Consider the following 144,179-nt stretch of genomic DNA (forward strand, 5'->3'; position numbering starts at 1 on the left):
CCAGTATATGCTCTGAATCATCATCCTACATATGGTGCTATTTTTCCTATAGCCTGGATTCATGGGTCCAGGAATCAGGAGGCGGAAATGGGAATGGTTCCACTTACCATCACCCCAAGTGACCCATTAGCCAAATCTTTCCTTCCTGTTCCCACAATCTTCTGCTCTGCTGGCCTAGAGGTCTTGGTGCCAGAGGGGGGAGTGTTTTTGCCAGGAGCCACAAAGAACATTCTATTGAACTGGAAACTAAGACTTACCCATGGCCACTTTGGGCTCCTGATGCCTTTGAGTGAACAGGCTGAGAAAGGAGTTACAGTGGTAGCAGGATTGATTGATTCAGACTACCAGGTGGAAATTGGACTGCTCCTCCACAATGGAGGTAAGGAAGAGTATTTTGGAGTGCAGGAGATCCTTTAGGGCATCTCTTAGTGTTACCATGCCATTATCAAAGTCAGTGGACAACTGCACAACCTAATCGAGGCAGGGTAATACATGGCCCAGATCCTTCTGGAATGAAAGGATGGGTTACCCATCCAGACTTTCTGGGGTGCTTGCTGAAGGTAGAGGAAATACAGAATGGGTAGTGGAAGAAGGTAGTTACAAATACAGATAAAGCCACATGACCAGTTACAAAACTTAGGACTGTAATTTCCATGTTTCTGCCCTACCTTGACATGGAGTATTTGTACATATCTACACCAATATTAAGATTATATCACTAGCTAACGGTTGTTGACTTTATATTTGACCCATTGTATTAGAGATTATGCATTCCTCAAGGAACCTTGCTGTGTGTTGCGGGAAGATTTTGTGTTTCTGGTTGTACATGATATAGTTATACCATGTTAGATGGAATTATGAGCTTGTCACTGTTTTCATTTGGAAATTAAGTATGATGTAAGGGGATATGGTTTGGTGTCAAGTTGATAAGGGGTGGAGTTGTGATAGTTAAAAGTGTTGTCAACTTGATCTGTTTAGTAATCCACAGAAATCCCTTTTGGGTCTGCAAGGTTGCTTCCAGGAAGGATTAGCTGAAGGAGGAAGTCCTTCCCCCACAGTGAGCCCTTCCCCCAGTCCAATGGGAACTTTATATATAAGGAAGCTCTGGGTGAAGAGTCCCTTCCTTCAATTTGGCTGCCAGAGCTGCTTGCTGCCTGCCAGTGTGGATTGAAGACTAGTGCAGACTGAAGACTAGGGTCAAATGAAGACCCACATGGATGGAAACCCAGTGGGTCCTCAGGAAGTCTCCAGACCTTCAGTGCCAGATTTGGACTGCTGAGGCATCTGGGCACATGGACTGAACAGCTACCAGGTTCCTTGATTCTTGGCCTGCAACTACTATTGGACTACCATAAATTAATCCAATAAATTCATTTTTTAATATAATCCATTCTAGCAATTCTTCTCCTCTAGAGAACCCTGACTAAATACACATACTAACCAGCTACTCTTATTAGAAGTGTTGAAGGTATGTAACTTTTCCATGCACCAGTCATCACCAGCTGAAACCAGGACATTCATTACTTTCAGAACTAAGGTTTATAATCCAGTATGCACATACATACAGCAGCACTATAAAGGACTTTTATAATTCACCATCCAAAAATAAACCCAAATTAAAAACAAATAAATCATCCCAACCCATTCAGAAGTGTGACATAAGTAATTTTTCTTTTCTTCCCATATTTTAATTTTCTAGTTATTTTATTTTTTTAATTTTATTTTATTTTATTTATTTGAGAGCAATAGACAGAGAGAAAGAGGCAGAAAGAGAGAGAGAGAGAGAGAGAGAGAGAGAGAGAGAGAGAGAATGAATATGGGTGCGCCAGGGCTTCTAACCACTGCAAACGAACTCCAGACGCGTGCACCCCCTTGTGCATCTGTCTAATGTGGGTCCTGGGGAATTGAGCCTCGAACCAGGGTCCTTAGGCTTCACAGGGCAAGCGCTTAACCTCTAAGCCATCTGTCCAGCCCTAGTTATTTTATTTTTTTATGACCAACAACAGACATCTTTTTTATTGAGTGTGTTACAAGAGGTTTAGTAAAAAAAGACCAAAGCCCATGCCGTCATCAGACTCCTCAGACTCTTCTTTTCTGGCTTCCACTTTCTTTTTTTTTTTTTTTCATTTTTTATTTATTTATTTGAGAGCGACAGACATAGAGAGAAAGACACATAGAGGGAAAGAGAGAGAATGGGCGCGCCAGGGCTTCCAGCCTCTGCAAACGAACTCCAGACGCGTGTGCCCCCTTGTGCATCTGGCTAACGTGGGACCTGGGGAACCGAGCCTCGAACCGGGGTCCTTAGGCTTCATAGGCAAGCGCTTAACCACTAAGCCATCTCTCCAGCCCATGACTTCCACTTTCTTTTCCTCAGCTGGGGCAGCAGCAGTGGCAGGGACTGGGCCTCCTGCCCACCAGCCCCTACATAGCAGGTGAGGCTCCCAGTGTTGACATTGGCCAGGGCTTTCCAAACAAGCCAGGCCAAAAAGGTTCAGCATTCACACCTGCTACTTTAATGAGTGCATTGATCTTATCCTCTGTGACAGTCAGTTTTCATGGTCATGCAGGATGAGGGCCGAGTAGATGCCGAGGAGCTCCGAGTAGGAGGCCATGGTGCAGACTGCCAGGTGTGGTGCTAGTCACCGGATAAAGTGAGGGCCTCACCCCAAGGTGGCCTTAGCTTCCCTAGTTTTGTTTTGTTTTTTAATGATGGAAAATCATAAAGAAAGTAAAGGGAACCTTAATAGGTTTTGTTTCAAGATTATCAGAGTAAAAATGTTTGTTTGAAAATGGCTCTGATAATCCTGTAAACATGTGTATCACTAAACTCAATAGCTAGATATGATGGATTGCATTTGGAAAGTTACTAATTTTCAACCTTTTCTTATCATTCTTATGTCAAAAGTATCCCTGCCAAATGTTTTAATGGAAAGTACCCTCATTATTCAACAAATCCAATCATTTTAACACATGAAACTGATATGTTTAGGTTATGTTTAGTTTGGTTTTTTTTTTTTAGTTTTAGCATGTATTAATTGTGCAAAAATGGGTTTTAGGGCTGGAGTGATGGCTCAGCAGGTAAAGCACTTGCCTGCAAAGCCTAAGGGCCAAGGTTTGATTTCCCAGAACCCACATAAGCCAGATGTACATGGTGGTGCATGTGTCTGGAGTCTGTTTGCAGTGACTAGAAGCTCTAGTGTACCATTGTCTCTCTCTAGTAAAAAAGATTAAAAATTTTAAAAATTAGAAAAAATGAATTTTATTGTGACACTTTCATACATGTATATAATGCACTTGTCTCCTTCTTTCTTCCTCCTGTCACCTTATTCTTCACAAATTAACTGGTAGTTTGTGTCCACTTTATGTATAATGTTAATCAACTCCTCTCACCAGCAATTAAGGCAATTTGTGACAATCAGAGGTGAAACAAGTTTCTGGTGGATATAGACTCAAAGCCAAAGAAATATTTCCCTCCATTTTGGTTCACACTTAATGACAATTTCATCATCCTAAAATACAAGTTGTATTATTTTCTATACAGCTTTTCAATATAAACTATATAACCAGAAAAGTCTATCTCTAGAAAGTTAAGCTCATGCTACTTAACACAAAAATGTGATCTTATCACTGCAAATACTTTTCTTGAAAAGGGACATTCATTTTTTAATGATAGAGTCAAGGCCTTGGCCTTACTTTTACGCCTAACAATTGAATTTCATGTAGAAATATGGAGCTTTACTTTCTCAGTAGAAAACAACCATTCCATTAGATTTTCTAAAATTAAATGTGACTCATTTAGAGGCAAACAACATTTATTGTGCAGGAGATTTTTATTTATTATACAATGACACAAACCAAAACTAAGACTACTAAAATTGACCATAGTATTGACAATTAAGTCATATCAACTTGGTAAGAAAATTCTAGCTAAAGTTAATCAAGGTAAGCTCTATTAAATTCTTAAGGAAAACATAATAATTGTAACACCATTAAAGTAAAAAAAAAAAAAAACCTTTCAAACAACAGGGCAAGTATAAACATCAGTATAATCACCTTAGTTTGGAGACAGAAATATAAATTGCATGCTGAAATGTGATATGTCACAGATATGTGCAAAGGCTATTAGTCTCAGTGCTTTACAACCAAAGTCTGAAACTTTACCACCACCCAGGAACTCCAATGATAGACAGGTTCTCTCTAATGACTAGCTGGAATTGAATTATACAATATGGCTGTCAGAAAAACAGACACAAATGAACATTTTTTTCCTTCTTGGTGCAGATTATACAATCAAACCAGATCATCTTGGTTGGTAAGAGGTCCATTCAAAGAGACCTATTTTCTATCACACAACATCAATAGTAAGTTCAGAGCAATTAAATTTCCATCAGTAACATTGTATCAAAATTGGAAATTCACAGCACTTTTCAAAGGCTCCACATAGAGAAAAATAAAAATTCAAGCAAAACACAGTTATTATTTCATTATAATTTACTAGCTCTTCCAGTGTGTCAGAGAGATACCAGGTTGCATGTATAGGACAGAAGGTGGATTCAGAACACAATGCACAAATATCTTGATTGCATCAGTCTATTGGTGCAGTTTCTTAGTCTACTGATAACTATGTCTGTCATCTGTCTCCATCCAGGCAATGTTATTATTCATAGGGTGGAGGAAACTTGAAATGAAAAAAAGTAATAATAAAGAAAGCAAAGTAAATTTACTTGTTACATAAATTTGAGTGTTTGTATTTGCCTGCAATCTACTTTATTCCTACTAACACAGACACTTTCATGTGTTCCCAGTCAGGGGCTCAAATAGAACATGATAGGTGATAGGAGTACTGGGGAGATAGCTCAACATTTAAAGGCACTTGCTTGTAAATCCTGCTGGCCTGAGTTTATTTCCCCAGTCACTCATATAAAGCCAGATAAGCAAAGTGGGACATGTGTGTGGAGTTCATTTGCAGTGACAAAAGACCCTGGTATACCCATACTCACTTTCTGTCTCTTTCTTCTTGCAAATAAATAAATATTAAAAAAAAAGAGTGTATGGTGAAGAAAACAAAGGCCTAAGGGAAATGCATATATTGGTCAAGTACAGAATATTCTTACCAGGAAACCTCATGAATAAAGGTCATGATCATATTCACCATTTCTCCTCATTCTAGATCAAAATATGTAAGAATGGGGACCTTTTATTATCTTTAGGTTGGCAAATGTATATGAACACCTAAACCCAGAGGGGCACTTGTATTGCATAAGTGGAGAAAACATCCACCTGTAAGCTAAGTTGTTCCTGTCAGGCCATGCCTTACAAATAGAAAACTAACCTGCCTAGGTAGAGCTTACACAACAGAAACATGATTTGAGTAGGCAACCAGACAAGACCTTGGCAAATTCAATCTACACACCATTTGCACAGACATGGGCCTAAGGACCAAAATGAACTCACCTTAAAGTTAGAGAGGAATAAACCCTTGTACTGGTTACACTATCTCATATTGGTTATTTGTTATGGCACGAGAGAGGCAGTAGGCAAGAAAGATTCCAATTAGCTGAGAAGAAAATATGAACCAAATTATTAAACACACAACAGTACTTGAAGACTTCAGGATATGGATATATTCTTTCATTTGTAACTCACCAATACTTTCCTCCTTTGAGTTTTTTTTTAATTATTACTGTATGTAAGAGTATTTGTATATGTATGCATTATATGTATGATATGTGTGTGTATATGGGTTCACATACCACGGTGCATAAGTGGAGGACAGAGGACAACCCTGGAATATTTGTCCTCATTCTTTAGAAACAAGGTCTCTGTTGTTTTTGTTGCTGCATGTATACCAGGCTAGCCGACCTGCAAGCTTCCAGATTCTCCTAGCTGTGCTTTCCACTGCCATACTGCATTGGGATCAAAGACGTGTACCTCCCCTTTGAATTTTTTCTACACAGTACTGTTTGTTACTCTGCAGCATCTAGATCGCATTCAAAGACTATAAGAGAAGTCTTACTATAACCCAGAACTTCATAACCAAACTGAAGGCAAGTTCAGAAGCTATGGGTTTTGGAGAAATTCTCAGTAACCAGAAAAATTAGGAATGTTGCTTAGGACAAACAACGAATAAAGTAAAATGTTTATCTATGAAGGCAGGGTTGTTTTTGTTTTGTTTGTTTGTTTTGTTTTTAGAGGTAGTGTGTCTCACTCTAGCTCAGGCTGACCTGGAATTCACTATGTAGTCTCAGGGTGGCCTCAAGCTCATGGCAATCTTCCTACCTCTGCCTCCCGAGTGCTGGGATTAAAGGCGTGCGCCACTACACCTGGCTGGTATTTTTTTTTAATACTTGTGCTGTCCAATACAGTAGACCCTACCCTCATGTGGCTACTGAGGTCTTCAAATGTGACTAAAGCAACTGAAGTTTTAATTTTATTTTATAATTAGAATGGTTCAAAGGAGGCTAGTTGCTATTGTATTAATGTGGATTTAGATTGTAGGCTATGCTACTTTATAAACATACTAGAACTAGCCATGCATTAGTCTTATTTGTATGGTTCTAAATATAAGAAAAAACTTGCCCCAAGAATTCATTCAAAACCACAATACATACTGCTTATGCTACAGTGAGCACCTGGGAAATAATCAACCTACTATGTAACATCTATATAAGATATTAGGCATGTACTGAATTTGGAGCTGTATTATCTACATTCCATTAGATTTGGGCTTATACATAACATACAGGTAGTGGCAACCCAGAAAAAAAAATAAAAACTGATAATGTCCTAGAATCTTGAATAATTACAAAGAAAACCAGGATTCCCATTTATTTCATGATTTTTGTTAACTAAAAGGTCACTGATTTATCCCATAGTTAATGGTTTTTAAAAGACATACTAAGCCAATAATGTGGCTCATTGGTAGCATGTTTGGGTAGCATTAACGAGGCCCTGGGTTTGAGCCGCTGCACCAAAAAATGCACATATATATATGCATAAATAATTTTTAAATATATTTTGTTATTGATTTATTTGAGAGGGGGGAGGCAGATAGAAAGAGAGAATGGGTGTGCCAGGGCCTCCAGCCACTGCAAATAAACTCCACACACATGTGCCCCTTTGTGCATCTGGTTTACATGAGTCCTAGGGAACCAAACCTGGGTCCTTAGGCTTCACAGGCAAATGCATTAACCACTAAGCCATTTCCTCAGCCCCAAAATACATTTTTTTTAAAAAAGATGTATACTGCTACAGTGATTTGACTATGATAATGGGAATGAATTTTTAGAGTAGTTGTCTAAAACAAAATATTAAAGCAAAGCTGGGGGGGGAGAGATGGCTCAGTGGTGACAGGTGCTTGCTTGCAAAGTCTGACAGCCCAGGGTTCAATTCCCCAGTACCCATATAAAGCCAGAAGCATGGGGCACATGCATCTCGAGTTTCCTTGCAGTAGCAAGAGGCCCCAGGGGGTCAAATTTCAATCTCTCTCTCTCTCTCCCCCTCCTTCTCTGAAAAATAAAAATAAAAAAATTAAAAGATTAGAGAAAATCCTAAAATGACTGAATTATAAATCAAAATCAATATTATATATCCAACATAAGTCCCAACATTCCACTATAGGAAAAGCAAACCTATTTCTATACTTTGACAGGTAACTGAGAACTTTGTGAAAATGCCTTCACTATCCAAGCCCCTGAAGCAAATGTCTTCAAGAACTAAAAGTAAAAACTTTCTATTTTATATCTAGAAGAAGCACAAGATGTTTCCAATGGAAAAATGATGAATTACCTGAAAGCAAGCCACTCCAAAGGAAATTCCGGCAACGACTCCCATTTCTGACTCTATGACTGTCATCACCTTTATAAAGCAACCCTAATGAAGAAGGAAAAAACATTAAGTACAAAATAAACAGGTTGTGCTTTCTTTAAATCTATGTATTTACTTATTTATTCATCTGTAAGCAGAGAAACCAAGAAAGAGTGGGAGACAAAGAGAAAGAGACAGACAGAGAGAGCACACACACCTGGGCATAGTACCACTGCAAATGAACTCCAGATGCATGCGTTACTTTGTACATCTAGCCTTATGTGGGTACTGGTAAATCAAACCCAGGTCATTAGGCTTTGCAGGTAAGAGCTTTAACCACTGACCAATTTCCCCAGCCCTGTGCTTTTCTTTATGGTAATAAATACTTGGATCATACAACTGTAGAAAAAGATGACCTTGAGCTATCATTAGACTTTGATTATCATTTTACTGAAATCTATTCTTTTTCATGTGCCCTCAGTTCTGATTCCCACCTTTTGGAATATCCATTTGAAAGCCCCTCGCTAGTTATATGAAATGAAGTTCGTTGCCTGAACTACTTCAAATTATATGTATTAATGTGAGGAAAACTGAGTCATTTTTATATTCAATTATATCCTCATATACTGCCAAATAAAAGGTTTAAGGGCTGGTGAGATGGCTTAGTGGATAAGGAGCTTGCCTGTGAAGACTAAAGACCTGGGTTCAAATCCCCAGTACTCACATAAGTCAGATACACAAGGGAGCACATGCATCTGGAGTTCATTTGCAGTGGTACTATGCCCAGGCATGCTCATGTTTTTTCCCTTTCCCTCCCCCTCCCCCTCCCTTCCCCCCTCCTTTCCCCCTCCCTCCCTCCCCCCCCCTCCCCACACACACTCTTTCTTGCTTTCTCTGCTTACAGACGAATAAATAGCAGTGGCTAGGGGCAATGGCATGTCCATTCATTTTTTCTATGTGGCTCTTTCTCTCTCTCAAATAAATAAATAATTTTAATTAAAAAGGGCTGAAGGGATTGCTTAGAGATTAGGGTGCTTGCCTAAAAAGCCAAAGGACCCAGATTTGATTCCCTAGTACCCACATAAACCAGATGCACAAGGTGGTGCATGCATCTGGAGTTCTTTTGCAATGGCTAGAAGCCCTGACACACCCATTCTTTTTCTCTCAAATAAATAAAATATTTAAAAAATAAATTAATTTTTTTAAAGTTTTAAAAGGCTCCTTACTTCATTGTTTACTTTATCTGCGTCTCTCTGTGGAGAACAACCATCAAGTTTACAGCAACTCCTTGGAAATCCTGTTTCTGAGTAATAATTTGTATCTTTCCAATCTCTATAGTTGGTGACTCCACAACAATGCAACTGAAAAGTTTTTTAAAAAGGTATAGTTAATATTATTACTCTGTAGTTAAAAGTTCAACCTAACATCATCTATTGCATTTTATGCTCACAACAACATGATCTATACTCAATGATCTTTCCCCATTATTGATTCAAAAGGTTTGTACTTGGTTATAACACCAAGTGTGACAGTTTCAGACTGACATTACTTTCCTCGTATAGTTGGCACTGACAATATTTGTAAAAGTGGAGAGGGAAGAGAACAAGGTCATGTGAGAACAAAACGCAGATGTGTTACTTGGTGTCATCCCACATTGCTTTCCTGTGAAAGTGGACAACGGCTAGTAGCCTGGCTCAATCCTTTCCTCTGAAGAAACACAGAATATGTTTCCCTTGAGAAGCTACCATCTATAATCACTTACTGTACTTTGAATCTTGTCTACTGCTTCACTTCTATAATCTCCAGTAGCGTTGTACTGCTTCAAAGCATTTTCATAATTACTTTTAAAGCTGTTCTTAATCTGCAAAGAGAAAACAAAATGCCCACAGAAATAGATGTTACTTTGAAGACTATACTAACAGGTACAAAGCACTCAAATAAGCCTTCACTACTTACAGGATGACTTCCTAACAACCATACATTTACTTAATTACAATATTATCTTTAATATACCCATATAAAGCTTTTGGTGATGTGAATTAAGGCTATCTTATCTTTTCAAAATATGATTTATATGGAGAAAGTATCAGTTTTGTGTCATAAATTTATTTTACGTTCCTATCGGTAAAGTTTTTTTTTAAATTATTTATTTATTTATTTATTTATTTGAGAGCAACAGACACAGAGAGAAAGGCAGATAGAGGGAGAGAGAGAGAATGGGCATGCCAGGGCTTCCAGCCTCTGCAAACGAACTCCAGACGTGTGCGCCCCCTTGTGCATCTGGCTAACGTGGGACCTGGGGAACCGAGCCTTGAACCGGGGTCCTTAGGCTTCACAGGCAAGCTCAAAGTTTTAAGTTATACATTATACCACCTCTCCTCTAATAGGTACTTATACACAGAATAGTAACGGGAAATTCAGGAAATTAAGAGTAGCGTTTTCTTGTAATAATTATCAGCCTAAAATTATTAATTTTATATATGTTAAAAGTGGTCCATAATTTTAACTAGAACACCAATACTGATGGGTGCAAACTAAGGACGAAGCTTTAAACACAACAATAAGTAATTTAAAAATATTAAAAGCTATCTAAATCTACCACTTTATCATTTTTTGTCATAGAGGTTAACTTTTAACGTACAATAATTGTCTAATTCAGACTTACCTCGTGTCTGAAAACAAATCCTACAATGGCAGCAACTAGTTCGACCAAAAAAATGAGTGTCAAAAACATTGCATACTGTGGGATAAGAAGAAAGTCTGAGTCAGCATAAACAAGTATATCCCAGTTGCAAAAGGAACTGTGTGTTTTGGGGGGAGGGGATCTTCTCAATCACTACAGCATATTTTTTATTGAAAAGGTCAGGAATAACATTATCAAAATGTTATTATATAAACATGAAGATTGACAGCTGAACTGTTAGTAAGTTTTCATAAGAAAAAGAAAAAATTGTAAACATCTGTGGCTACTTCCAAAAAACAAAACATACTGTATGTAAGTCTACTGTGAAAACCAAGATTTTTTTTTTTCTGTGAAAAACAAGGACTCACGACTCACCAGTTTTAGCATCCATGCAGAAGCTCGACAGGTAGCAAAACAACCAAAGGTACCCAAAAGAATAATGACAGTGCCTGTGCCAATGAGCACAAAAGGGACATTGGTGGCCTTCTCATTTAAGAGGGAAAAATAATTTTCCAGGCTCACTTTGCCCCAAATGCCAACAGCAAGGAGGATAACACCAGTGATCTATGTGAGAAACCAAAGAACAGAAGCAGTTAGGAACTATAAACAATTGTCTCTTCAATCACGAACCAGGAAGTATTTAATGAGACACAGTATATCAGAGGTTCAATTTAGCACTCTGGCCACAGCTCAGTGGCGGGGATATTGTAGGCTAGGAGGGAGGGTCAAAGAGGATAGGAAGGGACTCGACACATCAAAAAAGGCTGTGGTTAAAGCATTTTGTCAAAATTCTTTAAATTAATATATTTTGTTGCATAAACACAAGCCTCATAGCATATGTACCTAGGGATCAAAACTTCTTGTCAGTCTTAATCCTGTCTTAGGAAGAAATCCATTCTAGAGGGGAGAAATGTGTTTATGGATTCTAGAAATTTCCTCCATAACCCAACCCCCAATTTAGGGGTGAGGGCAGGATACCAAAGGACCGTACACAAAAGAAAACCCAAGCACAGATTGGCAGGAGTGCAGTCATACCATACTTACCTATGGAAAATCCCCCTCTTAATGAAGCAGTGAAAAGAAAGACACTATTATGCAAGAGACCCCTCAAAGTGGAGGGGGGAGAGTGAACTAGCCTTGTCTCTCCAAAGGTTCAGCGACCCCCTCGTGTCTTTTGAGGGGCTTATTCCCCTAGCTTCCCGGTCGATTGGTGCGTCTGGGTACTCCCAGTCCGGCCAGCTATGGGCTGCCCTCATCTCGCACCTATCCCCCAGCGTCAGCGCCTATGCCACTCGTCATCTGCGCCAAGATCCCTGAAATCAAGGCCGCCCAAACCTCAGCCCACTACGGACCGAGTTCCCTCAGCTTCGAGTCACACCCCCCACCACCACAAAAGCCAGAGATCCCCGGCCGTCCCAGGCTCTCACCCAGAAGATGAACGTGTAGATCAAAAGAACGCTCTTGAAACAAGTAATGACTGGTTTAGTCTGCAGTCTCCGAGATGGGGACGCCATGACTAGCCAGAGACCCTGCACCACACCGAGTGATCGAACAGAGCCAGGCAGGCTCGGAGTCCCCGAGCTTCCCCGGAAAGTGCCGAAAACTTACGAGTATCTACGACTCAGAAGAGCCGGAAACACCATTCCGTTTTCCAGAGGGTCAAGTTCGCGAGGCTGTTCGGAAAGTGGCGGCAACTTCGGAGCGCCCCCTGCCGAAGGACACTGAAAACTACGTATAAAGGTTGCAGAGCTTTCTTCCCTTTTTCCTCCCCCCAAGAAATCTTTCCTGCCCACCAACCCTTACTTTGCCTTTCGTACTTCATCCTATTGTTGTCTATGGACAGCATCGTCCACAGTGCTGTACGATTTGGCCTCCCAGGCCCCTAGTGCCATAAAAGGAATAAAATAATGAAAAATTAGACATGACCTACAAAAATACAGAAGTGAGCTAAGAATATGTTACTACACAGGAAAATATCCACAATAAGTATATTTTCAAAGAGAATCAAAGCAGATTTCAGCGCAATATGTACAGCTGTGTGCGCTTAAAACAACACTGAAAATAAAAATGAAATGAACCTGAGTCAGGAGATTAATCTGATTTTTTTTTTTTCACTTGTGCTGTGCTTTTCAATTTGTGAGTATTGCTTTATGGCCATAGGGAGGGGGATAAGGATGAATGGATGGAATGAATAACTTGTTGAAAGAATTTCAAAACTACTTGTTAGAGATAATATTGCATTCTAGAATTTCCTTCTGAAGTTTAAAAACTCTATTATGCCTCCCCTCTATTATCCTTTCAGTAATTAGAACCTTGAAGGAATGCAAGTTCAGCCATAGCCTGCAAAGTTTTTTGGTTTTTTTTTTAAGGGAAACTACTACAGAGAATGCCAGGTAAATATGAAAGCACCAAAACACAAAGCACTCTGTATTTCAGTCCCCTGATATTTTACCAGTATGGACCAACTGACCACACAGAAAAGTTAATACCCACGTTCTTTCTAATTTAGGTGGCTTCCTCTATTACACTAGCTTTGGTTTGAGGTGTCTGGTTCTCCCAAGGGAAATTTTCCCAATTGTTTAGAACGTCCTAGAACTTGAGACTATGTTTTGTTCCTAAAGAAGTAAGATGCTTGTGGAATGGGAATCAATTCCCCAAAAGTTCCCATTCCCATATGTCCAAATGTTGCTCCAAGTCAACCTTAACAGTAGACTGACATTTTAAAACCATTTAAAAATCGTCACTATTCACATTGTCTCAATAGTGGGAAGGCAAAAGCTGATGTTCTTTTAGTTTCTATCTTGACTTGGGAATGGTCACATGTGAGGAAGTAGACAAGCCTCCTGAATTGACTTAACTTAAAAAAAAAAAAAAAACCTGGATCATGCAAATCAGAATAGCCTTATAGGGTACTTTCTAGTTACTGACATCTATAAAATGTAGGCAAGTCCTTATTTCATAAGGAACATAGGGGAAGTGCTTAGTCAAATATACAGGAACAAACATATATTTATGAAGCTACTATAACGAGTTAATTCTATGCCTTTTATCAAAATCAAGGAAAAAAGAAATAAATGAGCCTAGATAATACAGAACTCTACTAGTAACAGCTTTCCAGCAACACTGAAGGTTCAAGAGTGACCATTCAGGTTTTCAGATCAAGTTCAATTTAAACAGTTCATTTGCTTCTCTTGGGAACCTCACAGTGGGATGTCTTTTTCTTCCAATCGGGTTCATAACACATTTATAAAATGTTTTAAATACAAATGAATTAATGAAGTGGTATTGACACCTGGTTTCCCTCTTTTTACTCAGGAACATTAGTTCAGCCCATAGCATTTATATTTCTTGAAATGGAGGATAGACATAATCAAAGAGAATAAAAAGACCATTATTGGGAGTGAAAACTCAATTGCCAGTGTAGTGAAAAATAGACATTAGGACTTCCAGCCTCCTTTCTTGACAAAGAAATATACCTTTTACTAGGGCAATGGTAATCTCTAAGAAATCTGAGTTGAAACAGTGAAATATAGATTTATATATTTCTTTAACCATATAGTGAGACATAGCATAAAACTTTTATAATAATTGTGTATCCTAGTAAATTATAGGCACTTAAAGTGTAAAAGTAAGATATATTATTTTCCTTTTTTTTTTTTTTTTTTTGGTTTTTCGAGGTAGGGTCTCACTCTGGTCCAGGCTGACCTGGAATTGACTATGTAGTCTCAGGGTGGGCTCGAACTCACTGTGATCCACCTACCTCTGCCTCCTGAGTGCTGACATTAAAGGCGTGCGCCACCATGCCCAGCTCTATTTTCCCTTTTAAATCATGTATGTATGTTTCTGTTTCTGTTTCTGTTTCTGTTTCTGTTTCTGTTTCTGTTTTGTATTATAAAAGTGTTGGTCTATATTGTTGCATCACAGAAAGCTTTTCAAGGTCTGGGTTCTCAACTAAAATGCAAGGTCTTTTAGAGCAGAGACTGAGTGTTACATGTGCGTTATCAATATAGGAATGGAGTTAGGAGTCAATGCATTTTCCCTGGCTAACCTATCTCATAATTGACACGTGTTTAACATCACAACGGGCCAATACTGCTGTTGCAAAAAGTCCTGTTTTCATGAAGGAGAGGTAAATACTCAAGCTTTTCTACTTGAAACTTTGCTTGAAACATATACCACAGAACCAGAAAAGAGGAAAGTTCCATTGACTTAGTCACACAAAGGTGCCCTGTGCTTTGAATATTGACCTAGGACCAGTTCCTATAACATCCCGCCAGACGTCTGAGGTTCAAAGGAGCTACTATTGGAGAATGAATTACTGCATTTCCAAGATCTGTAATAAATTTTATCCTAAAATTAGAAAGGTCTAATATACAAATATGTGTAAAACTGGATAAATTATATCCATACATGCAGATATATATTATATACCCTTAGTAAATACTTCGAGGCAAAGTCATCAATAAAATAGCAAACATTCAAGTTTTAAAATGTCATGTTTACCTCAGCTGCAGGAGAGAGGCTGGGGGAAAGGGGACTCTAAGTATATGCAAAGCTTTATTCTTAGGCTAAAGGACCATAATTAAGAGATCTTTGTACTAAGAACTCCAAGTATTCAGGGAAGTCTTGCTAACTGACTCTTTGTCATCCTAAACAGAAAGTTTCCTTTGAAGCTTAGGATTTACCACGTCCTGGAAAGAATTTTCATTGTGTGCCTGAGAGCAAAGTCATATTTCTGTGGCTGAAGCAAAAACAAACTAGCTCAAGCAAAATCCACGACTTATTTCCAAGAATGTGTTGACTTTCCTTCGTTCCCTTCCTCTGCCACTCACAACACAGCTTTGTTTGAACGACAGTCAGTGCCAATTTAAACCAAAGTCTGACAGGGAAAGTAATATTCCAGTGGCCACAACACCTTGCACCACTGTCTCCTTCCCTGCTACACCAGTTTCCCCCTTTCTACCATGTCACAAAACCCAAAAAATTCAGTTTAGCTCAAATCTAGGCCCAGGTCTGAGTACAAAACCAAATCTAAAATATAGTAAATCCAATCCAAACCAATTTAAGAAATGTTTCCCTAGGCTATAAGATAATTTCATTTTTTCAAGTATTAAAAATAACTGTGAAGCCAGGCATGGTGGTGCACGCCTTTAATCCCAACAGTCGGGAGGAAGAGGTAGGAGGATTGCCATGAGTTCAAAGCCACCTTGAGACTGCACAGTGTATTCCAGGTTAGCCTGGGCTAGACTGAGGCCCTACCTCAAAAAAAAAAAAAAAAAAAAAAAAAAAAAAAAACTGTGATACTGAGCACTGGGTACCAACCACTGTTGCTAAGTGCCTAATACCTGTCACCTCTTGCCTACATCACAAAAGCCCATCATTCTACACATGAAGAAACAAGTCCAAAGCTATCTTGACTCAGACTAGGCTAAGATTACTGCTGTTCAGAAGCTGAGATGCTACAAACAAGGGATCCCTGAAGCACAAGAAATGTGATGGTTGCCTAATTCTACCTTAAGCTTAGGGATGGGGTAGGATGACTTAACCTTTTGCCTTCACCCCAATAGAATAGCTGTCCAGGTATTAAACCTGTTTGTTTTGGAGTGAAAAAATCTGATTATTAATTTCTGATTTGACTTATTCATTTGCCCCTTTATGAACACAAATATACATTTGACACCAAAAAAGTAGAAAAAAATAAGTTTTGTTAAATATTGTTGTCACTTGTTTTGCATTTAGTAAGGATTTGTGTCCCTTCCCAATTAACTTCCTGTAACCTTCAAGATCAGGTTTAAATGGTTTCTTTGCCAGACATCAGGCAAGGGAAATAGCATAAACCAGAATCCTCACTGTGGCACCCCCCATGCTTTGCCCCCAAACACAACCTCAACTCATTTCCTGCTGCTATTCCAATATGAATTTTCTAGTCTCCCTAAGTCAATAGTGTTACTCCACAAACAAGCAAGGTCTTTTCCCTATTCTCTACTCAACTTCAAACCACAAAGTGATATTTTTCAATATCCAGCTTCCCACAACTCATTCCCCCTCATGTATCCCACCTCTTTCTCTAATGTCAATGCTCAAAGTCTGACCACACACTTACATTAACTTGGGCCCTTAGCCAATTATTGCAGTGCTGGCTTTGAGTTGCTTCTAACTTATTCTACATCCTGCCATCTAGATGATCAGAAACTAAGGAAGAGCTGGTGTAAAAGGGCCACTGTGGCTCCTGAGCAGCCTAGGACATAATGCTCAATTTATGAGCTCATCAGGTGCTCAGCCAATCCCTGTATAGTACATTAAGATCACAGCTAGTCTAGGGATAACAGTTACTCAACTATTTTAATTAAATTTTAAAAACTAAATGTCTAAGCTACCCCAATATTGCAATGTCACAAAACAGGAAAATTAAATTGAGTTCTTACACAATGTCTTGACTTTTTTCTACTGTCTTAAAAACCAGTAAAAACTCATCTGCCATTTCATTCAGACAGTTTTATCACATAAATAGCCTTAACATTTTCATTTTTAAGCCTTTTTCTTTTTAAAACAATGTTGTGTGTGTGTATTCATATGTTTTATTGTAGACAAGTGTGTGGAGATCAAAGAACAACTTTTAAGGTGATTCTTTTCCTTCGACCTTATTTGAGGCAGAACCTCTCATTGTTGTTGACCACTGCATTTGCAAGCCTCTAGGAAATTCTTCTTCTGTACCTCCTATCTCAACATAGGTGCACTGGGATGATGGGAGTGCACTACAACTTTTGGCTTTCTCCATAGGGTTTGGGAATCTGAACTTAGGTAGTAAGAGTTGCCTGGCAAGCATTTTATCCACTTTTTCTAAGACCCCTCCAATTTTCTATGGCTAAGTACCTATGATGAAATTTAAAAACACCTCAAACTTATTTTCTTAAAATTACATGTGGCATGTTATAACCATTTCATACTTTATCATTTCATTCATTAATTCATAACCAATTATTTTAAAAATTAGTTTCCTGAGTAGGCATATTTTATCAACTATTGTCTCTTGTATTGTTCCCATTATTCCTTTTCTAATATTCTGTTCCATGATGTCTATTTTTCCTTCACTCTATCCTGTCCACTCTTTTTAGATTCTCCATGAAGCCTTTCTTTCCATGATGCTGCCTTCTGCAAAACTCATAGTATATAGTTATAGACATGTAGAAATGGGAAATACTTTGTTGAGTGGTATTAAATTGTACAATTCTATGTCTGCTTTCTAAGAAACTTGTTTCTAGTCTAACCTCCTTGAACTTTGCTGACACCTCAACTATGTCAGTAACTTATGTTATCTCATATGATTTTTTAAAAAATTAATACCTTATTGACTGCTGAGAGGCTTCATATTAAATTACTTCAAGCTGAGAATACTGAATTATAATAATTTTAGTATATATATATATATATATATATATATATTGATTAATCAATATCTTAATCTTATCAGCCAAACTACAGAGTGGTGTTTTATTTAATTTTATATCCCATAACATCTAGCTTTGTATTTTTCACACCTAGTAAGGACTGCAGAAATGTGTGAGAGAGAGAGGGTAGAGGGAGAGAGAGGGCAAGAGAAACAGAGAGGGGGGAGAGAGAGATTAAGCTCCCTGTTTGGGGTTAGCTCCTCATATTCCTCACTACAGTGTGTCCCTTCCTCTCACATACACTTTTACTTTTGTCTCTCTGCGATTTACATATTCTCCCCTCTTCACTTGCTTCTTCAACCAATTTCTATCGCATCGTTTTTGCTCCTTCCAGCTTGAATGGGGTTGAGGCCTTCTGGTGCATCCTTATCCTAGCATGTGGTAGACTCTGGGTTGGATGTTAGGAATATAAACACTAGAGGCAATTTCCTGGCCCTCTAGGCCTTCACAGCCCACTGGAGTGTCAGAGATAAGTTAAGAACAAGGACAATGGTGTGATGTGCTCACAATAATTGAGACATGCTCAAAGTGTGCTGTGAGAGAAAAGGAATGCAACATAATCCGCCTCTGGCATGAGCTAGAATTTCTCCTCAGCCCGTTTTAACAAGCCAAGAAAGAGGAGAAGGGGATACAGATAGAGGAATTTTGCTTGCAAAGGCTCAAAAGCATTAAAAGAAGGACATTCTATATCCAGAAAGAGGAGTTCTGAGATGAATGCTTAAAACCTGGCTGAAGATACAGGTGAAGTATGGAATGCCAGGCCATGCTAAGGGCTCAGACTATTCTCTATGGAAAGAGGCTGGAGCCAGAGAAAGGAGTTCTTTTAGGAAGAAAACAGCCTTGATACATGTATTCATTCTCTTTCTCTCTTTCCTCTCTCTCTCTCTGTCTCTCTCTCTCTCTCTCTCTCTCTCTCTCACACACACACACACACACACACACACACACACACACACACACATATATACACACACGCACACACACAAACACATATACGTAAGATTAATATAGTTTAATATATTCATTACTTTCTAACATGTGAATTTAGAGTAAACCTACTTTGAAGCTTCGGTCCATAGCTTATTTATTCTTTTTTTAACATGTTTCTTTTTTTTTATTTATTTATTTGAGAGCAACAGACACAGAGAGAAAGACAGAGGGAGAGAGAGAGAATGGGCGCGCCAGGGCTTCCAGCCTCTGCAAACGAACTCCAGACACATGCGCCCCCTTGTGCATCTGGCTAACGTGGGACCTGGGGAACCGAGCCTCGAACCGGGGTCCTTAGGCTTCACAGGCAAGCGCTTAACCGCTAAGCCATCTCTCCAGCCCTAGCTTATTTATTCTGATCCCCCTGAACCACCTTATACAACAGCCTCCATTTATTTCCTTCCCACCTTCCTGACCTAACAGTTAACTCCTTCTTATGCCTTAAAATAGACCAATGCTCACCTCTATCCAGCTGCTTTCTTTTACTGGCCTCCTCCTAGAATTCACTGGGAATACCCTATAACTTTTGGTACTTTATTGCTATATGGTGCTGCACTGTTTTCTGATTGTCTGAGTCTCCTTTCTCTGTTCTACTAGATATAAAATCTCTGAGAGCTGCATGCAAACTTATAAGATCAATAATCACACATTTGTTATTCAACATCGCATCCCTGATGCTTGCCTTACTGAAGCTGAGCAGCAAAGATTCCCTGTACTCACACAACTGTAATTGGGAACATTTTGTTTGATGCATGCTTCTACCATTCCATGAAGGCAATGATTTTTGTCTGTTCTGTTCACTGAACTGTTTTAAGTATCTAGAACCAGGTGCAATGGGTATTTGCTAAATTCATTCTAGATTAAGATGTCAAGGATTGTGCCTGTCTTGTTCAGCACAGTGTCCATTATCCTTGACACAGGAGAAGTTGATGAATTTACAGGATGAATGAGGCAAAAATTGTATCTTGTACTTTCATAGGCAATTGTCACACCTTTAAACTAAGGGTAATTAGTCAATGCACATATGTAATTGGTTTGTAAATGAGACATTCATGCTTGGTACTGAACTATGTATTGTTGTAAGCCTAATGTTTTAATTGGTGATCAAGAAGAGGTTACTAATTTGTTTATATACACAGTAGGTAAATACCTTTCTATAGCAATAACTTTTTCCATCTACAACCACTAATTTTTGAAACATGATCTTACTATATGTCCTAGGGTTATCCTAGAACTTTATAAGCATCCCAGGCTCTCCTGAAACTCACAGTCTTCCTGCCTCAGCCTCCCCAAGAGATGGGAGCCTGAACCACTTAATTAGCTTCGCAGGAAAGCCAGTCTAGGCACATATTCTCTCAATTCTTACATGGGAAATTAGCCTTGATTCTATAGACAAGAAGTGTTTGGTAAAGCAGAAGTGTAGCTCAGTGGTAGAGTGCTTGTCTGGTATGTGAAAAGCCATGGGTTTGATTCCTAAAACTTCATACACACACACACACACACACACACACACACACACAGAGAGAGAGAGAGAGAGAGAGAGAGAGAGAGAGAGAGAGAGAGAGAGAGAGAGTTATTTTTCAAACAACACAATTTTATCAGAAACTGAAGTCCAGAGAAGTTAGATCATTGATAAGAGGATTCAAAGTGTGTCTAACCCTATACTATATATGTGACAAGGCAACTTGGAGTTTGAGACAATCAAGAAAGCACTGGAGAAACCTCTACGGAATGTTAATCTCAGCTACACTCTTTCCTTCTTCTTGAAGTTGGGGAAATTATTTTTCACTCCACCCTGATATCATGCTGAGTCACAGAAAGTAATGTTCTTCAGTGAGATGTATCTCTGGAAGCCCTTCAGCCAGCCTCTGTTAGTCATCACTACACTCATGGGCTTGAGGCCAGTGCCATTCACACTTCCCCTGTTCTGCAGCAGACAGACTGAAGTTCTCTAACCCTTCTGATTCATTCTCTCCCAATTCTCTAAAACCTTTCTCTCATGGAGGAACGACTATAGCTTGCGGGGATAATATAGCTTTAAGGCAAATATTGGCAGATGCAAAAATCCTAACATCTGGACAGTGTTAACAGAATCCCGGAGGGAGGCCCGGACAAACCAGAAGCCACTCGTTCTAGGAATGTTAAAGTAGAAGTGTTTTTTTCCCCCCGACTGATGAGAGGAGCAGAGAGGAAGGAGAAAGAGAAGGAGAAAGAAACAAAAATAAAAAAATAAGGTAAGATTAATCCCTCAAACTATAATGTTCCATTCCAAAGCTATGGAGGGGTAAAGAGACCCAGGACTTGGATAACATGGCTGGAGGTGGAAAAGGACAAGATACACTTTTATGAAATTAGATCATATGCTGTTTTCATTTGTAATGTGACCTGGCTACAGATATATGTTCTCACTACTTTCTCAGACTACAGCAAAAGATGACTTTCTCTGGTTAGTCAAATTTTCAGTCTGAGACTGGGGAAGAGGTGGGCAGGGAATAGTTCAAAGATTCAGAGTAGGGGGTCTGAAAAGGGAAAACCTTTGTTCTATAATAAATACACTGTATAAAGGTGTGGGCTAGTCACTAATATCTACCTTTTTCTTCCTGCCTCTTGTTTTACTCTCTTCTTTTATTGTGTTTTGGTGCTTTAGTTCACCTCCTTTCTTTAGCTCTGTCAGAGTATCCTCTCCATAGATTTTCACTTTCCTTACCTCTCTCCCTCTCACTTTTCTATATACCTTACTTAATAGCCACTGTCTCTAGATAGAAGCTAAAGCCACAAAGTGAAGTGGTGCATACCTTTAACTATAGCACTCAGGAGGCAGAGGTTCTTTTAAGAGGATCATTGTGAATTCAAGGCCAGCCTGATACTAATTCCAGGAGAGACTGGGCTAGAGAGAGACCATACCTCAACGCCCCCCCCCGCCAAGAAAATCTAAATCCAAGTAGTGATGAATTGGAAAACAAATTTTTTAGGATGTTCCATGTCCCTTTAATGATGCTAGCCAGAATCTGTCATCTATTTTTTGTCTCCATTTCTGAGACTGGCTTCTTTTCTGAGAATGGCATTTCATGGAAAACATGTGGGTGAATGAGTGCTTGCTGAAAGGTCTGGTGGCTAGTTTATACCAATAGGCAGCACATTTTAATACTGTCATTTATGAAGTATTTGTCCACTAGCAATCACTAAAAGCTCTCATCCCATTAGAGTGGAGACAAGAGGAGAAATGAGAGCCTACTGACTCTTTTCATGGGCCTCAGTAGATCATCCCCAAACCCTTCTGGCTTCCTGCTGACTTAGCAGGGAAAAACTGGAAGTTTAGGCTGGATTTGGAAGCTAGAAGCCACATTCAAACCACTAAGATTCAAAACCCAGAGCGGGGAATATAGTCAAGGTATAGCTACTGCTTGGAAAATTAGAGGAAACAAACACCCTGTCCTGTCCAGTAAAAAATTTAGTAATGACAATGTCAGCACATACTGATTACTTTTCTATGTGGAATGAGAAGATATATTATAGGAGGTAGATATTATCATTTCCATTTTATAGATGAGGTAACAGGCTCCAAGGAGCTAGGTAATTTGTTCAAGGCTCCATAGGTATTCAGTGACAAAATTGGATTTATTTCCAGATCTGTGTAACTACAGAGTTCAAGATCTTGTACTATATATGGTCACATTTTCCCTGATTTGTGATTAGGAAATGTTAGTGAAGTGGACAGTATCATTAACTAGTAGCCTTTATATTGTCAGATTCTATTTTAGTTCTGTGTGAATTTATGGTAGCCTTTTCCTGGCCTTGAAACCTCAATGAACCTTCCTTATAACTTGGACCATAGAACATCAATGACGTATCTCACCAGGGTCTGTTGAAGATTACTTGTTTAATGTACTGCACCTACCACTAGGAGGAAAGAGGGTAGACCACAGATAACAAAGAAGTTATGCTATTTTATAAAATAGGAGGTGTTTATGAGTTAGATAATTCAATGGGCATTCATTAATGTTAAAATCCTTCCTCCCTACAGATTCCATATTTCTGTTTCTTCTCATTTTTGGAAATTCATAGTTGACAGACATTTGAAACTCATTTCCCTTCACCCTGATACTTCTAGCAACACAAACTTATTCTTGTCTCCTGAAACTTGCATGTCAAGGATGACTGTTCAACTAACTCAAAGAAGTGTGCTTTCTCTGCTGCTTTTCCTAACTCCAGCAGTGATACCAACATGGTATGCAGGTAAGTCCCAGGGGCTGTTGTCCATTAAGTCCAGGGAGGGTGGGGCCTAGACCAAGACTCAGAAGATGGAAGAATTAGGTTACAATGAGAGATCCCTATCTTAGGCCTAGAGGAAAACAGACATATGATTATAAGTGAGGCCAAATATTATGACAGGCTACCAGAGGAGGCCCATAAGGCACTCTATAAAGAACTGTTTGATAATAAGCTTTGCCAACACAAAATTAGCTTCCTAAAAACCATTTTTGTCTCATTTTGTTTTCTGTCTCACACATGATAGCCAATTGCTCTATCACCCCAGCCTATTGAAAACTGTTCTGTGAGAAGTTTTTTATGAGTCAATCCTTTATTCTTTTCTCAGTCAAATACCCTGTTCACACCCAAAGGTAGATCTCCGACCATATATCTGTTTTGGAAAAAAATAAGGGAGACAAACAATCTATTCACAGGGAATAAGAATCTATCATCGTTTTTTCACCCTTCCTCTTTCTCTTCCAGACCTGATTTATAAGACTCATATAGTCCCTTTCAGTCAAAGCTGTTAATGGCAATAATAATCACATTCTCTTAATCAGGAAGCCCCCTATTTCTTCTGGCTTGTTCCTTATTTCAGAAAGGATTCAGCTTTCTGGAGTTCTAAATATTGATCTCACCCTTCACCCCTAGAGACATAGGGAGTCAACAAGACTGGTTTCAGTGAGGAGGAGAGGGGGAGGGATGAGGAAAGGAAAATGAGCTGGCATACAGAGGTTTTTGACGCCCTCCCCCCGTCCCCCGCTGGCATCTCAAGGGCTAAGAATATTCTGTGGCCTGTAGTGTCTGCCCTCAAAGGAGCTGAAGAGAGTGAGAGAGTAAGAATGAGACAGACCCAACCAATGGGGTTAGGAAAATATCCAGAGATGAGTAAATAACAAACTGCTCCCATCACAGTCACTGCAGCTAAAATTTTCCACATACCCTTAGCTCCTGGTGGAGGCCTTTGGCAATACCTCTGTTTATCTGGAGCAGCTGCATCCAGCTTTCAAACAAATATGCAAACTCCTTCCCCTCTTTGGCTTAACCTGGCTTTGTAGGGGGCCAAGCATAAGGGTTGACATTGAGATGAAGAAATTCAAATCAAGCCCTTGGCAGAGCACACACTGCTTTGGGTTAAAAGAGCCCCAAGTCTTCAGGAGATAAATATGCAGCTGTCCTCCCCAGCCACCCACTGGCTTCAGTTAAAATACAAAAGACCAAAATCCAGTTAAAGACTAAAACAATGGACATTAAAAGTTCCAAAACACAATTTTGAACATCTATATGAATCCTTGTTGTGTACAAAGGCCTTTAGTTTTCCAAGAACAAAAGTCTGAATGCTGGACTTCTACAGACAAGGCATTAGGGGGAAAAAAAAAAAACTTAGCTTTATTTGAGGGTCTCAGAGAACCTCTCAAAATATCTTATTTTTATTTATTTGAGAGAGGGAAAGACAGAGAGAAAGAGAGAAAATGGGTGTGCCAGGGCTTCCAGGCACTGCAAATGAACTCCAGATGCATGCACCACCTTGGGCGTCTGACTTACGTGGGTCCTGGGGAATCAAACCGAGGTCCTTTGGCTTTGCAGGCAAATGTTTTAACTGCTAAGCCATCTCTTCAGCCCCCCACTTCTTTATGAATCACCACTGTTCATGAGGAGTCCAGTCTACTGAAGCCTCTAACAGCCCTGCAAGCCTTCTTAATAGGATATGTAATGAGGGCTTGAGAGATGGCTTAGTGGTTAAGTGCTTGCTTGTGAAGCCTAAGGACCCTGGTTTGAGGCTTGATTCCCCAGAACTCATGTAAGTCAGAAGCATAAGGAGGCACATGCGTCTGGAGTTCATTTGCAGTGGCTGGAGGCCCTGGTGCACCCATTCATTCTCTCTCTCTCTCTCTCTCTCTCTCTCTCTCTTTCTCCGTTACTCTCAAATAAATAAATAAATAATGAATAAAATATTTTTAAAAACCAGGATATGTAATGAGATATATTTGTAGTTCCTATGTTTCTCCCCTATATTGCTAGATAGAGTGCTAGTCTGTGTCCATTCACTATTCAACAGATAATATTGGCCTATTCCAGGAGATTGTGTGTATTTGTCACTCTAAGCCAAACATTAATGTGGATCTTAAAATAATCTTCAAATATCAATTACATTTCCAACCATACCTTTCTTTAAGCATGAGACTTAGAGGGTCTGATTTGGCTGTGGCAGTTGGGGGAACCCAGTAACAGACCACACAGTAATCAAGCACTGCATGATGCCAAGGAATTTGGAAATGCTGTCCAAGCCTTAATCCCTAGTTCTGAAGAGGGACAAACAGATAGATGGATTGATACAGAGTGGACTTTCCAGTTTCATTCTTTTATCCCACTATATGCATAAAATACTCAGAAGCAGGCAAAGAGGAGGCCTGGAAAGTTTTAAAGTGGTTAAGTAGCCCAAACCCATTCCTGGCATAAAAGAAACCAGGCACTGGTCTAGCTATATCCACACCCTGGTAGAGACTGTAATTATGTGATTGAGCATTCCCCTCAGTTATCCCACATCCCCTATAATTCTGGAGTGATATAAAATGCATGGTGGCCTCTGGTCTTCCCACCCCAACACCCTCCCCATGCAAAGTAAAAATGCTAGATTGCAAGAAATTTTTTGGTTGTATCTCTGCTGGGCATAGTCAAAAGCTTTCTACTACCACTTCCGTGTGGTTGTCTGAGCCTAGTACATAGGGCTGAAATAAATCTGGCCTGAGATGTCCTTTCTGCTAGTTACTATTGGGAGACCTTAGAAAACTCCTTTCATTCCTCTGAGTCAGTTTCTGCATCTGTACATTGGAGAGTGTGAATAGTCTACCCCAGTGAGATGCTGTGGTGACATAATGAGATAACACATGTTTTACATAGAGTAAGAGCTAAGTGATGTTAGCACTCATTGTTTTCCATACACATTCCTGTTTTCTCTAGTGGTAAACAGCTGTTTGTTCCCTCCTGAGCATTTCTTCACCAGCTAGCTCTGTCATAAGTGTGGGAAGACCCAATACTTCAGAGAATCAAATACATCTGGTCTCCTGTTTACAGGAGCTGTGAGGCATGGAAGCTAACACTAAACTGAAACAGCTGACAAGAATTCTGAGCCTCACAAAGGAACCTCCCACATAGGAAAAGAGCAAGGGTGATGAGATCTAAGAAGAAATGAAGGGAAATGATGGAAAATGAAAAAAAAATGAGCTCTTTCCTCTGGAATGAAGGCAAACCAACAAGGACATGATTTCATAAGGCAAACTTTCAATTTGATTCATCTCCTTGTACACCAAGTTGAACTGGTTTCCAAACCAGCCCCTACCCCCACCACATGCACAACACACCCACATGCACACACAATCCTAGCCTGGGCCCTGGGGAAGGGAGGCACTTCATCATTTTGCCCTCCGTTCCACCCTGTACTGCAGGGGGCCCTGTGCCTCTGCACAGAGAAAAGGACATGAGCTTGTGGTCTGGATGTTTACACAGGCCAAAGGGCTCCAGCACTGAAGCCCAGCCCTGTCCTGGAAGCTCACCCACTCCTGGAAATGGAGAATTGTCTTCAGACTCCAGCAAAGCTAACTTCTCTATTCCTTTACGAATGTAGAGCTCAGGAAGCCTGGAAGAAGGATTTCCGGAAACTTTGCTCCGGAAAGGACTAAGTTGTTTTCCAATTAGTTTGCGCTCATGACTGATTTCCTGCTGTCTGGTGGAACACATTGTTTAGTCTCTCAGACAGCCGCAGGCCTGCCTCCACCAGGGACTGGGCCACTTAACTGGATGGAAGGAGATAGATGAGGAATGTTCTCTAGCTCAGCAGCGCATTGCTAAAGCTCCCCCTGATCAGAACAGGAAATTGATATAAAGGACTCTGGGGATGGGGTCTCAATGGCTCAGTGTGAGTGTGGTAGAGCATTTTGCCTGCCATACTAGAAGCCCAAGGTTCAATTCCTGGCACTGAAAGAAAACAAAATTAATCTAACTTCTTTTTCCTCTGAGCCAGAACAAAGCACTCATGAGAATATTCTCATTACCCCTTGCCTTTTAAGCCAACCATCTCTGCCTTGGCATACCAATGCTAGCAACAGCAATTAGATACCAACTATGTACATGTCCTGTGGGCTAGTGAGAGTCTGAAATACTGTTTCTGAGGTACTATTATTTCCTCATACCTAGGGCAGAAGTTCATCCCCAGAGCTTGGTCATCAACGTCTCATCAACACTCACAGGTTACACCAAGGGAATTTGTCACTTATTATAGTTCAGATTGACAAAATTGATAGGTGGTCATGAAGTTCCATTATTTTTCTGCTGAAAGGTGTCTTTTAGTGCTACCAGTGAGACCTCATCTTGCCCCTGCAAGTTTTCTTGTTATGTGCTAATATGTTCAAGTTCACCCACAAGTCACTTTGCTTGACCTCCCATGGAGTGCCAGGTCCTCAAAAAAGATAGGGGCAGGAGTGCTGGGAAGGGCTTGCTTGAGGAACTAATACATCATCTTGATATTATCATTTTCATTCTAGGCTCAGGCTACTATCCAGATGAAAGCCACAATGAAGTATATACAGAAGAGGTTCCATGGACGCGCACCCTAGACTATCGAGGTAATCCTTATTGTTTCTCAGGCTCAGGAAAGCTTTTTTCTTTTTTCTTAAGCTTTTTATTCTGGTCTAGACATGTCCAAACTTTTCAAATTGTGATACAGTGTTGTCATCTAGAAAGTTCATGCTTCAGAACCACACAACTGAATTTCAAAAAAATGCATTAGAGCTGGAGAGCTGGCTTAGTAGTTACGGCATTTGCCTGCAAAGCCAAAGGATGGCAGTTTGATTCTCCAGTACCCACGTAAGCCAGATGCACAAGAGGGTACATGCATTTGAAGTTCTTTTGCAGTGGCAGGAGGCTCTGGCACACCCATTCTCTCTCTCTCTCTCTCTCTCTCTCTCTCTACCTCTTTCTCTCTCTCAAATAAGTAAATAAATAAATAATATTTTAAATGCATTAAACACCTCATTTTAAGTAAGTTTAAGAATTATTTTAGAGAAAGCAAGAGAAAGAAGTGGAGCTCCAGGGCCTCAGCCACTGAGATCAAACTCCAGATGCTTGCGCCTCCTAATGGACATGTGCAACTTTGCCCTTGCCTCACATTTGTGGGTCCTTAGGCTTCTCAGGCAAACACCTTCACCACTAAGCCATCTCTCCAGCCCAAGATTTTTTTTTAAAGTATTTTATTTTTATTTATTTGAGAGAGAGGGAGAGAGAGAGAAAGAAGCAGGTAGAGAGAGAATGGGCACGCCACGGCCTCTAGCCTCTGCAAACAAACTCCAAATGCATGCACCACCTTGTGAATCTGGCTTATGTGGGTCCTGGGGAATCAAACCTGGGTCCTTTGGATTTACAGGAAAGTGCCTTACATACTAAGCCATCTACCCAGCCCAGTTTAAGATTTTATATTGGGCTGTATTTGCAGCTATCCTCCGCAGCATGCAGCCAGCCCAGAGTCCCAGGATAGACACTCTAAGCAGGCCTTTCCTTGAAAGATTCTCATCAATGCCTGGCCCATATGTGCCAAAATTGCATCACCCAGGAAATCATAAGAGACTGATTTTCTTTGTTTTTGTTTTTGTTTTTGCTTTTGCTTTGTTTTGTTTCTGGAAAAATGCTCATCCACTGACCTATACTTCAGTCCCTCTTGTTTTGTGTTCTTCTTTGAGACAAGTTGTCTCTATGTAGTCCAAGAATGCTTTGAACTCCTGCCTCATCCATCTCAGTACTGGGATTGTGGTACTGCCCAGTAGGTGGGCTATAATTTCTAATCATGAACCTGGTGACTGGCTTGCTTTGTAGCGTACCTCCCTAGCCTGAAGGTTATCAATCTAATATTAGTCATTAAGTATCATCGGAGTACCCCCTCAATGCCCAATCCTGTGCAAGGTCAGCCAGCCTGAGATGATGCAAAGCCAAAGAACAGGGTTTTGATCCTCACGTCAAGGAATTTGAATTTTGTTTGGGTGAAAGCAGGATAAAATTAGCACATGTAGGGCAAGTAAATGTGAAAGTCTGTGGTAAGAGGTAAATGCAATAGGAATTTAAGACCAAGAACTGGGAAAAAAAAAGTCATGGAAGATGAAATTTAGGCTAAGCCTTGAATGATTACTGGAATTTGGAGAGCTAGAAAGGGGGGAGGGCATTTGTCAAAGCAGATGATCAAAGATGTGTGGGTAAACAGAAACCTATTACACTAAGGAGCTAAGAAAAAAACAAGCATCAACCTGACTGGAAGGGAAGGAATGTTGAGGAAGTAGCAGAGGATGAAGTTGAATGTAAAGGGTTAGATCAAAGTAGGAAATGATGTAGGGATCCTTCCAAGGAGAAGCAGAAAGAATGCTGAATAGTGTTTCCTGAATTGAAAGGAAAGATAGACCTGATTATGTCTAATATCCCTCCAATTTTTAAGTCTTCTGTTTCTATGCTTTGCAAGCCACAAAGAAGAGTATAGCTGTTGTACAAGAAGCTATCAGGAGTCATCACATGCTTTTGCCCAGGGGAGTGACACTAGAGAAGGTAATTTCAGTACATTAAAGCCTGGTTATCTTGTTCAAAATTAGTAATTGGAAGGAGTAGAGCCTGAGTCAAGGAGACTCTCCACTAACCAGTTACAACAATATTAGCTACAAATGTTTGCATGTAGTGGCAATGAAAGGAAGAATAAGGATGTATCCCAGTGGGGCTGAAGATGAGGCTCAGTAGTACAGTGCATGTCTAATATGCACAAGGCCCGGCGATTGATCCACAGCACTACAATAAAAGTATGCACCCCAGAGATTCATCCTTCAAAGAAGGAGCTGACAAAATTAGGTACAGATTAAACATATCATGAAAACTTGACATCTGAAAGCATTCAGTATAAATTGTTTGAAAAACTATACAACCCTTCTCAAAAAAAAAAAAAAGAGTTTAGGGGCAGGAGAGATGGCTGAGTGGTTAAAGGTGCCTGCTTGCCAAGCCTTATGGCACTGGTTTGACTCCCCAGTACCCATTTTAAAAGCCAAATACACAAAGTGGTGTATGTGTCTGGAGTTCATTTGTAGTGGCAAGAGGCCCTAGCATGCCCATTCTCTCTCCCTCCCTCTTTCTCTCTCTCCTTGCAAATAATAAGTATAATATTTTTAAAAAAACGTAAGCCAAGGCTGGAGAGATGACTTACCTGTTAAGATGCTTGTGTGTGAAGCCTAATGACCCATTTTGATTTCTTTCTAAATCCCACATAAGCCACACATATAGTGAGGCAATTGAAAGGTTGCACATGCCCATTAGGTGGTACAAGCATATGAAGTTTGATTGCAGTGGCTGAAGCCCTGGTGCACTAATTATTTATCTCTTTCTCTCTCTCCCTCTCCCTCTCCTGCCCGCTCTCTCTAAAATAAAAGAGAAAGAAAAAAAAAAGCCAGAGTTTAAAGAGAAACCTGACTTAATAAAGATACCCAAGGAAAAATATGGAGAAGCTGTGTGGTTCTCCAGCTTGGTAGATGATGGGCTTTACAAATTAGAAGGCCAAGGTCACGTCCTTAGAGGATATTGTTGGATATGAGTAGGAGCAAAATCATCAAGAGAAATATCAGACCATGATAACTTGGGGCATGTGACCATCAGAAAGGATATGGTCTATCATGTTACAAAAGCAACAGAATAAAATTTAGGAAAACAAAAAGTGTAATAGATCAACTATATTCAAATATTACAGGGAGATCAAAATTTATGGAAGCTATAAACATTTTATTTAGTGAGAAGGTAACTAGTTTTCATAGAGAAATTGTCAGAGCTTTGCGTTCTTCTGTGTGCCTCTATAGGTATCCTTTTATTTTGTTCTTTCACTCCTGATGGTGAATACCCCCTGCTACTGTTTCTAAACTCCCTACAGTCTTTGTCTCAGCCATTCATAGATCTCTAGCTAAAACACCACCTCTTGAAGACTACAGTTGTCTCCCAAAGATGAAATCACATGGCCTTGAGCATTAGTCTCAGTCTCCCCAGTCTCTGCAACAGCAATAAGCACACCCTTTTATCTTTGCCCCTATCCCTTGGGTTCCATGATATTTTACTACTCTAGTCACAAATGAAGTGGGTATGTGAGGTGGGTTATCAAGTATTAACTAGAGAGAGAACAAAAACTTTGGGAAATGTTGACCTGTCTGGAGTGAGTGGAGTACATCACTAATGATGCCTAAAACAAAATTCTTTATTCTTTCTTGAAAAAAGGGTCTACCACCTGACCTCCTTACAGTGATCCTCTTAGTTAATCAGATTTCAAAGTTCTGCAGTGTCACCTCTAATACTCTCCATCACCTTTAATAGCCCTCTTTTTTCATCATTTCTCACCAGTAATTACCACAATCTGTAAGTTCTTTATTAATCCATGGCATTAAAATTCTTACTATTTTACAATGGCTAATGGTAGTTCTCTCCTAATTTGATTCCCTGACTCAGATTTTTAGATCCTTTAAATGTAGTGGCTCTGTGCGTTAGCCAGAGTGTTCAAATGTTCATTCCCAAGCTCCCTTGGCCCAAGTTGAGCTTTCCCTCAGTTATTTGTTCTTCACTGAGTACTTATTGAGTGCCTATTATGTCCCTTTTAAAAAGTTAATAGGTGGGTTTTGTTGGTATGTTTGTTTGGTTTTGGCCTAGACCACTCATTTGGGCTTCACTGTGTACTTGTTTTTATTGGTCTACTGTTAATTGCACTCAACAAAATTATCATTTAACAAAGGAGCCATGGATCTTACTTGTACAGAACTATGTAAAAGTAGATGCTGACTACTGGCATCCTGGGAACATAAACAAAATTGTTAGGAAAATGTAAGTGGAGAAAATAAATAATAATAAATAGCAGTAAAAAGAGAAAGTGTTTTTTTTTTTTTTTTTTTTTAGAGCTAGGGATTAAACCCAGGTCCTCATGCATGCTAGGCAAGGGCTCCACCACCAAGCCACACTACCAGACCCAGAAGTTTCTTGTGAAGGATCTGTATCCGAATGATTACTATTAACCTCCTTCATCAGTTATTGTGTGTGTGTGTGTGTGTGTGTGTGAGAGAGAGAGAGAGAGAGAGAGAGAGAGACATGTGCATGGTATATATTGATCTACATGTAAATGTACATGCCCCATGTGCTGTCCTCTATCACTCTTCTGATTTATTTCCTTGAAATAAAGTCACTGAACCCGATGCTTGCTGGCTGACCAGCAAGCTCTAGGGAATTTTCCTGTCTTTCAAACCCTCAGGACTGGGGTTACAGACATACATGTCCATGCCCATCTTTTTTACATGGATGCTGAGGAATCAAATTCAGGTCCTCATGCTTTCACTCCTCCTGAGCCATTCCCCAGCCCCATTCATCAGTTAGTTTTAAATTAGCAAAAAGGCATTAAGAAAATTATAAGTCACATAGCAGCCTTTGGCCTTGGTGTCTAGTGTCCTAGAACTTGTTCTCCGGGCCTAAAACAGAGTAAATGAGGGTGTCAATGATTTGTAGAAAGGAGTGGCCAGGAAAAGTACAACTTGACCTCCCAGCCACCTTATAAAGCCTTTGTGACTTCATAATCATTTTCTCTGAAACTGGAACATTTAAGAACTTCTTGCAATTTGGAGACAATATCTCCAAATGGCAGTTTTGTGTCAACCGAGTGGTTCAAACCCAGACATTTATTTATAGGACATCATTCCTGGGACTAGAAATTTTCACATGCAATTTCATTACATTCAAACCACAGTCATATGAAAGTAGTTTATTACCTCCCATTTCACAGATGAGGAAACTAAATTCAGGGAAGTTATATTTAGAATATCAGATCCTAGAAGTAATGATGCAAGGAACTAAACCTAGGTCTGTCTGAGTATAAAATCATGCTCATTCTATCTATTTCATTAAAAATGTAACCCATGGGCTGGAGAGATGGGTTAGCGGTTAAGTGCTTGCCTGTGAAGCCTAAGGACCCCGGTTCGAGGCTCGATTCCCCAGGACCCACGTTAGCCAGATGCACAAGGGGCACATGTGTCTGGAGTTTGTTTGCAGTGGCTGGAGGCCCTGGTGTGCCCATTCTCTCGTTTCTCTCCCTATATGCCTCTTTCTCTCTCTGTCACTATCAAATAAATAAATAAAAATTTAAAAAATGTAACCCATGGCATTGAAAAAGATAAAAAGAAGAACTAACAAATAAAAAGGATATCATTATTTTATACCAACTACCCATGCAGTTAGGTACAATTTTTGCAAGTCTTGCATTTTCTGGTATTCCCTTATCATGAAACCTACGTGGAGTCACTTCCTTCTTTGTATGCTGAGCAGCTAAGCATCTGACTCACAGCTTGCTTCAGTCCTAAACCAACTAGTCCATGCCAGGGTTATCTAAAGATAACCACAGAAAAAAGTCCTTCCAACCCTGTCCTTACACTGTTTTCCTTGCATTCCTTGTATTCATTGACTGAGAAAACACTTGTTACGTTCCAGTCACCATACTAAGTATATTATCAGTGTTATTTTATTTAAATAAATTACATGTATGCTATGTCATGATAAATAAAGATCTCTAAAGTACAACAAGCACTGTATATTAAAAGTAATTTTCGCTAGGTGTGGTGATACACGCCTTTAATCCCAGCACTCAGGCAGCAGAGTTCAAGGCCAGCCTGAGACTACAGAATGAGGTCCAGGTCAGCCTGGGCTAGAGTGAGACCCTACCTCGAAAAAAAAAAAAATCAGTAATTATCAGATGGGGGAGGTATTGTCCAGTGACAAAAAAGTAAAGCAGTGATGGGAAAACAATGATAAGCAAAATATGCTGCTGTACATGTAAAACAGCAAATAAGTACACAAAAGTTCACAACATGTGTATAAAGAAACTGTTAACAGTGGATCTTTGGGAGTAGAATAAATGATGTTAGACATGTGGAGAGGATAAGGAGTACAGATTTTACTATGTAACTTTATAATTTGGGGATCTTGAACAACGGGAATATTTTTCTTCAAAGAGGACAATATGTACTTCAAAATGGCAGCTACTGTGACAGATTTTGTGCTTAGAAAGAATGTGGAGTTTAGAACAATACTTGACTCAATCCTGTCCCTGACACTTACCTCTTTAGGGATGCTGGGAAGTTACTTCTTCATCTTCAAAATAAGGATAAACACTCCCTATTTTACTGTTGGAAGAAACAGATGAGATGATAAATGTTTAAAAAAGAAGTATGGGACTGGAGAGCTGGCTCAGCAGTTAAAGGCACTTACTTGCAAAAGCCTGACGGCCTGGGTTCAATTTTCCAGTACCCACGTGAAGCTAAATGCAAAACATGGCACATGTGCCTGTAGTTCGTTTGCAATGGCATTAAGCCCTGGAATGCCAATCATCATTCATTCATTCTCTCTCTCTCCTTCTAAATAAATAAATATAATTTTATTGAATGAAAGAAGTATGTAGCATGGTACTTGGACATAGCATTTAATGCTGAGTAACATATTTCCCAGCACAAATTTGCGCCATTCAGTCTTTAACTGCATGCTTAGTATTTTCTGCCACTGGCATTCTTTGGATACAGTTATTCAGACAGTCATGAATCTCTTTAACTGCATTGTTACTTCTCCTGTGATTCTTGATCTCATTAACATCACTGGCATGAAAAACACTGTGACATACCTCACTTAATTCCTCATAATGTACCTACCATCTCCCTTGTTCGACCAGTTTGATGGCCCTACCCAAAACATAAATGAGGTCAGTCTGGAATTGCTTGTTCTTTTTTTTCAAATTTGTCTCCTCCCTTTTTTCTTAGTATGTATTAATTATACAAAATAATGAGTTTCTTTTTGTTATGTTTTCATGCATGTATGTAATGGATTTTGATCATGTTCAATCCCCCATTACCCTCTCTTGTCCCCTATCACTTCTGCTGATCCCTTTCCTCTTCACAACCATTCTCCTTCTACTATGAGGTCTTTTATTGTGTCTCACCAAGTTTATTTAGGATTGCTTGCAGGGCCATGGGTTGGGAGGGTGTAATTTACCAGAGTATGAGTGATTTACCAGTGGATATACCACTGATGATAATGTCTCTCCCTCCTCCAGCAACTATTAACCACCAATAGGTCCCCAGAGAAGGGTGGGTTTCATGAGCCTCTCCTTGTAGTAACTGTCATCTGCCTATAAATTCTCAGGAGGGAGGGTGCTTGGGATTGCTTCTAGAGATCATCTTCTGTTTATGAGCCTTACTTTTTAAATGTCCTAGAACACTATGCTGTCAGTGCTGCCACTGTCACAGGGTATAATGCCTATAACCTACCTTCTCCTTCATTCAAACATTTAGTTAGGGGCGGGAGAGATGGCTCAGTGGCTAAGGTGCTTACCTGCGAGGTATACAAATCCAGGTTTGATTCCCCAATCAATACCCATGTAAGCCAGATACACATGATAACACATGCATCTGGAGTTTGCTTGCAGTGGCTACAAGCCCTGCTGTGCCCATTCTCTGTCTGTCTGTCTCTCTCTCTCTCTCTCTCTCTCTCTCTCTCTCTCTCTCTCTCTCTCTCTCTCTGTGTGTGTGTGTGTGTGTGTGTGTGTGTGTGTGTGAGAGAGAGAGAGAGAGAAATAAATATAAATTTAAAAGTTGAGCTTATGCTTTTGCCCTTCACCAGTCTTTCAACCTTTATGCCAGAATTCCTCTGGACCAGCAAATTAGAATTTACTTCCAGTAGTTGGGCCTCTATTACTGCCTTTGCATCAATCCTGAGCTTTGTCATTCTTGCTTCCTCTACCAGTTTCAATATGATGTGGATTTTCCTTGACAGAATATAGGAGAGAAATAGAACAAAAGTGATATTTGACGTTCCAGCCTCTCAAGTAAGGTCTGGTGATATGTGATTTGGCCTTACAATCACCAAATATGCAACTGTAGTGCCTAAAAGATGCTCTGTAATTTGGAGATGGTGTCTCCAGATGGCAGACCTGTCACTGCCATAGGCTTGAAACGAATGCTAAAAGCCCCAAGTGTGGTATTGGTTGAAGAATGTTTTTCTCACTGTTATCTGTCTTCATTCTCCAGATGCATGCAAGCAGAGGCCCTAGCGTTTCTTTGTGCCTTTAGCTTCTGATATAATATGCTTTGAGTTAAAGTTACCCACAACCCTATATTTTGTCCTTAGATTTTAGGAATCAAATCAGCTTACATGGGATTTTAGCCTTCCCAACCTTAGCTAGGCAAACAGAACTGTGTCATGCTGTGCAAGGACACTTTGTTTCCAAATATCCCTTCAAATCTGAGCCAGTTGAAGGTAGGAATGGTAATGCATACTTGTAATTCCAGCACTCAAGAGAATTAGACTGTAAGAATATGAGTTCAAGGCCAGCTGAGCTATATAGTGAGACACAATCTCAAAACAACAGGACTGGAGAGATGGTTTAGTGGTTAAAGCACTTGCCTGTGAAGCCTAAGAACTCATGTTTGAATCTCCAGGTCCCACATAAACCAGAATCAGTGATGTAAGCATGCAATGTCGTATATGTGCACAAGGAGCACACACATCTGGAGTTCTTTTGCAGCAGCTGAAGGCCCTGGCACACCCACTGTCTCTGTCTTTGTCTCCCCCACTTCAAATAAACAAAAAAATATTTTGAAGCAGTTGGAGTCATTTATTTTGGGTCACCAATAAGGCATCTTTATAATATAATAGCATTGTGACCTCGTGTGTTCAGTACTGAACTGGGATTTAATTTTCACTCCTAAGCAGCCTTCTTTGATGGTGCATTTCCTTTCCTGCAAAGCCTAATGACCCATGTTCAACTCTCCAGATCCCACATAAGCCAGATGCACAAAGGTGAGGCAAGTGCAAGGTCTCACATGCCCACTAGGTGGTGCAAGCATCTGGAATTTGATTTCAGTGTCTGAGGCCCCGGTACACCAATTCTTTCTCTCTCTCTCTCTCTCTCTCTCTCTCTCTCTCTCTCTCTCTCTCTCTCACTTTCTCACTTGCTCTAAAACAGGAATAAATAAATGGAGTCCTACAGTAGGTAAGGTTTTGAGTCTAGCTTCCCTAACACCCAAATATATATTTCAGATGCATGTATATTTGTACATGTATCAGCACAAAATTCTTATATATGAATAAAGCAATTAGTTCAGCCATTAGCCCACAGACATTGTTTCCTGATTTTGACAATTATGAATAGAGCTACTTTAAAAACACTGTGCAGGATTCTGCGTGGCCCAGGTTTTCATTTCACTTAGGTAAATACCTTGAGGATCTATCCAGTTGGTACTCAATAAATGCTGGCACCATCTCAGGGTTTCAAAAAGTCCAAACTAAAGCATTGAACTGTAGGGCTTAAACACATGACCCCTGAGATTGAGTCTCATGCTATACCAACAGATCTAGCCGGACATACTTGGGAAATACCTTGAAGTAGGATTGCAGAGCATGTGTTTCTTTACAAAAAGTATGCTATTACTTTTACCAAAAAACACACATTTTATTTTAAAGATTTTTATTTGTTTGGAAGGAGAGAGAGAATGGGTATGTTATGGTCTCTTGGCACTACAAACAAACTACAGATGCATGTGGCAGTTTGTGCATCTGGCTTTATGTTGGTACTGGAGAACTGAAGTAAGACCATCAGATTTTGCAAGCAAAAACCTTTAACTGCCAAGCCATCTCTCCAGCCCCAGAAACTATTTTCTAAAGTGGCTATGTTTTTGCATTTTTGCCACCAATGTATGAGTGTTCTGGAATATTTCCTTCATCTGCTCCAGAATTTGGTATTATCATTTTTTAAAAGTAGACATTCTAGGGATGGGGAAATGGTTCAGCAGTTAAGAGCTGTTTCCAGGCAAGCATGAGAGCCTGAGAGAACCAGAGAAGGCCTGAAACCTCCAGAGTTCAATTCCCCAGCAACCTTGTAAATAGCTGGATGTGGCCACACACATCCATAACCCTAGTCCTGCTAGGGGTTAGGGGCAGAGACCAGAGAATTGCTGGGATTGCTGACAGGAGTAGGGAAATAAACTGGCAGCTCTAGGATTGGGAGATGGTTCAGTGTTTAAAGATATTTGCTTGCAAAGCCTACTAGCCTGGATTCAATTCCTCAGCCACCCATACCCATGTAAAGCCAGATGGGTGGGTGTTTGTTTGCATGAGATCCTGGCTTGCTCATACACACACACAGGCAAACATACACACACATGCAAATAAATAATTTTTTAAAGGTGACCCTGGGTGGAATCACAGCTTTAGCCTCAAAGAAACAAGCACATGAACAAAAAGAGGAGGACAGCTGAAATTCTCCTCTGGCCTCCACACACATACACATAGGGCATGTGCATCTGCACACACATGTGCATTCACTACCCATACACACAACACACACTTTACACACAGGCGTATTTACATGCTAATTTTTATTAATTAGTTTTAATGTTTTTTTTATTTCTTTGCAAGTTAAGAGAGATAGAAGAGAGAGAGGGGAGAGAGAGAATGGACACACTAGGCCCTCCAGCCACTGCAAACAAATTCCAGATGCATGTGTTACTGCATCCAGGTTTACATGGGTACTGCTGAGGTATCTCTCCAGCCCCCATTTTTTTTTTAATTTTTATTAACATTTTCCATGGTTATAAAAAAAAATCCCATTTTCTTTCTCATGCAGAAGCCCAATCATCTGTAATCCAGCCCCCAATTTTTTTAAAAATTATTTATTTATTTGAGAGCAACAGACAGAGAGAGAAAGAGGCAGATAGAGAGAAAGAGAGAGAATGGGCGCGCCAGGGCCTCCAGCCACTGCAAACGAACTCCAGATGCCTGCGCCCCCTTGTGCATCTGGCTAACGTGGGTCCTAGGGAATCGAGCCTCAAACCAGGGTCTTCAGGCTTCACAGACAAGTGCTTAACCGCTAAGCCATCTCTCCAGCCCCCCAATTTTTAAAATAGATATCCTGATAGCATCTCATTGTGGTTGTATTTTACTTTTATTTAATGATTAATGATGCTGCACAAATGAAAAGACTTTTCATGTGTTTATTTACTATCAGATTCTCTTTGGTAATATGTCTATCTCTTCATATCTTTTGCCTGCATTTTACCAGGATGCTTTTTTTTCTGTAGAGTTTCAAAAGTTGTTTCTGTAGTCTAGGTACTAGTCCTTTGCAGAATATATGATTTAAAGTATTTTCTCCCAGTTTGTGCCCTATCTTTGATCTCTTTTGTAGAGCAAAATTTTTATTCTTGAACCAGCCTGATTTATTGATTTTTTTAAATGAATTTTTGCTCTTAGTATCATGTGTAAGACCTCTTTGCCTATAGCTAGGTCCCAGAGATTTTCTTTCTTTTAAAATAAAAGTTTGATATTTTTGTTGTAAATGTAGCATCCATTTAGAGGTAACTTTTATGTATGGTGTGATGCTTACGTTGTGTTTATTTTCTTTTTTGCTGTTGTCATCTTCTTCCTTTTTCATTTTGCATATGAAAGTATAATTGCTCCAGTGCTGTTTGTTTGAAAATCTATCTTTCATCCATTGAATCATTTTTGTACCTTTGTCCAATATCATTTTGGCATGCTTATGTGGGTCTCTTTCTGGAGTCATTAAGCTGTTCCATTGATTTATGTGTCTTCCCTTCTGCCAACACCACACTGCTTTGTTCACTGTACTGCTAGTTTAGCTTTTTTTTCTATCCCGATAGTCCCTCGATGGTGTTATACATTAAATATCCAGGATGGAGAAGCCACATGCTATTCACCAAGGGGAAGAAATTATCATAGCAGTCTAGGCACACGTTGTGAGCTTTCCTGTGACCGAGGATTTCGATTGATTGGGCAGAGGTCGGTGCAATGCTTACCAAGCCGGCGATGGTCTGGAACTGCCTACTGCAGACGTAAGTTGTATATGTTTATATCCTGATCTGTGTATAAGAGATCCCAACCATCTGGCCACTGACAGTATAAACCTAAAAGTGTTACTATACCCTTCTTTCAGAAGCAAGTTGGGAATTTTCCACAGGACCCCAACAAAGCCTTTCTTCACCTAACATCATGGTTTATTTTTCTCTCCCAGTGGTTACTGCCCAAGCAATATAGGCATTTAATTTAAGTAGCAGCCAGTCCTTCTGACTCAAGGAAGCCAGGAATGTGTGTAGGAGGATAAGGCTTGGCCTTGAGGACTGATGTGGGCCTGGGCCTTCTGGAGCTTCCAAGGATGTGTTTCAGACTCTTTCCTACTTGCGGTCAAGTACCATACTTTTTAGCCTGCAGCCTTAGAAGACCTTTCCAGTGAACTAATAAAGCATTGGCTATTTTTCATTTTCTCCTGAAAGTAAAAACAAAATGTCCCTACACCTGTTTAAGTACAATATGAGGATACTAACACACATCCTAAATCATATCTTCCTTTATCACCAAATACTTACCTCTTATTCAAACTCAGCAGCCTACCTTCTTTTAGCAGCTGCATTTTGTCTATCCATATGTTCATTACCAATTAAAGTACATCCACATATGGAGACCTCTGTATTGGCTGCTTGAAGAGCTGATACAGCTCCTTGGGTTGCTTATGGGATAGAAACACAGCTTATGCACGTGCATATCAAATACCTTGATGAAAATGTGCAGAGCATTCAGAAAGAAATGAGGTCAGTCAGAAAAGAGGGTGTGTGGAGGAGAGAAGAACCTAAATACCCAGAAAGAAGGAAATCATCACAACCTTCTAGTGGACTATACTTAAGTTGTTTTTGACTTACACTCTCTCATTTCCAAAATGACTTTTAATCGTCCTGCCAAAATTGGAATATCTAAAGCTATGAATTATAAATAAATATAAAACTAGTGAAAATAGTGGAGACATAAATGTTTCCAGGTTCCTAGAATGATTTGATGTTTAGCTTGACCTTCCTCATGACACATACAAGGGCAAACACTTTGCTACCATTTTCATTGTTATATAATACTAAGCAAACAAATTCCTCTAAAGAGACAAATCTTTTCTCCTGGCTCCGATTTCAGGGAGGTCATTTTTGCATGTGTCTTTCTTAACAGATACATGAAAGCAGAAAGTTAATAACTTTCAAGTCTGGTTTGGCTAAGAAGTAAAATGAACATAACTTGTATATAATTATTTTTTAGATTTTATTTTTATTTTTTTATTTATTAGAGACAGAGAGAGGGAGAGAGAGAGTGAGAATGGGCTTTCCAGTGCCTCCAGCCACTGCAAATGAACTCCAGATGTGTGTACCACCATGTGCATCTGGCTTATGTGGGACCTGGAGAATAGAACCAGGGTCCTTAGGCTTCACAGGCATGTGCCTTAACCGCTAAGCCATCTCTCCAGCCCATTGCATATAATTTTTATTCAAAGCTCCAACAAGTGGATCTTATGCAGGATTAGAACTTAGACAAAGAAAGGGAGTGTGGGACCTACTTCTCTCAAGTATAAGTTATCTCAAATATGACTATTGCAAGTACAGTCTCATAATGAAATCTTGGGTGACAGTTTCAGGCACATGCACTGTATAAAGCCTAAGTATTTCTCCATTATTAAATACCAGCGCACTTGGCCATCCAGAAGCTGTCCTGACTTGTCACCTGGACAGGAAGTCAGCTTTCTGTGGCATGTAAGTGAGCCTCATCTAAGAAGTGTCCATACAAGCTCCAAAACTGTACTCATAAGGAGGCTTAAACATGTTCAAGGACATAAAACATCTGAAGAACACATGGCATCTGAAGAGGAAGAAACAAAAACTAACCACTGATGTGGCTCCACCAGGTGTGTTCAACCAGCAGCCCATGAGCCACGATATCTGTCTGTGGCCAAAGATAGCTATGAATGCAGCTGTTGCAGTCAGGTTTGCATTGTTGTCAGAAATTGAAAAAAAAATTTATTATGGCTTACAGACTCGAGTGGAAGCTCCATGATGTCAGGGAAAACAATGTCATGAGCAGAGGGTGGACATCACCCCCTAGCCAACATGTAGAATCACTGAGGAGATAAATCTGTGGACATGTCAGGAGGGAGTTTCTAGACTATGTTACTTGAGTTGGAAAGACTCACCCTTAGTTTGAGCAACACCATTTCATGGGCTGGAGTCCTAGAATGAATAAAAATGAGAAATAAAGCTTAGCACTAGTGTTCAACCCTTCCTGCTTCCTGACTGTGGATCAACTGTGATCAGCTGCTCTGTGCTCCTGCCACCATGCCTTCCCTGCCATGATGCGCTGTATTCCCTCACATTATGAGCCAGAAATAAATCCTTTCTCTCCTAAGTTGCTTTTTTAAATGTAGTTTTCCACAGAAATGAGAGAAGTAACGAACATGCTGGGGGGCACTTAGGTACAAAAATGTAAGGGCAGTTGGGTTCAAGGTTCTGTATACTCTGCTCACCAATATGATTCTCTTTGTGCTAAATGCCCAGGCATCATCTCCCAATAGTCCCACTGGCTACTGAACTTGCCACTTGGTTCTCTCATAGAGATGAGGTGCCATGTGCTGCCATTCATCACTAGTGGCACCTACACCTGCACAAATGGAGTGCTTCTTGACTCCCGCTGTGATTACAGCTGTTCCAGTGGCTACCACCTAGAAGGTGACCGTAGCCGAATCTGCATGGAAGATGGGCGATGGAGTGGAGGCGAGCCTGTATGTGTAGGTAAATGCTGCTTGCTCCCAGTTACCCTGCCACAAAAAGCTATTCTTATATTAGCCCACAAAAGATTTAGACTTCTAATTGTAGAAGACCTCCCTGTTTACTATACAAGTAACACCATGGGTGTATGATTATTTGCTCTGGAATCAGGCTTCTTTCCTTCTTTCCCAAGTTTTCTAGATAAATGTAAACTTTTACCTACCCATTATTGTGTGGTAGTCCCTTAGTGGGTTCCCTCCAGGGAAAACAAGGACCTACAAATCAGCACTTGATTTTTGATCTTGGCAGACATAGATCCCCCCAAGATCCGTTGTCCACACTCACGTGAGAAGATGGCAGAGCCAGAGAAACTGACTGCTCGAGTATACTGGGACCCACCCTTGGTGAAAGATTCTGCTGATGGTACCATCACTAGGTGAGCTTGAAGAACACAAGTCCCTTGTGGTCCCCAGCAGCTTCTCCCAGTCCCTCAGACTGCTCACACTTGAATTGCAAAGGCTGAGCCTGAAATGATATTGGGCCTCAGACCTCAATTCTAATGATCTTTTTCCTCAGTTGCTCAGTAGCTCCTTCATCATGTCCCATGCAGGGTGACACTTCGGGGACCAGAGCCTGGCTCTCATTTTCCTGAAGGAGAGCATGTGATTCGTTATACTGCCTATGACCAAGCCTACAACCGGGCCAGCTGCAAGTTCATTGTAAAAGTACAAGGTCAGAAAGCGTTCTGTAGCTCCCACATCATTTATTATTCTTGCTTAGCCCAGACCTTGTAGAGGACCACCACAACCCTCTCCTTTCTATGTCCTACACATATGGAACACATTTATTCTGGGCCAAATAGACTCATTAAGGAAGTGTTGCAGTTAGCTTTTCATTCCTGAGACATTCCTCAAACCAGGCACAGCTTATAGGAGGAACTGGTTTATATCAGGCTTACAGAGTCCAGGAGAACACCATCAATGGCAGAAGGAGGTAGCTCCCATTCACAGATGTAAGCCGAGACAGCAACAGCCAGCATCACAAGCAAGCAGGAATAGCTAGAGCTCAAACTTTCTTCTCCAAACCTTTGGGCTACAATGAAGATCTCCCCCCAAACACACCCTAGGACTGGACATAAAACCCTGCAGCAGGAATCTACCTGCTAGGAGATGAAGTTGCAAGCTCAATTTTAATAAAATGCCTGAGTCTGTTGGTCCATATATTCAGAGTAGCACATTCAAACTAAACAAATGAAGTCTATATTACACATGTTATAGAAATCTTGGCACTCCAGAAAGACTTTCTCTTTCCCCTAAGTCCAGATAAATTCACAAAGATACTCTATATTAATTTCTTTTCTTGGCCTTCAAAAGGATCCAATCTAATCTATCTTTGTTCTCATTCACTGCAAAGCAGATGGTGTTGGTTGCCTGTTTTTTTTCCCTCTTTCCTTTGTATCACATTATTTTGTTTTGCCATTCTCATTTTTAAAATTTATTCCATGCATGTGAGTATGTGTGATGTGTGTGCATATGTATATTCTTTTAGACACAGTTGTTTATGAGTGAATGTGCACATGTGTGGAGGGCCAAGGTTGACATTTGGTGTTTTACTTGATCACTTTCTACCTTATTTACTGAGAGGCATAACGAAGCTCTAACGTGAGATCCTCTCTGACAGTGAGACGCTGCCCAGTTCTGAAACCACCACAGCATGGTTACATCACCTGCACCTCAGCTGGGGACAACTATGGTGCCACTTGTGAATATCACTGTGATGGTGGTTATGAGCGACAAGGCACATCATCCCGGGTCTGCCAGTCTAGTCGTCAGTGGTCAGGATCACCACCTATCTGTACTCGTAAGTGAAACTGGGGAATGGGCAAAGTGAGCTTGGAAGTCCATAGCCCTTTGGAAGATTTTCATCCCTGGCCCAGAATTCTAGCAGCAATGTATATGATATAAGAATGGGGATTATGAGATGGTTTATTTTAAGGACCAACATTTTCCCAGGGAATATTTTTACATCAAGAATAAGGGTAGAAAATCTTATTTCCTTCAGGATTTCTCCCCAGGAAAAGAACACCTAAAAGTATGAAACTGATGAAGATATTAGGTTACCCTAGCAGGATGAAAGAGAGGGGTAGACTATAACAAGTAATCTGATTCTGCCCTAGCTATGAAGATTAATGTCAATGTCAACTCAGCTGCTGGTCTCCTAGATCAGTTCTATGAGAAACAGCGACTCCTCATCATCTCAGCTCCTGATCCCTCCAACCGATATTATAAAATGCAGATCTCTATGCTGCAGGTGAGACCCTGTCCTCCATGGGAGCTTAGCAAACCCCTACTTTTTGAATCACAAACCAAACTTCTTCTAAATTTTTCGATTAGTGTTATCGTTAGACACATTTATGACATTATTAAAATGATGATTTTGTTGAAAAGTCAAAAGGCTACTGGAATGTCAGATGTGTGTTGTAGGGGGCTGGGTGAAGGGTGAGAAGAGAGTGTGTTGAGGTTTATAAAATAGCTATGATTCAATGTAAATGATAGGAATAAATTATATATGTGTTTTTAGGAATTTCACTTGTATGATAAGTACTGTGTATATACCCAAGATAGATCTACATGCTTTATGCACACAGCTCTCATACCAACCCTTATGAGGTTGATAATTATATCTCTGAATAGGTAAGGAAACTGAGACATGGAGAGTTTAACTGACTTTTCGAAGACAACTACCTAGTATGTGGTAGAGCTGGTATTGAGCCCTGTCTATCTGGCTACAGGATATGTGCTGTCAACCACCGATAGTAGGAAAAGTGCTATGATATCTTGAAGTAAAACGAATAAGTTTTATGGTGATTTTAACCAGTGGGGCGGGGAGAGAAATGTATAACAGAATAGGTATAACCACAGGAACTTATGAAAAGAACAGTCTGGGTGACTAAAAAGAGTCAGGATGTACTTCTAGGACTGATGGTGTCACCTCTAGGCATGCCACAAAGGGCTGCATACTCAGGAAAAAGAAGCAGGTATTTAGAGCATTTCTAAAGCTTGAATCACAGAAGTTGCCAAGTCAATATCAGAAGTCCAAGATGTCAGCAGTCTGACCCAAAGAATGAACTCAGGGATCTGGACCAGAAAGGGACCTGTTCTTCCAGAGATCCAGAAGGCAGACAAGGGCAACAGCTTAGTTTAACAGGAAACAAGGAAAAGGACAAGAACTTGCCAGTGAGGAAAACGACTGAAGATGAAGACTAGAGGAGAGGTAAAAAAATTGAACAGGAGCGTTTTACCAAGAAGTGTTTAATGTCTATTTGAACCTCAACCTAGTCAGGTTTCAGGGTATACACCTGTAACCCAAGTACTTGGGAGGCTGAGGCTGAAGTCAGCCAGGCTACATAGCCAGATCCTATCTCGAAATAAATAAAACTAAATAAATAAGCAGACAAACCTTGCCTGGATAGCTGACTAATAGGTCCTGCAGGACAAGGTAGGACCAAGAGTCAGAGTGGCTAATGTGCAGAGTATACTGTCTAGTATAAGGAAAGCAATGAAGGGTGATGAAAAGAGCATCTGACACTACTTTGGAGAAAGCCTGGAAACAGAGAAGTCCCAGGGTTGTAGCATGGTGGGAAAGAACACAGTAGCGCAGGTGGTATCAGCATTCAGTTTGAATCTTGGCTCAGTATTTTTGAAGTTAGTATAAAAGTAATGGGTCTCATTGTGGCATTTTCAGATTAGATAGATAGATGATAGATAGAGATATATAGCTGTCATTGCACTTTATTCTTATTTATCTCTCTCCTCTACTGCCTTCTCCTACTTACCCTGCCTTCTTCTTTTCCTTCCTTCCTCCAAATAGTCCCCCCTCTGTTCCCATGTCACATATATTTCATTACTCTCAATCTCCCTTTCCCTTCTATTAAGAACTCTTCCTCCCTCACATGGTCCCTTTTCTACTTACACACTAACAGTGGAGAGAAAGAACATGTGATATTTGTCTTTCTGTTTTTTCTTCACAGCTAAATAATATTCCCTTGTGTATATGTAACACATTTTCATTATCCATTCTTCAGTTTATGAACATCTAGACTGATTCCATTTCCTAGCTATTATGGAAACAGCAGATAAACGTGGATGTCCAAGCATCTATGTAGTGGGAGATAAAGGCAAAGCTTTTGATACATGTACAGAAGTGGTACAGCTGGGTCACATGGTACTTCTATTTTTAGTTTTTTGATCAGCCTCCACACTGATTTCCATAGTGGCTGCACTACTTTACCCTCCCACCAATAGTAAATAATAGTTCTTCTTTCTCCACATCAATGCCAGCATTTGTTATCATTTGTTTTCTTGATGGTAGCCATTCCCACTAGGTGAGATGGAATCTCAAAACAGTATTAATTTTTATTTCCCTGATGGCTATTTTCCCTTTGTATTTCTTCCTTTGAGAACTATCTGTTGAGTTCATTATTGGCTCAGTATCTTATTGACATGCCAAATTGAGCAAGTTATGTTCTCCCCACAGAATAAGAGCAATATTCTACCAAATTTGTTAGAGGTGTTAGAAGGATTGGAATATTTCAACAAAGCATTAAGTATGTGTAAACAAGAAACAACACTTATTTTAATATCACAATAGCCATCCATTAAAAGTTTGTGTTGTTTAAAATCTATTCAGTTAAACAATGATTATGTTTCTGTAAGTTAGGAATTCTGTTTCTCTTTTGTAGTCCACACTGTGCAACTGGTTTTATATACTTCTGTAGAATGAAGGGAGCACTTTTGTGGCAAGTGTGCTGAGAGTGCCAGAGAGGGAAATTTGTGCAAATCTCACAGTGTATGATCAGCTGACTGTGTGATCATTGCAGAAGCCCTCTATTTCCCACATTGCCTTATGTGGTTCCAAGTGAAATCAGCCAGGCAGCCTTAGGTTTGAACACAAAAGTTCATTCCATTAAATGTTCTCTCCCCCCTCTAAGCAATCTACCTGTGGACTGGACCTGCGGCATGTGACCATCATTGAACTGGTGGGACAGCCACCTCAGGAGGTGGGGCGCATCCGGGAACAACAGCTGTCACCCAGTATCATCGAGGAACTCAGGTGCAGGCTGGGAAGCTGCAGGGAAAGGGTGGGCAGCAAGCTGATGCAGGACAGTGGCAACCAGGAGTTGGGACAAGACCAGCAGATATTACTCACTTGGGGATACTTCTTGTAATTGAACTCTTATGACTATATTAGATTAGAAGAGAGATTTTTACCTCTAGCAAGACATGAGGAATCAATGAGGTCTTCAAATACACAGAACTCATTCACACCACAAGCCACCTCCTTGTCATTTCATAAATGCTTCTTGAGTAACCTTGAAGCATAGCCAGGGATGAGATAGATTCAAAGAACTCTACTCCCTAAGATAAATCTCAGATCCTGTTGCCTTATGGCAATATCTGTCTAACTTTGTCTCCAAAGGAGCAAAAGTCATCTTTAGGCTTTGAAATTTGAATCATATCTACCTGTCTCCTTGAGGGAAGAAAGGTTATAGATGACAGGTGGAAGAAGTTGTCTTTTCTGATTATCCATTATCAATCAGCCTTCCAATGCCTCTACATACAAACAGGGCCAATACATCAATCAATGGTTTCTATTATATAAATATTATCTGCCTCCAAGACTTAATCTTTGTGGGAACAGAAAGATTTAATTCCACTTAAAGAGACTAGGGAGCACTCAGGAAGGAGACAACTGACTAATAGCAACAAATACAAGAGTTAATCAAGCGGTGTTTGTTAACCGCAGGGATACAATGTATGATATGCATACAAGGCCTAGTGTATGATAGATGCCCCTTCGAGTTATTCCATGCAGCCTACATGCTGATGTGTAGTAGCCCTACTATAAGAGCCTACCATCTAGGCACAGCCCAGAAATAATATGCTGCCTCAGCTAGATAAAGGACAGCTGAGCAGAGCTAGATATGTAGGGGAAGCAAGACTAGGGTATTAGCAGAAAAGGGGGGCTTGTAATGGAGAGTGGAAGGGATAGGGACTCAGGAAGGGGTGGAGCTAAGAAAGGTTAGAGGGTAGTATAGCATTGTGGGACAAATGTACAAAGTCTCATACCTTCCTGGCTGCTCTCTCTAGGCAATTTCAGCACCTCACTCGCTCCTATTTCAACATGGTGTTGATTGACAAGCAAGGTATTGACCGGGAACGCTACATGGAACCTGTCACTCCTGAGGAAATCTTCACATTCATTGATGACTACCTGTTGAGCAACCAAGAGCTGACACGGCGCCAGGAGCAAAGGGATGTGTGCGAATGAACTTGAGACAGGGAGTGTTTGAGGTCAAGGAAAAAGCTGCCCTAGTTAGCCAAACTTAGGCCTAATGAAAAGAGGAAATGGTTTTCCATGGTGCTCGGGACAAAACTCTGCGGTGGGCGAGGTTTGCCAAACTTGTGATATTTCTAGGCACCATTTTAAGGCTAATAGTTTCCCCAAGGATGTGTCTACTTCAGGTAGCACTGGAGGAGCAAGAGAACCCAGGTATGGGCTGAGACAGGTCCTGGGCAGTAGGTTGTGGTTAGAAGGTCTTCTTTTCCCAACTGGGGCCTCTCCCTAGCTCTGAAGTCTTTCAGATAAGTAAATCCTAAATCCACTCACTGGCTGTGTTGTAAATGTTTCCTCTACCTTGAGGCGACAGCAGAGGGCAGCATCACAACAGACAACCAAGATACTTTCTTAGTTATTTGTATTAGAGAGAGAGGAGGGACAGGAGCCTACAGAACATTCTTGATGGTATTTGTCTAGGACATTGGGCTAAAGACATTGTTTGAACTATTGTTTCATCAAGAGCTAGAAGAGCATTGCATTGGGAGTGAGGCTTTAGGAAAAAAAAAAAAAAGCTCCAGTTGCAGCAGAATGCTTTCTCTTGACCACTGCAGCTGGCTCATGAACAAGAATTTCTGCCTAGTGAGACCCCCCCCCAGTACCCTGGCAGGTTGTCCCTTCACTAAAAGAGTCCTCAACCTGAGCTAGATTACCTCAAGAGTACCACTGACGGTAGCAGGGAAAAAAACAGCTTCATGTATTCAGTTCCTTAGACACACACTTTTAAGAGATGAACGCAGCGGAGGTGGGAGCCACGGGAACAAAAGCTCTATCTTAAGAGCTGGGCCTAAAATTAAACTTGAGAATGGACTTTTGGGAAATGGAACCACACACAGATCCCTGCTCTCTTTCTTACCTTTCTTTATTTCTTCCTTCCTTCCTTCTTTCCTCCCTCCCTTCCTTCCTTGCTAAGGACTAAAATAAGGACCTAGAATATACCAAGCACTATTACTGAACTTCTCTTCCAGCTGTAGTCCCCTGCTGTGACTTCTTTACCACTTCGCATTGTACCAGTGTTTCAAAGAAAATATTCTTCCCAGGCTGCCAAGATTCCATCATACAGTGATGAAACCCATAGTACCAGTGAAGACTCTGTAGCCACTCCTTCAGCTTTACCCAGGGTATCACCTATGTGAAGACTAGAGGGGACAGAAAGCAGGCTGGGAGAATGTAGCTAATAATAAATACACTATTAATTGGCTTAGAAGTTTTCACAAGAGTTCTTTAAGGTAGGTTCTGTTATTAGCTCCCATTTACTGGTGAAGGAACTGAAACTTGGAGACATTAGGCAATCTGCCTAAGATCAGACAGCTAATAAGTGGCACAGTCAGGTTTAATCACTAGCTTCCAGTCTTTGGAGTTAATCGTCTTAAATGTTACATGACCTAACCTCTACTTTTTTCTTTACTTCCCATTTAAATACATTTGAACATTCTAAGGAGAAAGGTTCCATGTTTTATAATCCTATCGAGACATAATACAGTGGTCCTAGGAGAAAAGAGGAAAATAGAAAGCTCTCAACCCAGGAAAATTTGCTCTTTAAAGCACAGTAATGGGATATAAATTATAGGCCCACAACGTATAGAGACAGCCTTGAATTAGAAAGCTATTTTCACCGGGGTTTTAGTGGAAATCTCAGTTTTAAAATGCAAAAATGAAATGTTCGGCAGTTGCTGGGTGGGATGGGACATGAATGAAATGATCAGACTGGTAGGAAAAGGATATCTTTTCCATCTTCTGTCCAGGGAATTACAAGACATTTGAAAGGCCAAAAGCAAGTTATCAGCAGAAGACAAGATACAATGAGTTCACATGGGAATTTTTTTGCTAGATAAGGTTTGTGGTTCCAAAGGCACAGCTTCCACAGTAAGAAAGATAAATACCCTCCTTTTGTTTATCATTAACACTTCAAGTGGCAAGGACGGACCTGGTAACAGGCCAGTAGGCCAAAAGATAAGACGGGAGCCCCTACCACATGAACAGAGTTTGCTCCTGGACCACTTTCCAACCTTTTGAAATTGCAGCATGACAAGGTCATCTCTAAATGTAAGGAGCCATATTCATAGCTATCCTGGGATGCATGAGGCCAAGTGGGCCACAGGATAAAACTTCTAATTATAGATGCTCCAAGCAACTTATGCTGGTAACAACTGAGGAGCTTTAGGTTTGCTTCATTCTGAGTAGCCAAGGCTGGTCAATCTTGTTTCCTTTAGGTAAAACTTTACTGTAACATTGTCTATAATCCTTTGAATTATGAGACTATCACTTGACTCAAGAAATTCCAACACCAAAGCAGGAAATATATAGGAGCAGAATCAGGACCATAACCAGCTAGACTGAAAGTATATCTGGCATGACAAGAGCCTCTCTCTCTCTTTCACCCTTTCCCTTTTATCCCCCCATTCCTTCTTCCTCCCTCTCTTTTACCCCCTTTACACACATGCACACACACAAAAAGCTATTGGCTGGGTAATATCAAAAGCATTCTGATTGCTCCCCTTTGAAAACCATTCTCATTTCATTAAGGTATTTTAGAAGAGATGAGTCATATTTTCTTTTGACATTTTGGCCAAACACACATCATTATCACAGTAGTCAACATTGTAGTCAGATATGGATTCATATCTCAACTCTGTTGCATGACTGTGGGTTTGTGTTTCTTCATCTATGACAAGGGATGGTTTCCTACTTCTAGGTAGGTGGAGAGGTTCACGCAATAATATGCAAAACCTTGGATACAAAAATACATTGGGTATATATTAATGCCCTTTTATACAAGAGGCTAAGAATCACCTGAGCCCTATCTAGAATCTCAGAGCCTCATTCTGAAATAAATTCCTTAGAATCTGTGTGATTCACTCCCAAATTTAAATACTGGCAGAAATAGAAAAGCTTCCATCTCCCTGAAAAACTGGTGAATTCAGAAAGACGTGCTCATAGCATAGAATTTCTTCCCCTACCTCCTATGTGAATGGTTCTGTCCTTCTCTCCTGCAAAGGAGAGTCTACACATCTAAAGGCCAACTAACTTGGTACTTGAAAGAGAGAAAGGTGGTGGCACTGCTAAATTCCAACATACAGGACAAGGGATCAGGGCTCAGCACAGGAATCAGGCAGCAGTGTGGGGAAAGGACAGCTTCTTCAAGGATGGTTAGAGAGGGGTGTGGATCACTTTGGTTCTTACATTCAAGATACATGTAAAAGCAGCAACAGTAAGTCAGGGTATCAGAGACGAAATCATCTGTACAACTAACAAATGCAAGTATTTCACAAACAATAAAGCTTTATTGAAGCACACACATATACACACATATGTCAAAGCAGAAAGCCAATTAACAGGTCAGAGCCAAGGATTCCAAGTTATGCTTTCCATTAAAATATCAACCCACATCAACCTACACCAAATAAATCTTTTAAAAAACATTCTTCCATTCAGCTCATACATACAATAGAAACCTCACTAGCTGCATATCAGTGGCCTTATAGGAAAGTAAGCTAGGAGCTGGTTTCATTGACAGGAATTTCTTCTCTCATATAGACTTCTTTTTTTTTTAATTTTTTATTTATTTATTTGAGAGCGACAGACACAGAGAGAAAGACAGATAGAGGGAGAGAGAGAGAATGGGCGCGCCAGGGCTTCCAGCCTCTGCAAACGAACTCCAGACGCGTGCGCCCCCTTGTGCATCTGGCTAACGTGGGACCTGGGGAACCGAGCCTCGAACCGGGGTCCTTAGGCTTCACAGGCAAGCGCTTAACCGCTAAGCCATCTCTCCAGCCCTCATATAGACTTCTTAAAAAGTACACTTTATTTAGACATATTTCTGTGAATGAAAAAGTGAGTTTGTAAGAGTAAGTAGCAAGAAATGAAACCTCACCATAACCTTCTTTGAAAAGCCTCACCATGGCACTTGCATGTTACATGTAGGTCAAATTAGGGAAACAACAAAAATCAGGGATGGTCTTAGAAGTCATAAAAAATGAAAGCTTCTGTCCACATTCTCTTGGAGCAGTAACAGTCCCTATCCTAAGATAATATTGTGCCAGTTTATATAATATTTAGCTCTTCTGGCTGACACAGAGTTATATAGACTATATTTTGTGTAAGCATACTCCAGACACAATCTAGAGATGAAAAAGAAATGAGAGTTCTCTCAAACAACTGCTGCATCTGTTTAAAATTCAGAGTGCAGAGAATGCAGCATGGGCTGTGAGATACTTTCCCCTTAGTCACTCAAGCCCTCTGGGATCATCCAGAAGGTCTTGCTATGCATGTTCATTTATCAGTGTAAAGGCTATTATCTAGTTAAAGTGCTTTTCTAAAGTGACTGCATCATAATTCCCCAAAGGCCTGATATAGGAAGGAGCTCAAATTTTCTTAGCATTTCACAGAAAACCACTATACTTACACAGATGGAAACAATTTAAAAATAAGGAAAGTTAAAAGCCAATTTTGGGACCTTAACAAAGTAGAAAATGAGTCAAAAGTAGAAATTAGAGGTGAAGGACTGATCCTACTTGACTCTCTCACATATTCCCTTGACTTCAGTACACCAAAGCTGCTTCCCAGAGCCTTGGCCTCATGTCAGGCACACCTAGAACCACAAACGAACTAATGCCAAAGGCAGCCAATGTTTCCTGAGGAAGTAGGAACAAGGACAGCAGGACCAAAGGTAGAAAGTTGGAAAAGATTTTTAAAAGTTAGTTAAACATCATAAAGACACAGGAAAAATATACTCTGAATATATACCAGACTAAACACAAATAAAAACCATTTTAAGAGACCCTTACTCTTGAGCCTATTTATAAAGGAAGTCTATTTAAAAAGGAAACAAGCTGGAATCATTCTAGCTAGCACAACGAGATTTGCAAAAATACATGTTTCATACACACACATCCAACATACATGGATACACATTAAAGTAGAAATATTTGCTCTTGGTTTCTTCAGTTCCTTTGACTTGGCTTGACCAGGGCTGTGCCTGCAGAGGATAACATAGACTCAAGAACCCAGCTTCTGCTTGACCATCGAGGCACGGAGCTGCAGAGTCCCTTCTGCCCAAGACCCTGGGTACTGTCGCATCTTCTGCCACAGGCTCACTTCTTCACCAGTCGAATCCATCCAGTCCACCACTTCCCCATTACTGATTCCTGAGAAGAAACAGTACAAGATGTTGCATAGGGCCTTACTCCTGAGCCCATCAGAGGAGATGGGTTGTATAGCAAGTGTGGCTGCCCCATAAGACAGTGCAATGAAGATAAGCTGATGGGGACAGCAAACTGGCAAGTGTTCCTTATTGATCCCTCAGATAGATCTGTGCTCCTGAGATTAGCAGGAGACTTCAGGTTGATGGAATGGGACTCCAAAGGACATTCAGAGGCTATAGCAGACACCAGAGCTACCTGTCATGTAGATCAGATTGACCTTGAACTTGTGGTATTCTTCCTGCCTCTGCCTCATGCTAGGATTACAAGCATGTGCCACCATGCTCAGCTTCTGAACATCTATTTCTGTAGCTACAGACTCTAGGACTCATGGAACTTCGTACATTCATTCATTCAGCTAAAATTTACTTAATGCCTACTTCATGCCAATTATACTTCTATGCATTGGAAATACGATGATGAGCAAAGCGGCAGTCCCTGTCTTCAGGCAGCTTACATGTGCATAGGGAAGATAATCCTTATAAAAGTTCTCAGAAGGGATGGAGCTTGGTATATTTTGAAAAAAAAAAAAAGCTCAAGTCATGGTGTTTAGAAAACAATGAGCAAGTAAAACAAAAGTTTATATGGGATCTACAGGCTTGCTAAGATTTTCTGATTGTTTTCTAAACATGAGAGGAAGTTATTGAAGGGTTTTAAGCAGGGGACTTATGAACTAGCTTACATGTATAAAAACACCATTCTAAATGTTTTGTTTTGCTAATATACAAGTAGTATATGAGAATCTAGACAGTGAGGAAATATAAAAAGACCCAAGACTAAGCCAAAGCACAGCATCATCTAGAGTTTGGGTATAGAATGAAAAAAAAAAAAAAAAGGAAAACAGAAGTAGTGTATGTGGGGAGGGGCAAAAATATTCAAGAAAAGTGTAATGTTAATATAAGTGTTTCATGAAAAGTGGAGCAATCTGCTCCATTAAGTAGAGCTGAAAAATCTAATCAGATGAGAACTACATTGTGATAAGAGCAACCACACAGTAGAGTGAGTAGGCAGAAGCCAGATCAAAGTAGACTGAGAAGGGAAGAAGAGGTTAGGAAATAGAGGTGATTCTTTTTTTTTTTTAAGAAGTAGAGGAAATATCTGGGATGTAGGTCACTTGGTAGAGTATTTGCCTAGTTATGCATGAAACCCTGGGTTCAAACCCCAGTATCCTATAAGGCAGACATGGTGGTACATGCCTGTCATCCCAGAATGTGGGAAGTAGAGACAGGAGTTTCAGAAGCTCAAGAGGAAAAAGAAATGAAAGGGGGCAGACATGTGGTCAGGGTAAGTTTTTTTGTTGTTTAATAAAATTCCAACTGAGTATGCTGGCACATGTCTGTAATCCCAGCACTAGAGAGGTAGAAGCAGAAGGCTCGGAAGTCCAAGGCCAGTCTGGGCCACATAGACCCTTTCTCAAAACACAAAGCAAAAAGAGTGAAAACCCCAAAGAATATCTATATTTCCCTTCAGTAGTCAAGAAAAATGACTTTGATCAGTAACAGAAATGAAGATTTCCAGAAGCAGAGCCATGAAGATGGGAGAATAATCCAGAAATCTTGGAGAAAGTTTGGCTTTTGCTAGCAATGAGGTTTCTCTAGTAACAACATGGAAGATGAACTTATTGGTAAAGAAATGTAGATAGGTTCTTAGAAACATTTGGTGGGAAGGTGATGAAGTTTCAGGCTACTAGGGTCACATTTCTAAACATATAACAGTGTGTGAGTTCAGTCTTTCTCTTGCCTAGCACATGGTAGGAACTTTATAATTATTTGTTGGGTGTTAATTGAAAGGCAGACAATTCCTTCTGTAAAAGAACTTTGTGTATCATTGGCGAGAAGTAGATTAAATAGCAAGAGTCCTTTAAGACAAGCGAGGATGGGGGAGAGGCTCTCACCAGTGCCAACACCCAGTCTGACCCCTCCCAGGAAGTCATTGCTGGCCAGGGGCTCCCGGTCCCAAACAGTCAGTTCCAGGCACATGTGTTGTAGATCTTCCAGCCTCACACCATTGTAGACAAATGTATGGTTGTAGTGGGGATTCAGGGTCTTCTTCATCACAGGAGTTTTACGCTTACTGGCCTTGTTCCTCATGGGAAGGAGGTATCTGGCAGAGGGTGGGGAGTCATCAACATCTACTCAAAGCTGGCAATATTGGTCTATATTCCCCTTGCCCCTACCACAGGCCTAGCCCAAGATGGTGAGCCAACACCCAGGTCCAAGTGCACACACCCCTCCTTTGAATCTGCTGAAACACTACCTCCACTAGATCATTCACTTCCTTTAACCTGGAGAGAAAATGAATAGATTATTAGTCAGACTGTGTCTATGCTCCACCAAAAAAATGAGTTTTAGATATGTAGCTCTATTTCTCCTACCCAAGGCAAATAAAGCCAATGGTGATATCTATAGGCTTAGCCAAACACAAGTTGCTCGGGAGGTTAAGTCAGTGAATAATTTCTAATTTGGAGACAGCTGACATTACTTTTATAATTTACAGAAAATAAAGCCATGAATACCAAATCTATCCATTCAGGGGACATAGACATTTATCTAGGAGGGAAGAGTACAAGGCAGAAAAGGTCAGAACTTCTCTGCCTACCTAACCCTCCTCTTTGGAAACTCACACCACAGTCCAATCTGAATTGAGCTTCATCCAGGGTGGTGGTGGAGGATTTGCCATGCCTGATTTCATGTGCATAGTTAGCTAGCTGCTGGGTGCAATATGACACACAAGGAAGGGCTCCACAAAGGTTAGACTGGGCTCCTCTGTTAACTCTATTGACCTGAAATTGGTTAGTCTGATTCTGGTTCAGGGACTCACCCCTTGACAAAGCTGTCTGAAGTCCCTCCTGATTTGGCAGCCGTCAGGTTCTTGGCTTCTTTGATCCACACCTGGAGTTCTCCCCCTTCCCCACTTTTACCTGTAAGGGATGTCAGCCATAGCAAGTGAGCCCCCACACCACCAGATGCAGTGTATCTACCTAGCACTTCCTTTCCTTACTCTTAAATACAGCAACTTCCTTAACAACTGAACAATGCCTGATTTCTATCCCCTCTTCCTAGCACAGTGCTTGGCAGGAAGCAAGAAACATTCATTTAATAATCCCAATAGCAACAAATGCTCACTGAAAACTCCCTATGGACCAAATACTGTCTTAAGCATTCAATCCTCCAAATAATCCCATGAGATACATGTACTGATTCTCCTCCTTTTATATAGGAGTGAGCCACAGCTAAGAGAAGAAACTTGCCTGATACTTGCTGAGCAAATAAAGTAAAAGGGAAGTCTTCTGTTGCATTGCTGATCTCATCCTGACTATGTAGGACTTTCCAGGCACCATTAATTTCCACCCCTAGCTACCACTTGTAATGTTCCTTTTGCCAGGAATCCCTTGTCTTCAGTCTGGGTGCACACTGATCTACTGCTTCTTTTTTAAATGCATTTTAAAAGAAAACCTCCTTTCCATTTGATCTCTTTTCCAAGCTCTTCTCCATGGCTCTACTTTCTGACAGTTGGAAAGGATGTCCAGGCTCATCACCTCTACTCCTTTGCCTCATGTCCTCAGCCTAGTTTCTGGTGAAATCTGATTTCAGCTTCTACTATCCCATGAATAATGCCACTGGGCTGTGTCTTCTCATCCCTCAGTTGGCCTGACCTCCTGTAGTGTTTGGAAAATTGAGAGAACTTCCATCCCCTTCTTTTCCAAGCTGTCTCCTGGCCTTGCTCTATCTTTATAATCCTCTCCCTCACTGCCATTTCTTCCTTTTCCCTTCTTTTAAAACATTGTTGACCCCTGAAGTTCTTATCCTTGCCACTTCTCTATCATTTTGCATACCTTCCTTGAGACCTCATTGATTTTCCCAAATCCTCTATATGAGACCTCACTGAAGGCATATTTTAAAAAATAACTTTTCATTCCCATCACTAGTAAATTAAGTTAAGCACTTCTTTTAAGTTGGACTCCAGCCTCATATCCAACCCCAGCCATACTCTTATATATACCTTAACTCCAGTTCTACCCAAACTCAGGGCACATTCTATTACCTGCAATCCCATGCTTACCAGGCCTTTTAATATTTTGTTTTGTTTTTCAGGTTTTGAGTTTTTTTTTTATTAAACAGGGTCTTAACCTGTAGCCCAAGTTAGCCTGGAACCAAGTATACAGATAAGCCCAGCCTCACACTTACATAAATCTTCCTCCCAAATGCTAGGATTACAGGCATGCAGCACCATGTCCAGGTACCAGGTCTTTCTAAACCTCTGTTCATTCTGTTCTCTCCTCTAGAAATACTGTTTTCTCTTTATCCTCCCTCATTTTCTTCCTGGTAAAATCCAAAAGTCCAGTTTCAACATTACTTCTTGATCAAAGCTCCCTCCAAAGTGATCAGACAGAATCCGTTGTCCTTATAGCACAATGCTATCTTTCTTACTATAAGAAGCTCCTCAAGAAAGGGCAAGTATCACATCTCTCTCATTTGCATACCCGCAGCCACTAACACAGTTAGCTGACCATATTGGGTTACTCCTCCTCAGCCTTCAACTTCCCATTCTTCATGTTTGACCATTCTTGCCATCCACTCTGTACCAACACCAAGTCACATTACTACTCTGAAAATGAATGCCAACCCCAAGTCATTCTTTTCTGGCTGAGGAATGCTTCCTTAGCGAGAGAATCTTCCCCCTAAGGCCCAGGAAGCATTCTAATCTGTGCTATCCAACACCGCCAATGCCAGCCTCTCACAGGCCCTATGTAGAGGTCTAATAGCTAAATCCAGGGCCCCAAAGAAAACTCACTCTTTTTCCGGTCACCTCCAACAGGGAGTTTGGAGGCTGGGATGTATTTCAATGAGACCACCAACTCGCCTTTGTGTGATGGCAAGCCAGGCGTGGACTCAGCACTGATCTGAAACACAGGGAAACCCAACAGGTCAAACCAGGCCTCTTAGAAGCTGCTGGGATGTCTCTTGCAGAGAATTTGAAAGTTGTCCCCGATACCCAGGCATGGTGGTACATGTCTGTAATCTTAGCACTCAGAAGACTGAGGCAGGGACACTGTGAGTTTGAGGTCAGTCTGGACTACATAGACTCTATCTCAAAAACAGAGAAATAAGATAAATAATTACAGTTATCCCAAGGACAGCTTCATGGCACACAAGGATCCCTCTCTTATGGCTATAAACCAGGGTACCTAGCCTGTGAAAGCTACTAGTTTCTACACAGTTTAATCAGGAGTGGATGAAGAAGAACTGATATCCATTATATTGCCACTCTGAGATCTGCCAGTGTGGTGGCCACACAAACTCACAAGAGACTGACACCATGATAAAGAGTCTTGCTACCAGCATTGTTAGTAATAGCCAAAGAGTGGAAGCAATCTAAAGAACAGTCAGCACAGGTAAGGTTTAAGAGAGATTTTAATGTCTATATGGCAATAATGCATGCTGTCAGAAAGAAGGAAGGCTTGGAAGGAGAAAATTCTCTGACAGCCCAATTGCAATTGTAGTCCAATTACAGCCCATGTACAATTAAAGAAATGGGGTGTCACTGAAGGAAAGACCCCCATCAGTCTTCTTCCTTGGGTAGTGCCTTAAATATGGCCTTTCTTACACAATCTGGTAGGTTCAAACAAGAACTAGATCAATTCCAGCTGCAGCTACTTATCTTGGGTAGGTTTCATTTGCCCATAGAAATGAGTTTTCATTTTAAATCTGGTTGAATGTAAGGTTTATTTAAATATATGCCTATAAAAGTCTATCTTGTAATTATTGGGTAAAACAAACATAATTTGTGGTCTCATCTTATTCTAAAAATAATACAGTGAATCTATATCTTCTGAAATAGAAAAACATATGAGTTACTGTTAAGTGAATAAAGAAAGATATAGAAAAAAACACGCTTGTATTAAATATATAGCTGTGCATATAAAAGCTTATGTACGTAAATAATGTTTCATCAATATCACCTATTATGTGTGGGACACATCATAGATAGGGTAAGTATATCACTGTTTAATCCATAAATTTGTCCCTATGAAATGAGTATTATTCTCATTTTACAGGCTATGGAACAGACAGAGAGGTTAAGTCACCCTCCCACTTTTCTACAGTTACACAGAAGAACCATTATTCAGATTTAGGTAGACTGGTTCCAGACTCCATGTTGTTGATCACTGTCCTAGTACTACAGAAAAAAATTTAGAAAGATACAGAAAAACCTAACACTTGTTTCCCTTAATAAGGAGAACAAAATGGGAAAGGAGAGCTTTTGCAGGTTACGCTATATTAACATTTATAGTGCCTTGTTTGTGAAAATGGTATGTATCACTTGTGTGATTTTTATACACAAAAGATGTTTTTAATAAAAAGGTGTTGTAAAGATTTTAGGGCAAGGCAAAACTCTGTCCTACAGATTTAACTATACCACAGTTGTGTGTGTGTGTATGTGCTGGATATCAAAACCAGGGCCTCACCCATTCTAGGCATATAATTTACCATTAAGCTACCTCCTCAGCCCCTTCTTTACATACAAATATATTTGAATTAATGTGCTCTTCTCCTGCTGGAATCAACACATGAGGAGAATAGAAGTCAAGCCCATTTTATTCATCCTAGTATGACCAACAATTAGCAAAGTATGCAGTACAAATAAATACTTGGCACACGTTGACTAAATGAACATAACAGTGAATGAATGTCAAGAATGAGTAGTAAGTGACCTATCATCTTTAGCTCTGGGAGGCAGGATTGCTTTCACTCTCCCTGTGTGACTCTTTTCTTTATGCTCTGGTTTCTCCTGCATGAGTTGGCACAGACAAGAGCTGCCCTTTCACCTGCCCATGCTTATTGAGATTCCTCAGTACTGAGCATGGTGATGCCAAGAAGATAATCCCTATAGCTCTCAATCAATTTGCCACACACTCAGAATACACCAAGCTTATTATATGGAGGAGAAAATAATCTGTGGGTGAATGCCAGCAAGAGGAAACAAAATGGCAGCACATGGATTGAAGAGGCAAAAAATAAAAATTAGAAATGATAAATATAGAACATTTTAAGCTAAAATAAATGTGAGATGGCAAGGGCTGAAGAGATGGCTTAGTGGTTAAGGCATTTGTCTGCAAAGCCAAAGGATCCTGGTTCAATTCTCCAGGACCCACATAAGTCAGATGCACAAGGGGGGGCACATGCATCTGGAGTTTGTTTACAGTGGCTGAAGGCCCTGACATGCCCATCATCTCCCTCTCTCTTTCTCTGCATCAAATAAATAAATAAATAAAATATAGTCAAATATGAGATGGCATTTTGTTGTTTATGAAATTCTACACATTTTATTAATTTCTGTATTGTCAACTTTAGTGCTCTATTATCAACAGATATGGGCTTTTTTGTTTCTGTAGTAAATCTTCATTCTGGCTCAAAATATTTGCAAATTTAGCAAGAATTTCTTTTTTGATGTATGACTTTTATTTATTTATTTTTTATTTATGGTTTCTCAAGGTAGGGTCTCACTCTAGCTCAGACTGACCTGGAATTCACTGTATAATCTCTGTGTGGCCTCTAACTCACAGCAATCCTCCTACCTCTGCCTCCCGAGTGCTGGGATTAAAGGCATGCACTGCCATACCTGGCCAGATATAGGACATTTTTATTGATAACAGTTAATGGTAGCTTACAATGACATTTTAAGTATAATTATACAAATTGGAGGTCATTGAGAATTATTTGCATGTCTGATGCTTAAGAATTTCTAAATTTCTAATCAAATACTTTAGTTTGATTGCAATTGCTTTCCTATTTTATGAGAATTTAAAGGCACAAATTTAATGTTGCTATTTTTTGCTGGAAAGCAACAGCTACCAAATTATCAAATGTACTGAATGGACACTTCCTTTGACTCAGCTATTCTACCACAAGGTATTTCTCTCTGATAGTTGTATTTCCAAAATCAGGCAAAGATAGGGGATAGATGGCTCTATGGTGGAGTGCCTGTTTATCATATGTGAGGTTCTGGGTTCAATCCACAGTACCTAAAAAATCTACCAAGGTATACTATAGCGTAATTTTTTAAAAGAAGCAAAGTAAACAATCTAAGTGCCCATCACTGGAAGAACTGTATATAACTTTATAAAACAGGCACATGGCAGAATATTGTATACCAATTATAATGAAAATGGTAGCCTAAGATAATTTTTCATGAAAAATAAAGATATATAGTAAACATGTGTATATGTATAAACAATGAGGTTCAAGTGAACTCATTCATATAAAAGAATATATGTGTATGTGTGTATATACACATACCTTAATATCTGTATTGCTTAATACAAAAACTCTAGAAGGATGTTAAAATAATTAACAGTGGCTATTTCTAAGAAATAAAACCTACTGTCTTTTTTACATATTTTAAGTTCTTTTTATGTAGAATCATGTATATAAAATTCATTTTACACTCAATATTCTTAGCATGATAAAAGTTCAGAAGTTTAAAATACAGAGAACTAATTCACTGTCCTACTTCAGTGTCCCTTCCTATAAGCAGCCCCATTGAGAATTTTCTGACTCTATTTCCAAAGATATTCCATGTACTATATACTGAAACATTTAAAACACTATTATAAGAATTTTTTTAAATTTTATTATTTTTTGTTCATTTTTATTTATTTGAGAGTGACAGAGAAAGAAAGAGGCAGAGAGAGACAGGCGTGCCAGAGCTTCCAGCCACTGCAAACAAACTCCAGATGCATGCGCCCCCTTGTGCATCTGGCTAACGTCGGTCCCGGGGAATCAAGCCTCGAACCAGGGCCCTTAGGTTTCAAAGGGAAGCACTTAACCGTTAAGCCATCTCTCTAGTCCCTATTATAAGAATTTTAAATAACCTTGTCATCATTAGGTTCTAATAAATTGTTAGTTGAAGTCCTCTGTTTTAGCAATTTCATATTAACAAGAATTTTTAACAATAATTTCATCTTTACCATAACCTAGTGAATACCATCATGTGTCAGTAGTGCTTATATTTTGCATTCAGTTTGGCAAAAGAAGACTACTAATGCTATTACATTTTATAGATGAAGAAACTGAGGTTCAGAGAGGTTAAATAACTTCCCTAAGTAAAATCACTCATCTAGCTAGCAAGTGATAGGAATAGAATTTCAATCCACATCAGCACTGAGATGCCAGGCATGATTACACCAAGCCCTCACATGAGGTGCCACCCAAGTTAAAATTTCCGTGGCCTTGGCAAGCAACCAAGAAGACATTTTTGAAATGAAAGGGGATAAATTGAAGCTCTGAGTTAATTAGCTCTAAGTGATTAGTAACTAAGGAAGTTTGATATTCTAGACTATAGACCTTGTGTACAGGTTACTTAGGGTTTAGAAGAATCAGTTTTGAGGAAAAACCACTAACTTATTACAAGACAGCCATTGTAACTCCAAGAAATGTGTGGCTTCCCACTGCTTTAGAAAGAAGGCTGACTTAAAAAGGAGGGTTAGCTTGGAGAGGCAGTATAAGTTAGAATATTATATAGGCCCATGCTGTGGAAAGTTAGGAGGCAAAGCTTGGCACATTTATGAAAGACTTTTCAAAGCAAAATGTGGGTATCCAACTTTGCCTGATTTAGACAGCAGACATGACTTAAGCTTGGCATGTAAAAGCATCTGAAAGTTCTGTCAAACTTGGAATCGCCAGCAGGGAGCAATAGAACTCTAGAGTCCATGCAGAGATACTACCAACATAGACCAGCAGAGGCCACTGCAGACAATCACCACACAGCCGAGTTGTGCAAGGTTGTGAAACAGACTACCTTTCCATGTAAAGGGAGGCAATGATCCAGTTTCTTATCCAGCTTCCAGGAATCCATCTGGACCTCTGCCTCTCCAAGGAAAGTATTTCTGCCAAAGCGACCATGATGCCAAACTGAAAACTGCAAGGTTCTCTGGGCCAGGAGAGCTTCTGGAATCTCATACTGTGAAGGGAAAGAAACAGCCCAAGGTAATAAGTTAGTGGTTTTTCCTCAAAACTGATTCTTCTAAACCCTAAGTAACCTGTATACAGGTCTATAGTCTAGAATATCAAACTTCCTTAGTTACTAATCACTTAGAGCTAATTAACTCAAAGCTTCAATTTATCCCCTTTCATTTGAAAAAGCAAGGCATGGTGGTGCACACCTTTAATCTCAACACTGGGGAGGCCCAGGTAGGAGGATCACCATGAGTTTGAGGCCACCCTGAGACTACATAATGAATTCCAGGACAGCTTGGACTAGAGTGAGAGCCTATCTTGAAAAACAATTACAAAAATGAAAAAAGTTTTAAAAACCAAAACTAACACAGCTTATAGGAAGCCAAGGAAAACTGATTACATTTTCCTTGAGGAGACACTGGAATTTCCATAGACAATTACTAAAGAAAGTACTTATCCAAAGCGTCCTTTTAAAATGAGCTTTGTAGCCTTGTGAATTTCAAAATTCACAAGAACCCAAGGAAGCTAAACCTCCTGTATTTTCCTCCCAGAACATCAGGATATGAACAGATGCCCAGAGTAAATCCTCAGGCATACACATGGCTCACTGCAACCCAGCTCATCCAGGCACATTGCAGAGGCATAGCTAGAGTGTAGGACACAAGGAACAAAATCTTTTCTCAGGGTCTAGATACTTACCCTGAATATTTCATCATACAGTGGATTGATGGTGTCCCGTTTGATACTCGTTTTTCTTTTACCTTGGCGGGATTTGTCAGGCAGAAGGTAAGTTTTCACATATCTAGAAAACAAAGAGAACACTGACTTACTTGCCAGCATTTCTCAAGTTCTTTCTTTACTTCCCTGCTATGCACATACATATGTCATGATGAGTGGCTAGAGGATAACTTGGTTAGTAAAATGCTTACCTTGCAAGCACGAGGACTTGAGTTAATTTCCAGGAGCCATGTTAAAAAAAATAAAGCTAGGCATGGTGGTACATGCTGTAATCCCAGAGCTGGGGAGGCAGAGACAGGGGCTCTCTGGCTGTTCAAATGCTATCTCAGCCAGGCGTGGTGGCACACGCCTTTAATCCCAGCACTTGGGAGGCAGAGGTAGGAGGATTGCCATGAGTTCGAGGCCACCCTGAGACTCCATAATGAATTCCAGGTCAGCCTGGGCTAGAGTGAGACCCTACCTCGAAAAACCAAAAAAAAAAAAAAAAAGCTATCTCACAAAAGGTGTACACTATACCTCAAAGTTGTCCTCTCAACTCAAAGTTGGCCTACACATGCAATGACACATACATGTTCACACATACACACACACACTCAAACATGCACACATGCACACGAACAATATAAATGAATAAGCCATGATGAAATACAATGCTAAAAACAGTCAATGCCACAGCAAGGCTGGAGATATGGCGGCTCAGCAATTGAAGGTGTTTGCAAAGCCTGCCAGCCCAGATTTAATTCCTCACCCACCCACATAAAGCCAGACCCCGAAGCGGTGGAAGTGTCATGTCTAGTATTCTGTTTGCAGTAGCAAGAGGTGTGTAGACACACACACACCTATTTTTTAAATGCTACAGCAACACCTCACAGAGGTGCCAATCTTACTTTTTTCCCAGTCATGGACCAATTCTTATATCACATCCCCTGCACTCCTTTTCCCCTGTCCCAGTCTTCAATTAAGAGTGCTGAAGCAGATACCAGGTTTAGCTTTCCCATCTCAGAGCACAAGTCAGATCCCAGAAGCACTCACGGGTTAGAACGCTTCTTAGCTTCATCAGCATAGGCCAGCTGGTGGCACTCCTTCACATGGATGACAAGAGTCTGTGTTTTCTGCTCAAACTTCAGGGAAAATGTTATCTTGCCAGTCACAGAGATGTTCCCAAAATCACCAGCTTCACTATAGATGCTCATCATGCTGCCAATGGTACTCTGAAGGTAAAGCAGCCACAAATGTCTGAGGAAGACACACTGCACCTCCCACACTACTCATATTTTCCCCCAGGATAAAACCAAAGATTTCAGGGCTAGAGTGATGGCTTAGTGGTTAAGGAACTTGCCTCGGAAGCCTAAGGACACATTTTTTGTTTGACTCCAGATCCCATGTAAGCCAGTGCACAAGGTGATGAAAGTGTGCAAGGTTGTACATACACACAAGATGGCACATGTGTCTAGAGTTTGACTGTAGTGGTTGAAGGCACTGACATGCCAATTCTATCATATAACAATTAAAAATTTAAAAAAAATTATTTCAGATAGACATGTCAGTAGCCTTTTACCCAAGAGGTATGTTAGAGCTAACAGCACATTCACAATTGTTCGGGCTAATCAGCTCATTGCACATATAGGCACTTAGCATCTCTTTTGTTCTCCTTTTATATGTTTTATGGCTAATTTTCAAGATCTCCAGAAGATGGACAAAGGTAAGGTTCAGCAAGTCATTTTTTGTTTGTTTGTTTGTTTGTTTTTCCAAATGCAGGGTTCCATTCTAGCCCAGGCTAACAAGGAACTCACTCTATAGTCCCAGGCTGGCCTCAAACTCATAGCAATCCTCCTACATCAGCCTCCCAAGCACCAGGATTAAAAGTGTGTGCCACTATGTGTGGCCCATTTCTGCTATGTTTTATATGTGTTATAACATTGGTTAGTTACTAATTAAAGCATGGTGCTATAATTATCTACATTCTCTCTAACAAGACCTATAGAGAAAATAGATTGGACCAGAACTGGGGGTAACAGAGGAGAAGAGGAGCCAGTTGGAAGCAGAAAGGCACCTTCCTCTCTGGTGTTGATCAGTTGCATGTGGTGAGCTCAACATTTTCTTCCTGTGTAAGTGAAAATGTAATCACCCTTCTTTCTATTTTTGTTAAGTATCATTCTGTATAGTTCTGATAGATAGAATTAGGCCCCACTCCTAATTATCCCCTTAACTTCATGATGCTAACTACACCTCAATGTCATCCTGGCAAAGCCCCTTCTCATGACACTCTCTTCCTTATAATGTAAGAATAATCAACAGGCTGTGATGAAGAAGTTTGATCTTCACTTGGTGAACTGGTTACCTTTTCAGAGAAGTTATACAGCTCACCAAGCTGTGATGAATAACACCCCCAGCCATAACCATCTTGTGTAAAAATCCCCAGGAAGTCACCTAGAAGTACAGTGAGTACCTATGACCTAAAGTGAGGATAGAAACAAGCATTGGAAAGAGTGATCAGGGTGACTTCTCCCAGGTCCTGAGTCTTCTTTTATTTCCTTTCTGGTGCCCTTCTGGGTTCAGAAGCACCAACAAACAGAATGTACCATAGAGGAGCCACTTTGCATGCTGCTTCTTGCTAATTTCTGGCGATGTAACTTCACCAGGTGGTCAATGTCTTCTTCTTCCTCCTCCTCTTCCTCCTGGAATAAATAGAAATCTAGAGTTAATAAAAAATATGTTCCAGAGCAGGAGAAATGGCTCACGAAATGATTAAAGGTGCTTGCTTGAAAAGCCTGACAGCCTGGGTTCAATTACCTCATATGCACGTAAAGCTAGATGTGCAAAGTGGTACATGCACGTGGTGTTCATCTGAAGTAGCAGGAAGCCTTGTTGTACTCACTCTCTTTATGCCTGCCTCTTTTTCTCTCTCAAATAAATAAAAATAGTATAAAATATGTCCCATTACCAATAGCTTTCCATCAGTGAGAACCAAATGGGTTGCAAAAGTCAGGATCCATGTGGACATGTATGTACATGTTCTTGTTTCTTTATGTCTGATTCCAGCTTCCTAGATCTGAGCCAAACACCTTCCTCTAATCACAAAAGAATATGAGTATTTAATATTTTCATAGGTAGTATAAATCTTTTCCACTCAACTACTCCAATCTAGCTATCTATTTACATTTTAATCAAATTAGGCATTTATTTGAGCTGCCAACCATTTATGCAGCAATATGTTAAAAGATAAGAGATCACAAAGGCAGTCCTTTCCTTTAAACAAATATAGGCCTGGATTCACTTCAAGAATTTTGGGAGCTAAGTCATTTGTGTTTCCTAAAGAATTAAAACATCTTGTCTGAGTGAATCAGATACTAAATTCATCTCTAAATTAAAAAAAAATATATCAGAGGAATCAAATGAAATATAAGCGCACTTACCATATCCCCACTGAGGCCTGGTACAGATTTGCTTCTGTCTCCCAAGGAGCTGTCTTCTTGCCCCACATCTTCTGGGCGAAGATCAATCACAGATTTAGTATATTCTGAGTGAAAAACCAAAAACCTAAGTCAAAAGAGATTTACAGAATTCCATACCAAGAGCCCAGCTACACTGCTCAGAACATTTGTGCTAAAAGGCTATGATGGGAAACTACCTACCTGATGGCCTGAGGATTTTTCTGGTGTTCTTCTTGAATATCATGTCACCTTCCTCAATAGACATGGCATTTTGGTTCCCTGGATGAATTTCCTAGGAAAGAATAATGACAAGGAAATAGAAATGAGACAGGTAGGTAGATGGTAAAAATGAGCAAGGAAGGATGGTCATGAGCAGAATAAGAGAAAGATTTTCATTCAACTATGACAAACTTAAAGGAAATATTAATTAGTATTAATTAATTAATTAGTATAAAATCCATTTTCATACACATGTCAACCATGACCTTTGGAAATGTTATCAATTAAATCTGAAGTGAAATTAGTTTAGTGGAATTCCTGGTTTCTACTCTGAGATAAGAAAGGGAAGGAAGTTATGGAAGCAGTGATGAAGAGAGAAGGAGATGTCAGAAAGAAGGAAGGAAAACCAGTAACCTGAAGTTTACCTTGTCTACTTGAGATTTGGGAGCAGACATCTTCTTCCATTCTGGGAACAGTCCAGATTTATCCAGAGAATCTCTCCTAAAGGTAGATTAAGAAGTTATAACTAGCCGGGCGTGGTGGCACACGCCTTTAATCCCAGCACTCGGGAGGCAGAGGTAGGAGGATCTCCGAGAGTTTGAGGCCACCCTGAGACTACATAGTGAATTCCAGGTCAGCCTGAGCCAGAGTGAGACCCTACCTCGAAAAACTACAACAAAAAAAGAAGTTATAACCAAGTCACTTTCTCCCTTCATTCTACCCACGACTCAAAGTTCTAACAAGGAAGGAGAGTCACTAATTTGACACCATTTTAGCAAACCAAATTGCATTGAATTTATCTTGAAGGAATGCAAAAGGTCAGGAAAAAAACTTTGTACAGGCACAAATATTCATGTTCCCATTACTAAGAGACCTTAGCATATGTTGCTGCTGGTCTAGGAAGAATGCTTCACAATGCAGCAGCCTGGGGAAGGTACCACACTCAAGAAAGCTGTCCTCAGAGCTACAAGAGAAGTGCTCATGAGAGACTTCTTGTGATGTCAGAAAAATATTTCATGCATCTTCCTGAGGTCATAAATCAGGCAAACTCAAGACACAGAAGACTTACTCCTGAAGCTAGTGAGCAAAATGAGAGCTCAAGGTGGGAAGAGATTAGGGTGAGAGGGAAGCCTACCTGGAAGTGCTATCTGAGTCAGCAGTGTAGCTATCCAGACTCTCACTCTCAGCCTCCAGTGCACTCTTTCCACATTTGAGCTTTAGCACTTCAAATGGCACACTAGAATAAAGGGCAAGAGCTAATGTTTTGAGGAAGTGAACTCTTCCTGCCTGTAAGTTGGGTCTCTTTTCAACCAATTCATAATGATAACCTGAGTGAGTTTTTAAAAAGATAAATGTGAATACACATCTTTTTCTTTTCTTTCTTTTTTTTTTTTTTTTAACCAGTACTCGGAATCCAACCGAGGGTCTCATACATGCTAGGCAAGTACTCTACCACTGAGCTACAGCCCTGGTCATGTACAAAGACATTTAAAACTCTGAACTGTTTCCCCATTACTATTAGAATTGAGATCAAACTCCTTAGCATGCTAAGAAAATCCTAAAAATTTGCCTCTACTAAGGACTCCAGCCTTACCCTGTTTTCTCAATCCCTCTTCACAATTTACCATTCAGAAAACTAGTTATTTTGCTTTTCTGAAGATCCTAAATCTTTCCCTCTTTCCTCCTTCCTCAGTTGGAGATATTCTTCGCACAATGGCCATTTCTAACTAATGCAATCTCTTCTAAGTCCTTATTTGTTAATTCCTCTAAAAATCTTTGACGACACCCCTGATTTCTTGGAAGCATCATCACATATGTAATTATTTATGTGTATTAAATTATTTACTTTGTTCAATAAACAAATTATTTGTTTCCTGTCTTCCTCCTCTATTGGATATATTTATTGATGTGTTCCTGTGTCTAGAAGATAGACAAGAATAGAGTAGATACTAACATGTTTGTTCAGAGTTCTTGAATCAGTGCTCTCAGTACAACTTAGATATATCCAGAGATAATCAGTTTGTAATGAAGACACTACTTAGTAGATTAAAATTCTTTTTTTTTTTTTGTTTTTGATTTTCAAGGTAGGGTCTCACTCTAGCCCAGGCTGACCTGGAATTAACTATGTAGTCTCAGGGTGGCCTTGAACTCACTGTGATCCTCCTACCTCTGCCTCCCGAGTGCTGGGATTAAGGGCGTGCGCCACCACGCCCGGCTAAAATTCTTTTTAAACTTAATCACCTTAATGAATAATGTCCATGTCCGTGGGCATTCAAAACAGAAGCCCTTACCTTTAAAAGGAAGAACATCACTCCTGGGCACATTATCTCAAAGAACTAATGAGAGAAGTAGAAGAGGAGGGGAAACCATCCTTCCTTAAGTATGTCAAGTAAGTTCTCTTGACTCCCACAACTCCATGCTCTCCTGATTTTCTCCTCTAACCTCACTGGCTCTCCCTTTTCATCTTCTTCACTGGTTTTCCCCTCCTTCTCCCAGAATGCTCCTGTTTGGATTACTACATACAGGCTTCTCCCCAGACCTGCTTTCTTCTTGATCTAGGATTATCCCTGTATGAGGTCATCTGGTCTCATGGCCTTGAATATCCTTGAGAAACTAATGACTCAAAGTCCAAACTCGTTTTTCCAACAGACTAGTCAACATCTCTACTTGGATGTCTTAAACACAGCAAGGAAAAAACCAGAGATCTTAATCCACCTCAAGCCTGCCCTTCCCTCAAGCTCACCAAATGGCGACTCCCTCCATTCATTTCTGAGGTCAAAAATCCTATGTCTTGTTTTCCACACCTCTGTTTCTCTCACAATACATATTGATCAACAAATCATGCTGACTTTGTCATGGTACCTACAGTGAATGAGTCTTTCTCATCCCCTGTAGTACCAAGACTCTAGTATAAATCTAGAGACTTCTGATCTCTTCCCCTTCTCTTGTTCCCACATACACTATCCACAGCATAGAAGAATAAGCTTTTAAATGATACATCAGGCTAGGTATAGTTGTGCATACCTACAGTCTGAGTTACAAAGAAGGCTGAGGCAAAAGATTGTCTCCTATATCATAATAAAACAATACTCCATCTCAAGAAACAACAACAAAGCCAAATAACTCAGAATTGTCATAAGATATAGTAATTCTACCTCTAGGTATAAAACCAAGAGAATTGAAAAGTTCAAACAAAAACTTGTATATGAATGTTCATAGAAGCATTACTATTAATATTCAATAGGTAGGAATAACTCAAATGCTCACCTAAATATAATAGGATAAACCAAGGTATATCTAAATAACAGAATACTCATCATTCATGAAAGAATGAAACTTTGATACCTACTGCAGCAGGAATACTGACATTATGATATTGACTGAGCAACACCACATAAATGTCCAACTTTTATATGAATACACTGAGATGAGAAATCCAGAGTAGGTCAATGTAGAGATAGGAAGTCAACTGAAGACTGGAGAACTGATGTGCAAGGTTTCTTTCTGGAGTGATGGTTCAACATTTTCGAAAATTCAATAGCTGTGATGGTAGCATAGCATTCTAAAAGGTGTAAATGTCGCAGAATTTAACTTTAAATTGTCAAATTGATGGTTTTATATCATGGTAAATTTCATCTCAACTTGTAAAAAGAAAGTAAATCATGTCTCTTGTTCTGATCCACCCTCCTCTCTCAGAGGGTAATAAGAAGATAATATGATCAAAATACAGTATGTTCATAAGTTAAAATGGCTTTCAAAAGTACTTACAAGTGTGAACAAAGCTTTACATGCGAGGCTTCTCATCCATTTCTGTTCTCATGTCCTCTCAACAATCTCCTAACTCAGTTCTAGCTCACACAGATATGCCAACCAGTGACTCAAAGTTCCTTAGCCCTGCTGCATTTTCAGCATGCAGCGTTTCCCTCAGGTCCTCTCTGCTTTGTTTCTTGACTTGCTTTGTGTATTTGCTGAAATTCCACCTTGCTATTAAGACATGGCCTAATGCTCCTAAAATATCAGCTTATGGAAGCACATGTGTTCCTGGCACACCCTATCTCTTGAGTCTACTTAATTTCCTCATCACCCTTGTTTACATCTGATATACTCTATATTTACTTGATTATTTGCTGTGTTCCATACCCCCAAATCTAAGGTCTAAAAGCAAGGTAAGTTTTGTATTCATCAGGATATCGAGTATCTAAAACAGTAACGGGAACATATTAGGCATTCATACACACACACACACACACACACACACATTTCCTAAAGGCGTGAATGAATGGACCAAGAATAAGGTAACTAAATCTATAATGCCCCAGTCAGTGGAGAATAATCTCAAGTTGTCATATGATGTTTGTGAAAACAAACTGAAGGGACTAACATCCTGGGTATATGAGGAGTGACACAGTAGGTCATTTCTGACAAATATATTAGCTTTATCACACAAGACACAGCAGGGGGCTCAATTTTATTTCTTTCCTGTGAAATCATTTTCTTACCCCCTTTACTGCAAATAAAAACGAACTCCAAACCAAACAATTCCTCTAGAGAAGTCAATTAGCAATGAACCATGGAGTGTTTTCTTAATTCTTTTCCCTAAAGATTAATATGTACTGATCCAGAGTGGACACACACAACCGTAGGGCAAAAAGGCAATTATTTGACATCTGTGCAGTAAAAAATAAACTAAGAGACTGGAGTTCTGGACTCTAATGATCTGTATGATCTCAGGTAAATTACTTATCCCACTTGCTTTTCTGTAAAAATAAGAAGGTTGAATTAAATTATCTCTGAGGCTCCATAATTTTATGGAAAAAAAAACATTTATGGTCACTCAATCTGTTTTCATGTTTAGCATAAATAAGAGTTTCCTCCAATGAGACAAGAGGTCACAGAAGCCAGAAGCAGTTGGTTTCAGAAATTACATTCTGACCGATGATGTCAGATGTGTTAATCAGGTTCAGCAAATAAAGGCCATTTTTATCCTTATCCACCAAGGGAAAAGGGGGCCTTACCACCTGGAACAGATGAGTCACCCACCCAAGGCTATGTGGATAAAATCACAGCACATATATGCAATGAAATATCATACAGATATTAAAAAAGAATGAAGAAGACCCTTAGAGCTAGCAGGGAAAATTGGCTATGTTTTAGGTTTCTATGGATATTTTTACTCTTTGAATTTTTATAACTGATATAAATAAGATATACATGTTGAAGTGTGTAAATTAATGATTTTTGCTATAGATATATAACTATCAAGCTTTCACTGAATTTAGTTAAGAAAAATACCTATCATTCCCTCAATTTTTTTTATACCTGTTTATAAACCCTTCTTTCTCTCTGCCTCTGTCCCCAGGCAAGTGTTGATTTAATTTCTGTCACTAGGGCTGGGGAAATGGCTTAGAGGTTAAGGTGCTTATCTTCAAAGCCAAAGGACCCAAGGTTCAATTCTCCAGGACCCATATAAAGCCAGATGCACAAGGTGGCACATGTGTCTGGAGTTCATTTTCAGTGGCAGAAGGCCCTGGCATACCCATTCTCTCAATCTGCCTCTCTTCTTTCCTCTCTCTCTCTCTCCTCTCACTCACTCACTCAAATAAAATAAAATTAAAATTAACAATATTTTCTAATTTCTATCCCTAAAATTACTTTGTACATTTTAAAAAATGTATACAATAGAATCATATAGTAGGTGATCTTTTATGTTTGATATCTTTCACTCAACATAATTATTTTGAGATTAATCTATTTTTTTGCATGAACCAGCAGATCATTTCCTTATATAGCTGAGTATAATCTATGGTATAAACAAGCCGCAGTTCATTTATCATTTGCTGGTGAACATTTGAGTTCTTCCTGGGTTTTAAACATTACAAATGAAATGGCTGTTAACAACATATACAAATCCTTGAACTGACATATGCCCTGGCTTCTCTTGAGTTAAATATTTAGGAATGAAATGGCTTGAACATTAAGTAGGTAAACACTGAAATTTTAAAGATACTACTAAACTGATTTTTAAAGTGGATAGACCATTGTACATTTCCACAGAAATAAAGGCATTGTCATCAATAATTAGTATAGTCTGTCTTAAATTTTAGTCTTTCATGTGGGTACATGTCAGTATTGTATTGTGATTTTTATTTATGTAGCCATAATGATCAATGATGTTGGGCATCATCATATGTGCTTATTTGACATCTGTATAGAATCCTTTGGTGAAATGTCTGTTCAAATCCTTTGCTAATTTTCTACGTTATTATCTGTAAAATTTAGTTTTTAAAGTTCTTTCCTTTTATTTTTTTTTTTACTTAATATGTATATAGCATAATTTTTTAATGGAATTTCAAAATCTGGATTTTTTTTGGTTTTTTGAGGTAGGGTCTCACTGTAACCCAAGCTGACCTGTAATTCACTATGGAGTCTCAGGGTGGCCTCAAACTCATGGCAATCCTCCCACCTCTGCCTCCGGAGTGCTGGGATTAAAGGCGTGAGCCACCACGCCCAGCAAAATCTGGAATTTAGCTAGGTATAGAGGATCACATTTACAACTTTAGCACTCAGAAGGCTAATTGCCATGAATTCAAGGCCAGCCTGGGCTACAAGGTTAGTTCCAGGTCAGCCTAGGTTGGAGTGGGACTTTGACAAAAAAAAAAAAAAAACCAACAACAAAAAAACACTTTGTGTGCTGCATAATAGTTCAATCAAAATAGAACTGCATATGTAATGCATGAAAGTTCTTAATAATGTGTTTACAAGTGCAAAGCAACTCATGAAGAGACTGAAAGTCTATAAAGTCTGATGAAATGGGGGGCAGGCATAAGTTGTTTCAAACGGAGATAAGAGTTCTGTCTAAAAGAATATACATATACTGCATCAGAACCTATAAAATATACAGACCAAACTTTTTCTATGAAACATGAATGAAACAAAATGGGGAGAGAAGAAAATGATTTGCATGATGGATAAAACATGTTATGTACAAAAGACTATAAACCTAGAAAAATAAGTAGATTTCTTATGAGTATTTTACACTGCAGGGAAACATGTAAGAATACAGATTTCATAGCGTGCAAGAGCTCAAATACAAGATGATAAAATGTAATGAAATACTGAGAGCAAATAAAAATTAAACTCTAAACAAGATAATTTCTGCAAAGCAGTAAAGACTACTAAAGGAGAGGAAGGGATAGAGAAATGGAGGCAGGAGAAAGGGAAGAGACAGAGGAAATAACCAAAACTCAAATACCCTGGAGGAAGGAGTTGGATAAGTCATGTTCAATTGTTTTTATCTTTCTTTTTTGTATTTTACAATTACAAAAAGAACATAAATAAATGACAATGGACTCCAGTATCCATGAAGTGATGAATTTAACTAGTAAAACTAAAAAAAAAAAAAGTAATAATTAAGAAAAATAGAAAGTAAGAGTAATTGGGGAAATGAGCAAGAGTGCTGCTTCCTTGGTAAACCTGGTACCAGCACTAGACACAAAGAACACTCAAATCCTAACAAATCAGATATCCAGAGACACAGAGGCTCCTAAGACCATATCACTGAAGCATACCTAAAATGAACCCAACATGGCTCATGGAAATTTGTGGAACAGAGGGCAGAAAGAATGTTAGAGCCACACCTTGGGTCATTATGCATAGAGACATTGCCTCTTACCCATAACTGATGGCTAACCCCACAATGCATGACCCATATTCCTCAATGAGGAGGGTCCCTATGGAGAGAGAAGGGCAGGTTAGAGGCTAACGATGGTACCAACATGACTGAATACACTGTATATAACTAAAAGAAAAAAAACTATAAAGAATATTGGGAATATTGCTCAGTGTAGAGTACTTGCCTAGCATTGCAAACCCTGTATTCTGTGTTTAATTTTCAATATTGTGAATTATATGTGTATATATTCAAAAGTGCATGTGAAAATTACATACAAAGCTGTTCATTGAAGCAAAACTTTATAGTATAAAATTAAATGAAAAGCCCAAATATTCAAGAATATGGTGATTAAAATAATTATAACATTAAAAAAAGAAAAACAGAAAGCAGTTCAAAGATAAGAAAATGAAAAATTTTCAACTATGAAGAAAGAACTCATCAAGGACATACCTCAATCTCTTTGAAATGATACAGAATTACCACTGAGTTATATTCTTGATATGTTACTAATTCTTAGGGCACAAATGTATACACACCTATGTGCACGAGTGTGCATGCACACTCAAAGTTTCCTAAAAGGGAGAAAAATGTCAAGATGGCCTTAGTTACATTCACTGGTATTCAGAGAGTAAGAAAATGTGACTTGGGTATATAATACTCAGTTTAGTGGTAGTTGGCAAATGTTTTTAACATGAAAGAATTTAATTAATATTGCAAACCATCTTTGAAGGAATTTCTCAATAACCCAGACAACCAAGAAATAAATCAAAATAAATTCAGGAGTAGAGAAAAGTCATGGTAAAAAGCCTGGATGTGAACATAGAATCCTTTTAAATCTGAAATTAAAACTAAGTTTTAAAAAGCTTATGATTCGGGCTGGAGAGATGGCTTAGCGGTTAAGCGCTTGCCTGTGAAGCCTAAGGACCCTGGTTCGAGGCTCGGTTCCCCAGGTCCCACGTTAGCCAGATGCACAATGGGGCGCTCGCGTCTGGAGTTTGTTTGCAGAGGCTGGAAGCCCTGGCATGCCCATTCTCTCTCTCTCTCCCTCTATCTGTCTTTCTCTCTGTGTCTGTCACTCTCAAATAAATAAATAAAAAAAATTTTAAAAAAGCTTATGATTCATGGTTGCATAACATAAAGTAAATGCTGCAAGCCCTGACAAAATAAAAGTAATTTTAATACCAAATAGTGAGAGTAAGAGAAAAGAATTGGGAGGCTGTGTAAGAAAGTGATTTGTTTTCTATTTGATAGTAGAGCCAATGGATAATGTTGAAGATTGAAACTAACAGCCAACTCCAGTCCTATGTGTCTGCCTAAGATAAATGAAAACACATAGTAACATGAACTCATAAAATGTTCCAAGCAGCATTACTCCTCATGAAAGTGGAAAGGTTCATAAATAGTTGAATAGGTATAATGTGTTATATACATACAAATGAATGTTATTTACAAATAAGAAGGAATAAAGGCCAAATACATGTCATAGCATGGATAAACCTTTAAAATATTGCCTTAGGGACTGGAGAGATGGTGTAGAAGTTAAAGAAATTATTTGTAAAGGCTTTCAGCTTGGGTTTTATTCCTCAGTACCCATATAAAGCCAGAAGCAAAAAAAAAAAAAAAATGACATATGCACCTGGAGTTCATTTGTAGTGGCAAAAAGATCTGGAATGTCCATTCTCTCTAGTTAGACACACATACAAACTCTCTCTCCCTTCTGCTCTCTCCTTGCAAATAAATAAATAAAAACATTTTTTAAAACACTGCCTTAAATAAAAGCATCCAGTCACAAAGGATTGTATATTGTACAATTAACTTTATATAAAATATCTAGGATAGGTAAATAAAGAGAGAGACAATAATCACTTAGGGATGTTGGATAGGAATGTTGGGGAAGTGTGACAACCTTCTCAAGGCAATAAAGATGTTCCAAAATCAGTTGTGATGGCTGCACAACTCTGCATATTCTAAAATCACTGTATTATGTGATATGGTAATTATGTTTCAGTAAAGCTATTATAAAAACACATCCATAGAGATTAACTGATTAAATTGTTTTCAAATGGAGATGTTAATAACTAGTAGAGACATTTGTCTGAAGATTAGAGAATCTTCCACTTTATTTCAGTGTTTTATTCTGTTCAATTTAGCTACAGTTAAACAGAATAATTTTAATTTATTTTATGACAGAAATTATAAAGTTTTCCAATCTTTCCTTCCAGTCATATAGAAATGTCTGAAAATATTTTCAAATAGTGTGAAAACTGAGGTAGCTGGAATTTGAATAACTTGTGCCTTTCTTCATTTCTGTTTCCTATACTATTGAAATTTCCAATAATGAGCTGTGTTCATTTCTTCAAATTATTCTTGTGAATAACAAAGTAAATTTTCCAAAATATAATGTTTACAGGTGAGATTACAATTGATTTTTTTTTCTTTCTTTAACTTTTTCTGTACTGTCCAAATTTTCCTTTTCTAATTTCTTTTTACTTATTTTGTTTATCAAGGTAGGGTCTCGCTCTTCAGGCTGACCTCAATTCACTATGTAGTCTCAGGGTGGCCTTGAACTCATGGTGACCCTCCTGCCTCTGCTCATGAGTGCTGGGATTAAAGGTGTGCATCATCACCCCCAGCAAATTTTATTTCTTTTATATGTTTATTATTCTTAGGAAGATGTTTCATATGAATACATTATATGTTGGTACCCTCTTGTCCCTCATCCTCACCCCCCAAAAATAACTGACTACTGCTCCCACAATGTATAAACTACAATCCCATGGGGAATACCTGAAACCCTACTGAGAAGTATCCAAATTATCTAAAAGAATATTTTTAGCATTTAAAAATCAAACTTAGGGGCTGGAGAGATGGCTTAGTGGTTAAGGTGTTTGCCTGCAAAGCCAAAGGAGCCCGGTTCAATTCCCCAGGACCCACGTAAGGTAGATGCACAAGGTGGCACATGTGTCTGGAGTTTGTTTGCAGTGGATAGATGCCCTGGCATTCCCATTTTCTCTCTCTCTCTACCATGCTCTCTCTCTCTCTCTCTCTCTCTCTCTCTCTCAGAAAATAATTAATTAATTGAAAACTCAAACTTAGGGCTGGAGAGATGGCTTAGCAGTTAAAGTGCTTGCCTGCAAATCCAAAGGGCCTTGGTTTGATTCCCCAGAACTCATGTCAGCCAGATGCACAAAGGGGCACATGCATCTGGAGTTTGTTTACAGGGCTGGAGGCCCTGGCATGCCCATTCTCTCTCTTTCTCATAAATAAATAAATATAAAATATTTTTTAAAAAAATTTAAAAATCACACTTAGAGCCTGGAGAGATAGTTCAATGGATAAAGCATTTTCCATGCAAGTTGCGTGGACCCGAGTTTGAATTCCCAACACCCACATATATGCAAGTGGACATAGAAGCCTGCCTGTGATCTCAGCACTCAAAAAGTAGAGACAGGATCCCCCCCCCCAACAAGCTGGTTAGCTAGATTAGCTGAACTGGTGAACCCTGTGTTCATGTGAGAGACCCTGCCTTGGTAAATAAGGTAAAAATCAATTGAGAAAAACATCTGAGATCAACCTCTGGCCTTCACATGCACAGGCACTGGCACATGCATATGCAGGCATACATATGAATGCACATTAATACATGTACACAAAACATACATACAGAAAATCATCTTCATAACAATTCCTTAGTGCTCACCTGGCCTCCCTCTGTTGCTCCTGAATGATCTTTCTTCCAGGCCAAACATCCCCCATCTCTGTCTGCTGAAAGAGAGACTGCCCCACTGTCTCTCTTTTATTCACTTCAAGAGAAACAAAAGCATGGCAGAGTGGTGGTGAAAAAGGTAGAAAAGGGAAACAATGTTCATAGCATCCCCCCACACAAACCACATTTGCAGGTGAGATAGATAAGATACATAAGAGCTCTCATATATGCTCACAAACTGGCTGAGCCCCTGGAGTTAACAACATCAGTCAGAGGATCTGTCACTAAGGGTAGGCCCTAAAGAGAATGGCCTCTAACCAGGTACAGTACCTGTAGGTTTGCGACGCAGGGACATTCTAATTATCTCACTGCCAGTGCGGTAAGCAAAGCGATTCACTTTCTGGTCAAAAAACCAATCTCCAGTTGCTTTCTTCAGCTCTCTGAGAAGGAGTAAAAGAAAACAACACATGGATAAATAGTGGCTCTTGACATTCAACCCATAAAGGTTGAAGAGAGAACTTGTCACCAGTCTACCTAATCTCCTTTCTCAAAGCCATAGGTGACTCACATTTCCTTGGTGCACACCTTGCACCTCCAGGAACCACTGCTTTCCTGGATGCGACAGTCCCGACACACTAGGTGATTGCAACCCCAACAAGTGTTGTTCTTGGGAGTCAAACGTCCCAGGCTCTCTTGGCACCGGGCACAGGTCCGATCACTGTAGTGTTGGCTGCCTCTCTTGGCCCCTTTCCTTTTTATCTCCAGTAGCTCATTTTTCAGTCGCCTGTAAAGACCCAAAAGAGAGATATAAGTGGGTTCAGGATCAGCAGAGATTTGCTGGAACAATGTTCAGGAAGCAAAGACAGTAACCCTATTGGGTTCTATTAAAGCAACAGTCTCACAGTCTACTGTGACCTGATGAGGACTTGTAAACATGTACTAAAGTTCTCCTAACAGTCAGGGGAGCTGTATATGAAAAAGCTTAGATAACACTTGTCAAAACCCAGAGTGCACTCTTTCTGGAATGCTTACCTAATCCTTTTCTCATCTGCTTTCCTGAGTTCCTCATCTCGCTGTAGAACACTGAGGATCAAATCCCTTTCCATATCAGACAGAAACGAGAGGTCTAGTATCTCTGACATGATGTATTCTACTTTTTTTCCTACTTGTCTTCCTTCAAAAGAACCAGATAAGGAGAGCTACTGGGGTTCCCTGAAATGAGAAAACATTTAATTTAATAAAGATTGTTACTTTCAGAATAGATGCTTAGTCCTCAAACCTTTCTCTGGGCCACTTCTCCTAAGATCAGGCTCAAGAGACAAAAATCAAAGATTCTGGCCTATTTGCCATTCCTACTCCCACATGAAATATGCTCTAAAATGTTTTTTCAAGAAATTATTCATCGGTTTTTGAAGGGTTGGGTCTTTCACAATAGGCATCTTAGTTTGGAAACTAGAATGAGTTCTTCACCAAGAAGGTCCTCAGTCATTCAATTTTTATTATTTGAAATGTTCTCAAGTACCATTTCTATTAACCCAATTAACCAGGTAGGTGATCTGTATAGTGGAGGGAAAAGTACATGAGGGTTGCCACAGTAGATTCAGTTCTTTATGTCTGACTCACTTCTGTATTTCTGGAAAGTTGGTTTTCTGATATGCTTCAAAGACTTTCACCACTTACCCAACCTCCCAAGGTTCTGGTACTTCCCCTGCACATTGAGAATAACCATAAGAATTGGTTGAGCAGTGCTCTGTCAAGTATTGTGTAAAGCACTGGAGAAACAGAGATGATTATGGCATGATTTCCACCTTTCAGAAGTTTGTAGAGTAGCAGGGAAAACAGATACACAAAAATATAGTGCCATGTGCTAAGTGATTAAACAGTATGGAAACTTAGAGAAGTACCTAACTATGTCTTATGTAGACAAGGGAGGGAGAACTATTTACACGAGAAGGTTTTACAAAAGCAGTATTGCCTTATTGACTGAGTATATGTTTATTGGTATGAAAGAAAGGAGAAAACTTCTAAGTTGGGGCTCGATTATATAACTCTTAAATATTTTTGAAACTGAAAAAATTTATAATCTATAGTACGTATAGTAGAGTAGAAATCCACCAAAAAATCTTTGGTGTCCCTTTGTGATGTTGGAAAATCAAATTCTCAGGTCTAGAGATATAGCTCTTTGGTAAAATACTTGCCTGGCATGCACAATGTCTTGGAATAAATTCCCAACATCGAATAAAACCAGCCTTTGTGGTACATACCAGTAACATACCAGTAACCCAAGCACTTGGGAGATGAAGGCAGGAGGATGACATATTCAAGGTCATCCTTGGCTTCATAGAAAACTCAATGCCAATGAGACTGTCTCAAAGGAAAATCATTCGATCAAATTCATTTTGCAAAGATCACTCTATAACATGAAAAACTGATTTAAAGGACAAATTGAAGTGCAATTTGGTAGTGAATCATGCATTCTAAAATAGAAATATTCTGCCACCTCTAAGTATCTACCTAATAGGATTATTCAGCAAAACAAGCATGCAGGAGTAGGAGTATATGTTATAAACCGTTACTACAACATTATTTGTAAGAACAAAAAATCTTGAATAGAGCCGGGCATGGTGGCACACGCCTTTAATCCCAGCACTCAGGAGGCAGAGGTAGGAGGATCACTGTGAGTTCAAGGTCACCCTGAGTCTACATAGTGAATTCCAGGTCAGCCTGGGCTACAGTGAGACCCTACCTCGAAAAAACAACAACAAAAAAATTTGAACAGACATTATCTAAAAAAATAATACTTCCATATAATGGAATAATATGATGCTGTTTATCATGTGGCTAATCTTTATATAATGACATAAAATATGTACATGAATAAAAGAAGAAGTATCAGAATATTGAATGACCTCTTTAGGGAAGTATTTATCTAAACATTTTATATACAAAGACAAATATCTAGACTACAAAAACTTTATCACATGTTTCTTTTAAGGAGTTGTAGTAGGAAGCAGCAACATTGATTTTTATATTTATATACTTCTAATCTTTTGAACATGTGATTTCCCTTTTAATCTTAATAAAAGAAAATAATTCAAACAAAACAGGGAGGTTATTACAATGTCCTACTACCTATGACCCTAACCAACTAGACAAGCCATTTTATTTCTGTTCATTTTTATTTTCTCGCCTACAAAATTATCTTCCTCACAAGGTTGTGAAGAAAATTAAATGTTGTGCTAAAGGGGCAATTGTGTTAAGAACACACGTTTTGAAACAAGGTAATTGCTGAACCCACAAAAACCAATAAAGTTGTAAGACAAGCAGCAAGAAGGAACACAGAAGAGGTGTGAGGAGGACAACCCATAGAATAGGGTGACCTACAGTGCAGAATTTGAAGAAAGAGAAATCAGAGACACCTAACTCACAAGTCTAGGGGTTTTGCTTTAATCACATAAAGTTTGTTTAGCATACAAGATACCCAAGTAACTCAGCAGGCCCAAGAAATAGTTAGAGACAAATGCTAGACAACAGGATAAAAGAATCCATCTGAAAATACAGTTTTAATAGTACCAGCCATTATGAAGCCCAGGGTAGACAAAGTGAGAAATGAACCTAGAAAAAGCCACTTCTACATTAATAATTACTTGCAAGAGAATAGATTATAAACAGCACAGAAAAGCTATGTAGGTCCCTGAAACCTCAATACTATCTAAAACTGCAACACAAAGCAAATCTCCTCTTTACAAGCTATCTCAGTACTTTGTTATTTCTCATTGATTACTCCATCCCTCTGCCACAATTGCCTAAGAAAATCCCAAACCTGTACCAATGCTATAGCCTGCCTTACCTGTTGCCACAGTGCTACCCAGTTTCCAGACTCTCATTCTCACATTTAAATCCTGAGACTCGTACTTGTTCACTTGCCTGATTCCTTCAGGTTCCATTCTAAGCCATTCCACTTCACTTCTCTCACTTCCTATAGGGTAGCCTTGTCTCATAAAATAAAGGAAGCAATTCCATCCACCATGAATTCTCTCCGCTCTCCACCCCTTTTCTTATAATTTGCTAATCTATCTCTTTTCACAAAAATCATATTCAACCCTCAGTCCTACTTTTGATCATAGGTTGCAGCCAGATCATATGAGATAAGATCTTTCAAAATCAGTTGGAGAGAAGAAAACAGGATAAAAATAAAAATTAAAGGCAAAGAGAAATGGGAAAGTAGAGAAACAAACATGACAAATAGAAAACAAAATATAAGATAAAACAATTTCAAATTATGGTTCGAATGTTAAAAGTCTCTGATAGGCTCTTGTACTTGAATATTTACTGCTCAGGTATGTCACTGTTTAAGAAGGTTGTGGAGCCTTTAAAAGGTGGAGCCTTGTGAAGGAAGTTGGTCACTGGGGTACACCTTGAGATTTTATAGTCGAGTCTCTCTTGCTGTTCTCATTGTTCATTAGTTCATGCCTCACCCCCCCTCCTTCCCTTCCTCCCTCCATCCATCCACTCATGCTTCCTCCCTTCTGATGTGACTCAGTTTTTTTCCTCCTCAGGCCTGTTATGCATTCCCTACCATGATGGACTCTATTCTCTGGAACTGTAACCAAATTCAACCTTTTTCCTTCCATAAGCTGCTTCTCATCAAGTATTTTGTGCCAGCAACAAGAAATGAACTGATACACAAATATAGCAAGGAAGACAAGACACAAGAACAAAACTTACTTATCAAAAGTGCAAAGATGGGCTGGAGAGATGGCTTAGCAGTTAATTGCTTGCCTGTGAAGCCTAAGGACCCCGTTTTGAGGCTTGGTTCCCCAGGTCCTACATTAGCCAGATGCACAAGGGGGCGCACGCGTCTGGAGTTCGTTTGCAGAGGCTGGAAGCCCTGGCGCGCCCATTCTCTCTCTCTCCCTCTATCTGTCTTTCTCTCTGTGTCTGTCGTTCTCACATAAATAAATAAATAAATAAAAATTTTTATTTATTTATTTATTTATTTATTTATTTATTTATTTATGTGAGAACGACAGACACAGAGAGAAAGACAGATAGAGGGAGAGAGAGAGAGACAGAGAGAGAATGGGCGCGCCAGGGCTTCCAGCCTCTGCAAACGAACTCCAGACGCGTGCACCCCCTTGTGCATCTGGCTAACGTGGGTCCTGGGGAACCGAGCCTCGAACCGGGGTCCTTAGGCTTCACAGGCAAGCGCTTAACCGCTAAGCCATCTCTCCAGCCCAAATAAAAATTTTTTTAAAAAGTGCAAAGATGCCGGGCATGGTGGCGCACGCCTTTAATCCCAGCACTCGGGAGGCAGAGGTAGGAGGATCGCTGTGAGTTCAAGGCCACCCTGAGACTACAGAGTTAATTCCAGGTCAGCCTGGACCAGAGTGAGACCCTACCTCAAAAAACTGAAAAACCAAAAAAAAAAAAAGTTCAAAAATTATGTGGCTAGGGAGATTGATCAATGGGTAAGATGCTTGCCACAAGCACGAAGACCTGAGTTTGGATCCTAGCAACCATGTAAAAGCTGGGTGTAGCAGCATGTGCCTGTAGTACCAGTGATGGAATGGCAGGGACAGGGGCTCCCTAGAGTTCACTGACTAGCCAGTCTAGCCAAATCAGTGAGCTCTTCATTTAATGAGAGACTCTATCTCAAAAACTATATTGGAGAAAAACAAAAAAATATGTTGGAGAATGAGTAAACACTAGATGTTGACTTTGGGCTCCATACACATGTACTCACACGCACAATCACACATGTGATCAAGCATATACACATGTATGCCCACCACACACATGTACATGCAAAAGAAAATTAAAAGGAAAATGTAAAGAAAAATACAGAGATTGGCTAAGGGAAATCCAGCTACATTCAATTTATAAAGGACACAAATAAAACAAATTTAAGGAAAGATATAAAGTAAAAAAGATGGAAAAAGATACATCATGTAAATATTAACCAAAAGAAAGTTGATATAGCCATATAAATCCCTAAACATAAATATTTAAGACAATAAAAGCATTATACATGATAGAGAAGATAACTATACTATATAGATACTAAACCTGCATACACTAACAAAACATCTTCCAAATTTATAATGGTATATAAAATACAACTTAAGATCAAAATTGGCCATAAAATAGTCATTTAACAGAACTCTTTATATTATTTTTCTAATTGATATTAGTATAAACCTATAAAATTAGTAAGTATATACAAAAGTTGATCAATAATACAATCTTGAGTTAATGGACATATAAACAATCAGAGATATTTTTCTCCAGCACACATGAAATATCATACCTCAAAATGGACCATGTCCTAGCCTATGATGTAAGTACAGCATTTTTTTTCCATAAAATAATTTTCATCCAGGCATGGTGGTGCACGCCTTTAATCCCAGCACTTGGGAAGCAGTGGGAAGAGAGGGTCACCATTAGTTCGAGGCCACCCTGAAACTACATAGTGAAATACAGGTCAGGCTGGGCCAGACTGAGATCCCACCTTGAATAAACAAATAATAATAATAATTTTTATTCAGACCACAATCTTTGACTTCAAGTAAGTTAAGTAAGTTGGCTTTCAAAGATAATTCTAAACTCAATATTTTCTGAAATACTGAAAGATATTTCTACATTATCCATAGACCAATGAAGGAATCATAATGGACTAAATGCATCCTTAATAGCTTAGCAAACTAACCTGCTTTTTGCCAACTCCACCACTAAACCTGTCTACACAGTATGGGATATTCTCTAGAAATTCAAAAAGGAAAATACAGAATAAAATAATGCTCTCATGTGCCATGAATTGAATGAATTGATATCCTTTTATAATAAACAGTTCCTCATAGGTTGACAACCAGAATTCAGAAAAAATAGAGGAACTACAGTTACAATGAGAAAGACAAATATAAAGTTATTAAAAAAAGTACCTATGACCATTGTAGAGACTCCTAATTTATGGAGACTAGAACTTAGCAGAGAAGACAAAGCCTAAGAAAACAGGAACTTTATTTTCCATTCAGTCATAAGTGTATAGTCAAAAGGGCTTTACAATGGTTCAGATCACTACAGAGTCAAAAACCTAAACTCTGATAGACAATTAGTTTGCTTCATGTAGTCATGGGGTGTCAAGTACTGCATGCAATGTGTTGATGTAATATTCTTCTAGCATCCATGCCCAGAACAAGAAATTGTAGAGTAATAGGCTTCTTTAATTAGCAAGTTCATGCATTTATTGATAAAAATGAGTATAGTATTTTAATGTAAATTCTAAAGCAAGAGGGAAATTTAAAATGTCATCATCAGAATGTGTAATTGACATATCTCTCACAATTACTAATATCACAAGCAGATAAAAATTATAAAAAATTTAGAAAACATGGAACAGTTTGAAAATAAGGTCAATTTCAGGGACATAAATATAATTCAACATATGTAAGATATTTTCTAGTCCTACTCATTAAAAATAATAAACACTAATGCTAACATCAACACAGAGTGATTTCAAGAAGGGAAGGAAATAGATATCTAAAATTATTTCTAATTCTAAAGACTAGATTTTAAATTTAAAAATAATGAATAGAATAATAAAAACTATGTTGTGGGCTGGAGAGATGGTTTAGTGGTTAAACTCTTGCCTGTGAAGCCTAAGGAGCCCAGTTCAAGGCTCGATTCTCCAGGACCCACGTTAGCCAGATGCACAAGGGGGTGCACGCGTCTGGAGTTCGTTTGCATTGGCTGGAGGCCCTGGCATGCCCACTCTCTCTCTCTCTCTGTCTGCCTCTTTCTCTCTGTCTGTGGTTCTCAAATAAATAAATAAACAATTAAAAAAATCCTATGTTGTAAGACAGACTTAGATGCAAATTCTGACTTAGCTGTCTTTGATTTTTAGCAATAGCCTAGAAAATTATGCACATATATATTACATTATAAGGATAATACTCAGATTAAAATTCATTTTTGGTTTTCTAAAAAATGAAAACTGATATAAATTAGAAAACACCAGGTAATAATCCTGCATGGGGCAGAAATACCTTAGATGGTGCCTTATTACACTTGTTGAATATATTAGTAGCCCCCCCCAAACATGGAGACTATGATACTTGTACTCAAACTAGAATCTTCTACCAGGTGTGACCTTCTTTAAGAAAGTCCTTATGTGGGGGACCTTATAACCCCAGGAGTTTAGCACAGAATCTGACACAAAATATGAATTTAATAAATGCCTAGCAAGTGTTTTTGCACAGAAATTTGTCATTTATGTGTTTAAAGTGGCACCCATGAAAATTCAGTGGTAATAGAGCTGAGTGGAAAAAAATCCTGATGAAGTATGTGTGTTGTGGTTAAAAACTTGAACTGCAGAGCCAGAGTGTATGTGATTCATAACTTTACCATTTACTAGCTATGTGACCTTGAGCAAGTTAATAAACCTCATGGAGTCTTAATTTTTTCAGTTATAAAATGAAGATAACTATATTTACACTTCTGGACTTGTTTTAGAAAGGTGAAATGAGCTTTGAAAATAGGTAGTGTTCAAAGCCATAGGAACACAGTGAATTCTGAGTGTTAGCTCTTTTTTTTTTTTTATTTTTAGGTTCTGATAGTATAACCCAAGACCTCACTCATGGAAGGCAAATGCTGTACCACTCAGCTATCCAAACTCATATTCTGTCAGTTTGCATATGTGAATTCATGCTTTCAGTTTTAACTAGACCTTAGAAAATTACATACATTTTCTTTTAAAAATATGGATTAATTGTGAAGTAAAGCCTAAATATCATTTAAAGCCTTTATAAATGAATAACTATTTATATAACTTTACACAGAACAGAAAATTTTTTGAAAAAGGACCCATATCCAAGGACTAAAAGACTGAACTGGTATTAAATTATTACTCTAAACTTATAAATACTAATTATATGATGGTTTTACATGTCAACCTTAATGGATCATTAGGTATTTTTCAACAAAGTGACATGATAAAAGCATTTTACTGAGTGGACTAAGGATAATTAACAGTGTTAAGGCTGCAAAAATGGTTCAGTGGAAAAAACATCTCCAATGCAACCATAAGTTCTGATCCCCAGAGCCTACATGAAAGCCATACCAGACATCTGTAATCCTAAAACACCTACAGTGAGAAAGGAGACAAAGTTAGGAGAATTTCTTGGAAGCTCATGATCCCAACTATCCTGATGAATATAAATGCAGTGGTAAACAATGAGAGACACTGCCTCAAACAATGTGGAAGAAGGTGATGACACATTCAAGGATGTACTCTGACTTCCCTATGCATATGATACAACATGGACCCCCCCCCACACACACACGAAACAACACACAATTAAAAATTAACATAAAAATGATTTGGCAAACATGTATACCTTACTGAGCAGGAGTGAACTCCAGGGTCTTTCAAAGGATGCTTAGTTTAACCAAGAAGCCCTGATTAAAACTACCATTGTTAGACAAATGTATCTCACACAGACAATGATTAGTGTTTTGAGATTTACCAGATTGTTATTTACTGTTGCCAGATTTTGTATCCATTTGAACACAGCTATTTAGACATTATTTAGCTGTATCAAACAAAAAATGTGATGGTGCCTGCATATTTGAAAGATTAGAATTGAAACTATGCTATAATTTGGTTATGACCATTGAGAATACAAACTGTCATTACATTTCTGATAATGTACAAGATGAAGTAATAAAGAATGAATTACAATTCTACAACAAAAAAATTGGAAAATACATGAAACAGTGGATTCAAAACACTGGACATTATACAATGCAAGGGTATAATCTCTGAGAGATGAGAAATAAATAAGGCAAGCCTTTTGATTTTCCCAGCTAACAGTCATGACTTTTCAGGCCAAATTATAGAAAAGAAGAAATGGGGGAGAACATACTGAGCTCCCCAAGTTCACAAAGAGTTGAGAATCTGAGTAAACCTTAGGTCATTAGAGTGCTTAAAAAAAGAGTACCTCAAAAGGGCCCCAGCTGAAAATAAGAATAATTGGAGAAACAAGCAAGGGTGCTGTTTTCTTGGTGAACCTGGTACCAGCACAAGGATGAAGGAGATCGACACAGAGAAAAATCAACTCCTACCAAATCAGATATCCAGAGACCCAGATGCCCGCAACACCTCATCACTGAAGCAGACCATAAATGAACTCAACATGGCTCAGGGAAATTTTGCAGAACAGGGAGTGGGAAAGAATGTAAGAGCCACACATTGGGTCATGATATACATAGACATTTCTCCTACCCATAACTGTGAGCTAACTCCACAATGCATGACCCATACACCTCAACAAGGAGAGGCCAGGGGGAGGGGGTAGGACATGGATGAGCCTAACAATGGTGCCAACTTGACTGTATTCACTGAGTACAAATATAATTAATAAAAAATAAATGAATAAATAAGAAAGAAAAAAGAGTACCATATAGAACAGTATTAAGAGAGATTTTAAGAGATTTACACAAGGTTTCCCTCAAGTATTCAAGCATTCAGATATTCAAGTATTCAGCTCATGGCATGCTTCTGGTGAAACTATTCTAGACCAGGAAAAGAACTGCCTGTAATTATTTAAAACCACAGCACCTACCATTCACGCAGGGTCAGATATAGTGCCTCTTTTCAGAAGCCAAACTAGAAAACCTCATGTGAATCACAGGGTCTTGGAGAGAATATGAAGTCTTACTTTAGTAGTAGGAAATAATTAAGTTTAGACTGTGCACTACTTTGAACCTACCAAATCTACACAGAAAATTCTAATTGCTTCCAAATAACAAGTGTGTACCTGAACAGAGTTCAAGAATATTTACAGAAATGCAAACCATATAGCACCCACGAAAAAGTCACAATATCTACTAAAAAACTAACAGGTATGCAAAAAAGCAAGATATATAACCCATATTAAGAAGCAAACAAAATTGTCAATTAATACAAAATTAGAATTAACAAAGTTCCTAAAAATAGTTATTATACCTGCATTCCATATGTTCAAGTAGTTAAGCAGAGATATAGAAGACATAAAACAGAATACTTGCTGGGTGTGGTGAGACACACCTTTAATCCCAGCAGTCAGGAAGCAGAGGTAGGAGGATCACTGTAAATTCAAGGCCAGCCCTGACACTACATAGTGATTTCCACGATAGAGCAAGACCCTACCTCAAAAAAAAAGAGACACAAATAAAACCTAGAAATATAAATCTATGATATCTAAGGTGAAATATAAACTATATGGCATTAATTGCAGATTAGACATTGCAGTTGAAAGGATTAATGAATTTAAATATAAAAAATGAAGCACAGGGCTAGAGAGATGGCTTAGCAGTTAAGCGCTTCCCTGTGAAGCCTAACGACCTGGTTCGAGGTTTGATTCCCCAGGTCCCACATTAGCCAGATGTACAAGGGGGCAGTCTGGAGTTCATTTGCAGTGGCTAGAGGCCCTGGCACACCCATTCTCTCTCTCTCTCCCTCTTTCTCTCTCTATCGCTCTCAAATAAATAAATAAAAATACACAAAAAAATGAAGCACAGAAAGGAGATTTATTTATAAAAGAACACTTTAAGCTGTCTAATATACATGTAATTTGAGTCATCAATAGAACTGAGTAGACTGAAAAAATATTTAGAAAACATGCACAGCTTATGGGAGTAGGTGATTTACTTCAAGCTTACAGATCCAGGGGGAAGTTCCATAAATGGCAAAAGAAGCTGCTACCCAAGTAGAGAGAAAAACCACCATCTGCCAACAAACACCAAAAAGCAGCAAACACAAAACTGGCAGCAAGCAGGGACCCAATCAGAGTTCATACCACTCTACATACCTCTGGGCTGGAATTCAGATCCAAGCCCAGTGATACTTCCTTCTTCCATGTTGCTGGAAATCCAAGTTATAAGCTTTAATAAAATATGAGTCTATGGAGCACATACATCTAAACTACCACAGAGAAATAATAACCTAAGTTTGAAAAGTAATATAAACTCAAAGATTCAGGAAACTCCATGAATGTCAAGCACGTGAAACAAAGAAAGCTAGCCACATTATATGGCATGCCATAGCCAAATCACTTTACACTAGAAATAATGAGAGACATCTTAAGAGCAGCCACAGTGGTGAATAAAGAGGTGTTACATACAGATAATCAAAGATAATGAAAGTAATTTTATTATTGAAAACAACTTAAGTGTGAAAACTGCAAACTGACATCTCTAAGATACCAAGAGGAAAAATTTCAAGCAAGTACCTTTAACTGATGAGATATCTTCTCAACCCTAAGAGAGAAAATCTCCAGTCAACATAAAAATTTAGATCCAAATAAATATAATTCCAATACAGAAATGAAATAAACACTTTTTCAGAAATTCAAACATTGGGAGAGTCAGTAACAGACCTGCAATATAAAAATAAGAAAATCAGTCAGTCATGGTGGCACACACATTTAATCACAGCACTCAGGAGGCAGAGATAGAAGGATCACAGTGAGGTTGAGGCCAGTCTGATACTACATAATGAATTCCAGATTAACCCAGGCTAGAGTGAGATACTACCTCAAAAGGCCAAAAAGAAAGAAAGAAAGAAAGAGAGAGAGAGAGAGAGAGAGGGAGGGAGGGAGGGAGGGAGGGAGGGAGGGAGGAAGGAAGGGAGGGAGGGAGGGAGGAAGGAAGGGAGGGAGGGAAGAATTCTTCAGGGAGAAGAAAAGTAATAATACATAAAAATATGAGTATATGAAAAGGGATAAAGAAAATATGCAATGGCAATTATGGGAAAAAAAATACTTTTCTCAGCTGGGTATGTAGCTCACACCTGTTATCCCAGCACTTGAGCAACTAAGGCAGGAGGATTGCTGTGAGTTCAAGGCAATCTGAGTTACATAGTGATCTCTGGGATAGCCTAGATGAATAAGACTATGACTCAAACAAAAAGTATTTTTAATATCTTTCTCTGATTTAAATATTTTTTTAAAAACATAAGTGACTTCTTTGAGAAAAACTAGTAACAGCATATTATGATATTATGTGGGTCAAAACAGATGTACAATAAAGTTAGAACTAGGCAGGAGAGCTACCTTAACAGTTAAGGCACTTGCCTACAAAGCCAAAGGACCTAGGTTCAATCTCCCCAGGACCTACATAAGTGAGAGGCACAAGGTGCATCTGGAGGCCCTGACATGCCCATCCTCTCCTTCCCTCCCTCCCTCTCTCTCCCCCCTCCTTAAAATAAATAAATAAATAAATAAATAAATAAATAAATAAATAAATAAATAAAAATTAAAGTTAGAACTTATGCAATTCAATTTCAAGACATTTAAAATACACAGTTATCAAGCAAGAAGATAGATAAATATACCAATGAGATAGAACAAGGAGTACAACAATAAATCTTTACATTTAGAGTCACTTGAATTATTTTATAAAAGTGGACAGAAGTTTTGTAGAGAAATGACAGTATTTTCCACAACTGGTACTAGCAAAACTGGACAGCCATATGCAAAACCATGCAAAGATTTCTGATATGAGACATAAATAACCCAGAACTTGACACATCAGACTTCATCAAGCTATTTTAAATATAAGAAAATAAAAGATAAATCATATATTAGAAGAAAATATTTTCAAATATTATATCTGATAGACTTGTATCTATACACCTAAAGAACTCCCAAAACCCTATAAATCCCCCAATTTTAGAAATGAACACTTGATCAAAGAAGATACAAAAATAGCAAATGAGTACCTAGCAAAATACTCGACATCATAAACCATTAGCTCAATCTAAAACCACAAAGAGATATCACTATATACTTCAAAAATGACTGCAGTTTAAAATGTACCAAATATTACTCATAATTCAAACAATTGGGACATTCATGCACTGTGATGACATGGAAGATACATGAAATTTAAAATGGTACAACCACATTAAAATGCATTAGTGGTTTCTTAAAAAGCAATATTCATAATCATCAAAACACGGGAATAACAAAAATTTCCACATGATTGACAAATAAATAAAAATATTCACTATGTGGATATTCTATTGTAAAGTGGAATACTAATCAACAATATTATAAAACTGACTCCTAACACACAGCAGCATGGGTAAATCTCAAAGCAATTATGCTAAAATAAACTAAGTGAAAAAGGACATATATGGCATAATATCATTATCTAAACTTTTAGAAAATGCAGATTAGCCCATAGTGATAGAAAACAGATCGCTCATTGTGGGTGGCAATAACATAAGGAGGGGAAGTAAGGAAAGATACAACACAGTACAAGGAAACTTTGAGGTATCACAATTCAATTTTTGCTGCTATAACAGAATTGGGTAATTTTATAAATGTTATTTGTCTCACAGTTTTGGAACTACGAATTCTAAGGTTAAAGGGGCCACACCTTGGCTTAATTTTTCTTTATTGGCTTAAAACCACCATGATTATTATCGTAAAAAATATTTTATGTATATTATTTTTATGTTAAGTGTGGGAAAGCAATGTACCATGAAACTACATCCTTAATCCTTACAGAAGCAATATTGTTATGGATTTTTTTAGCATATGTGTATTACAGAAAATGATGGACTTTGTAATGTTATTTTAATACATGCACATCATATAAAAATTCATTACCACAATAAGGACATTAATCCATTCATGAGGGTATAGGTCGTCACTAAAACCCTTCCCAGTAGGTCTCAAAACCTCAATATTGTTAAGATTTGTGATGTTTTGATTCAGGTGTCCCCCATAAACATAGGTGTTCTGAATGCTAGGTTCCCAGATGATGGAGATTTGGGAATTAACGCCTCCTGGAAAGAGTTTATTGTTAGGGGTGGGCTTATGGGTGTTTAGCCAGTTTCCCCTTGCCAGTGTTTGGCACACTCTCCTGTTCCTGTTGTCCACTTATATAGGCCAGGGGGTGATGTCCACCCTCTGTTCATGCCATTGTTTTCTCCTGCCATCATGGAGTCTCTCCCTCAAGCCTGTAAGCCAAAATAAACCTGTTTTTCCCACAAGCTACTCTTGGGTGGGTGATATCTCCCAGCACTTCAAACCTGACTGCAACAAGATTCAACATGTCAACTTTGGGGAACACATTTAGACCATAGCAGGAGGTTATGGGTAAGTTAGTTATCTAACCCTGGTTAATAGGTTCACACACACACACATATATACATTTTTTCTTTAACTATAGCAACTAGGCCTTTCCTCATAAAGTTTTTAAGATTAAATATATAAACTTTTGTTTTGTGATAATCAAGTTATAAATCCTAAAATATTCATAGGATTCTAGGACAGTTTAAATTAATTAGGACATTAAAATATTTTAGGTCAAGGTTTGTAAAGTAGAAAATAAACAATGCAAAACATATTTGAATTACTTCCATTATTATAAAAATTTATGGCCTAAAAGATGTGCATCACCTTGTCACTCTTCCACATGACAACTTTCAATGACTTTTGAGCAGTTAGTTGAAAGTGCAAAAATACAGCAAGATGAGAGCAAGCATAACAAAACCACAGGAAAACATTCATGAAACTGATATTATTTAGTAAGTATATCCAAAAGAACATTTCTCTTGTTTTGAGATGTATGTATATTGTGAAAAAATAGTCATTAAAATCAAATATAGAAATGAATAGAAGTTACAATCAGATCTTTCAGCACTCTTATCACCAAATATTTGTTTAAGAGAAACATAATGAATGTTACTGCATCAAAATGAAAACAAAGGTTATATTCCCATTAATAAAAAAACTAAAACTAATTTCAACATGATGTATCTTTCACCATTTACTTCTAGGTTGTAAATGTTTCATGATATACCAGTTATACAGTGCTAAACATGCATACTTTATAAATAAGCAAGTATATTTTGGAGATGATAAGAGTTTGGAATAATAAAAGTGAACAATCACAGAAAGATAATTGTCACATAGTCTCACTCATCTACAGCTCCTAACCTGAATCTATCCGAGATGCTGACATACCTAGCAAGCATCTCAAGGATCGGACAATAGGGTGGGTGGGGAGGGCAAGAGAGGGGGTGAGGGACACAAAACTGGACCCAAAAAGCAACAGTGCCATAAAATTCTACATCCTAAAAAACAGGACCCACATTATCCAGATGCACAAGGGGGTACATGCATCCGGAGCTCCTTTGCAGTAGCTGGAGGCCCTGGCACGCCCATTCTCCTCCCCCCTTTCTCGGTCAAATAAATAAATAAATGTGTGTGTGTGTGTGTGTGTTTAAAGTTTGAGAAACTTTGCTTACAGGAGAGTTGAGGGAAACCATTTGTTGCAGTCAGGTTCACAATGCTGGCAGAAATCACCTCAAGAACTTGTAACAAAATGTTTATGTTGGCTTACAGGCTCGAGGGGAAGCTCCACGATGGCAGGAGGAAATGATGGCATGAGCAGAAGGTGGACATCACTGCCTTACCAACATTAGATGGACAACAGCAAAAGGAAAGTGTGACAAACACTGGCAAGGGGAAACTGGTTATAATAACCATAAGCCCTCCCCCAACAATACACTGCCTCTGGGAGGCATTAATTCCAAATCTCCATCATCTGGGAAGCTAGCATTCAGAACACCTAAGTTTATGGGGCACCTGAATCAAACCACCAAATCATTCTTATAAAGTGCCATGCTTTCTGATTCTGCTTGCATACAGACAAGTATGTTAATTAGGAAAAGTAATCATTCTGTTAATCACAATAACATTGTTCTGATGTAAGTAATGCAGCATGGAGGTTTTTTTTCTGCCTTATAGCACATTCCAAAGTGTGTTCTATTTACTGTTCCCAAGACAGTGACAATATCTGACACACACCAATCTAAAGCACTGCTTCAATACCTAGTATGTGTGTGAGTTTACAAAACATGACTGAAGTATAGCCCTTATTTTAGCTAGCAAACTCCAGAACCCAGGGATCAGTTATTTGCTAATATAAAGGTAGAAGAATGGATTTTAGAGTACTGAAAAGTGCGACCAAATCCAGAAAATGTGGTCAGTTTGGAGATTTAAAAAGTACTCCATCTCTCCAACCCTTATTAAGGTTTTTTTTTTTTTTTAAATTAAGTTGAAGCTTTGTATGGATACATCAAGTGATGGCTTAGCAGTTAAGGTGCTTTCCTGCAAAGCCAAAGGACCCAGGTTTGGTTCCCCAGGACCCACGTAAGTAAGCTTCACAACGTGGCTTATGCATCTGGAGCTCATTTGCAGCTGGTGGAGGCCCTAGTGTGCCCATTGTCTGCCTGCCTGTCTGCCTGCCTATCTATCTATCTATCTATCTATCTATCATCTATCTATCATCTATCTATCTATCTATCTATCTATCTATCTATCTATCTATCTATCTATTTCCCTCTCAAAATAAATATATAAAACCCTTAATAAGTCCTGCCACTTAAAAATCCTCCACATAGAAAAGAAAGAGTCTACTTGGCACTTGTGTGGTTGATGCAGGGGGATCACAAGTTGAAGGAAAACCTGGGCTACCTAGCAAGACCCTTTTTCCAAAAAATCAAAGGATGGGAGGAGAAGGAAGGGAAAGGAAAAGAGGAAAAGGAGAAATGAAGGAGGGGTCACGGAGGAGAAGAGGAAGAGTTATGGAGGAAGAAGGAGGTGAGTAAGGAGGAGACAGGTAGAAAGGGAGAGGAGAAGAGAGTAAGCAAAATTGTTAGCTGCTTAGCTTCAATTACTATTAAACATATGCTTTGGAAAACATATGAGCATATGGCTGTTTTGACATCTTTCTATGAAATTTGAGAAATCTAATCAGTATTCTTGCCCAGATGGAAAGTCACTGTAGCTCTCTGCATGGAGGTAGGCTGTTAAGCATAAATATTAAGCAAATGTTAGTAATTAGATATGATCGGTTTAAAGGATACTTATTTATGCACAGTTCCAGACAGGATTTAAAGTGACTTATAAAAATACATAAAACATAACAAAATAGCATTGATTTTAAAAGGAGGCTCAAAAAGAAGAAAAACAAGAATAGACACACAGTGAAAGAATCAGAACCAAGGCTCTAAAACCAAACAGCCAGCAAGACTTCACAGTAATCAGCTGTACATAGTAGTGGAGCAGACCCCCACCAGCCCATCCATTGAGCACAAGCTTGTCTCACACAAAAAAACCCTATCCCGTGACATTATAGGGTCCTTTGCTAAAAGTTTTATAGTATCAAAATTGCCTCCTCTTTTTTCTTACACTGAGAAATTTACAGCAAACTGCAAAAAATTCTAATTTATACTTTGGGCTGGTGTTTTGACTGAAGAATCCTTTTCAAATAAAGTTCTATAAAAAGGGGGACTTTCATGGGATGAGATATTTTACAGTTTTAGCTCCTTTTAAGATATGCACCAATTAATGGGAATGATGATGATGTTGGCAATGATGGCGATAGCAGCTTGCACTTCAATGTCTATCATGTTTCCCATGTACCAGGCATTTTTCTAAGTATTCGGATACATGGACATATTTAGTCCTTATAATCATGCTGAGACAGGCACTATATTTTATGTCCATGTACCCAGGATGAATGGGAGGCACAGATTAAGCAAATAAATTACCTAAAACCCCTTATAAGAGATAGTCTAGTTTTTGACCAGGTAGTCTGGCTCCAAAGCCTAAGCTCTTAGTCATTACACTCTTCATGTTCTGGCAGTATTTTTCTGAGAAGTAATATTTGAAAAGGGGGACATTTTATCCTTGCTAACTTAAGGGTTTGTTTCTTTTAATATAAAATCCTTACTAACAGATCAATGTTTGAGAGGTACTCAGTCTACATTATTATGTTTTTTTTTTTCATTTCAGTGGCCTCTATGTAGAGGAGAATTCTCCCCATCCAGGACATCTCTTGTAAAAGACGGCAGGAACATGATGAGAAGAGCAAATATCACCAAAATATTAGTGCTTTACTTAGCTCTTAGATCATATATGGGAACAATTTCTACCAAATAGATGGTTACCTTTCTTATTTATGCATTTATTTATTTGAAAGAGAGAATGAAAGAGGCAGTCATAGAGAAAGGATGGGCACTTCCAGGCTTCTTACCACTCTGCAAACAAATGCCAGATGCATGTGCCACTTAGTGCATCTGGCCTTACATGGACATTAGGAAACTAAATTACAGTCCTTAGGCTTTGCAGACAAGTGGATTAACCACTGAACCATCTCTCCAACCCTGGTTACTTTTCAAAATCATCTAATTCTGTTCCTACGTGTTTTGAGGAAATCTCTAATTCAGACAACATATACCAGTCTACACTAAGTCCCAAAGGGAAACTAAATGGCTTACATTGCTCCTACAGAGCAGGATATATGAAAATATATGTTAATGATTCCACAGTTTAATTTTTCCTGCTCCTCAGGAACTCCAGAGATCTAAAGCCCACCACAAATCCCAGCATGCAGATATTCATGAAGGTAGTTCATAGAAGTATAAAAATCATAAAAATGAGAACATGAGTCCAAATACCACACCTGGTAACAGGGAGAATGCTTTCTAAGATAAGTCTCATTTAGATTTCTAGCTTTCAAAATTTGTGCTTGAAGTTGCCTCTCACATAGATAAGCACATAAGGGCCCCAATAAGATTGATGGGGAAGACTGGGCATTTCAACACATTCTGTGTGAAAGGTCCCTTTCTACAAGAAGCCAGGAGTTTTAAAATCATTTTTATCAGGAATTTTAATATATGAAAATACCAGAAATTTGTCATATTCCCATTGGGCTATCCTCTTTTGTCCCCTCTTCCCTGACGACATTCCATAGAGAGTCCTCAGTGGTGTATCTGAGATTTTTGAAAATCCACAACTAGTTAGGTGTGATGTTGTGTGTCTGTAATCTCAAGAGTGGGGATGTAAAGGCAAGAAAATTATAAGTTCAAGGCCATCCTGGTCTACACAGAAAGACTCTGTCTGAAAAAAATCTTACAGCTGCCAATGCCATTCAGTGGTAGAGTACTTGACTCACATGGACAAAGTCCTGGTTTGATCCAGCTCTGCAAAATAAATGTTATAAAATCAGGTAATATATATACGCAAAAGGTTTTCTTGTTTAAGTCTGATGTGAAACATCCAACATATTATTATTTTTCAATAAGACTTATCCCCATAGAGAACTCCATTATCATTCCTTAGCCAATTAATTTGATAAAGCAGTACCTAGTTAGGGAAGACCCTCTTCTCTTGCCACGGTCACAGATGGTAGGGATTTCTAAACTGAACTCAAACTGGCATCTGTTTCTTGCAAGCCACATCACCTAAAACTCACCCACACCATCCGCTTAAATGAAAAATCATGATGGCTCATGACTAATCCAGCTCATATTCACACCTAGCTGTGATTTCATGCATTCGGTTTCTTTTTAATTTTAGGGACGATGTGATCTAGCTATGGCCATAGAAACCTTCAACACAATTAAATGACCTGTATTTGAACTTTCATTGTGCTATATACATAGCAGGTGATTTTAAGGTGCTAATTTCAAGTGAAATATTAATAAATATGCATGTGAGCATATGTTCACAAAAGTAGGTATAAATTAGAGAATGATATAAAATAAATGTAATATATTAACTTACACCAAGTCTCCCTTCCCTCCTAAACTGCTTAGCCATAATTACTTTACACATTACCTCAAATCCCTAGTGCAAGATTAGTACTTGCATTATTCACATCTGGTCTACAGCAGAAGCAGTAGTCTAACATTTAAAAAATAAAGAATAAAAACTAAAACCACTAAGATGTTCAAATTATATTTGTACATATTTATCTTCAATACTGACATTGTACATTAAAATACCTTATAAAGTTCTAAGGGGAAAGAGATAAATTCCTATAACTCAGTCAGTACAACTTAAGATAAAGCAAGACACTCAAGATGTCTAGATTTTCTTTTCGAGCCACATACATGTAAATATTTGATTTTTGTATTACTAGTAATTCTAAATAGAATTACATTTTGAGGAATAAGCTCAGTAAGAAGAATATCCTTTTGTTGTATACATTGAATAATATCTAATATTACAATGTCAATTAGTTCCTTAAATGAATAATCTCCCAGACTTGATTGCAAACTTCATAAGAGAAGAGATTTTGTGATTTTTTTTTCCAGTGGAGGGAGATGGAACTTTATTTTGTTTATCACTCTGTAACTTCTGTACCTAGAGTATTGCTTTACCTATGCTATGCACTCAATAAATATTTGTGAAATGAATAAGCTGGCATAAAGAATATCACATATCATTCAACCACACCCAAGTGTTTATCATACAAAACTTCCCCATCATTGATATCAGTAATTCAGTACTTTTCTCTGAATTTAACATGCTATTCTTCTAGTCTGTTCACTCCATGGTCTCCCCCTACCCAGCCATAATTAGACCTCATTGGAGACAATTTTCCACAGACTGTCACCTTGTCAACTCCTTCTTGTCTTCACTTCTTTTCCAAGATAGGGTAGATTCTCGTATTCCAACTGTACTCTTGTCACTAGCCTCATTAACTCATAATGTCACTGCAAATATCTGACCAAAAACAAACATAACCTATTTGAGCTCGATTGTGGGCTTTATGCCTTCATGGGGGCTCCTGGGATCTAGCAAAGAAACAAATCAGTCTGGTAGATCATTATCCACATGAATTATTTGTCGCCAAGCTTACACCAACATTGCTTGGCACCACAAATATGCTTTCTGGCCCTAGCTTGCTGTTCTGTTCTCTACAATAACTGTTCCAATCCTTCTTCAACCACCAATACTAGTCATCCCAAATTTGTTCTTGCTCTACGAGGCTGGTCTTACTTCTTCTCTTATCATAAAGAAATATAAATGTCATCAGACAAGTTCCCCCTGCTAAATCTATAAACCTATGTTCATGTATATTGATTGATGATAATTTTCTACCTGATTCCATATCATCTCCCCTCAGGCATAAGGACTTTGCTCTTCAAGGACTTTGTTCTATCAATTAACCCCTCCATCACATCAGACTTAAAGATACTAATGTCCTTTCTAAATGAAAAATAAATTTCCTGGATCTTAATTCCTTTTTTGCTACTACACCTTCTTTGTTCGTGAGGGCCAAATTTCTTTAAGTAATTATCCATACTCAGTGCCTCCAATTCCTCATCTCACACCAATTATTTCTCAATCCACTATCCTAGCTTTCTAACACACAGTACCCTGAAACTGCTTTTACCAAGATCTACAAGGGCTACCTAAATCCAGTGGAGAGCTCTAATTTTTCCTTTTCATTTCTGAACCTCTCTTAGTCTTTAGGCCAATGGCAAAATATATATATACATACACACATATATATATATGTGTGTGTGTGTGTATACACACATACGCGTACATATGTACATACGTACATATGTATGTATGTATATGTATATGACATATGTGTATATTTGCTAGAGAAAGAATGAATACAAATGAGCATATCATAGACTCCAACTACTGCAAATGAACTCCAAATGTGTGCACCATCTTGTGTATGTGGCTTTATGTGGGTACTGAGGAATTAAACGTGGATCTTTTGGCTTTGCAGGCAAGTGCCTTAACTAGTATGCCATCTCTCCAGCCCACACTGGCTATTTTTAATGAAGCCATTACTTTTAGAAAAACTTAGGAATTGCCAGAGCTAGAGGATGGCTCATTGGTTAAAGGTGCTTGCTTGCAAAATCTGATAGCCCAGATGCAATATTACATCATACACATAATGCCAGATGCATGAAGTGGCACATGAATCTAGACTTTGTTTGCAACAGCAAGAGGTTCTGATGCTCATTCTCATCCCTCCTCTCTTTCTCTCTCTCTGCCCCTCACTCCTTGCAACTAAATAAATAATTTTCAAGCAGCAATTACCACCAATCCTGAGGTGATATATTTTACGATCCCAAAAGCTAAGGGAGGAGAAAAAGTGTAGTTAGTGATATCAAACAGGAGAGCTAAATATCTAATAGAAATCACAGACAGATAATTCTTAAAGAAGGCAAATCAAATGGTCAATAGATGTCAAAAATAAAAACAGGGCTGGAGAGATGGCTTAGCGGTTAAGCGCTTGCCTGTGAAGCCTATGGACCTCGGTTCGAGGCTCGGTTCCCCAGGTTCCACGTTAGCCAGATGCACCAGGGGGCGCACGTGTCTGGAGTTCGTTTGCAGAGGCTGGAGGCCCTGGCGCGCCCATTCTCTCTCTCCCTCTATCTGTCTTTCTCTCTGTGTCTGTAGCTCTCAAATAAAAATAAAAAATAAAAAAATAAAAACAATCACCCTTAATGGTAATAAAGACACTTTGGGTTTGCTTATCAATTCAGACATACTTTCATACTTCTTCGCAAATATAAACAGATAAAAAAAAACATTAGAACAATCTGATATTCCAAAAGTTGAACTTCACAGAATTTTTCACAATTGTAATAATTTATATGATACATTGTTTAACAATGTCTCCCTTGATGAAATGGATTAAAAGGCTAATACTTATCTTCTTCACTCTATCTTAAGCATATGGATGGATGGACCCAATGTAGAGTCCTGGCATTTTGCAAACTCCCAGCATATTTTAGGCATTCATCAAATCATTCATGTTTTCTGATAAGTCACTAGCAATAGTTCAAAGACAGAGATTCTAAAGCAATTATGATACCTGAATCAACAGAGCTACAAACAACTGTGTGTCTACCGTAGGAATTTCCATTTCTTAAATGAGTTCAAGGTAGGTTTTGGTAGTCACAGATATGAAAGTCACAGTGATTCATCATTTCAGTCCTTCTTTTGCCAGTGCTATCACAATCTCTAACTTCTCATCCTTCTGTCACAGCCATGTAGACAATTCCCTCAAACTAGATTGTGCATACTATGTTTCTAGGCCTAGGCTGATGAGCAGTACTGGAAAAAAATGATCCAGGGCTCTGTGACTTGAGATTACAACAAACTCAAGTAATCTAGTCTTTATTTTTTCTAGCTTTGTGAAGGAATGGTTGACAAAAATTACATACATCTGCAGAGAACATGCTTTTTTCTTTTGTGTTCTTTCTCTTGTCACATGCACATGTATGTGTTCATATGTGTGTTTGGACAGTTGTGTATAGAGGCAAGTGGATGTCTTCCTCAATTATGTTCCACCTTTTTTTTTTTTTTTTTGAGGTAGGGTCCAGCTGTAGCCCAGGTTTATCTGGAGCTCACTATGTAGTCCAAAGCTGGCCTCAAACTCACAGCAATCCTCCTATCTCTGCCTCCCAAGAGCTGGGATTAAAGGCATATGCCATTACGCCCAGTCTACCTTATTTTTCTTTTAAAGGACAGAATCTCCTGCTGCCCAGACCTCACCAATCTGGTTAGACTATCTTTCCAGCAAATCCCAGGTACTTTCCAAATTCTACCTCCATAATGTGCCTAATTAGGGACACAAACCATTGTGCCCAGCTTTTCATTTGGGTGGTAGGGATCTGAACTCATGTCCTCAGGCTTGAGTGGCAAGCACTTTACAATGATCCATCTCCCCAACCCTTGAACACAATGCTTCTATACACATGCATAATCTTGATGATGTTCCCCTACAGAGTCCTTATTTACATCCTTTTCAAATGCTATCAATCCCTTCAGGACTCTTGTTAGGGAAAACCACCCTCAGAATCCTGTCTCTGCACAGCTCTGTCCTCCATACCATCACTAGTCGTGTCCTCTTTCTCTCCTATCTCAATGAAAGATCTATTTCCCTTTCATTTGCTCACCTTTAATTCTGCCTCACTACCACCCTACAGCTGCCTTGGGGACCTTGTATCATCTAACTGTATGTCATCTGCACATACACAGGCTCATCTCTGTCGTATTATTTAAGCAAAACAAAATTAAAAGCATGTCCTTATCCCCTGAGCTCCTTTCCATCTTCAATTTTCTTCAATATACCTACCATATGTCTCTTCAGTCCTTATTTCCCAGCCCTCTAGATTATGATCTGTCTTCTCTCCTCCTGAACTGATGTTGTCATTGACTTCCTAATTGCCAAATCTAATGAACATGTTTCTAAAATGTTTTATGCTGTGTTTTATCTGATTACAAGAGGATTACACATCATGAACAAAGTTATGACAGATGACAGACTAGATCTAGATTGTAAAATCTTGAATTATATAACACAATGGTAAATATCCCTAATAAATAGTGTTCTTACAAACAAATTAAATTTATAACCCAGTTAAAAATGTGCAAAGGATATAAAGAAACAAGTCTCAGGAAAAACAGCTAACACACACAAAATGATATTCATTACAGATCATTGAAATACCAAGCTAAATTGGATACTATTTTTTATCTATTAGACTGGGAAAATGTTTTGAAAAATTTCCCAGACTAATGGTGAAGCTCAGTAATACAGGACTTATTTCATACACATCATGCCCTAAATTATATTCCAAGCACAGGAACACATACACAGTGAGATAATAAAAAGAAGTTATTTTGTCCCCAGTAAATGCATAAATGAAAAGCACTCTCAATTGAAAATATGTAAACCCTTGGAGATGTTACCTTGTTTTTGCCTATACAAATTATAAAATATATATTATATAACTTACTAATGTTATTGACAATCATGAGATGTGTTTTGATCTATGTATACATTGTAGAAAGATTCAATGTAGTTTACTAGCATGCCAATTAACACCAAGTTTACTAAGGTGACAATGTTGAAACACGATTCGTTTAGAAATTTAAAAATGTATGATGTGCTATTGCTAGCACCAGTCACCAAGCAATATAATAAATGGCTAAAACTTATTTTTCTAGCCTAATGGAAGCTATTTACCTCCCCAACCTTCAAATTTTCTTAGTAAAAATTACATATATACACATACACATGCATACATATGTTTCCTTGAATATTGTACAAGAATTTTCAGTGTAGCCTTGTGATGGATTGGACTAGGATGACAGGCAGAGGAGATAAGGGCATGTGGAAGAATACATGACACAGTTTGAAAATCAGGTCATCAGGACTTCAAGAACTGAATGTGGGTGGGAGATAAATGGTAACGCTGAATTCTCTCTTTGAGCAAATGATTGACTAGTAGTGCTTTTACTGAATCATGGGAGAGTTATGGAAAGGGTTTACAATGTGAAGGCAATTAGCCTTGATATCCTTGGGATATCCACCAGATAAATAAATACAGGTCACTAAGAATATGAAGCTGTAGTTTAGGGAAAAAAAAAGCCTAGGTTAAAGACATAAATTTTAGAGTAATGGGTTCGAGAGATGGCTCAGTGGTTAAAGGTGTTCCCTTGCAAAGCCTGATGGCCTGGATTCGATTACCCAGTTCCCACATAAAGCCAGATGCACAACGTCATGGGTGTCTGCAGTTCATTTGCAGTGGCAAGGGGCCCTGAAGCTCCCATACTCACTCAATACCTGTTTCTTTCTCTCTTTCTCTCAAATAAATATTCAAATAATTTGAGAGTAATGAGTGTTGAGATGTTATTAAAACAGTGATGCTGCATGAGGACCTATAGGAAGATTTTGAGTGAAGACAAGTCCACAGATTGAGTTGTAATGCTCAAAGTTTTCAGAGCTAAATTTAAAAGAGCCTTATCAGATTTTTTTGTACAAAAATGAGTTTGAAATAAGTTAGCATATATTAAAAGGTGAGAATGGTATATTCACTACCTATGTCAGGGCCCTACTCCTTCTAAGTCTGTCTTTACAGGGAATCTGGCCTTTTACTCTTGCTGATTATTTCAAAACACACTTAAACAAAACAGAACTGTTTCTTTGTTCTGCTCATACTGAAGAACCCCCAGTATGTAACAAGTCAAGTGCTATACAAGTAACAGTAAGTTATGGATTCTCATAACCCAATAACCACTTCATACCTAACAGGCTAAGTATCAAGGCATGGTGGTTCATGCCTATAGTCCCAGAACGTGGAAGGCTAAAGTAGGAGGACTGCCATGAGTTCAAGGCCAGCTTGGTCTACAGGGTGAGTTCCAGGTCAAGCCTAGGCTAAGTGAGAACCTCCCTCAAAAAAAATCAATTTAAGCCAGGCGTAGTGGCACATGTCTTTAATCCCAACATTTGGGAGGCAGAGGTAGGAGGATATCTGCGAGTTTGAGGCCAGCCTAAGAATACAGAGTGAATTCCAGGTCAGCCTGGACTAGAGTGAGACCCTACCTCAAAAAAAAAAAAAAGAAAAGAAAAGAAAAGAAAAAAAGTTAGCCAATGGTGGCACATGCCTTTAATCCCAGCACTTGAGAGGTAGACATTGAAGGATCACCTACCCTGACAGGCCACCCTAAGACTACATACTGGATTCAAGGCCAGCCTGGGCTAGAGCGAGTCTACCTCAAAATAAATAAATAAATAAATAAGGATTAAGTATCACTTAAGACTAGAACCCTAATTTGTGGCATGTTTTTAGACAAGCCCATAGACTGGCCTTTTAATAATGCAGGTGGTGGGAGGGATTGGTGTACCAGGGCCTCCAGCCATTGTAATCAAATTCCAGATTTGTGTGCTATCTTGTGCACATGTGAAACCTTGTGCTCTTGTATCACTTTATTCATCTGGCTTATGTGAGACCTGAAGAGTTGAATATGGGTCCTTGGGCTTTGTAGGCAGGTGCCTTAAACACTAAGCCATCTCTCCAAACCATGACCTCTTTCTTTGAGGTCTGGTCTCACTCTAGCCCAGGCTAACCTGGACCTTAACTCTGTAGTCTCAGGGTAGCCTTGAACTCACAGCAATCCTACTACCGTTTGCCTCCTGAGTGCTGGGATTGAAAGTGTGCACCACCATGCCTTGCTATTATTCTTTGGGGCTCTTCACCCCTCTGTTACATAGTCACTTTCTCCAGCCTCTCCTTGACATCTCACAAGACATAAACCTCTTCCAGTGCATTCCCATTAAGCTGGATGATAGAGCTGGAGAGAAGGCTCAGAGGTTAAAGGTGCCTACTTGTAAAGCCTACCCTCCCAGGTTCAATTCACTAGCAACCCACATAAAGCCAGACAGGCATTTATTTGCAACAGCAAGAGACCCTAGCATGTTCACATGCACACACGTGTGCACATAAATACATAAATTTTAAAAGAAGCTGCATGAATAATCAGAGTATCTTTGTATCATCTTTTTGAACATTCAGACATTTCCAGCTAAAAACTTGTATTTTAAAATGATAGAGGTACTAGCTGAGCATGACAACCTATGCCTATAATGTGAGCACTCAGAATATTGAAGCAGGAGAAATACTGTGAGTTTGAGGCCAGCCTCAAACAGTTTCAGGTCAGGCTAGGCTATAAGGTGAGACTCTGTCTTAAAAATAAGGAAAAAGAAAGAAAGAAAGAAGGAAGGAAAGAAAGAAAGAGGGAGGGAGGGAGGAAGGAAGGAAGGAAAGAAGAGAGAAAGAGAGGAAGAAAGAGAGGAAGAAAAAGAGGAAGAAGAGAAAGAGAGAGAGAGAGAGAGAGAGAGAGAGAGAGAGAGAGAGAGAGAGAAAGAAAGAAAGAAAGAAAGAAAGAAAGAAAGAAAGAAAGAAAGAAAGAAAAAAAAAAGAAAGAAAGAAGAAATACTTCCAAGTAGGTCAAAGTTGTTATCAGGAATACAATCTCAAAGTAAAACTCAGCAAAAGGAAAGCTGTGTGAGAACCCAGCCTGAGGCACCCTTATACTTGTAGGGTAAGCTGGGCAGACATGTTTCAGGTCCAGGGAAGAACAAAGAGTTCCAGTTCTTAGAATGGCAATGACAATGTCATTCATTAATTCATTTCACAGATATCAGCACCCACCTATGATGTATCAGGCACTGCTCTGGTTCCTGGGGCACCCAATGAATATGACAGCAATTCTTATCTAGGTGGACTTGATATTATAGGGAAAGGGGAACAGATATTAAGCAAGTCAAATGTAGCATGATAGGAAAGGAGCATAAAGAGCATTTGTAACTTAAAAAGTGAACAGTGAAGACCTCACAAAAGAGGTGACATTTATGTACAAAGTCCTCTAAATGTGGGATTTCAAGAGTATTAATATATCTTCTGTATTTATTATCTGTCACTACATTTCAACCCCTTGAAGGTGTGGTATCCCCATACCTTCATTCCTAGTGTGAATATTTGTTAATCATCTGTGCTTAAGACAAAGTGGGTTTCAAGATCAAATCACCGCTCTCACAAATGTCCACACAGAAATATAACCAAGAGTTTTGTTAAAGGCTTTGCCCAAGTGTAAACAAAATAATTCAAAACACAGAATAACTAGTAATTCTGCTTGGGGAAAGGAAATGTGTGCTCAGTAAGGCTATCTCAAAGACAATGACTTTGGAACTAAATCTTGAGATAACAGGAATTAATGGTGGGAGACGGGTGTGGGTTGTGAGTTTTACATAAAGAAAACAAAAGAATAGTTTGAGCAAGGTCCCAGAAGTAGGATTGAGGAAGACTTATGCTCTGCTTTTCTCTTGGTCTGAGGTATGATAGGAGCACACCATTACCCCTAGCTTCTCTCTCTCTCTCTTGCGTTTGAGAAACAGCATATCACTGCTACCCCTTCATCTCTCCTCAGCCACCAGGAGGAGAATCTAAGTCAAGTGAACATCCCTAGAATACAAGTGAACACATCTAAAAATTCATGGCAATATTATCTTCTAGCTTCAAGACAATTACCACTGAGCTGAGAACTCAGGAGGCTTCATTCATCTGAGTATATTCAAGACTGTGTATTTTTTGTAGAAACATAGCCAACTGGCCCTACATTTGACATTTAAGTAGGTAAAGCATTAATGAGGTAAGTGGTCCAAAGCTTCCACAGTGCATCTAAGATGGAATCAAGGACCAAGACTTATGCTTCAGTTTGAAAGCATTTAATCACATAGTCCTCACCCATGAAGTATTGGTATTCCTAACATCTAAAACAGTAGAGGAGGTACTAAAGACTTAGAACACAAGCTCTGTCTTCCATTAGCGTGTGGTTTGGGGTAATGCACCCAACCTCCTCATCTTCTTTTCATCATACCATGGTTACAATTGTAGCACCTCCTGCACAAAATTCTCTTTAGGATGGCATGAGATAGGTATGGGAAGTACTTATCACCATGTCTGGCTCAATCCATTCAAACAATCACTGTTAGTTGTAACCTTGAAGATGAAGTGCTCAGAATAAAGAAGAGATTGCTACATATACTCACAGACCAATTACCCCAGACAGGCCTCCAAGGTAGAGTTTAGTGTTCTGGCCCAGAGTGAAGCACTTGAAATTAAGTTGCTGGCAATGTTCATCTACTCCCCAAGAACAGCCTCACAAGCCAAGTTGGTGGGCTCCTTCTAGTTGGATTTCCAGTAGGGGCTTAAACAACTCCTCATCCCCCAGCACACACACACACACAACCAGAAAACTTCCCAGAGCTGCAGCTGCTTTCTCTACATGGGGTGAACACTTTAGGATCTTTCAACAGTAATGGATTTATGAACAGTGAGGGTGGAGGCTGAAAGAGTAGAAAAGCACCCAGTTAAAAATAGGAGGTCTGGGACTGGAGAAATCGCTTAGTAATTAAGATGCTTGTCTGCAAAGCCTAAGGACCCAGGTTTGATTTCCCAGTACCTACATAAAGCCAGATGGATAAGGTCACACATGTGTCTGGATTTCATTTGCAGGGTCTAGAGGCCCTGTTGTGCCCATATTCTATCATCCATCCATACATCTATCTAACATCTATCTTTCTATCCATCCATCTTTCTTCCTCTCTCTCTCTCTCCCTCTCTCCCTCCCTCCCTCCCTCCCTCCCCCCCCCCCCTGTCTCTGCCTCTCTTTCTATCTCAAATAAAGAAATTAATCAATCCTAAAAGATGTAAGCAGGTAAAAGGGCTGGAGAGATGGCTTAGCAGGTAAGGTGCTTGCATGTGAATCCTAAGTGCCCAGGTTCAATTCCCCAATATTCATGTAAGCGAGATGCACAAGGAGGGTCTTGTGCCTGGAGTTCGCTTGCAGAGACTAGAGGTACTGGTGCCCGCTTGCTGTCTCTCTTTCTCTCAAATAAATAAATATATTTTAAAGCAGAAAAAATAAGAGGTACAGAGACAGGGAGGTAGGCACACTAGTACTTTGGAAGGAAGTTGGCAGGACTGTGGCAAGTTCTGAAGCCAGCCTGGTCTACATCGTGACTTCTAGGTCAGCCTTGGCTACAATGAAAACCCATCTCAAACAAACAAGAAGGACTGAAGAGTAACTTTTACCACAAATATACAGGGTTTAGAGTCAATCCCGCCAAAAGCAGTACTCTGGAATGCTAGGTCCTCCCATGGTGAAGAAGCAGGGTACTAGGGAAAGACGTGATTGGTTAATGAGAAAAACATTTTTCAAGCTACCAAAACCAAAATCAAAATTCTAAGCACATGATTTCATCGCCAAACACCTGCAAGTTATCCAATGTTACAAGCTGAAAGAATGAATCCCTTTTCTACCCTCACAGGGTTCTGGGTACACTCCCGCCTGGAGAAATCTTCTCAGCTTGCCCAAAGCGAGCAAGAGCCAGCTTCTAGAATCCACTGAGGCAGGACTCCCGGCCAACCGGCTTTCAGCCTGTACCTGTGGTGGAGGATCTACACCTTGGGGGGAGGGAGGCGAAGGAATGGAAGCCCGGAGCTCTTCGGTTGAGAGAAGGTGCCGGCTGAGAACTCGCTCGACGGCCGTGCTGCGGGGAGAAGAACCCACGAAAAGGTGAGTAGCCACGCACCTCTCGGGGCTCCACCTCTGCCCCCAGGGTCAGCTCGCGGACCGGCTGGCGGAAAGAAGCACCCCAAGTCGGGACCCTCGGGGCCGGGAATCACAGGAAATAGGTGGCGGCCCGCCGAGAGACTAGGTCCCTGGGAGCTGGAGCCGAAGAAAACTGAGAGAAGGACAAGTGGCAAGGAGGGACCGCCCGGAGCAGACGGGAGTCTCAGCGTTGGGGGTGCGGTCCCAGAGGGGCTGATTTGGCCTAGAGGCTGGGGCGCCATCGAAAAGGATGAGAGGACTCGAGCGCGGCCAGGGACTGGAGACGGACGCGGGTCCCTGAGATGGGGGTGGGGGCGCCTCGGCGGTGACAAGGGGCTGGGGACCCAGAAAAAGACCCAGAACCAGGGGACCACCACCGGCTGAGGACCTACCTGTCGCCTGCAACAGGTGCACCCAGAGGACCCAAGGTCCCGGTGCTTAAGTCCCGGGAGGGTCGCTGGCTCTGAGCAGACCGCAACCCCGCCGGGCGGCCGGCCCTTCTCACCCTCCCTGGAGGCGGAAAAAGCTGCAACTTTCCCTGGAGCGGGGAGGAGCTGCACTCTTAAAGGGGCCGCACTGTGCTGCGCGCGGGATCCTCAATCCCGGGCCGCCCAGCATGCCCAGAGGAGAGTTCTGGGAGCTAAAGTCTTCACACACTGGAGGAATGTTCTCTCCTGGTTTCCGAGATGAAGTTTGAGGCTACTAACATTAGATGTGTCTCTTCCACAGTTTACGTCCACACCTGGTCACCCATATGTGGGAAGACAGCTCTTTGTACAGCTAAGGCACAAGTTGTCAATCAAGTACTTCTAAGAAAATAAGAGATTTACTGAATTTTGGGAAGATAAAATATGTGCCATTCAGACTCTTTGGCTTTCTGCTTTTTTTGTGGCAAATAAAAAAAAGTCTATAAAACAGAAAACTTGCTGGGCGTGGTGGTGCACGCCTTTAATCCCAGCCCTTGGGAAGCAGAGGTAGGAGGATTGCGGAGTTGGAGGCCACCCTGAGGCTATATAGTGAATTCCAGGTAAGCCTGGGCCAGAGTGAGACCCTACCTCGAAAAACCAGAAAAGAAAAAAAAAAAGCAGAAAACTTTTAGGCAAAGGGCATAAACTGAATTCACCCAGTGACACTGAAAGGGGATTCTCTGACACACAATCTTGTGTTGTTTTTTCTAAATACTATTTAATGATGGCAAAGTAACCACCAAATAAGCTCTCTCATAACTGCTGGTAGGAATTTTAGCTGGTTAAAGACCCTCTTAGAAAGCATCACACACACACACACCCCACATTTCCTGTTCCTCTCTATCCCTCTTTTCTTCATATTAGTCATCAAACATGTGTAGAACACTCTTAATGCATTATTACTGATTAAACGTTTTCAAGTTTCTACCATCGTAAAAGTATATATCCCACCTGAATGAACAATCTCTCTTCAGCCTCTTTATAAGCAGACTCATTGAAAATATACTTTACAGGTGAGGTGTGTCTTCAATTTTCACTCCTTTACTTCTCATTCGTTCCTCAACCATCAGCAATCAGGTTTCCTTCCTTCACTGAAGACCTGTTAAGAAAATACCCACCCAATGATCTGTGTCAACAAATTATTTGAAAATAAATAAATTAGGCATTATTACTGGTCCTTATCTTGCTTGGCCTCTCCCCTACATTTAACCCTACTAACTGTTTGCATCTCCTTAAAAGGATTTCCTGGGCATGTATGATGTCGTGCTCTCTTGTTTTTCCTCCCACTCCTTTGCCCTCGCCCCTTTCTCCTTCCTAATATCTAATAATCTAATATCTAATTTCTGAAAGTCAGGCTTCTCAAAGTGAGGATAATATTCTCATTCACATGGCTTTAACTATCATCTTATGTGACCAAAAAGATAATTCTACAATTGTATCCGCATGGCTACATTGAGCTCTATTTTCTTTGCATCTCCACTTGGATGACCTAAAGGCACCTCAAACTCAACACAACCAAAGGTGAACTCACCATTTTTCTGTTAAATTTACAACTCCTCCAGGGTTTTCAGGAAATGACAATGCGCCACTCTAAGCTGAGAAGTTGTGTAATGAGAGAATGAATGTATTTTAAGGAAAAAAGAGGTGTGCCAAGTTTGTTGTTCAACTTCATTAATCCCGGTATTACATAGAACCAAAAAAGTACTAGAAAAAGAACTGTTCAGGGGTTAATTATGATACCATCCTAAAAATGGAACCTTGGACTGGAAAGATGGCTTAGTGGTTGAGGCTCTTCCCTGCAAAGCCAAAAGACCCAGGTTCAATTCCCCAGGACCCACGTAAGCCAGATACACAAGGTGCGCATGCATCAGGAGTTTGTTTCAGTGGCTGGAGGCTTTGGTGTGCCCATTCACCCTCTCTCTCTATCTCTCAAATAAACAAATAATAATAAAATATTAAAATATAATATTATGCAGCAAATCGAACTGATTTTTATACATACGTTGCAATGACAGGGGAATGCTTATGCTGTACTATTAACTAAAAGTAGGATATCGCATTTAATTGGGGCTGGAGAGATGGTTGAACAGTTAAAAGGCTCTTGTTTACAAACCCTGCCTTTCCAGGTTCAATTCCACAGTAACCATGAAAAGCCCATGCTCAAAGTGGTTCATGTATCTTGAGTTTGTTTGCAATGACAGGATGCTCTAGTATACACATTCTCTCTCTCTTTCCTCGTCTTCTTCTTCTTTTTTGTCTTCTCCTCACTGTCTCAAATAAATAAATATTTGAAAAATATTTAATATGAAATATTATTAAAGTGATTAATGGAAATGCAGAATGTTTAGTAAAAGAGCAGGCATAAGTATGTAAACTATTAATAATAAATATTTGTAAGTGTCTTTTTGGTTTCCTTCTCGTTTTTATATTTTCTCCAACTTTCTTATGAACACCTATGGCTTTGATAATGTAAACAAACTTTAAAAAATTTGAAAGGGAAATACCATTGTAACTGGCAAGCAAAAAATCCAATTATCAGCCTCTGAAGTATGGAAACCTCAGTTTTCTTCCATACTTTAGCCTTTGCCACCCTGTCCCCACCGTAAAGCGTGAAGAAGCCATTTCACAAAGGAAATTCTTTTGTTCTGTGCAGCTTTGACAACTCAGCCGTGGATCGTGGTGGGGGTGTCTGTGGACTTTGAACGTGTTACACACACACACACACACACACACACACACACACACACACCCTAGCCTGTGGGAACTCCATTCATACATGTGGTACTTGTTAGAAACTGAAAGGATCTTCAGCCAAAAATAACAGCAGCCATCCCACTTGTATCCCTGGAGAGTTAAACTTCACCCTAAGCAAAGATAGTTTGTGAGTCCATCCTGTGCTCTGCAAACCACTATCTATTTCTCTTTCATCCCACTGCTCTGCTGCAAAGATTTGGCATTAAAATTTCTATGCTAAGTATTATGAGCAAACCCAGACATTATTCTGTGCAAAAGCAGGAATTTAGGGAATGTCATCCTGGGTATAGTATGTATTCTCCCATGGCATAGTGAATGTCTGGATTCCATGAGCAGTTGGCCATACTGATTGAGGGGGCAAACTTGAAAAACATGAAGATTTTTCCTCAGTCCCAGGTAACCAGACACCTCATTCTTTAGCAATTATTCTTCTTAAAAGTTTTAATGCTGCAAATATATATAAACAAGGGCTGGAGAGATGGTTTAGCAGTTAAGGCAATTGCCTGCAAAGCCAAAGGACCCAGGTTCAATTCCCCAGGACCCATGTAAACCCAGATGCACCAGGTGGCGCATGCATCTGGAGTTCTTTGCAGTGGCTAGAGGACCTCATTCTCTACCTCCTCTCTCAGATTAATCAATTAAGTACTTAAAAAGGAAGAAACTTAAAAAATGTCATTATGTATATACTATATTATATATGCTATATATTATATATAAATAATATACCACCACACCTGGCATATGTGCCAGGTGGAAAAGTACTATAATTACAGCATAAAGAAAGCTGAGGTAAAAGTATTAAGAGTTTGGAGCTACACCACAAGCTTTGGTGGTCACAGGACATCAGAATACCATGGTGGAGCCAAATGGGAAATTAGCTCCCATCTCGCTAGCCGTAGCAGTGTTGGAAAACCCTATGAGAACCACTGGCGGACAATGATCAACAACAGCATGGTTAAGCAGAGGACCCTGCAGACTACAAATCAACCAGACAGACAAAAAGTACACACTTCTGCAATAGTGTCATGAAGCCTTTGCAGGTATCCAACTGTTCTCTGATTGGACATAAGGCTCGCTCATATCTGATACTGGAAACCAAGTTAGAATTCCATTGTCAGGAAACTCATAGACTTCAGAAAGAAGTCCCCACTGCTCCGTGGAGAACAAGAGTAGGCTTGCACACCAAATGTCCTTCAAATAACTTTGCGTACCCCCTTTGACCCAAGCTGCTTTCACTCTTAGTTGGGGAATCTGTTTTATTTTACAGAAGGCAGAGAAAACAGAAGAAAACCAAGATCCATTGAGAAGATAAAAAGCTATCTGTCCACCATGATATGTGCCACCTGTACCACATCTGCTGGATCCCAGGAGAAATTGCAGCGGAACTAACAACATGAACACTGCTCTTACAGCTAGCCTAACAACCAGTTCCAGGGCAGTGATGACAGACATGGTGATCATTCAAAACCCATCAAAGCAGAAATCCAGAGGCTAAAGAGCACTCAACACTGAATCAGACTGCCAACAGTTCTTCCAGGTCTCGGGAAACAGTGTATAAAAGAGGACATAAAGATTGTAAGAGCTAAAAGGTGGGTAGGAATAACCCTGAGGCACATTCCCCCCTGCTATCCCACAGGTACTGAGTGAGTCCTTCATGATCCCACAGTGAATACCATAATCCCACTGAGGATGGCCCCAGGGAAACAGGAGCATGGGCAAGTGGATAAAAAGAGTATAACTTGGGGCTGGAGAGATGGCTTAGCACTTAAGCGCTTGCCTGTGAAACCTAAGGACCCCGGTTCAAGGCTTGATTCCTCAGGACCCACGTTAGCCAGATGCACAAGGGGGCGCATGCATCTGGAATTCATTTGCAGTGGCTGGAGGTCCTGGTGAGCCCATTCTCTCTCTCTATCTGTCTCTTTCTCTCTGTGTGTCTGTCACTCTCAAATAAGTAAACAAAAAAAGAGTATAACTTGTTATAATAAAAATTAAATTAAAATTAAAAACTTTGAAGATATCCTGGGTTACATAAGGAGATATCCATCTCAAAAGCAAATATGCATTATTTATGGGATAGGGAATACATATATACAATACGTGGAATGATATAACAACAAGGATATGTCAGTACTAAGCTTAAAAATAAAGTATTACAATACAAAGTACTCTCCACCCAGATGTTTTCACTTCCCAAATTTAGTCTCCATCATTTCTATATTCATCTATATTTACTATGTGTCTATCTCTAGGCAATATCTGATATTTTACATAAGTAGCATTATTACTCCATGTATAACTTCTGTAATCTTACATTACACTTATGTAATTTATCCCTGTTGATAGATGCAGCTCTAGCATATCCATTTTTTTACTGTTGTACAGAATTCCAGAGCATAAAGATATTACAATTGATACATCTATTCTCCTACTGATGAGTATTGTTTAACTTTCAAAGTTTTAAATTCTGGTTGCTAGCACAATTTCCTCTTCATCTTGTGTTCAGGGAGCTTACTTTTTTCAAAATAAGAAAGGCTTTTGACAAAGTAAACTTAGTGCACTAATGATCTACATTGACTCAATAAATGTATTGTATAAGATGTAGATTTAGGGCTGGAGAGATGGCTTAGCTGTTAAGCGCTTGCCTGTGAAGCCTAAGGACCCCGGTTCAAGGCTCAATTCCCCAGGTCCCACGTTAGCCAGATGCACAAGGGGGCGCACGCGTCTGGAGTTCGTTTGCAGAGGCTGGAAGCCCTGGCGCGCCCATTCTCTCTCTCCCTCTATCTGTCTTCCTCTCTGTGTCTGTCACTCTCAAATAAATAAATAAAATTATTTAAAAAAAAGATGTAGATTTAGATTCTCATTCAGTCAAGTTCAAGATTTCATAACTTCCACACTATAGCCATTTTTCACAGTATAGTTCCTGGTTTGGAGGTGTGGTGGTCTTTTATACTTTGGGATTATGAGGTCATAAGAGGCTTAAAGCCAGTCAGTTTGTATTACTTTATTATGGTAGACCTAAAAAAGCAACCATACCATCTATTCAGCATCATCTGCCATCATTTTTCCTGATATTTTCGGCTATCACAAAACCACCACCTTCTTCGTCCTTCCTTTGTATAGTATCTAATGTTTCTAGCCATTTTATTACTTGTGATATTCTGCCTAGAATGCCTATCTTCTTTGTTCTAATTTCCATTCATATTTGTAATGTTCAGAAAACCTTTTACTTCTTCCAGTGACAGTTCACTACTCACTCCCAACCAGGTTTGTGTAAGCAGCCTTCTTAGGTACATCTATATATCCTGAGCTTCTCCCCAGCTTTGTATTTCCCATATTGTATTTCTGTTTATATCTTCCCTGTCTTTCCCCATGCAAATCAATAAAGTCCCTGAGGAAAGGTTCACCTAAATTCCAGTGTCTAGGATACTTTACTCATAGTAGATGCTCAATACATATCTCTGAATGTATGTGTGTATATATATATATATATATATATATATATATATATATATATACACATATATATATGCATATATATATATATATATATTCATTTTTTCTTCTACCCTTGCATAGCGCCTATTAGTATACTTAATACTTGGAGAGTCTTAGTATATCTTGACATTCTCCACTAAAACATTTGGCAGTACCAGGAGATATTATTTTGTTGATATAACTGGAGAAATGCTACTATAATTTAGTAGATAGATGCCAGAAGTGGTATTTAACATACTATGACTTCTCCCCTTTTTGTTGCTGTGTGTGTGTGTGTGTGTGTGTGTGTGTGTGTGTGAGCTCATGTGTACACATGTTTGGTGTGCATATTAAGAGTGTCCTTGCCAGGCTAGAACCTTGGATCTTTTCTGTTTAGTGACTTTTTAATTCTAGTTTTCATAACCTGGAGATCAGACTGTTGCTTTCGTATGATGTAAGTAGTGTCTCATGACTGGAGTTTGCTTTGTTTTATAGTATCTGTACTCCTTGTATTTTTCAAGAGCTATTTTGTATACAGATGATGTATTTCTCCATTGAAAACACAATAAAATTAAAATTTAAAAAAAGTGTCCTCATCACTGAAGCAGACCTAAAATGAACCCAACATGGCTCAGGGAAATTTGCAGAACAGAGGGCAAAAAGAATGTCAGAGCCACACATTGGGTCATAATACACAGAGACATTTCCTCCTACCCATAACTGAGGGTTAACCCCACAATTCATGACCCATATACCAAACAAGGAGGGGCCAGGGGGAGGAAGGAGGACAGGGAGGAGGCTAACAATGGTACAAACTTAACTGTATTCACTGAGTACAAATCTAATTAATAAAAATAAATAAAAAAGTGTGTTGGCATGTGCATGTCATGATGGGCATGTACAGATTAGAGGGGAACTTTCAGGTCAGTCTTTGCCTTACCAGCTCATTTTGAGGCAGGGTTTCACCCTCTGTTTTGCACTCTGCTGGTTTTTGTTCCATACACCACCATGAGTTTCCAGGAAACTCTCCTGTCTCAGACTCCCATCTTGTACTCTGTTGGGATTACACAAGCCCGCCATAGCTGCTGGTGTTTATGTGAGTCCTGAGGAGGGTCAAACTCAGGCACTCAGGCTTGAGAAGTGAGAGCTTTATCCTCTGAGCCATGTCTCCATCCTACAATTTTCTGATTTTCCCTTCTTATAAAGGCATCAATCATAATATATTAGAGCCTACCCTAATTAACTTTCCTTACCTAAGTATATATACAGTAATGGAAGATACGTTTGTAGTACTAGGGGTTATGACTTCAGTATGAATTTTAGGATATATAATTCAACTTATAACATATGAGTAGAGGCTAGAACCTCAAGAGCTTTGTGAACCATATTTAAAATATATTGAGCCAGGAGTGGAGGCATGTGCCTTTAATACCAGCACTCAGGAAGCATAGGAAGGAGGATCAATGTGAGAGTTCAAGGCCACCCTGAGAATACATAGCAAGTTCCAGGTCAGCCTGGGCTACAGCAAGACCCTACCTTAAACCTCCCCCCCAAAAAAAATGTTCTTTATCTAATAACCACTCAAACATTCATAAGCTCTGGAGTTCAGTACTCTGCCATTTTTGTGACATCACTGAAACATGTCTTCATCCTCTTTTCTAGTTGAATAATACTCTTTTGTTAGCACATTTTGTATAAATTTTGTTTTGCACTTTGTTTATGCATTCAGTTCATGGAATTTGGGTTGTTTTCAATTTTGGGCATTATGAATAGTGTTCCCATAAACATTCACATGAAGTTTTATGAACACTTATTTTCAAAGTACATCAATACCTATCACTAGAATTGCTGGTGCAAATTGTAACTTTGTGTTCAGTCGTTTGAGGCTGCCCTATTTTACATCCCCAAGTACAATATGTAAGGGTTATAATTTCTTTACAAGCTTGCTAATACTTGCTCTTATCAATCTTTTTTATTACAGACATCCCAGGCAGTGAGAGGTGTTAGCCCATAGTTTTTTAAAAATAATATTCTATTTATTTGTTTATTTATTTGAGGGAGAGAGAGAGAGAGAAAGAGGTAAATAGAGAAAGAAAATGGGCATGCCAGAGCCTCTAGCCAGTGTAAACTCCAGCTGTGCCACCTGTGCATCTGGCTTTATGTGAGTACTGGGGAATTGAACACAGACCCTTAGGCTTTGCAGGCAAGCACCTTAGTCACTTAACCATCACTCCAGCCCTATCTCATGTTTTTTATTTTTATGTACATTTTCCAAATAACTAATCATGTTGAATATTTTTTCACATCTTTCAAAAAAAATACATCTTTAGATCATTTGTCCTTTAAGTTTCTTTTTTATTCATTGTGTGTGTGTGTGTGCATGTGTGCACACCAGGGCCTCTTGATACTGTAAATGAATACCACATATTTGTGCCACTTTTTGCATCAGGCTTATATAGATGACTTGAGAACTGAACCCTGGCAGACAGATTTTGCAAGCAAGCACCTTTAACCACTGAGTCATCTTCCCAGCCCTCATTTGTCAATTTTAATTGGGTTATTTTTTATTATTGAGTTATAAGACTTCTTTTTATAGTGTATTTATGCTTTTAAACGTGTGAGAAAGAAAGAAAGACCTTCTTAGGAGGAAAAGTGTCATGAAGACTTAAACAGCAGGTTTTGTGGTTTGATTCAAGAGGAGAGTCCAGGTCAGAGAAACCCATATGGAATTGTATTGAGGATGAGTCCTTTGTGGTTATGGCCAAGAGCAGGGGGGCACTGGACTCATTTGTTCTCTGGAGGTTGGTAATTCAGGGCTAACAATTTTTAAGATCTATTTTCGAAGATTTATTTTGAGTACTCATTCATTTTAATAAAAGCATTTTTCAGAAAATGAAAAGCACCATGTGCTAGGATATGAAAGCAAAAGATTGAGGTTCTTTGTTATCAAATGCAATGATTTTTTTTAGCTTTATTTTCCCTTTACTTTCTACCAATGTTTGGCACAATTCCCCATTTATTCCTTATCAAGAGCTCTTCTCCTGTGTTTTCAGATTGCTGATCTCTTCTGGATATGTTTTTTAATCTTCTCAGATCCCACTCTTTCTGTCCCTACCTTAATATTAAAGACTTAAATAAACATTAGTTTATTCAGGAGAATTCTGCATACAAGATCTACTAGTGCCTATTGTATGCACTTATTAGAATGGAAACTCAGTAATAAACAGCAACAAATTATTTTGCCCATGTGGAACTTATACTGTAAAGTCAAAGAAAAAGAAACAACACTAATAGACCCACATACTTCCTACTATTCTACAGACTATTTTAAGATACAACTCCAAGATATACAAACACATAATGCATACATACAAATTTAAATCTCACAAAAAAATATATAATGTTATGCTTACAGATAAAGAAACTGAAGCATTGAGAGGTCAAATAGTTAATTCAGAATTTGAAGACAGAGAGTATGACTTCAAATGCCATATCCCATTTTTTTTCTTTGAGGTAGGGAATCCCTGTAGACCAAGCTGACTTGGAATTCACTTAATACTTTTAAAGTGGCCTTGGACTCACGGTGATCCTCCTACCTCTGCCTCCAAAGTGCTGGGATTAAAGGCGTGCACCACCACACCCAGCTCAGATACTATATTCTTAACTAGCTCACTATAATACTCCTTAACAGTAAGCAAAGATGACATGTGTATACAAATATACACATACAATGAACATTTTATGTATATATGTAAATATATAATAAGACTTTTTGTGTTCTCTCAAAGTATTGACTGAGGCCTCAAGATGTAGGGCATACATTATAAAAGTAACCCTACATTCTAAAGAGAGATGCTAGACAGCTATTCAAAGGACTTGCTAAAAAGTAGCCAAACTGGTATCTCAATTATTAATCCTCACCACTCAACTCAGGCCAACATTAGATAATTCTAGAGATTAATTTGAAAAACAAAGAGGATTTTTTTTTATTTTTAAATCTTTGCCCAATCTGAACTTTTCTTTAAAAAAAAAAAACTATTTATTTATTTATTTATTTATTTATTTATTTATTTATTTGAGAGAGCAAGAGAGGGAAAGAGTCAGATAGCAAGAGAGAGAGAGAGAGAATGGGCTGTGCTAGGGCCTCCAGCCACTGCAAACGAACTCCAGACGCATGTGCCACCTTGTGCATCTAGCTTATGTGGGTCCTGGGGAATTGAATCAAGGTCCCTTGGCTTTGCAGGCAAACGCCTTAACCGCTAAGCCATCTTTCCAGCCCCAATCTGAACTTTTCATTAAAAGCTTTTTTATATTTTTCTTTTTTAATTTTTTATTGACAACTTCAATAATTATACACAATACCCCATGGTAAATCCCTCCCCTCCACTTTCCCCTTTGAAGCTTCACTCTCCATCATACCCATTCCTCATCTCAATCAGTCACTCTTTTATTTTGATGTCATCATCTTTTCCTCTTATTATGATGGTCTTGTGTAGGTAGTGTCAGGCACTGTGAGGTCATTGATATCCAGGCCATTTTGTGTCTAGAAGAGCACATTGTAAGGAGTCCTACCCTACCTTTGGATCTTACATTCTTTCCCACCACCTCTTCCATAATGGACCCTGAGCCTTAGAAGATGTGATAGTGATATTTCAGTGCTTGAGCCCTCCTCTGTCACTTCTTCTCAGCACCATGGTGCCAAAGAGGATTTTTTTTTTAATTCATGGGACTACCAAGCAGCTCTGGTTCCCTGCTCAGAACAAACCCAAAGTAAAATTCCAATTAAACCTTTCAAAGGCAGAAACAGCCATCTTACTCCAAGGCTGTGAGCTTGCTGCACTAAATATTTGTTTTATTTATTTGAGAGAGAGAGAACAGAGGCAGCGAGAAACAGACAGAGAAAGAGAGAGAGAATGGGGGCATGGCAGGGCCTCCAGCCACTGCAAACAAACTTCAGACACATGCTGTGCCATGTGCATCTGGATTTATGTGAGCACTGAGGAATAAAATCTGGGTCCTTAGGCTTTGCAGGCAAGTGCCTTAACCACTAAAGCCATCTCTCCAGCCCCACCACAGACGTATTAGGTCTGGCTATGCTATTGCTAAAGCAGGAAGCCTTCAAAGAAGAACTTCACTTGTATCCTCTGGTGATCAAAAATAGAATGTTAGGCTGGAGGGATGGCTTATCAGTTAAGGCATTTGCCTACAAAGCCAAAGGACCCAGGTTTGATTCTCCAGGATGCACATTAACTAGATGAACAAGGGGACACAATCGTCTGGAGTTCATTTGAAGTGGCTGGAAGTCATGGCGTGCCCATTTTCATTCTCTCTCTCTTTCACTCGCTCAAATAAATAAATTAAAATAAAATATTTTAAAAAATAGAATGTTAGCCGGGCATGGTGGTGCACGCCTTTAATCCCAGCACTCTGGAGACAGAGGTAAGAGGATCACTGTGAGTTTGAGGCCACCCTGAGAATACAGTTAATTCCAGGAAAGCCTGGACTAGAGTGAAACCCTACCTCAAAAAATAATAAAAAAAAGAATGTTATAGTTGATGTTTTATCACGCAAAATCTAAGGGAGAAGACTGGTCGAAGGTACTCAATGACACAGCAAAGAATGTAACATACAGTTGCAATGGACTCCATTTCTATGAGCCCAGCAGGCTGTTTTTCTGTGGGTATCTGGCAGCTACAGAATAAAAGAAGGATTAATGAAAATACAGTTGTGCGGACAAGAACTATAGGAGCAGACAGTCTGATCATACATTGTTCCCTATCAGGAAATTGTACCAATAAAAGGTAATCACTAGGGTGATGAGAAATGAGAGCAGTTTTTGAACAAATCATGAGAACATATCAAAAGAAAACGCAGTATTTGGGGTACCTACCTCACAAAAACTATTTTTAGCTGAGTTACACTAACTCCAGTCAATCAAGTTTCTCACTATTGGATATGAAATGGCTCCCTAAAGTGCTCATGTGTTGAAAGTATAGCTCCCTAGATGGTGATGCTACTGAATGATTATCTGGTCTTGAGCACACTAACATCATCATGGGATTAATCATAACTGAATTAGCTGTTAGGAGGTGGAGCTTGGAGGAAGTAAGTCATGGTGAACATGTCATTGGAGGTTATATCTTTGTCCCAGGCCCTTTTCCTGTTTTACTGTCTCTGCATCCTAACTATAATGAGGTCAGCCACTTGCTCAACAACCATGATACTCTGCCTCACCATACATGAACCCCCAACAGCAGACTCAAATAACCATGGCCTGAACCTTGGAAACCATAATGCAAAATATATCTTTCCTCCTTTAACTTGTTTTATTTGGGGTATTTGTACTTCACTGAACAGGTAACAGTCACCATGCCCTGAAGACTATCCTGTCCCTACCCACAACCAGGAGTTGATGGAAGCATTAGATCAAGTAGGAGAGGAGGGCTGGAGAGATGGCTTAGCAGTTAAGCACTTGCCTGTGAAGACTAAGGACCCGGGTTCGAGGCTCGGTTCCCCAGGTCCCACGTTAGCCAGATGCACAAGGGGGCGCATGCGTCTGGAGTTCGTTTGCAGAGGCTGGAGGCCCTGGTGCGCCCATTCTCTCTCTTTTCCTCTATCTGTCTTTCTCTCTGTGTCTGTCGCTCTCAAATAAATAAATTTTAAAAAAAAAGTAGGAGAGGAAGTAATGCAAGGAGCATGCAAGGACAGATCAAATCATTTTTTTCTTGTCTGGAGGATCTGATGTATTTCTAGGTAAGCTGCACTTGAGGTTGAGGGATGGAGAAGAAACTGAGTTTGATATGAAATGGGCTTCTTGGTTTTGAGTGCATGAATTTTAAGTATCTGCAAAGAAAACTATTGCAAAAAAAAAAATGAGAGTTGTGTCTTGGGAAATGGCCCAAATGATTAAAACGACATTTGCTTGCAAAGCCTGATGGCCTGAAATCAATTTCCCAAAACCCACATAAAGCTGGACACAAAGTGGCACGTGTGTCTAGCATTCATTTGTACCAGCAATAGACCCTGGTGTGCCCATACACATATGCATGCAAATAAATAAATAACTGACTAAATGACTAAATAAATTGATATTTTTAAAGAAATCTGAGAGTAACCAAAATATATGGGGTTATATAAATAAAATGTTGCCGGGCGTGGTGGCGCACGCCTTTAATCCCAGCACTCGGGAGGCAGAGGTAGGAGGATCTCCGAGAGTTCGAGGCCACCCTGAGACTACATAGTGAATTCCAGGTCAGCCTGAGCCAGAGTGAGACCCTACCTCGAAAAACCAAAAATAAATAAATAAATAAATAAATAAATAAATAAATAAATAAATAAATAAAATGTTACTGATAGTGATGATTTTTAAGAACAAACTACATAAACAGATTTATGGGGCAGTATTTTATTTTTTTAATGTATTAATTTTCCCATGACTATGATGAAATATCTGAGTTTGGGTACTTGAAAAGGAAAGAGGACTATTTAGCTCATAGTCTTCAGTCTCGAGGGAATGGCACTAACATCTTCTCGGCTCTAGTTAAGACCTCATGACAGTTGACATAAAAATTGCAAGAGCATGCCAGGGATGGTGGTGCATGCCTTTAATCCCAGCACTTGGGAGGCAGAGGTAGGAGGATCACCATAAGTTTGAGGGTACCCTGAGTCTACATAGAAAATTCCAGGTCAGCCTAGGCTAAAGTGAGACCCTACCTCAAAAAACAAACAAAAAAATGCTAGAGCATGAGCAAGAAGGAAATATTATATAGCAAGATAGGCAGTCAAAGTTAGAGAAGGAGCCATGCCTACTCTTTTTATAAAAAACTTTCTCATGAAAACTAAGTCAAGGTCCCAAGAGAATTGCCTTAAACCTTTCTGAGGGCAAAGTCCCCTATGACCTAGTGACCTCCTACTAGGCCCCATCTCTTAAACGTTTGGCTACCTCTTAACATCGCCACACATGAGTCCTTGGAGGACACACACACACCATTTCCAAACCAAGTGGTCAGTTGAGAAATTCCGCTTAGAGGTAGCATACATGAAAAAGCAAGTCATACGAATATCCATAGCACTGATCTTTCAATTATAGACATTCTCCTTGGTTGACACATTCTTTCTTGTGGCATCCATTACCCTTGATGACTGTCTTATATCTCTACCCCATATTTTTCTCCTGGTATTTAGACTTACATAGTTAATCAGTACCTTCCCTTACCTCAGTGATTACAGCCACCTCAAATTCAATTTTTCCAAACTTAAGTACACTCCAAACCTTTTCTGTCACCAATGTTTTCCATCGCAGTGAATAGCATTAATATCTTACCCAGTAGCACAAGCAAGAAATTGTTCCCACAACTAACTAGTCCCCAGATCCTCTTGTTCTCATCACCTAAATACATGTTGAATTCACTTCCACTCTCACTACTCTAACTCAGGCTGTAATCATCTCTCACCCCCACTGCAATAGCCTCTTATCACCCTGCTTCCAATGTATTTTCTACAACACTGACAAAGGAATTGTTCCTAAATCCAAACTACTTCATGGAAAACTCAATAGCTCTCAGAACTGAGTTTCTTTTTAGTATTATTATTATTTGTTTATTTGCTTTTTTAAGGTAGGGTCTCACTCTAGCCCAGGCTGACATGGAATTCACTATGTAGTCTTAGGGTGGCCTTAAACTCACGGTGATCCTCTTACTTCTGCCTCCCAAGTGCTCCGATTAAAGGCGTGCATCACCATGCCCCGCCAGAACTGAGTTTCTTTAATAGCTTGAAAGTGATTTTAAGATCTGTCCCCTGACTATCTTGCAATCCTTCTCTTCTACCTCAACCAAACATTTGGCTCCCAACCAATCTAAATGATTTGAATTTCCTTCCAAAAACCAAATTCTTTCATGGATCTTCTATCTCCCTTTTATGTTTCCTAAAGTAGTCTTTACACTTCCACTTCCTTCAGCTCACATGTGTCTTCCTTGCATTCCTGTAGGGTGAGTACCACTTCACTGTGCTCCTATTACTGCATAGAGCCTTTTTCTCTAATTCTGATACAACACTCACTACACAGTCTTCTCACTTCTCACCAATTTCAAATGGTCTCTACCACTGAAGTGTGAACTCCTTGAAAGTAGGACCTATGGATTACTAATTATTGTCCCCATATGGCCTGATGTAAGAGATTCTCCTTCAAAATCTAAACGGTTTCTCTGACTAAAAATTCTTATTCCTCACCACTCACCCTTCACTTCACATTTCTAGTCACTCCAAAAAGTTCTCTTTAGTCTACCCTACAAGGTGGCTATATGCCAAAGAGCTCATTGATACATTTCTCTGGAGGGTGGTTCACAATCAGGGATAATGTTGTCCCTATTCCCAGGGTATTTCTAACTTTATCTGGAAACATTTGTGGCTGTCACACTCAAGGGAACAGTGCTGCTGGGATCTAATGGGTAGAGGCTAGAGGTAGTCATACAGTGCACATGACAGCCCACTCTCCCACCCAAGAAGTTTCTAGCACAACATATACATACTACTGCTAAGAAACACTTCTTCACTGCAAACAAAACCCTGTAACCTCTGAATACTTTCTAGCCTTGTTTTTCTTATTTGGAATTGTAAGGATGCCAATGAAACTCAGTCCCATTTTCTGGAGTCTAAGATAATGAAGAGAAGGAAAAAGGAGTCATAATGATAAAGTTTTTGTGGGCTAGAGTTTCACTTGGTTTTTCTGGTTGAGCAAAACACATTTGAATGTATACTAAAACCTACATTTGGGGAAACATTCACAGAGAGATGGTCATTTAAAATATATCCTAAAGTAGGGCGTGGAGTCACATGCCTTTAATCCCAGCAAAGATAGAAGGATCACCATGAGTTTGAGGCCACCTTGAGACTCCATAATGAATTCCAAGTCAGCCTGGGCTGGGTGAGACCCCACCTCAAAAGAAAAAATGGCCTGAAAGGTTTTAACTAAATTCAGAGAATTCTTTAGAGCCAGAATTTTTGACTCAAGCTACAACACTAGACAAATTGCTACAAAAATTGGACAGGAAAATATTTCTTAATGTCAGTCCTTGTAGAAACACTTTAAATGCATTATCTCTTAATTCTAATAGTAGCACTAGATATCAAACATTATTATTCCCATTTTATAGATGACAAAATCACATCTCAGACAAGTTAGGAAAACTAATGCTAAATAAATGAAGAAATAACTTAAATTCCATGTCTATTACACCAGACTAGAATGATTCAATGTTTAGAGTACATCAAGATCAAGTTCTCAAAGCATAAAATATCTTTGTAATACATTAATTATTGTGCTTATTTCAATCTACCTTAGACAAGAAAAACTAGAAGCTAGGAATATAGTCCCATGACAGAGTGCCAGCTTAAAATGTGTGAAGTCCTGGGTTTAATTTCATGCAAATAAATAAACAAATAATTAATTAAAAGGTTAAAAAGCAGGTTAACATCCTGTCTGAGTTCACTTAACCATTTGTTTGATTCTGCACACTTAAATAGGACTAATCTTCATTTGATGTATTTTCCCTTGGGGACATTCTAGCTGAATAGGACCATGACTGTCCTGGGAGTCAAAAGGCAGGAGCTCATTCAGTTAATCGTATGTGCTTTAAAAGAAGACTGTGCAATTATCTCACTATTCCTTGGCCATTCATCTGCAAAATGATATTGTTCAACTGGAATAAACATAAAGGATGGTCGATGTGTGAGCAGAACTACTCCCTACTCCCGAACCAAAGTCATCATTTCTTGCTTTCCAAGAGTGTTACCACAATCTCTATCACCTTAGAGTTCTCTTGCTCAATATGCCCCTCTGTCAGTCCACAGAATGGAACACGATGTCAATACTCCAGAAGACAACCACTGAAGTGTCCTAATGTAATCTGGTATAACACTACTAAGTTATCTTTCCCTGGAAGGAAATAACTTAATTGCATGGCCCCAAATCAGAGGAAAATATAAACAGTGCAACTTTTCTGCTTTTATTAATAATACACAAGAGGCACTCACTTTTTCCTGAGGAGTTATTAGCTGCCAATGGTGGCTGGGGGTGTGGGAGACATTTTCTGAAGTGATAACACCACTGGTGGGATAAAAGTCCACACAGGCAACCCTAATAAAACTTATTGAATCATACATACAATAAAAAGTTACATCAAAGTGGAACAGGGACTTAGTTGGAAAGAAGATAAGGGATGGAGAGGGTGGTCTAGGGAAGGTAATGGGAGAGATTATGATCAAAATACATTATATACATATATAAAATGTCAATAAAATTAAATTTAAAAAAAAACAAGAAAGATGGGGCATGGTGATGAATGCCTTTAATCTCAGCACTGGGGATGCTGAGATAGGAGGAGTCATGTGAGTTTGAGAGCAGCCCGGGCTACAGCAAAACCCTACCTTGAAAAACTGTAAAAGAAAGGAAGGATGGAAGGAAGGGAGGGAGGGAGGGAGTAGTAAAGGAAGGAAGGAAGGAAGGAAGGAAGGAAGGAAGGAAGGAAGGAAGGAAGGAAGGAAGGAAGGAAGGAAGGAAGGAAAGAAGGAAGGAAGGAAGGAAGGAAGAAAGAAAGAAAGAAAGAAAGAAAGAAAGAAAGAAAGAAAGAAAGAAAGAAAGAAAGAAAGAAAGAAAGAAAGGGAAGAAAGAAAGAAAGGGAAGAAAGAAAGATGGAAGAGAAAGAGAAAGGGATAGAGCTGTGGAGCTAGATCAATAGTTAAAAGTACATGCTTGCAATACTGCAAGGCCTATTTCAATTGCCCAGCACCCATGTAAAGCTAGACACAAAATGGTGCATGAGTCTGTAATCTCAATGAACCTAATGCAACAGAAGGTAGAACCAGAAAAATGCAGAAGCTCATAGGCCAGTTAAACTGGCTCACATATAGTGGCAAAAGAAAGGGATATCCTGTCTCAAACAAGGTGAAAAGGAGAGGACAAACACACTGAGGTTGTCCTCAGATGTACACACATGTCTTATGGCATGCATTAATCCATATACTCAGAGACAATCACACACAGAGACACAAACATAATGAAAAAAGAAAGGATAAGAGAAGGCCTGAATATGATTGAAACATATTGTATGCATGTATGGAAACATAATGAAACCCCTTATTCAGAAAAATTAATTTATTGTAACAAAAATTCTCCAGTTTTTAACTTGATTTGTTAAAAGTTTGTATATGGCTTTCATCTCAATTTCCTTAAAATAAAGCTGTAGACCTGAATAAAAACAACAGATCAGTCATGACACACATTGCTTCATATGAATGGTGATCATTGTAGTAGACTGTGTGGTTTGCAATCCACCAATTGCTCCTTCAACAACAGTCGACCCTACAGAAAGAATTGTTAGTGTTACTAGTGTAGCATGTATTCCAACTATTTTGCACCACAACCTACATTTTGAGCACTTCCTCCACTCTGTATCTGTATTACAAGCTTCATAATCAAGGATAAAGCTCACACTCTCTGCCTACCTTTTCATTTTTGATAATGCAGCTCAAACTTCCTCTCTTTGGGTTTACAAGAAGCTACCTGTAAATCAATCTCTCCTTCTCTCTCTCCCTCAAATACTCTACCACTGAGCTACATCCCCTGCCCTGCAAAACCCTTCCTCTAAATTTATTCCCACTTCCCTCTCCTAAAGTTTCCTCATGATCCATCCTGCTTTCTTGCTTGACAACCTTGAAGTTGATCTTAATATATAGCTAAAGGTGTGTGAGAATGAAGCTTGACAATACAGTGCAATTAGGTGTGTGTAGACAGTTTCTAGGAAGTGTCAGAAAATTTGGTGAATTCTGGCACTCATTTTGAACAAGCAAAGCTATTTAGAGTCCACTTTGAGCTGGGGCATGGTGGCACACATCTTTAATCCCAACACTCAGGAGGCAGAGGTAGGAGGATTGTTGTGAGTTAGAGGCCACCTTGAGACTACATAGTGAATTCCAGGTCGGTCTGAGCTAGAGTGAGACCCTACCCCGAAAAACCAAAAATAAAAAAAGAGTCCACCTTGGAGCTGGAGAGATTGCTTAGTGGTTCAAGCACTTGCCTCCAAAGCTTGAAGACCTATGTTCAATTCCTAAGTACCCATGTAAGCCAGATGTACAAGGTAGTGTATGCATCTGGAGTTTGTTTGCAGTGGCTGGAAGCCCTGGTGCACCCATTCTCTGTATAAATCTGTCTCTTTCTCTCTCCCCCTCTCTCTCTTTCAAATAAATAAATAAAATATTTTTAAATAGAGTCCACCTTGCCCAGATGCTTCCTATTTGAAACTTAATAAATTTTCACTTATCTCACCTCATCTAAAAATGTGCAACAAGATTTCCAAAGCAAAGGCATTTGATTAGCAAAGCTAAGTTGATTTCTTTTTGTAAAATAAGCAGTTGGGGTTCATCCATGCCTTGTTATTAGCCAATGACAAACATTTTTTCCTTTGATATGTTTCTCTAAGTCTTTCAAATAGCAGGCTCATAAATAGGATGTTTTATTGTGAAACTAGGGCCTTGGAAGACAATAGAATTTAAAAGGATAAGGAAGAGGGATGGTGTCTAAATTTTATCCTTCTGTTGTTACTGCTAACTATCCAGAAAAGGAAATTCGTAGGAACTTGGTGTTTCAGTTGCTTTGAAGCAGTGAGTCCAACAATCAGACAGGACCCTGTCTCACAACAAAACACTCCAGTGGCCCCAAATCAAGTAGTACAGAATATCATATGCTCTGTACGTCTCTATATTGCCAACTTCCTACCACTAGGATCTCTTTCACAGGCCTACTTTATATACTTGATGATAAAAGGTTGATTATTTGGGATCAGCATAACACTGGCAACCAAAAAGCAAATGCATGGGACAAGATGTTCCACACATGCCTAATTGTGCCATTTCCTTTGAGAGACAAGGGAATAAAATAGCAGGGAATTTTTTCTGCTTTAGATTCTGCGGGAAAACAAAATGACCTTGGCATCTACCAAATAAGCCCTAGGTCCAAAGATTTAACTTATTCCACACAATAAGATTAGATTCTTCCCTGTGGGAACACATTTGTGTTCAGTAGTCAATTTGGGATTAACCTTTTCAGGGCTAGTGGAGAATTAATTGGTTCATAACTTCTCTCTCTGTGCTGCTTTAGTCTCTAGAGGTTTCCATGTGTTCCAAAGGAGCTTTGTACCAGGCAGCCAGCTGTGCAACTATAGAGTATATATGCCCATGCTTCTGGCATAGATTCCTCAAAGGGTGAGAGCTAGAAAACACAGCCCCTCCCAAACAGCACACAAACCCAGCCCAGCACACCAGGACCCAGCATGGGTGGGGCCCACCCAGTTCATCAACTATGACAGTCTAGAAAGTGTCTGAACTATGAAATTACCCCAGGTCTGCTTCCTCCTCTGCTGTGTTCCTTTTTTCATCACGTGCTTCTTCCTTGTCAACACTACCACAGATGAGGTGATTAATGAAGACTCTAAAACATTAAGAGTTAAGATTGTACTTCCTCAGGAATTGTGGAAGTTTAAATACGGATATAACTTAGATATGTATATATTCATCAAAATGTTACATAGTGAATATTTATGTGGAAGAGAATTGCTAATTTTTCTTCTCTTTGTAGTTTTCTAAATTTTCTGTCATGATGAAGTATTACTTCTATGGATTGTGTAAACTTTCTTTTAAACAGGTAACCTTTATAGATGTCTTATTTTTATTTTCCAAATAGTCTATCTCCAAGCAGAAAAAAAAGTATAGGAAAACGCCCAAGGGTGTTTCTCCTTCCAGAATTATTGTTCCTTAGAAACATGGAGTTACAGCAAGGGATGAAGATAGGAACAGAGTTCATCTCTATGGCCTCATCAGGAAAACAATTGACTACAAATGATCCAGATGAAGTCCATGGAAATACTATTTTTAAGGAGTGGTCAGGATTGCAGGAATAAACAAGTAATAATGTTTGAGAGGGAAAGTATAATCAGCCCTAGAACCAAGAGTTCCAGGAAACAAAGAATCCAGTGAGTGGCAGAACTGTGGAAGAGTAATAGCTCAAGAGAAGATCTTCTTGTGCAGGAAGGCAGCTAGAACCACAGCAGAATGAGAACAAGACAGAAATATTGAACCCTTCTTTCCTCCCACCATCTAAATTCTTACCATTTCTACTCCTTTACCAAAAAGAAAAAAGCCTATAAGCCAACTGGCAAACAAACCAAGAATATGCATTCCATAGGAATAAATCTTCTAGGCCACAGAGACTAGGAAGAGTAGGAAATAGGATAAATAACACCTAGCACAGTGTACTTTTTTATTTTTTATTTGTTTTTAACTTTTCACAATTTGTATTAACATTTTCCATGGTTATAAAAATATCCCATGTTAATACCCTCCCTCCCACACCCCACACTTTCCCCTTTGAAATTCCATTCACCATCAAATTACCTCCCCATCTCACTCATTCTACTTACATATATACAATACCAACCTATTAAGTACCCTCTTTCCTTCCTTTCTCTTCCCTTTATATCTCCTTTTTAAACTTACTAGCCTCTGCTACTAAGGATTTTCCTTCTCACACAGAAGCCCAATCATCTGTAGCTAGGATCCACATATGAGGGAGAACATGTGGCGCTTGGCTTTCTGGGCCTGGGTTACCTCACTTAGCGTTATCCTTTCCAGATCCATCCATTTTTCTGCAAATTTCATAACTTCATTTTTCTTTTCCGCTGAGTAGAACTCCATTGTATAAATGTGCCACATCTTCATTATCCACTCAAAAGTTGAGAGACATCTAAACTGGTTCCATTTCCCAGCTATTATAAATTGAACAGCAATAAACATGGTTGAGCACGTTTCTAAGGAAATGAAATGATTCCTTCGGATATATGCCTAGGAGTGCTATAGCTGGGTCATATGGTAGATCAATCTTTAGCTGTTTTAGGAACCTCCACAATGATTTTCACAATAGCTGGACCAGATTGCATTCCCACCAGCAGTGTAGAAGGGTTCCTCTTTTTCCAAATCCCTGCCAACAGTTATGATCATTTGTTTTCATGATGGTAGCCAATCTGACAGGAGTGAGATGGAATCTCAATGTAGTTTTAATCTGCATTTCCCTGATGACTAGTGACATAGAACATTTTTTTAGATGCTTATATGCCATTCATATTTCTTCCTTTGAGAATGCTCTATTTAGCTCCATAGCCCATTTTTTCATTGGCTTGTTTGATTCCTTATTATTTAACTTTTTGAGTTCTTTGTATATCCTAGATATTAACCCTCTATCAGATATATAGCTGGCGAAGATTTTTTTCCCATTCTTTAGGTTGCCTCTTTGCTTTATTCACTGTGTCCTTTGCAGTGTAAAATCTTTGTAATTTCATGAGGTCCCAGTGATTAATCTGTGGTTTTATTGCCTGAGCAATTGGAGTTGTATTCAGAAAGTCTTCGCCAAGACCAATATGTTGAAGGGTTTCCCCTACTTTTTCCTCTAGCAGTTTCAGAGTTCCAGGTCTGATGTTAAGGTCTTTAATCCATTTGAACTTAATTCTTGTGCATGGAGACAGAGAAGAATCTATTTTCATCCTTCTACAGATATATATCCAGTTTTCCCAACACCATTTTCTGAAAAGGCTGTCTTTTCTCCAATGAGTATTTTTGGCATTTTTATTGAATATCAGGTGGCTATAGCTACCTGGACTTACATCTGGGTCCTCTATTCTGTTCCATTGATCTACATGTCTGCTTTTGTGCCAGTACCATGCTGTTTTTGTTACTATGGCTCTGTAGTATAGGTTAAAATCAGGTATGGTGATACCACCAGCCTTATTTTTGTTGCTCAGTATTATTTTAGATATTCAAGGTTTTTTTGTGATTCCAAATGAATTTTTGGATTGTTTTTTTCTATTTCCATGAAGAATGCCTTTGGAATTTTGATAGGGATTGCATTAAATGTGTACATTGCTTTTGGTAAGATTGCCATTTTCACAATATTGATTCTTCCAATCCAGGAACAAGGGATGCTTTTCCACTTTCTAGTGTCTTCTGCAATTTCTCGCTTGAGTGTTTTAAAGTTCTCATTGTAGAGATTCTTTACTTCCTTGGTTAGGTTTATTCCAAGGTACTTTTTTTTTTTTGATGCAATTGTGAATGGGAGTGATTCTCGTTATGTGTGTCTCTTGCCTTATTGCTATGGCTGAGACTTCCAAAACTATAATAAATACAAGTGGGGACAGTGGACACTCTTGTCTTGTTCCTAATTTTATTGGAAAAGTTTCCAATTTTTCCCCATTTAGTAATATGTTGGCTTAGGCTTGTCATAAATAGCTTTTATTATATTGAGATATGTTCCTTCAATTCCCACTCTTTGTAGGACTTTTATCATGAAGGGATGTTGGATTTTGTTGAACACTTTCTCTGCGTATAATGAGATAATCATGTGATTTTTGTCCTTCAACCCATTTATATAATGTATTACATTTATAGATTTGCATATATTGAACCATCCCTGCATCTCTGGGATAAAGCCTACTTGGTCAGGGTGAATGATCTTTCTGATATATTCTTGTATTCTGTTTGCCAAAATTTTGTTGAGAATTTTTGCATCTATGTTCATGAGGGAGATTGGTCTATAATTGTCTTTTTTTTGTTCTATCTTTGCCTGGTTTTGGTATCAGGGTGATGGTGGCTTCATAGAAGGAATTTGGTATAATAGGATAAAGAATACCTAGCACAGTGTACTTTTTTAAAAACAAAAAGATCTCACTCTTTTGGGGTATGGTTGCATATAAAATTACGCACACACACACACACACACACACACACACATACATATATATGGAGAGAGAGAGAGAGAAGTATAAAGTTGATGACTTGGCAGATAAGTATGTCCCCAGGAAATGATCACCACAATCTATGTCATACAGACATCCTGAAGCTTCTGAAGAGCTCAGTACATGAAGTTTCCTGGATGGTGATATTCCCAGAGAGAGTATGGGAGTAACCATACCTCCTCTCTCATGCCTTGGCCTATGCTTCTTTTTCACCTTGCTACTCCTCCATGTCCTGTGTGGTATGGTTTAAAATAGATGCAGAAACAGTGTTTCCCTGAGTACTATAATCCACTCTAGCAAACCAATACAACCAAAGAAGGTAGTTGGGGAATTATTTTTTTCCTTCTTTTTTTTCAAGTACCTAGGGCCTCATTAATTTGAGGCAAGAATTCTACTATTAAAGTATACTCACAACTCTGGAGAGAGTTTAACTAATAGGTCAACAACATGGGAAAAATAATCTAGGGGCTTGAAGTGTACATCTAAAGGGAGAGAAGTCTTGGGGACTGAGCCCTAAGTCTATGGGATCTGAGGCTATCTCAAAGTAGGTCATATCAGAACTAAATAGGATTAGAAAACATTCAACTGGTGTCTGATACTTCAATATTACTTGCTTGAAGGGCAAGGAAAATGCCTAACATAATCTTAGTGTGAGACTCATGTTGTTTCTTTGTTATAGGAGGATCTGAGTTTGAGTTTAGTTTATTTACTCATGTGTTACCTGTGAAGTAGACGTTTGTAGAATGACCCTGGCTCAATGAAATATGATGACTAGAAAGAAAAAAATGAAAGCAGGCTTGGGAAGCTAATTCCATAACTAAATTGCTTGTTTTGCAAAGCATGAAGACCTGAGTTCCATTCCCAGAACCCACACAAAAATCTGTGTATGGGGCTAGGGAGATGACTCCGTGGTTAAAAGTATTTGATAAATAATTTCTTGCTGAACAAGCCTGACAAGCACAGTTCAGATCCCCAGAAACCGCGTAAAGTTGAACATAAATAGTGCATGCACTTTAATCCCAATGCACCTAAAACAATTGGAGGTGGAGTCAGGAAAATCCCAAAGATTCCAGGCCAGCAAGTTTGACATTCCCACTGGGAAAAAAAAGTCACTGAGTGACACTGCCTAAAACATGATGGCAGGTGAGAAACAATATCCAAAAGTTGTCCTCTGACTAACACATGGGGGCTGTGACATGTGTGTGCCACCATTCACACTTTAAAATTGTGCATGGGGGCTTATGTTCTTACACTAGGGAGGCAAAACAGGCAGATCACTGAGGCTTGCTGGCCAGCAAGTCTAGTCTAATTAGGTTCAAAGCTAGTGAGAAAGCCTATCTCAAATAAGGCTGAATGACATCTGAGAAATTACATGAGGCTTTCCTCTACCCTACACACACATAGACAAATTTGCACATGTGCCTACGCAAATGTGTACCTGCACACCTAAAAATACACACACACACACACATACACACAAATAAGATGAAATGGAAATAGTGTACAAAAAGTAACTTTTAAAAATTAGTTTTCTATTCTGCAAATACAGGCAGTTTGGTACCATTATTAGGCTCATCCATGACCTACCCCTCCCCATTAGCCCCTCCTTGTTGAGGTATATGGATTGTGCATTGTGGAGGTAGCCCACAGTTATTGGTACGATAAATGTCTCTGCATATCATGACCCAACATGTGGCTCTGACATCTTTCCGTCCCCTCTTCCACAAAATTTCCCTGAGCCATGTTGGGTTCATTTTTGGTTTGCTTCAGTGATGAGATGTTGGGGGCCTCTGGGGCTCTGGCTTTCTGATTTGATAGGCGTTGATTTTTCTCTGTGTTGGTCTCCTTCCCCCTTGTGCTGGTATCCGGTTCATCAGGAAAACAGCACCCTTGCTTGTTTCACCAATTTTCCTTAGTTTCAGCCGGGGCCCAAAAAGTAACTTTTGATCCTTGGATGTCCACTTAGTTGATCATAGAATGAAACTGCAGCTGTTCTACATTCAGCTGTAAAATGTAGAACCTACCACTGGAATTTAGAGATGGCTGCATACTAGACCACTGAGGAGCTAGGTCATTGATTAGATATGCAAGGAAACACAAACTATTAATAACCATGCTAAATACATAGTCATTTGTAATTGCTATCTTTAAGAGCTAAAATGAAAGTAAAAGAATGCCTGGTCAGGCCTTGATGCAGACTGTTCCTGAACTCAGGCCACTATGTTCAGTGCTACTCATAAAGTGTAAAATTATGCCAAAACAACACAAAAACAATCTCTAAGAACTTTGGTCACCAAGAAAGTATTGATTATTGGAGAAGGGGGAAAAAAGTCACTGAAACTAGAGGATGAAACTCATCTTGTGAGGTAATATCATTAGCTTATATAGGTACCTTTCCTAAAATGGATTACAAAAGTAACTAATTTAAGAATGATATATTTGATCATAAAGTAGAGAGTTAAAGAACATATTTGAGCTGATTCAGGGCTCCCAGTTCATTGTGGAATAATCACATATGGTTACATATGATGTAAACACACATGTTGCTCCTGAGAAAACACCAGCCTGATGTACTAGATAAATCTCACTGCAAGGTCTGTTTAACCTGAGATGAGGGATTGCCTGTTCCTACCTCTAAATGATGGGGGGAACACTCGAAATGAAGTATCTGTATGCAAGCACATGAGAGTGGCTTTAGGATGACCAGCTTATTCACCAAATGAATATGCCTGCTACTGTGGTTCTGATTAAGAAGACCACTTTAATTTTGAGTCCTCATATGGTGGCTTGAATCAGATGTCCCCCATAAACGTATGTGTTCTTAATGCTTGGTCCCCAGTTGGGTGGTGATTTGAGAGGTAAGACTATGCTAGAAGAGGTGTGTTTCTGGTGAGTGCTTAGGGGTGTTTTAGCCAGCTCCCCCTTGGCAGAGATTGGCTCACTTTCCTACTGCTGTTTGCCATCTTCTTCAAGAGGTGATGGCCAGTCTCTGCTCATGCCATGGTTTTTCATACCATCATGAAGCTACCCTTTGAGACTGTAACCCCCCCCCCAAAAAAATAACCTTTCCTCCCATCAGTTGCTTTTGGTCAGGTGCTTTTCCCCAGCAATGCAAAGGTAGCTACAACATAAAATTGGTACCAGAGGAATGGAGTCATTACTGGTAGAAACCCGACTGTGTAGCTTTTGGCCTTTTGAAACTTATTTGGTGGAAGAATGTGGAAGGATTTCAAACCTTGGCCTAAGAGATGCCTTGAAGTTCTGGAAGCAGATATATATATATATATATATAATTTATTTATTTGAAAAGGAGAAGAGGCAGATATATAGAAAGAATGGGTACCAGGGCCTCCAGCCACTGCAAATGAACTCCAGACGCAGATGCCAACTTATGCATCTGGCTTACATAGGTCCTGGTGAATTTAACCTATGTCCTTTCTATTCACAGCTCCTTAACTGCTAAGACATCTCTTCAGCCATGTAAGGAGATTTTGGATGGGCCATTCCGAGTCAAAGTTGAAATACCTAAATGCAGAAAGAACTATAGACTGTGCACCTCCCACTAGCCTTTGTCCAAAAGTGAGGAAACACCCATTAAAATATCACTAAATTGGGCTGGAGAGATGGCTTAGTGGTTAAGCGCTTGCCTGTGAAGCCTAAGAACCCCGGTTCAAGGCCCGACTCCCCAGGACCCACGTTAGCCAGATGCACAAGGGGGCACACGCATCTGGAATTCGTTTGCAGTGGCTGGAGGCCCTGGTGTGCCCATTCTCTCTCCTTCTCTCTATCTGCCTCTTTCTCTGTCTATAGCTCTCAAATAAATAAATAAAAATATTTTTAAAAATCACTAAATTAACAATGCTTATCCCTTTTAACCTATCTTGATCTCACTCTCCATTAGAGAATCTGTTTTTGTTTTTCAGAAAGCAACAAGACCCAAGGACAACCATGATCTACCAACAAAACACTAATAGGTAGCTGACTCCCTGGAAGGAGATGAACCATCCCCTCACACAGCAGCCATGGCCAAGGTGAAACCATAGAGGAACTGGTGAGATGATCAAGTGTGCTGCTTCCACGGCAAGCCTGATAACCTAGGCCAGGGTGATACAGACAGACACTGAGGATACTCAAAATGCACCAAAGCAGAAATCCAGAAGCTGCTGAGAACTTAACACTAAAGTAGAATGAAAGCACACCCACCAAGGCTCAGGGAAGTTTTCAGAAGAGGGGATGAAAAGAATGTAAGAGCCACAGGGTATGACAGAATATCCAGAGGCATAGGCTTTCCACAGTGACTGACTGCTGCTCTCACAACTCATAACCTACAACCCCATGGTGAATATCAGCAATTCCACTAAGGAGGGCCCTCAGTGGGGTGGGGGCATGGAGGAGGTAAATGATGGTAACAACATATGAAGTGTCCATACAAAGATTCTACTTAATAAAAAAAAAAATGTTGAAGGCAAAAAAGAACTACAGACTATGCAGGCTTGGTTTATGAGGTAGAGAAAGGATTTTGTCTGGACTGTGCTAGAAGTTTATGTAAGAGGCTACCTGTGTCCTGCCATGACCTAAGAATGTGAGCTGGGTTGTATTTAGAAGAAATTCACAGGCATGAACAGTCATTATATCACAGAAAGAAAATAAGGTTTTGGACAGGAAGCAGCACCCCCCTTTAGATACAATTATTTAAAAGATTGCCACAATCAAGACTGGGCCAGCTGTTCTGTGTTGGAACAGTCAGAAGAATGGTGACTATCTTTGAAAGTAGGGATGCTAAAGATATTTTCTTGCTATCAAATCAGCTTTACTTCCTCCTGAATTAACAATTTGTTGGCAAAGCCCACCTGGTACTATGGGAGTATAACAAATGCAGGAAAGAAAGTGTTAATGGGTTTGCAGCAGTTTGATTTTTTGGAAATGGTCACTGAAAGATGTGAGGAAGGGTTGTTGGTTGGATTCCCTGCATGGAGACCTAATGGAGTCATAGCATCCATAGGTTGTAGTGTAGACTCCAGAACGTTTTAAGATGCCAGGACTATAGAATGGACACTAGGTAGAGTTTCTATCTCAGGATGTAGTTGTCTCCAGGCTGTGGGTAGCCCAGCTGGAGAGGCAGAATTAGAAACCAACAGACTTTGTCACTGGTTATAGATTCAGACTTGGAGCTATAGGATTTGATGTTTGCCCTGTGTGCATTTGGTCTTGGATTGGTTCAATCTCTCTCGGCAATGCTATCTTTTTTTCAGTGTGAATGCTTACTTTGTGCCTTTATGTAGTTTTTGTTTTATAGGCTAACAGGAAGGACACCTTGAATTATGGGGCTGCTTGAACAGTTTTGGGATTAAAAAACTACAGGGACTTTTAAAGTTGGACTGAATGCATTGCATTTTACATCATGGATGATGGTGAGCTTATGGAGGCCAGAGGTGGAATTTCTTGGTTTGAATCAAATGCACTCCTTAAACTCATGTGTTCTCAATGCTTCGTCCCAGATAGTGGCAATGTGGGAGATAGAGTCTTGGCAGAGAAGGTGGATGTAGAGAAGGCAGAGGTAGACATAGGAATCAGCTCACTCTCCTGCTACTGTTTTCCACCTTCTGTAGCAGAAGTCATGTCCAGCCTCTGCTTATGCCATGTTTTTCCTGCCATCATGAAGCTTTCCCTTGAGACTGTAAGCCAAAATTTAAGAAAAGAAAAGCTTTCCTCCCATCAGCTGCTTTTTATCAGGTGCTTTGTCCCAGCAACACAATGGTAAATACAACATCCCATATGACCTTACTGCTGCAAAATAGAAAGACAATTCAAAGAGCCTTGTTAACATTGCTTTCTTAATTTCCCGTTCATGGGTCTTTTGGCTGCTAATAAATACATTAGGTGGACACAACTGACTGGTGCATTCATGACCTCACAACGGATGCCATTAGTTGCACAAGACCTGCACAATATTAAATCCATCAACATTATGATATAGATGATAGAAGATGGGGGAAAGAATAGACATGAAAGTAGAAAGAAAACTTAGAAAGATGCTCACACATTTTTCAATAAAAAAAAATAGAAGAAGCTGGAAGTAAAGCTCAGTTGTAAAGTATTTTGCAAGTGCAAGAGCATGGGTTTGATTCCTGCATACCAGGGTAAGGAAAGACAGAAAAAAAGTAAAGAAATAAAGAAAGAAAAGAAAAGAAAGAGCAAGCATTGGGCTAATTAATAAAATAATGGAGGAAAGCAAAGTGGAGAGTCACAGGTCACATTCCAAGAATGTGGAAATTTTAAACAGTGATTAAGAAATAATATTAATAGCTGGATGTGGTGGTGCATGCCTTTAATCCCAGCACTTGATAGGCAGATGTAGGAGGATAACCATGAGTTCAAGGCCACCCTGAGACTACATAGTGAATTCTAGGTCAGCCTGAGCTAGAGTGAGACCCTACCTTGAAACACCCCCAACCCCCCCCCAAAAACAAAACAAAACAAAAAGGCGAATAAAGAAAGCATTGATAGGGATGGTCCCAAGAATGAAAAGATAAAGCCATGCAAATCATGCTAGAAGGATGAGCATGTTTAGATTACTATTAGTAAATGGAATGAATAAAATGTTTTCATGGGGGCTGGAGAGATGGCTTAGCAGTTAAGTGCTTGCCTGTGAAGCCTAAGTACCCCAGTTTGAGGCTCGATTCCCCAGGACCCACGTTAGCCAGATGCATAAGGGGGCACATGTATCAGGAGTTCGTTTGCAGTGGCTGGAAGCCCTGGCGCATCCATTCACTCTCTTCTTCTCTTTCCCTCTCCCTCTGTCACTCTCAAATAAATAAATAAAAATAAATAAATAAATAAATAAATAAATAAAAATGATTTCATGGAGATAAAACAATGGTTTTAATACAGAATCATGAAGGTTTGATGGACCAATGAAATCTAACACTGGTCCTCCAACTTTAAAATGCTCCAAATAAGGGGCTGGAACGATGGCTGAGCAGTTAAAACACTTGCCTATGAAACCTAAGGACACAGGTTTGATTCCTCACTGCTCACGTAAGCCAGATGCACAAGGTGGTGCTTGTGTCTAAAGTTCATCTGCAGTGGCTGGAGGCCCTGGTGTGCTCACTGCTCACGTAAGCCAGATGCACAAGGTGGTGCTTGTGTCTAAAGTTCATCTGCAGTGGCTGGAGGCCCTGATGTGCCCATTCTCTCCCTGTATCTGCATCTTTCCCTCTCTCTCTTAAATATATAAATAAATAATATATATTTATTTAAAAATTCTCCAAATAAGTTTGTTTCATTTACCTCCACTTGGAGACACTTATAAAGTTAAAAACCAAAGATCACAATTAAGCATTTGACTTAAAATTCCCTGCAGCAATAGACAAATCAATCAAGGTAGAAATTGATTGAATAAGTTAAGGTCCTTTGACTAACTCCTTCCTTGGGCACACAAAGCCTTTTGTACAAGATTGTTTTAATAGTCTGGAGATGAAGAAGTCCTTTGGATTAAAATATAAAAATGTAAGGGTTGATAAGGATATGAAAGTTGAATTGTATAAACAGGCTTTGTGTTTGCCTAATTGTTTTATGGTAATGGTTATTATGCCTACCTGAGAAACATTTTCATTGCTTAATATTATAAGCTACACGCATATTCATCACTGCTGAAATTTCCCCATGATTTTTATTTACTACTATTACTTTATATGTACAC

At 39.3% G+C, this 144,179-nt stretch overlaps 3 protein-coding genes and 1 pseudogene across 6 annotated transcripts; 1 reads left to right on the top strand and 3 right to left on the bottom strand.

Moving 5' to 3' along the window:
- Positions 1-2,027: 2,027 nt before the first annotated feature.
- LOC123456553 lies at positions 2,028-2,612 on the bottom strand (annotated as a pseudogene).
- A 1,182-nt stretch (positions 2,613-3,794) lies between these two features.
- On the bottom strand, positions 3,795-12,098 carry Tspan6 (tetraspanin 6). Of its 2 annotated transcripts, XM_045140961.1 has the most exons (9): positions 11,917-12,037; positions 11,534-11,550; positions 10,865-11,053; positions 10,472-10,546; positions 9,569-9,667; positions 9,033-9,167; positions 7,789-7,872; positions 5,455-5,557; positions 3,795-4,678 (listed from the first exon to the last, which is right to left on the bottom strand). In XM_045140961.1, the coding sequence occupies exons 3-8, from the start codon at positions 10,874-10,876 to the stop codon at positions 5,489-5,491; spliced, it is 474 nt and encodes a 157-aa protein (XP_044996896.1). In that variant the 5' UTR covers positions 10,877-11,053; positions 11,534-11,550; positions 11,917-12,037; the 3' UTR covers positions 3,795-4,678; positions 5,455-5,488. The 2 variants fall into 2 exon arrangements, with proteins under 2 accessions (XP_044996896.1, XP_004668853.1); XM_004668796.2 differs by lacking the exon at positions 11,534-11,550 and having other exon boundaries at positions 11,917-12,098.
- An 8,784-nt stretch (positions 12,099-20,882) lies between these two features.
- Srpx2 (sushi repeat containing protein X-linked 2) lies at positions 20,883-49,507 on the top strand. The gene is made up of 11 exons (XM_004668795.3): positions 20,883-21,158; positions 22,949-23,160; positions 27,717-27,797; positions 39,909-40,100; positions 42,687-42,863; positions 43,149-43,275; positions 43,450-43,571; positions 44,520-44,699; positions 45,016-45,149; positions 47,830-47,951; positions 48,989-49,507. The coding sequence occupies exons 2-11, from the start codon at positions 23,070-23,072 to the stop codon at positions 49,167-49,169; spliced, it is 1,407 nt and encodes a 468-aa protein (XP_004668852.1). The 5' UTR covers positions 20,883-21,158; positions 22,949-23,069; the 3' UTR covers positions 49,170-49,507.
- A 3,385-nt stretch (positions 49,508-52,892) lies between these two features.
- On the bottom strand, positions 52,893-112,475 carry Sytl4 (synaptotagmin like 4). 3 transcript variants are annotated; one of them, XM_045141065.1, is made up of 18 exons: positions 112,341-112,475; positions 111,781-111,886; positions 81,197-81,376; positions 80,733-80,948; positions 80,495-80,604; positions 80,159-80,261; positions 69,922-70,023; positions 69,212-69,287; positions 68,769-68,859; positions 68,550-68,653; positions 67,716-67,811; positions 66,166-66,344; positions 65,095-65,197; positions 64,238-64,399; positions 59,231-59,339; positions 57,257-57,356; positions 56,331-56,539; positions 52,893-54,382 (listed from the first exon to the last, which is right to left on the bottom strand). In XM_045141065.1, the coding sequence occupies exons 3-18, from the start codon at positions 81,304-81,306 to the stop codon at positions 54,234-54,236; spliced, it is 2,019 nt and encodes a 672-aa protein (XP_044997000.1). In that variant the 5' UTR covers positions 81,307-81,376; positions 111,781-111,886; positions 112,341-112,475; the 3' UTR covers positions 52,893-54,233. The 3 variants fall into 3 exon arrangements, with proteins under 3 accessions (XP_044997000.1, XP_044997001.1, XP_012806729.1); XM_045141066.1 differs by lacking the exon at positions 69,922-70,023; XM_012951275.2 differs by lacking the exons at positions 56,331-56,539; positions 57,257-57,356; positions 59,231-59,339.
- Positions 112,476-144,179: the final 31,704 nt, after the last annotated feature.

This window comes from Jaculus jaculus, chromosome X (genome assembly GCF_020740685.1).
Source record: "Jaculus jaculus isolate mJacJac1 chromosome X, mJacJac1.mat.Y.cur, whole genome shotgun sequence".
Classification (NCBI taxonomy): Eukaryota; Metazoa; Chordata; class Mammalia; order Rodentia; family Dipodidae; genus Jaculus; species Jaculus jaculus.

Excerpts from the sequence above, each read along its gene's own strand:
- Sytl4 (XM_045141065.1), bottom strand. The coding sequence starts at position 81,306 with ATGTCAGAGATACTAGACCTCTCGTTTCTGTCTGATATGGAAAGGGAT. Across the intron at positions 67,812-68,549 it reads CAGGCCTCAGTGGGGATATG|GAGGAAGAGGAGGAGGAAGA; the intron begins GTAAGTGCGCTT and ends TATTTATTCCAG. Across the intron at positions 66,345-67,715 it reads TGCAAAGTGGCTCCTCTATG|AGTACCATTGGCAGCATGAT; the intron begins GTACATTCTGTT and ends CTTTACCTTCAG.
- Srpx2 (XM_004668795.3), top strand. The coding sequence starts at position 23,070 with ATGTCAAGGATGACTGTTCAACTAACTCAAAGAAGTGTGCTTTCTCTG. Across the intron at positions 23,161-27,716 it reads GATACCAACATGGTATGCAG|GCTCAGGCTACTATCCAGAT; the intron begins GTAAGTCCCAGG and ends TTTTCATTCTAG. Across the intron at positions 44,700-45,015 it reads ATCACCACCTATCTGTACTC|CTATGAAGATTAATGTCAAT; the intron begins GTAAGTGAAACT and ends ATTCTGCCCTAG.
- Tspan6 (XM_004668796.2), bottom strand. The coding sequence starts at position 12,003 with ATGGCGTCCCCATCTCGGAGACTGCAGACTAAACCAGTCATTACTTGT. Across the intron at positions 9,168-9,568 it reads TAGACAAGATTCAAAGTACA|TTGCATTGTTGTGGAGTCAC; the intron begins GTAAGTGATTAT and ends AAAACTTTTCAG. Across the intron at positions 7,873-9,032 it reads CAGATAAAGTAAACAATGAA|GGTTGCTTTATAAAGGTGAT; the intron begins GTAAGGAGCCTT and ends CTTCTTCATTAG.